Here is a 144,179-nt window from a genome sequence, read left to right as displayed (position 1 = left end):
CTAAATTTTTATGGAGATAATGAGTTATGTTTGGCTTAAGGTTCTTAGGCATTTTATTGGCCATTTCACGGATAAAATCTTGACATTCCACTCACATCTATAGTTTGCAAATGGGTTTCATAACATTATAGATGGATATAAGAATTAAAAAAAAAAAAAGTTAATCAATGATAAAAAAAAAGTTATTTTGTCACTTTGTTTAATTACCCCCAATGTTTCCTTCTTTTAATAGACACATACACCAACCAAGTTTATTCCCCCAAAATTTCATAAACGTTAAACCCATTTTCTATTTCTTTGTCTTCATCGTTGTTTAGCTAATGGATTTCATCTTCTTAATGTCTTGCTCAGAAAATAATAACGGCTGATATGTAATTACCTTTCTCTTGGTTTTATCTTGATTTAATTCTAATGATTATGTTTAAGTCGCTTTTTCATTACTGTTTATGTTGTTAGAACTTGTGTAAACCAACAGTATAAATATGAATATATATTACAGAAATCAAATTGAAACACTATCAATAAACATAAACAAGAAACTTACAGAATGCAAGATAGAGGCTTGCAAAACAATGTCCTAAAACAGAAATTCGTCCCTATTAGTATAATAGTATCTTCAATCAAGTTCTTGCACTAGAACTTGATCTTTGGCGAATTTACTGTATGCGTCCATGGAATTATTTAGAGAGGGAAACGTTTTTTTTTTTAGTCGTTCATCCAAGAGTCCTGGCAAATCAGATTTGACGCCTTATAATAGGATCGACATGAAACTATCAAAATTCAGTTTTGATAACTTCTCAAAACTAATTTTATCCCAATAAAACCAAAATTAAAAAAATAATAATAAATAAAAACAATTTCAGATTTATCTCGTATAACTCATCTTAAGTTCTTAGTCCATTGTAGTAGAATTAAGAGAACAAACCTTTTAAAAATACAAAAATTTGATGTTCCTTCCTATGTGGGATACGAAACAAACTTTGACAAAATTATATAAACACCAACATATGTTACTTTCGTTTGAATGGATAAAAATATTTCTGAATTAAAATGAAAAGTGAAAATAGATATACACGATTTTTTTGTCCACAAATACATGTTTTCTAAATGGGCCTATACTATTACAGGAGACTAGTATATTTACGGCTTGCTTTTCATGGGCCGGGACGCTTGCCTAATAGCCCATGTTATGCTGTTTGTGGGCCGGGCGTCTAGCTGAGCTCTGCCTCGAAATTTACTCCAAAAACGCTCTGAATTCCGACTACAGTACAGAGGTTCCGGTAACTGTGAAACATTCACAGAAGCAGAAGCAGTCAAAGAGGAATCAACACTAAAAGCCCCAAATTTAAGCGTACCGTTGATAATATTGATAGCAAGTTTATGGTCGAAAATCCGGTATTATCTTTCTCAAATTTTATGTTTTTCTTAAAATTTGGTAACTGTGAGACTCTTAGTTTGATTTATTGTTGTATATTCCACTCTACAGCGCTTATGGATCTCATGATCATGTTCATTTAGCTATAAGAGAATGTATCTAATCTAGCGGTTTTTTCTGAACGCCTCTCTTAGATTTTAAGATCAGATTAGGTTAATCTGTCTACAGTATTTCTTCTTACTCTAGCATGGCAACCAGCTACACAATTCATTAAAAGTCTTGTTCTTCTCATCATATCGTCGAATCAACATTTTGTTCTTTTTACATATTTAGTCAAACACTTCATTTTTTTTTATACCAAGTACGTTACATTATATTGTGCAAGGACAATGATATGACCAAACATCTTTTATGGTTCCATGTGTTCTTAACTATTCATTCATTTATATATATATATATATATATATATATATATATATATATATATATATATATATATATATATATATATAACAATTAAAGGTGTACTAGTTCTGTTTCCTCTTTTATATTGGTTTATGTGTGAAAAGAAAAAATTAATTTGTTTAACATAGTACCAATGCTAGGGAGGTCTAGAAAGTGTGGTTGTCCATTCTTTAATTTTGTAGATGTAAAACATTTTAGTATAGACTTATTAATAAAAAGAATTGCGTTCAATTGTTTTTCAAAATATATAAATTGCAAGTTTGTTAGTGCTACCCTCTTGTTTTAGAGTCAATACCAGTGTAGCACTTTAAAAAAAAAAAAAAAAAAAAAAAAAAAAGATGTTATTTTTAACAATGTAGGAGACCATGGATTAAAGAAGAAACAGACCAACTTGGATTGTTTCTAACTAGTTTACGACTTAATTAATTAAAGTGAGATAAGTTCATTTCATAGTCATTAAATTCTTGGACCCAAATGATATCTATCACTGTACTCATTGATATCTACTATATTTGATTTCATCAGTTTGATTTTAGGGACTCATGTCATATAACTAAAGGATCAAAAACTATCACAAGATGGGAAAAGATATAAATCATACGTACAAATTTCCAAGACTTGTAAGTCTTTAAATGTCTAATTTGGGGGAAGCTGTTTCAATTCATCTTTAATCTGTCTTACATTTTCGTTGAAATTTCATAGAAATTACGTATGGTAGGCCTCACACAAATAGACCACCAGTTTGAGGTTGTTCATTTGAATTTTTCAACTTCACAATTGAGACTATATAAAACCCTCATGAGGGGCAGTTTGTATATGCATCACTACTGAAAAAAAAAAATCATCAAGATTTTATTAACATTAATACATAATGAATCCTTGTGTTTTTATAATTTTCCCACTTCTCTTACTACGCCTTGAGACTACAGCTTCCAACCAAGTGGGTGGAGGAGATGACAATGTTGTTATGAAAAAGTGTTCCGATAAGGAGAGACGTGCACTTCTTGATTTCAAAGCTCGCCTCCAAGACCCTGATGAAACTCTCTCTACATGGAGATCTGAAGAAGAAGAAGATTGTTGTAAATGGAGAGGAGTCACATGCAACAACCAAACAGATCGTGTCATCAAGCTAAGTATTATCTCTGGTGGCCTTGAAGGTGAGGTTAGCAATTCTTTGCTTAACTTAAGCTACCTGACTCATCTTGATCTTGTCGATAATTCTTTTCATGGAATTATTCCCACGTTCATTGGTTCCATGACTCGTTTAAGGCACCTTGACCTTGGTTTGAATCATTTTAATGGAACCATTCCCAGGTTCATTTGCTCCATGACCAAATTAAGGTACCTCAACCTTGGCAATAATGATCTTAACGGAACCATTCCCAGATGCATTGGTTCCTTGACAGAATTAAGGCACCTTGACCTTTCTGGTAACTCTTTTTATGGAATCATTCCTCCAGAGTTTGGAAATCTCACCGACATGCAATACCTTTACCTTCCAGATGTTGGAAGCTGTAGAGTTGAGAACCTACAGTGGTTATCTCATCTCTCTCATTTGGAGCTACTTCAACTGGATGGGATTTCTCTAGCCAAACAAAATCATTGGGTAGATGTGATTCTGAGTCTCCGAAAACTATCATTTTTAAGTTTAGATGGATGTGAGCTGTCACAGGTCATGTATCCATATTCTTCTTCATTTCTCAACTCTTCTTCATCTTTATATTTCCTAAATCTCAGAAACAACAATCTCACCTCTTCCATGTATCATTGGATGTTCTCATTAACCAGCAATAGCCTTCGTTTTCTTTCTCTCTCTGGGAACATGTTAGATGGGATACCCAAATATCTTGGTAACCTCTGTAGTTTGGAATATTTGAGCTTTGCTAACAACTCTGCTGTTGTCAATTTTCCTGATTTTCTCAACAACTTGTCGTCTGGATGCACATCGCTTACATTACAAGAGTTGTTTGCTCCACGTAACCGATTTATAGGGACACTCTCCAATGAGACCCTATCATTGAAAAATCTTGCCAGTCTTGATATGAGCTCTTGCAATCTAGGGCCTCACTTCCCCAGATGGATTCAAACTCTGAAAAATCTTTCGTATCTTGATATTGCCAATAATAGAATTTCAGACACAATTCCTCTAGGGTTTTGGGACATGTGGCCTTCTAAATTAACATATCTCAATCTCTCTTCCAACAACATCAGCGGGAAAGCACCAGATTTATCATCAAATTTTGGCAACAATTCTAGGATAGATTTGAGTTCCAACAGATTTTATGGTCCAATAACAAACGTCTCTTCCACTGTGGCATTACTAGATCTTTCTAGAAACAAATTCTCTGGTGGAATCTCCTTCTTATGCCAAATTGACCAGGGGTTTTTAGTTGTTCTTGACCTCTCTCATAATTTTCTAAGCGGACAACTTCCAGACTGTTTGTGGCATTTCAAAGAACTAAAAATTCTTAATCTAGAACACAACAATCTATCTGGAATGCTTCCTACCTCTGTTGGATCTTTGATACAACTCGAGGTGTTGTATTTATACAAGAACAGCTTCTCTGGACAATTGCCTTTGTCTCTAAAGAATTGCACAAGGTTAAGTTTTTTGAATTTGGAGGCCAACAAGTTTTCTGGTAACGTGCCTGTTTGGATTGGGGAAAACTTATCTAGGTTGTATGTCCTTAACCTAAGGTCAAACTCGTTCTTTGGAACCATCCCTTTACAGTTATGTCAGTTAGCTAATCTTCAAATTCTGGATTTGTCACTGAACAATCTACATGGACCCATCCCCTCGTGTTTGGATAATCTTACAAACATGGTTCAAGAAGGTTCATTAGCAACACATAATGTGCATTCCTATTCAATTGAATGGTTTTCCTCAGTAGCTGGTATTTATTTAGTACTTCTTAATAAGTATGTTGACCATGCAATGATGGAGTGGAAAGGATATGAACGCGAACTCACCAGTACTCTGAGATTGTTAAAGAGCATTGACTTGTCAAGCAACAACCTAACAGGACAAATTCCATCTGAAGTTACCAATCTCTATGGACTGCATACACTCAACTTGTCAAACAATGGTCTGCTTGGAGAGATTCCAGAAAAAATTGGTCAATTGAAACAACTTGAAACATTGGATTTATCTAGCAACAACTTGTCTGGAGAGATGCCATTAAGCATGTCAAGTATGCATTTTTTAAATCATCTTGACGTGTCATATAATAACTTGTCAGGGAGAATTCCATCCAGCACTCAATTGCAGTCTATTGATCCTTCAAGATACATTGGAAACCCGAGACTATGTGGACGTCCCCTTACCAAAAAATGTCATGAAGATGATGAGTCAGAAGTACCACATGTCATTGGTGAGAGGGAGGATGGTGGGGAAGACACAGATGAAGTTTGGGGGTGGTTTTTTATTGGTGGAGGCACTGGTTTTGTTACCGGATTCTGGATTGCATATGGTGCTTTACTTCTCAACCGTCGTGGGAGACATGCTTTTTTTCATTTTTATGATAGATGCAAAGATTTGGTTTATGTGAAAGTGATGGTGTTCTTTGCAAAACTGCAAAGGGTTGAAGAACATAGATAGTCTGGTAATTAAATCATGCTTCACTTGTATTTGACTGGTGTTTTTATGTCCCCAGTATCAATAAAATTGCCACCGACACCATGGGTTGCCATTTTCTAGCTTTGTGCTCAACTAAGGCAACCTGCAAAAACATTGTATTTTAAATCTAGTTAATTAATGTTGTATTTGTTTTTAGTACACAATTTTATAGGACAAATCTCAATGTAGGTTATCTGTGGAAGTGATACTAAAATATGGTCCATCCATATACACTTGTTACTCACATGCTTTAATTTGTGGGTAATTTACACAAGATTGGCTAAACTGGACTAATAGATCGATAAACAAAGAACATGAACTCTAAATTTGGGATTTTCAGTTTAGACTTTCTATGAAAGCAGGATTTGGTTATATACTAGAATAATTATGTCTTTTTGATTGAATTTAATTGTCATACATTAGGTTTAATACGGAGCTCCTTTAATTAGAGTATATATCATACAGATTATGAGGTTAAGATGTCTTTCTATGTATTTTCTCAAATTAAACTTTATGTTATAAGGTAAGAATGTTTATTAAGAAAATATATCCAAATTCCAAGTAACAATTACATATCTGATTAGATAGCCATCATTCTAGTTATTATACCCAAAATGTTATTATTATTATTATTATTCATTTTTATATGATACAAGTTTTTAATTTACAAAATAATCACAAAAACAATAATCTTAAAATGGTTGATTTTACAATTTAATCCATCATAGTCAATGTTTTAAAAAATGGATTGGTCATCTTAGTTCGATGGTCAAACAGGACCGGTCCAAAAACCCACATGACATCATTATTATTTATAACTAAATATAAAATTATAAAAATAGTACAAAATATAAAAATAACCTCCTTACAGCCAGTGGATGGAAGTTTCACAAAAAAAAAAAAAAAGCTTCACATATTGTTCACATATTGTTTTATAAGAAGAGTCCTCTTTACATATGTCTAAATAATATAATGTGATTAATATAATTATAAAAAAGCATGTTAAAAGAGATCAAAGGGCATGTGTAGCATTCATTTTGGTGGATAGTTGTGTGTCCCACATTGACTCAACAAAGAAAGAAGTGCACAAAAACCGTATTCCCAGACCAAAAAAACCAAAACCTGTCTAAAAAAAAACTGAACCTTATCGAGACCGGTCTTGGTCTATTAATGTGCATATGATATTTGTTTTGGTCTTGGGCGTTGTGATCGTAAAACGACTTGTCTACCTCAAAAGGAAAATCAATCAAATTGGAGTGGTTAAACCCATAGAAGAAAAACACGCAAACAAAAAACTACAATCGTATGATTCGTAAAGTAACATACATACAAAAAAATACTACTTCAAGAAAAGTTGTATACATATAAACCAGTAAATCCAAGATAATCAAGCAATCATGACCCAATCCTCAATATTTACATAAAATAAAAGCATTAACCAAAAAAAATATATTACAAACTGTCATCGAAATTAATTGGTTTGAACTGATAAAAAAATATTTAGAAAGTGGAAGTAGACTTACTTGACAAAATCATTGCCCATATGGGCCGGTACAATTACGTTGGTTTTTCTTTGTAGGCGGTGGTAGTTTATTCTTTGCATGTTCCCATATTTTTTGTTGTTATGTAATGTAATCATTCAGTATGGGGCTTGCATTTAATGGGCCCTAACGCATTTGCCTAGCAAAACAGGCTACACTGTTTGTGGGCCAATTTGTCTTACTGTTTTTTGGTTTGATGAATTTCAAGCTACAAGGCACCGGTGAGAGTGAACGTTGAAGGTGAAACAGAAGCAGTAGCAGGCAAAAGAGAAATCAGCACTTAAAAATCCCCAATTCAAGCTTACTATTGATCATAGCTCATATCTTCTCCAAGATCTGGTACCATGTTTCTTATCATTACATTGTTGAATCACCATTGCATTCTTTTTACATTATTGGTCAACACTACATTCTTTTCTACCAAATACATTCTGATTGTTCATATTCTGCAACGTTCATAACATGATTTAATTTTATAGTTAATAAAGATGTAATTAAAATGTTTAAATGTTTAATATAGATGGTTAATAAAAAGAATTCATTTAATTTTTCTAAAATAGTTAGATTATGATCTAGTTGATTATTATCTCTAGATTGAATATAACCTTTAGGAATTATCTCCTAGATTAGGGTTATCCTTTTTGAACTAAGATTAGTTTTAATTTCCATAAGTATTTATGTCTTCTAGCTTAGAAATTTCTGGAGATTGTTTGCTAAAAGCTTTTGTAATTGGCTTTTTTTTCCTAAGTGCAAGAAATACCAATGTACTTTGGTATCAATAAGTGTATGTTGATTTGGTAATTGTGTTTGTAATCGTGTTTTTGTCCCAAAGAAAAGAAATAGCAATGTATTTTGGTATTTCTTGTATTTAAGGTTTTTTAGCACAAAATTAGTAGAAAGTAAGCTACCATTTCTTGTAAAATAAGACTATTTAATTTCAAAGTCTCATATATCTACATAATGATCAATAAATGCATGTTGATTTATTAATTGTATTTGTCATTGTGTCAATGTTCCAAGTGCAAGGAATAGCAATGTACCTTGGTTTTTTGTCCCTGGTCTAAAAATAAAAATGTACTTTTGGCATCTATAAATGCATGTTGATTTGGTAATTGTGTTTATGTCCCAAGTGAAAGAAGTATTAATATATTTTTGGTATTTCTTGTATTCAAATGCAAAAAATAGCAATGTACTTTGATAGTTTTTGTTTATTCAGGGAAACCACCAAGTGATGATCAAGGAGGAAACGAGGGGAGTGAAGATGGTGGTTCGTCAAATTACTTTGTGTTTTGTTAGACTTGATATGACATAAATTTATAACACTTTTGTTGTTTGTTTTGGTATTTGTTTGAAATTAACACTTTGATACTTAATTGGATGTTGTTATGTATTTTTTTTCTGCAAGTAATATTTTTGTGTTTTTGGCGATTAATGTCGTTACGTATTGGTTTTTCTGCACCTGAAAAAAGCTGAATTAAAAAAAAAATGACTATTACCGACAACACTATTACCGGGGACACACGATTATTACTGGTAACAACCTATTAGCGGCGATAACAGTTATCACCGACGACTTCATTATTAGTGGCGACAATTAGCTTTAGCGACGATATTTTGATCAATATCGACGGGGCAGCTACAATGAATTATTAGCGTCGACTTGTCGCCGCTATTACATTTACCGACGACTATCTTATATTTAGCGGTGATTTTTGTCGCCGCTAATAATTGTTTTTCTTGCAGTGTAGGTCTTGAAACATATGAATATATTTTTAAATATATAAATAGATTTTACTGGTATTTATAAAAAAAAATGTTTTTGTAAAATTAAAAACATATTTATACATTTGAAAGCATATGCATACGTTTAAAACGTCGTTATGCATTAAAAACGTATTTATTTGTATTTATAGGTATACATACTTATTTTTTATAAAATATATTGTGTACATATTAATATTAAAATAGTTATTAATATGGTTTATATTGTTTAAAATACATATTTATGTATTTGTACATATTACTAAGTAACAATGTGTATTTATTTCATTTTTGTATATATACAGTTCACTTTGTCAGCGCTCACTCAACTGAAAATACAAAGTCAACAACGATGTGGCACGCCTAGGTCTACATGTTACCAGTTTAGCATCTAAAAACTCAAAATGGAAAAAATGTGCAAAATTAAGACATTAATGAACATAAAATTCAATTTAAGGTAAAACTGTCAATATGTGCAAAACTTAAAGGCTTTTATGACAAAACCCCATGGTTAAACCCATAAAAGAAAATTAACATACAAAGAGAAATTAAATATCTTACTATATTATCTTTCTACTCATCCTCGGATTCATCTTAAATGATGACATATGTTATATTTAATAAAATTAATAATATTTAAATATATTTGTCAACATTTAACATGAGTAAGAGGGTAGATAGAAAAACATATAGAAGAATATTTAATTTCTCAACAAAAACTATCAAGGTATGAATTTTTTACAGTAACTTCTTTACAAGAAATCCTAAACATTTGGTATTTACTCAATTACAAAAGCAATCAAAAATACATTACTTCAAGAAATGACGTATACATATAAACCACTAAATTTGATAATCATGCAACAAACCCTCAAGATTTAAACAAAATATTTTTTTAATTAAAATGAAAAGTGAAAATAGATATTCACAATGTATTTTTTTCCACGAATAATGTTATACTAGTATATGTACAGCTTGCTTTTCATGGGACCAGGAGGCTCTGCCACGAATAACACTGAATTTCTACTACAGTGTAGAGGCGCCGATGACTGTGAAACAGAAGCAGAAGCAGTCAAAGAGGAATCAACATTAAAAGCCCCAAATTCAAGGGTATTGTTGATAATATTGATAGCAAGTCTCTGGTTCCAAAATCCGATATTATCTTTCTCAAATTTTATGTTTTACGTAGAATTAGAGCCCGCCTTCCAAAATTCTTGAAGAATAACTTATGCTAATTGGTCAATTGATGCTATTTGAGGCTCTTAATTTAATTTGTTGTTGTATATTCCAATTTATAACGATTATAGATCTCATGATCATGTTTACTTAGCTATAAGAGAATGAATCTAATCTAGCTGTTTTTCTCAGCGCTCCTCTTACATTTTAAGATCGAATCCAATATTGAGATCAGATCAGGTTAGTCTCTCTAGAGCCTTTCTTCTCACTCAGCTACACAAGCCATTAAAAGTCTTGTTGTTCTTATTTATTGAATCATCATTTTATTCTTTTTACATTAGTAGTCAACACGTCATTCTTTTCTACCAAATACATTCTGGGATCTTCATATTCTGCAAGGACAATGATATGACTAAACATCTTTAACAATGATATGACTAAACATCTTTTATGGTTGCATGTTTCTAAAATATCCCTTCATTTTTATATAAGAATTAACGGTGTACTTGTGGTGTTCGCTATTTTATATTGTTTTGTGTGTGAAAAGAAAAAATTAATTTGTTTTACATAGTACCAATGCTAGGGAAGTCTAAAAGTGTGGTCGTCTATTCTTTAATTTTGTAACTAATCCCAAACATTTTAATCTAGACTGATTAATAAAAATAATTCATTCAATTATTTTTCAAAAAATATATATTGCAATTTGCAAGTTTGTTACCGTCTTGTTTTAGAATCACTACTAGTGTAGCACTTTTTACAAAATAAATAAATAAATAATTAAATAAATAAATAAATAATTATTTTTAACAATGTAGGAGACCATGGATCAAAGTTGAAATGTACCAACTTGGCTTGTTTCTAACAAGTTTACGATTTAATTAATTGAAGTGAGATAAGTTCATGTCATAATCATTAAATTCTTGGACCCAATCAACTCACTGTTCTCATTTATATCTACTATATTTGATTTCATCGGTTTGTTTTTAGGGACTCGTTTCATATAACTAGTGGATCGAAACTATCTCAAGATGGGAAAAGATATAATTCATAAATACAAATTTCCAAGACTTGTAAGTCTTTAAATGTCTAAATTGGGGCAATCCATTTCAATTCATCTTTAATTTGTCTTTACTTTTTCATAGAAATTGCGTATCACAATTGAGGTTGTTGATTTGAATAGGCCACCTGTTTGAGGTTGTTGATTTGAATCTTTTGTCTTCACAATTGAGACTATATAAATCCCCATGAGGGGCCATTTGAATATGAATCACTACCAAAAAAATATTAAAAAAACATCACCAAGATTTGCATTAACATAATGAATCCCTGTGTTTTTATCATTTTCTCACTTCTCTTGCTATGCCTTGAGACTATAACTTCCAACCAATTGGTAGCAGCGGGAGGAGGAGATGATAATGATGTTAGGAACAAGTGTTCCGATAAGGAGAGACGTGCTCTTCTTGATTTCAAAGCTCGCCTCCAAGACCCTGATGAAACTCTCTCTACATGGAGATCTGAAGAAGAAGAAGATTGTTGTAACTGGAGTGGAGTCACGTGCAACAACCAAACTGGTCGTGTCATTGAGCTAAATATTAGTTCTGGTGGCCTTGAAGGTGAGATAAGCAATTCTTTGCTTAACTTAAGCTACCTGACTCATCTTGATGTCTTCTCTAATTCTTTTCATGGAATTATTCCCATGTTCATTGGTTCCATGACTCGTTTAAGGTACCTTCACCTTGGTTCGAATCATTTGAATGGAACCATTCCCAGGTCCATTGGTTCCTTGAGAAAATTAAGGCACCTTGACCTTTCGGATAACTCTCATTGTGGTATCATCCCTCTAGAGTTTGGAAACCTCACAAACTTGCAAGTGCTTAATCTTGGATCCCTTAGAAAGTCTAGAGTTTGGAACCTAGAGTGGTTATCTCATCTTTCTCATTTAGAGGCACTTGAAATGGATGAGATTTCTCTAGCCAAACAAAATTATTCGATAGATGTGATTTTGCGTCTCCAGAAACTAATCTCTTTAAGTTTAGATGGATGTGAGGTCTCACATGTCGTGTATCCATATTCTTCTTCATTTCTCAACTCTTCTTCTTCATCTATTGAATCCCTTATTCTCAGCAACAACAATCTGACCACATCCATGTATCATTGGTTGTTCCGATTAACAAGAAATAAGCTCCGCATTCTTGATCTCTCTGGGAACATATTAGATGGGATACCCAAATATCTAGGTAACCTTGTAATTTGGAACGTTTGTATTTCTATAACAACTTTGCTGTTGTCAAATTTCCTGATTTTCTCAACAACTTGTCTGGATGCACATCGCTTACATTACAAGGGTTGCTTGTTGGACATAACCGATTGATAGGGACACTCTCTAATGAGACCTTAAGATTTAAAAATCTTTCCATTCTTGGTATGAAATTTTGCAATCTAGGGCCTCACTTCCTCAGATGGATTCAAACTCTGAAAAATCTTTCATAACTTGATATTTCCAATAATAGAATTTCAGACATAATTCCTCTAGGGTTTTGGGACATGTGGCCTTCTCAATTAACGTATCTGAATCTCTCTTCCAACAACATCAGCGGGATCTTTGATTAAACCTGAGTCATTGGATCTATACAAGAACAATTGCCTTTAAAGAGTTACACGAGCTTAAACTCATTAAATTTGGCGGCCAACAAGTTTTCTGGTAATGTGCCTCTTTGGATTGGGGAGAACTTACTGAAGTTGTATGTTCTTATCCTAAGATCAAACAACTTCTTTGGGACCATCCCTTTACAGCTATGTCAACTTGAAGGTATTCGAATTCTAGATTTGTCAGTGAACAATCTCCATGGAACAATCCCTTCGTGTTTGGATAATCTTACAAGCATGGTTCAAGAAGGATTTCTACCTACACATAATGTGCATTCCTATACACTTAAATTGTTTTATTCTGGAGGTTATCACTATGGTGAACGTGATGATAAGTATTTTGACCATGCAATGATTGAGTGGAAAGGATACGAACGTGAACTCATCAGTACTCTGGGATTGTTGAAGAGCATTGACTTGTCAAGCAACAACTTAACAGGGCCAATTCCATATGAAGTTACCAAGCTCTATGGACTTCATGCACTCAACTTGTCGAAGAATAGTCTACTTGGAGAGATTCCTGAAACAATTGGTCAAATGAAACAACTTGAAACTTTGGATTTATCTAGAAACAACTTGTCTGGAGACATGTCATCAAGCATGTCTAGTATGAATTTTTTGAATCATCTAGACGTGTCATATAATAGCTTGTCAGGGAGAATTCCATCCAACACTCAACTGTTGTCTTTTGAAGCTTCAAGATACTATGGAAACCCGAGACTATGTGGACCTCCCCTTACCAAAAACTGTCAAGGAGATGATGAATCAGAAGTACCACATGTCATTGGTGAGAGTGAGGATGGTGGGGAAGATATGGATGAACTTTGGGGGTGGTTCTATATTGGTGGGGGCACTGGTTTTGTTACTGGATTTTGGATTGTATGTGGTGCTCTACTTCTCAATCATCATCGGAGACATGCTTTTTTTCATTTTTATGATAGCTTCAAAGATTTGGTTTATGTGAAGGTGATGGTGTTCTTTGCAAATCTGCAAAGGGTTGAACATAGATAGTCTTGTAATTAAATCATGCTTCACTTGTATTTGACAGGAGTTTTTATGTCCTCAATATCAATAGAACCGCCACCAACACCATGGGTGGCCGTTCTCCAGCTGTGTACTCAACTAAGGCAACCTGAAAACTTTATATTTTAAATCTAGTTAATTAATGTTGTATTTGTTTTTAATAAACAATGTTATAGGAGAATTGTCAATGTAGGTTATCCGTGGAATTGATGTCAAAAGATGGTCCATCCATATACACTTGTTACTTACATGCTTTAGCTTGTGGGTTGTTTACAAAAATTGGTTAAACTGAACTAATAGATCCATACACAAAGAACATGAACTCTAAATTTAGGTATTTCAGTTTAGACTTTCTATGAAAGTAGGATTTCGTTATATGCTAGAATAATTGTCTTTTTGATTGCATTAATTAATTGGCATACATTAGATTTAATACGGAACTCCTCTCATTAGAGTATATTTCATACAGATTCGGTAGTTAAGATGTTATCTTTCTATGTATTTTCTCAGATTACATTTTATATTATAAGGTAAGAATGTTTATTAAAAAGAAATATCCAAATTCCAAGCAACAATTACATATCTTATTAGATAACCATCAATTTAGTCATAATACAGCTCAAAAAAGCTTAATTTATGTGAATGGTGATTTTTTTTTTTCATTTTTGTATGATATAAATTTTTAGTTTACACAATTATCACACAAACAATAATCATAAAATGTTTAGTTTTACAATTAAATCCACCGTAACCAATGTTTTGAAAATCGGACCGGTTGTCTCACCAGTTCGATGATTCAAACGGTCGGACTGATCCAAAAAATTGGATGATATCATTGTTATTTATAATTAAATATAAAGTTACAAAAAATACAAAACATAAAAATAACCTCGTAGCAACCAGTGGATTAGAGACCAAAAAAAAAACCTTCACATATTGTTTTATAAGAAAAGTCCTATTTTCATAATATTTTAATATAATTAATTAAAATAAACTAAATAATGTGATTATAATATAATTAACAAAAACCATGTGAAGAGACGTAGCATGTTGGTGGATGGTTTTAAGTTACGCATCAACTCAATAAAGAAAGAAGTGCGTAAAAACCATGAGACAGGACCAAAAAAAAGACCCAACTTTGTCGAAAACGGTGTGTCTACTAATGAAAAACGACTTCTTTGCCTCAAAATAAAAATCAATCAAAATGGTGTGGTTAAACCCATACAAAAAAAAACAGCAAACAAAAAACTACCAATGGTATGAATTATACAGTAACATACATACAAAAAAATCATTACTTCAAGAAAAGTTGTATACATATAAACCAGCAAATCCAAAGTAAATCCAAGACAATGAAGCAATCTTGAACCAATCCTCAATATTTAAATAAAATTAAAGCAATAAGAGAAAAAAATTACTAAATTGTCTTCTTAGAAATTAATTGGTTTGAATTGATAAAAATATATTTAGAAATTGGTTGTATACTTACTTAACAAAATCATTGCCGATAATCATTTTAAAGAGTTTTTAACTTTTTTTTAAATTTTTTTTTTTTTTTTTTTTTTATTTTTATAAATGGGCCAGTACAATTACATGGTTTTTCTTTGAAGGTGCTGGTAGTTTTTTCATAGCTTCATTGCATGTCCCCATATATTTTTTTTGTTATGTAATTATAATCATTAGGTAAGTACGGGTTGCATTCATTTTCCTAGCAAAACAGGTTACACTATTTGTGGGCCACTTCGTCGTATTGTTTTTTGCTTTGATGAATGATGAATTCAGCTACAAAGGTGAACTTATGAAGGTGAAATAGAAGCAATAGCAGGCAAAAGAGAAATCAGCACTAAAAAAATCCCCAATTTAAGCTTACTATTGATCATAGCTCATATCTTCTTCAAGATCTGGTACCATCTTTCTCATTGTACGTAAATTTAGAGGCCGCTTTCCAAAATCCATCAAGAATAACCCGTGTTCATTGGTTAATTGATGCCATCTGAGACTCTTACTTTGATTTACTTTCTACATTCCATAGTAAATCAAGAAGATCAATGAACAAAAAAAATCACCAAATCAAGATATATAGTCATCAAGGATCAATTCTTGATCCCATCAAGAACACCCACTCTGATACCAATTGATGAATCAATGAACCGAGTATGAAATTAATCAAAGTTGATATTGAAGAATGAATGAGTAATTGAATGCAAGATGTAAATAAGATTTCGCTTCAGCTCTATTACGCTTTAAGTGTTTACAGAGAAAAATAGACAATGTTATTCACGTTTTCTAACTCTAGTAAATGATCCTATTTATAGGATACACAAAGCGTACAAAAAATATACTAAGACGTTAACACTTAAGCTTCGAACAAAAGAGCCCTAGTAAAATACATTACAAATCATACGGAGAGTACAAAGTAAGCTTCGACTAATTACAACAAAACAACCCTTACATAATCATTCAACATTAAGAGATTGGAAACTTTAATTGGGGTTTAGAAAACCCTAATATCAAGAGAACCCTAATTTTGGAGTTGGTCGGGACCTGTGTTAAAACTATTAATTAAACCTAAAATAATACTTAATAATTCTCCACAATTAACTCGACGCAATACTGGACTTAATGGATTAAGTCATTAATGGGCTAATTTAGAAACAATAACCTTAGTTATCCTTTTATGTGAAAACCCTAGAATCGAGGAACTCTATTTTGGGCAATAATCGGAGTATCGGACGCGTAATTGGGTTGTCGACCAGATTATTATTTCAACCGAGAGTGACTAAGTCCTAATCGTCCTTTTAAATTAAGCCCTAATCGTCATTTCATGTGAGGTGGTCATTGTTGCAAGTGACTATAACCTGTGATCGGGTATTGATTCAAGTGTCATCCTTTAGGTATTTAGAAGTGAGTTGAAGCTTGTAGAGCCCTTCATTGCTACAGTGGTTATCTACGCACATATCGAGGTTAGTATTCCTTACTGTGCTCAAGGGTCTAAGGCACCAAGGATGGCCCTTTGGATTGTTATCCTGGTTCATCTTGTGATTGAATATTGTTATGATCTATTAGATCCGTGTTCTGGTATCGAGTATGTTGCTATGTTGTAGTGATCAGTTAGATCTGTCTCCTCGTATTGTGTATGTTGCTTTGTGGTAATAAACTGTAGAAGTGTATGTTATTTGTGCTTGTTGGTTATCATCTATGAAGTGTCCTTAAGGACCGTCGATGTCATGTAGGATAGCCTGAGAAATCTTGGTCTAGGATATCTTGCTTGTTCCTCGTTTGGTTTTGGCTCTAGAGTAGGACCATCTGTTCGGGTGGCTAGCTCACCTCCGATTACTTATGGTTACACATTCTATGGGGGTTAGCTGGTAGTGGGACTGTACGTTGTGAGAAGATTAGTAGGTAGTAGTGAGTTGTATGATTGTTGTTTGCCTGTATTATGTGCCTAATTGATCCTGATTGTTTATATGTCGACATATTGTGTTTGAATGGGTTGAGGTGGTCCTACTTCATGTTGTAGCCAAAAAACCTTGGAGTATGCCAGATATGAGATGAGGGCCAGGGTGGGCATGCTAGACTCATACTGAGGACTCATTAGAATTTCAAATGTGAGCTGAGGGACGGGTAGGGCAAACCAGATTCATAATGAGGGCTTAGTGGTATCTAATTATCTGTGCATGATATTATCTGCTATATGTCGACATATTATATGGGTTGGGTAGTGGTTGTACTGCTCCATGATCTAGCCAATAAACCCTGGAGCATACTAGATATGAGCTCAGGGCTAGGGAGGGCATGCCAGACTCACACTGAGGGCTAATCATTGGTATTTCAGTCCAAGGACTGAGGGAGCAAACCACACATAAGTTGTGAGCCAAGGAGAAACCATACTTATGTTGTAGGCTCGGGACCAAGCCAGATATGAGTTGTGGGCCGAATTCGCAAGCCAGACTCATACTGTGGGCTGAAGAGGTAATCCGATATTTTAGTTGTGGACCCAATACATGTTGTTATTTGTATATGTTATCTGTTGTGTGGTGGTACTTTGGGGGGGGGGGGGGGGGGGGAACTCACTAGGCTTTATGCTTACAGTTTTAGTTTATTGTTTCAGGTGCTTCTAATTATTTTGACAAGGCAAAGGCGTGACCGTACACATCCTTGGTTTTACAACAGATTAGATCTTGGGAAACACCGATTTTCAAATAATGTTTGAGACCACTATTTTTATAAACATTTTGTTAGTAAAAGGACCGTTTTGAAAAGTTTAAATTCGTTGAAATTTTTGGGATGCTACATGATTTGACTTATTTTCCTAAAATTTAGTTAATTTAATTTCTCTATTAATAAAATGATATATTTACCCTTATAATTAATAAAGTGTAATTGTATAGTAATGCAAGTCCATGTTCATAACATGTACCGTACATTCACACCTTTTAATTCTTCTTAAGTGACACGTTCAAACAATACTTATGATTCCATTTTGATCCTAGCCTTATATATATATATATATATATACACAAGCAGTTTCATGCGAAAACATAAATATTTTGGGAAAAATGCAAAAACAGATATTATCTAATAAAATATAAATTATAATTTATTAGCAATAAATTAAAAATAATAAGTTTATATTGGATGATGTTGTGGTAATATAGATTTAAAGAGGGTTTTAACGATTGTTTTTTTGACGTCGTTAAACACTTTTAAATTCAAGTTTTCATAATAAAAATATCAAAAATCATGCTTTGCTAATATGAAACAACTTCTCATGTATCATCCATTATCTTCATGTAGTTCAAAGTTTGGATGAGTTATTGTCCAAAATATAAGGTTGAGGTGACACAATCTCATAGGTTTTTCTTGTTTTCGCGTTTTCGTAAATTATTTGCATTTTCGCATGAACTATATATATATACATATATATATATATATATATATATATATATATATATATATATATATATATATATATATATATATATATATATATATATATATATATATATATATATAGGAATGAGTTCTATGGAAAACAAATAATTAACTAGGTCAACTTCTACCGGAACCAATAATCAAATGACACGTGTCTATTTCTTTCTTCACAAGTAATGTATTGTGGAAGTTATTGTGGAAGTGATGTGTTGTCATGTTTTCATTGGTTCAAATATGTGTTGCCCTAATCATTTATTTTCTATATAACTCTTCCCTATATATATATATATATATATATATATATATATATATATATATATATATATATATATATATATACTAATAGGTTGAAACCTTCAGGGAGTCGTGATATCAGGTGACACAAAAAAAATCCTCCAAATCGAACAAATGACTCCAATAACCTGAAAATATATATATAAAAAAAATGCAGATTATGATTTAAACATTAGAGTTTGATTTATGTATATAATAAAATTTGGAACTTTTGAGACGTATTATACGAAGTATCACCCGGATTTTGGTAATGTTTAAGCCATGACAGGTTTGATAGAATTAATAGGAACAACATACAGGTTTTTCTCTTAGTCAACGGTAGGAAAATTCTTGAAATTATGCGTACAAGTCTCATGGCTTTCTGTAGATCCAATCAACCTGGCACCATGAACCGCCAACAAACGACCCAATTTCTTTACCTGGTGTCCGATGAATTAATGCCTATTAAAACCTTCAAATCTCTATATTCAACCACAACACCAGGACCTACACTACTAGAAAACAAAAGGTTTTGCCACAGAAAAATAACTACGGAAAATTTCCGTAGGTAATTACCTACGTAATACCAACGGAATTCCTACAGAATGGGATGCCCTAAATTAGTAACGACATAGCTACAAAATAGTTACGGAATAACAACGGACGCACATCTGTAGGTATTTCATTGGTAATTATCTACAGAATACCTATGGAATAACGACAGAAGTAAGCTTGTAGGTATTCCGTAGGTAATTAGCTATAGAATAGCTACGAAATACCCACATAAGAAAATAGCTACAGAATAACTACGAAATACCAACGACTTTAAATTATTATTATTATTATTATTATTATTATTATTATTATTATTATTATTATTATTATTATTATTATTATTATTATTATTATTCCCATAATAATTGTTATTCAATAATCAAGTCTTAACTTTTTTTTTTTGATCCTTTTGCTTTGAATATTTAAAAAAAAATAAAAATCAAAATAATAGTACTATTATTAATAATAATAATAATTATAAACATAATGATAATATATAATAATCATAACGAATGTGTTTAACACACAAACAAATGAACAAATGAAAAAAATAAGTTTAACACATCAATAAGGTAAAATAATATACATTTAATGTATGAATAATAAAAAATGATAATAATTAGGGGATATATCTATTATCTTTACTATCTTATAAAACAAATACCACTATTTCTAAAAATAAATTTGAATAAAATAATAATATTTTTTTAAGACGTCCAAATCATTAAGCTAATTGTACAACTAATCACTAATAAAATAATATTAAAATTTAAACAAACTCCTATAAATTTTCTCTTCCAAGGTTTTGACCATATCTTTTTTCATCCAAATAAATACTTAACACCCTATAATTTGGTCATTTCATGAATTTTCTTTATTTTTAATATGACATGTTTCCTAAAACAAACGAATGATTAAATTGAAAATAATCATTCTCTATCGAAAAGAAATTAATTGCCGAAACAAACTATTTGTCGTCCGCCGCTTTGCGCGGGTAAACGGCTAGTACCTTAATATACATATTTGGTTAAAGGCTGAAATTTAAGAGGTACAATACTTAATGCATTATGTACACTCATTTTATGCATCATATAATCCTAAATCTTAATTTGGTCAACATTTGAAAAAGTCATAATCCATATTTTGAATTTATAAAATTTAAGATAAGATTTGACCCAGAATTGCTATTGAATCGGTCAACGTATAGAAAAAGTCAAGATAAGAATGGAAGAATGATTATCACCTTATCTACCGGGATTTTGACCATGTCCCCTGTAATCCCTAAGTTGAATAATTCATGCCTTCCCTATATTTCAGCCGATCGAGTTTATAAAATACCAAAGCTTCCCATCATCCTTTATTTGTGAAACCCTAATCGATTCTAGCCACCTATTTCAACCGTTATCCACCATCTTCACCCAATTCTAATTACCACCTCAACCACTATCACACTTTATCTCACCACCATTCACCACCGCCTCCTTCTATTCTCTCTAACTCCATCGGTTAATCTGGAATCAATGTTTCTCTAGCAGCTACTACCAAACGATACCAATGTCCATCTTTTCTACCTTCTCCCCCATCGGTATTCAACTTGCATTCACGATTTCTCACTATTTAACTCCCCTACATATTGTATGTATCTCTGCCATCCCGGCGAAGTTTTGTTACAATTGGGAGATTTTGAACCCTAAGAAAACAGGTACGTTAATCTTTTTGATCTCCAATCAACAAATCCTAAGTTTTGACTATTTTCCCTATTTTTTCTATGATTTGTGTTTTTTGTTTCCCCCTTTTTCGCTCATCTTCTTTGTCACTGTCGATACCCTAATCACCATTGATTTTGTGCGATGGAGGATAGTTGAAATGGAGCTTAACGTTTGGACGACTTTTGTTGTTAATTTCCTCCTTTAATTAACCAGGGCTTTATATTGACCAAATATAGTGAACTGGCTGTGGGTGGATTTTGACGAGGTATACATAAAAAATTCAACACTTGGAAGCTAATTAGTTATCTCTATGTGTATGTGTGTTCGAATTTGAGCAAAAATTTAGTTTTGCTGAATTTTAATTCTATAATTTATTTGTATTTACACTTAATACACCTCTATTGGACCGTGTTTTTTCTCCATCTTTAAATGGTAGAGTTTCAATGTTGTTGTCATCATCATGAACAAATGGATCTTCCAGGTGTGTATCTATCCAAGGTATGTATCCAACTATGATTTATTTATAATTTATCTTCTGTTGAATATCCTTGCATGTATCTATCCAATTGACATCAAATATCAGTAACTTTTAAATATCGATAGTTCATCATGTTCTGAAGTTTAGTTTTGAGTTGTGTACACATGTAGGAAGGTCCATATTCAAGTCGTTAAAAGGTAATATGCCTGATTTTTCTTTCCTTATTTATGTTGGAAATGTCTTGATTTGTGTATATATTTGGTTAGGTTAAAACATTATCATTTGATTTTTTACAATATTTCGTTTTTGTTGACATTCTTAATTCTTTTTACAAATCTGACCATAAGTGATCTATCAAGGTTTTCCTTTTGACAAGTTTCTTTTTTGGTTATATTGATGATTTTTTTCAGATAAGATCGACACCATTAGCTAATAATGAACCCTAAACAGTAGGTCATATAAGAAGCATACCTGGTTTGTGTTTCCTTGTTCTTTTCTTCCATATTAATTTTCTTCATTCTTTCTAACTGTATATAACTATTTATGTAAGAAATAGTCTTGATTATGTGTGTGTGTGTGTGTGTTTAACTCTAAATGTATGTGTTTATGTATTTTACTTTGTTCCAGTGGTTTTTGAAAGAAAATCAACTATGTGGCAGTGTGAACCTGCGTAGTAGAAGTTTGGTGATGAGGAATATAAGTAATGTTCTCATGTTTTCTAAAGATTTTGTTTTCTGTTACTAATTTGTATTTACTTCCCTTTCCATTTAAATAGATCGGATTAGTTGCAATTGTTTTCTTTGATTAAAGTTCTCCTTAATCACATATAGCCACATGTGAAATTTGGGTTAGGGTTAAAAGCAAAAAGACCGATCTACTTTCATGGATTTGTTTATTATAGCATCCTACTTTCAATGATTTGTTTCTTTGAAGTGAAGGTTATGTACCTCCATAGATGTTTTTATTGCTTTGTGTGGTACTTCTATCATTTCTGTTTTTTATCATGAAAAGTCCAAATCCTTACCATGCCATAGATTTAATTCTCTTTGCTTTCGGATTTTCTGTTTTAGCTTGATGCTATTTTGATATGTATTTAGTTGGCTGACGTAAGGGAGGTTAGAGAACAAATTTCTACAAATACCTATATGATGAAATAGAATTAGCTAAAATCCAAAGATAATTGAATGAACATGACAAATATGTTAATGTGACATTAGTTATCATTAAAAGGCATAATAAACAGAGCATGCATGTATTCCTTATAAATATTTTATTTAGGTTGTTGTTGTTTAAGAAAAAGGGCCATTCTACAGCATAATTAGTGCTAACCTTGGGTTTTTGTGTTTAGGGGCATTTGGAATACAAAGAGGGGCTGTTGGGTTTTCTTATTTTTAAGGAGAAACTACTAAATTAATCCAGGAAGTCAAGTAAAAGAGTCGGGTCTGATGCAATTTTAAAAAATGTTTTAGGATTAATGTTTTTTTTATGGTTATTGTTTATTGACTTAATTGACGTCTAATTTTACTATTTTCTGTTGTTGATGTCAAGTGTGATGTAGAATTGGAATTTGAGATCCCATTCCATGGAGTATTTTGTTACTGGATGGTTGGATGTCAGGTCCGAGGCCCCTTCTTGATCTGCCTGGGTGCTACTGTTGATGTTAAAAAATTTCTAGAGTAATGATGTCATTTACAACTATAGGGTATTCTTGGTTTTAGTTTTCCATTGGAGTTGTTTAAGTCTTAACAATGGTGGCTCTGCTGCTGGTAAACACTAATTAATGGAAAACAACAATCACATGACATTTTTCTTTCTCCCACAAAACCTATTTTCTATTTTCTTTTGTTTTCCTCTACCACCAAGAAATCAACAACCTTTGTCTTCCTTTTATTTTCTTATTGGTTTGAACTTGCTGGTGGTTTTCGATGGTTTGTTCTCGGTTTTAAGGTGATTTTAATGGCGATTTCTCGATTCTAATATTACAAAAACTATACAGTCATATGACAACATATTTATCTTATTTGAAAACTTTTTAACTTAGATATATCAAATCTAATACAAGATTTTGAAAATTTTATGTTATTACAACTATATACAATAAGAGTGAGTATATCATAAGAACAAAAATGTAATAGTAGTAAATTATATATGTGTAATCATAACACACACGTAATATGAAAAGTCAAAAAAAGTTTTTTATTTGTTTTAAAACAAATTCTTTGTGTCTCAAAATGAAGAAAAAAGATAAGAAATATTGAATAAAAAGTTAAATTGGCTTAAACATAGTTTTTTTTAATGTTTAGTAAGAGCAATAGAAGACCGAGACCCAACTTTTTATAATTACTTAGGCTGAATGTGAAAAACGGATATTTAATTTTTTATAATTACTTTGGTTGAAATTTAAAAAAAGAAAGGGTTGTCTAAGTTCAAAAAGCAAAAGGTAAAGCTGTAAATCACCATTTATCATTTCCTACGTATGTAGCAAAAAAGTAGGACATCGTGGTTTTCACAAGTATATAAAGTATAAACTATTAAAAATGATATTTGGGGTATGTGAATAAACTATCAAATGTACATTGTTGTTGTTACATTATTATTATTATTATTATTATTATTATTATTATTATTATTATTATTGCATTTAACCTATTTAGGTGCTAACTGCAATAATTATAAATGTACATCGATTGTTTTCCATTTTTAAGCATTGTGTTGATGAAAAACAAACAATATAATTAGTATGCATAGTTGCATTAATTTTTTTTTTGAAATTTAATAATTTGAATGCTTTTTTTCCTGAAAAATAAAGAAGATATCAGTATGAGATAATATACATACAAAGATTTTTCAAAAAACAATGTGGAATCCGAGCTCAAGCTATTCAAATCCTTGAAAAGAAGGATTAATGCGAAGTCGTTTGGTTTATTCTAATCCCGCTGAAGGGGAGCGATACTATCTTCACCTACTTTTATCACATATTAGTAACCCCACATGTTTTGAACATTTGTACATTGTTAACAACGTAAAACATCCAACTATTTGTGCAAAAGAACTAATAATCTCTAAAAACTAATTTCTGAAAAAACTATTATCATCCGTCGCTTTGCGGGGGTAAACGGCTAGTATATATATATATATATATATATATATATATATATATATATATATATATATATATATATATATATATTTGTATAAGTAAGTGTATGTATGTATTTATTTATGTATGTACGTATGTGAGTACATATATGTATATATATTTATGTATGTGTATGTATGTATATATGTGCTTATATATATATGTATGTGTGTATATATGTATCTGTATGTATGTATTTGAGTATGTATGTGTATGTGTATGCATGTGTATGTATGTGTGTATGTGTATCTATGCGTATACACGGTTTTATGTATATTTATATGGTGTATAACTTTGTGAAAACAAAACACTTAAAGTATAATGACGTTGTGAAAAAAATGAAACGAAAAAAACCAAATTATACCTTCAAAAATAGAAAAAAAAAACTGTAGCTAATCTGTAGGCAAATACCTATAGATTACCTACGGATAGCCTTTATCCGTAGGTATTTACCTACAGATTACCTACAGTTTTTTTTTTTTTTTTCTATTTTTCAAGGATCTAATGTCATTTTTATCGTTATATTTTTTTCACAACATCATTATACTTTGGTTGTTTTGTTTTCACCAACTTATACATAACATAAACTTACATACACAGGTATAGATCGTTAGAACCCATTACTCTTTTACAACTTTATTATTCTTTTTTTTATATATAATATAAATGAAAGTTATTTTCTATACACAAATAAAAATAAATACACACATTTACATACAAACGATATGTACGTATGCTCAGTATATCACGTGTTTTTTTAATGAGGTTAATTGTGCCTCAAGAACAAACATAAATTCTAATGATTTACATTCTTTTACATACATTTATATGATGTATAACTTTTTGAAAACAAAGCAATCAAAATGTAATGATGTTGTGAAAAAAACGAAACGAAAAAAAACCAAATTATACTTTCAAAAATAGAAAAAAAAAAAAAACCGTAGCTAATCCGTAGGTAAATACCTACAAATTACCTACGGATAACCTTTTTTTTTTCTATTTTTCAAAGGTCTAATATCATTTTTATCGTTACATTTTTTTCACAACAACATTATACTTTGATTGTTTTGTTTTCACCAACTTATACATAACATAAACTTACATACACATGTATGGATCGTTAGAACCCACTATTCATTTACAACTTTATTATTATTATTTTTATATATAATATAAATGAAAGTTATTTTGTATACACAAATAAAAATAAATACGCACATTTACATACAAACGGTATGTACGTATGTTCAGTATATCACATATTTGTTTAATGAGGTTAATTGTGGCTCAAGAACAAACATAAATTCTAATGATTTACATTCTTTTACATACGTTTATATGATGTATAACTTTGTTAAAACAAAGCAATCAAAATGTAATGATGTTGTGAAAAAAATGAAACGAAAAAAAAACCAAATTATACTTTCAAAAATAGAAAAAAAAACCGTAGCTAATCTGTCGGTAAATACCTACAGATTACCTACGGATAGCCTTTATCCGTAGGTATTTACCTACGGATTACCTACAATTTTTTTTTCTATTTTTCAAGGGTCTAATGTCATTTTTATCATTATATTTTTTTCACAACATCATTATACTTTGATTGTTTTGTTTTCACAAACTTATACATAACATAAACTTACATACACATGTATGGATCGTTAGAACCCATTATTCATTTATAACTTTATTATTCTTTTTTTTATATATAATATAAATGAAAGTTATTTTCTATACACAAATAAAAATAAATACACACATTTACATACAAAGGATATGTACATATTATGTTCAGTATATCTGTAGGTGTTTTGCTACAGATTACCCACGTAATTTTTTTGTTTTCTATTTTTCAAGGATCAAATGTTGTTTTTTTTTGTTTCATTTTTTTCACAAGTTAATTATACTATGTTTGTTTTGTTTTGACCGAGTTATACATAACATAAACTTACAAACAAACGTATGCATCATTAGAACCTATTAGTATTTATAAGTTTTTTTTAATCAAAGTTATTTTCTAAACACAAATAGACATAAGTACACACATTTACATACACACCATATGTATGTACTGTGTTTATTATATCGTGTATTTGTTTAATGATGTTAATTGTGGCTTAAAGACAAACATAGATAGCTTTTTGTTTATTATATAGTAGTGGTTTTTAATGATGCATACGTTTGTTTGTAAGTTTATGTTATGTATAAATTGGTTAAACAAAGCAATCAATGTATAATTAAGTTGTGAAAAAAACGAAACGAAAAAAACAATATTTGACCTTTGAAAATTGAAAAATAAAAAAATATTGTAGGTAATCAGTAGGTAAATAGCTACGGAATACCTACAGATTACCTTTTTCTGTAGGCAATCCGTAGGTATTTACCTACAGATTACCTACGGTTTTTTTTTTTTTAAATTTTCTATTTTTTTCAAGGATCAAATGTCGTTTTTTCCGTTTCATTTTTTTCACAAATTAATTATACTATGATTGTTTTGTTTTTACCGACTTATACATAACATAAACTTACAAACAAACGTATCCATCATTCGAACCCATTAGTATTTAGAAGGCTTTTTTTTTTTTTTTTTTTAAAATCAAAGTTATTTTCTAAACACAAATAAACATAAATACACACATTACATACACACCATATGTATGTAGTATGTTTATTATATCGTGTATTTGTTTAATAATGTTGATTGTGGCTTAAAGACAAACATATATAGCTTTTTGTTGATTATATAGTAATGGTTTTTAATGATGCATACGTTTGTTTGTAAGTTTATGTTATGTATTAATTGGTTAAAACAAAGCAATCAAAGTATAATTAAGTTGTGAAAAAAACGAAATGAAAAAAACAATATTTGACCTTTGAAAATTGAAAAATAAAAAAATACCGTAGGTAATCTGTAGGTAAATAGCTACGGAATACCTACATATTACCTTTTTCTGTAGGCAATCCTTCTGTAGGCAATCCGTAGGTATTTACCTACAGATTACCTACGGTTTATTTATTTATTTATTTTTCTATTTTTCAAGGAACAAATGTCGTTTTTTCCGTTTTATTTTTTTCACAAGTTAATTATAGTATGATTGTTTTGTTTTTACCGAGTTATACATAACATAAACTTACAAACAAACGTATGCATCATTCGAACCCATTAGCATTTAGAAGGGTTCTTTTTTTTTTTTTTTTTTTTAAATCAAAGTTATTTTCTAAACACAAATAGACATAAGTACACACATTTACATACATACCATATGTATGTACTGTGTTTATTATATCGTGTATTTGTTTAATAATGTTAATTGTGGCTTAAAGACAAACATAGATAGCTTTTTGTTTATTATATAGTAGTGGTTTTTAATGATGCATATGTTTGTTTGTAAGTTTATGTTATGTATAAATTGGTTAAAGAAAGCAATCAATGTATAATTAAGTTGTGAAAAAAACGAAACGAAAAAAACAATATTTGATCTTTGAAAATTGAAAAATAAAAAAATACCGTAGGTAATCAGTAGGTAAATAGCTACGGAATACCTACATAATACCTTTTTCTGTAGGCAATCCGTAGGTATTTACCTACAGATTACCTACAGTTTTTTTTTTTTTAATTTTCAATTTTTCAAGGATCAAATGTCGTTTTTCCATTTCATTTTTTTCACAAATTAATTATACTATGATTGTTTTATTTTTACCGAATTATACATAACATAAACTTACAAACAAACGTATGTATCATTCGAACCCATTAGTCATTTAAAAGTTTTTTTTTTTTTATTTTTTATTTAACCATGCAAAAATGTTTTTTTTTTTTTTTTTCGTTTCATTTTTTCACACATAATAAAATTAAAAACATAATTGCTAGTTAAACATATCAAAGTAAACTTATATACAACTGATTTTATATAAACTATGATATTTTGAAATTTATTTGATTTAACCGACAACAAATGTTTTTTTTATCGTTTCATTTTAATAACACATAATAAAATTTTTAAATATAATTGATACTTAAATATATCAAAGAAACATTATATAAAACTGAATTTTATATTAAGTATTATAATAAAACTTTTAAATATTATTGCTAGTTAATTATGATTTAACCATTTGGAATTTAAAAAAAAAAAAAAAAAAAAAAAAAAGAAAAAAAAAAAGGGCCCGGTATATGAAAATTTTGACAAAATGAAAAAGAAATCAATTTATCAATTCCCTCCTGAATGTCTGAAAGAAGAACCTAGCCCTACACCGGCGATTCCCCACCAAAACCCACCGCTTGTTGCTGTTGCTGTCGCTGACCAACGCCGACTCATCGATCTCCGACTGTTGCAATTGCTGTCGTCGTCGCCTGCACCATATACCACCGTCGCTGCCTCACACCACCATCAACGACATCCAGGCATGTATGTATCTCGATTTCATTATGACGTTGGCGCCCTGGAGAATCAATTTCATTAGATTCTAATTTCAATTGTGCTGTCGAGCAACATCTATATCTTTTTTAATGGCTTCTAATTCTCCATCTTCAAGAAGACGTTTTTGCAAGAACCCTATATATATATTCTCATATATATTTAGCACACTGCCAGTAGTTTCGACTACAGTTTAATATTATACCTAAAACAGCATTTGGAAATTCTCCAATTCCTGATATTTGCATTAGTAAAACTCTGTACTTTTGAACTCCGACAGAAAATAGTGGAAATTTGCTCCAACTGTTGGTCCTTTTTTCTTGTATCACAGACTCATGGTATGCCAAGTCCCTTTTTATGATTTGATCGATATCACATCTAGACTAGTGGTGCTATTAGAATCAAATCTCGTTTGCTATAAGGTTGAATACATATTTATTCAACCATGTTTTTTATGTTATGATATAAAATTTGATACAAATTATATAACCACATTTAACTATTTAAGTGGTTACCAATATTTCACAAATTTATCCATGCATATTTGATATAAAATATAAAATAAAATTTTGGATAAATTCAAGTCTATTTTATTAGCATATTAGCATAAGTTAATAAAAAAAAAATATGCATTAAATCCTGAGCTATATGCACAAAATATTAAGAGATGGATGGTCGGCTAAGCCGCTAATGTTGAAAATGTTAATAACTTTAAGCCACACTTCCACTTAGAGCTACTCCACATATATAAATATAAATAAAGAGAAGAAACCTCTACTTCCTGTGTATCCCTTGTTCAACTGATTATACAACTTGCTTCTTTGTGCAGCTATAAGTAACCTAGTGCCGATTGTGGTCACTCACACCACCAAAAGTCTTACCCATCAAGCAACACCTTCTTTCGGCTTCCCCCAAGAATATTAACCTTAGGGAGTTTCTTCTTAATATGCAACAACAGAATTATAAAAAAGATTATATTGTTTTATTTTTCTATATTTCCTAATTTGCCCTTCTTTAAATACTAACCGTAATACGTGTGCTACGCTCCTCCTCATCCTTCTCCTTTTTCCTTTTCTCTAAATACTCTTCATAAACAACAGGATTAGCTGCTGCATGTGCCTGAAAACACATATCAAACATACAATAACAAATTTGTTTAAAGAAAAAAAAAGTGAAAGCATAAAGGAAATAGGAAATTACCTTTTTATAAAGACGAAAATCAATAAAGTACCCATGCATGTCTCCTAATATGTTGGCACCTTTTATACCCCTGATAAAAAGCATAATATAATTGTTATTACTTATTAGCGAGAACAACATAATCACATGAAGCTAAATTCAAGATTAAAAAATATGAAAGAGAGAGTTTAACTACCTGTGAACTGTATTTCTTCCAATATGATATTATTTTGAAAGAACAACATATTAGTTCCAACCTTAAATAGGTTATACCACATATATGTTTATTTGTTTAGTGTAAAGTACATTGGTATGTTCATTTGTTTGGGATTAATTAAGTAGAATGATATGTTAAACGTTGTTTATAGATCCAAATGACATCAAATAGAGAATGGATGTACGTAAAGAGACTCACTAGTAATGGGGTTTTCAATACTGAATTTCGACATTATGTCAATTATTTCTTGGACTTTGCTTACACAAATGCAACAAACATCCAACATAGTATTGTAGAAGGGGTGGAGGTTTTTGAAATTAGATGCCTGTGTAAGAAATGCAAAAATCGTTATTACAAGACAAAAAATTTAGTTGAATTGCATCTATGCCAGAATGGGTTCATGGAAGATTATATGTTTTGGTATGCACATGGGGAATTATATCCAACACAAGAAATTGGTCAATGTTCAATCTCTGAAACGGCTCAAGACAATGATGAAGGTGTGGGTGATTATCGTAGATACGAGCAGATGATTATCGAAAGCATGCATCAACCTGAGGCTCCTTACTATCAACAGGCTCCTTATTGTCAACAAGCAAAACAAAACCCAAATCAATCAGCCTAAACTTTCTATAAAATGTTGAACCAAGTTAGTGAGCCTTTATGGGACGGGTCCAAAAAAGCTTCCACACTCTCCACGGCCACCAGATTGTTGAACTGGAAATCAGAGTGCAATGTATCAGACTCTTCATTTGATAGATTAATTCCTATAATCAAAGACAGTCTACCTATAGGTGAGAAGCTTCCTAACAATTTTTACGAGACTAAGAAAATGTTGAAGCCATTACAACTTCCTTCACAACGAATTCATGTGTGTATAAACCATTACATGTTATTCTATGGATAGCATGCTAATCTGGATCGTTGTATAGTATATAATGAAAGTAGATACATGGAAAAGGGCAACAAGGTTCCTAATTTGGTCATGACTTACATGCCTATTGGACCTAGACTTCAAAGGTTGTTCTATTCAAAGAAGACGTCTCAACATTTGACTTGGCACTCAGATCATCCGATAGATCATGAAAAGATGATACATCCTAGTGAAGGTCGAGCTTGGAGTCATTTTGATGAAGTTTTTCCTGATTTTGCACAAGAGACACGTAATATCCGACTTGGGTTGTGTACCGATGGGTTTAGTCCAAATAATTCAAATGGGAGTTCGTATTCATGTTGGCCAGTGTTTATCACAGTATACAACCTACCTCCTTGGTTGGCCTTAAAACATCAATACATATTGCTTCCTTTGATCATTCCTGGGCCGAAGAATCCTAGACAAAATTTGGATGTTTTCCTACAACCTTTAGTGCATGAGTTAAAGATGTTGTTCATAGATGGCATTGAAACTTATGATGCCCATCGAAGGGAAAATTTCCAGATGAGAGCTGTATTAATGTGGACGGTTAGTGATTTCCCTGCTTATGCAATGTTGTCCGGATGGAGCACACATGGTAAGTTAGCTTGCCCATATTGTTTGGATCAATCAGAATCATTATGGCTTCAAAAGGGAAATAAACATTGTTGGTTTGACTGCCATAGAAAATATTTACGCAAAGGCCACACTTTCAAAAAAGATAAGATTAATTTTAAGAAAAACAAGACATCGAAGAGCGAAGTAGATATTCCGTACCCAACCAGAGATGAAATTTGGCAGACAGTCAAACATTTTAACATTGTTTATGAAGGGACTCCGTATGGTCCAAATTATAAAAAGTCGGATGGTTTTGGAGTGACACATAATTGGGTAAAGAGGAGCATTTTTTGGGAGCTTCCCTATTGGTGTCATTTATTGATCCGACATAACCTTGATCTGACGCATATCGAGAAGAATGTGTTTGAAAATATGTTTCATACAAGTATGGACACCCCCAAATCTAAAGATAAATTGAGCGCAAGACAAGATCTTGAGATGCTATGTGACCGGCCTCTTCTAAACCCCGTCCAGGACAAAAAAGGGAAGGCTTGGATCAAGAAAGGAGACTACACTTTAGAGAGGGTCGATGTTAAAAAATTTTGTGCTTGGCTGAAAAAGTTGAAATTTCTAGACGGATATGCATCGAATATAGGGAATTGTGTGAACGTAAAAAATGGCAGTTTTTACGGTTTCAAGAGCCATGACTGTCACGTCTTTATGTAACGGTTGCTTCCACTTGCTATTAGAGGGTTTGTTCCAGATATGGTATATGAGGCCATAACAGAGTTATGCATGTTTTTTCGAGTATTATGCTAAAAAACATTGCATATGGAGGACTTGTACAACAGGAAACGCAGTATCGCTTAAACCATCTGCAAGTTGGAGAAAATATTCCCTCTTGGTTTCTTTGATTCCATGGAACACCTAATCATACATTTAGCTGATGAAGCAATTCTTGGTGGTCCGGTGCAATACAGATGGATGTATCAATACGAGAGGTAATCATTTTGTTTGTAATATTAAGTATTAAACTTTTACATATTCTTTTTAGTATTCATAACACGTTCTTGATAATTTCTAAGTATAGAAAGTTGGGCATAATAAAAAGAAGAATTAGGAACAAAGCAAGGGTTGAAGGTTCAATCGTCAATGAACATCTAGTGAATGAAATCGCTACCTATTGTTCTTTATATTTTTCCCCACGGTCGAGACACACCATATTCAAGAGCCACGAAATTTCGCACCACAACACGACAACTCTTCAAGTGGAGATATATTAAGCGTATTTGTCTTTCCATCAAGAAGATTACATGAAAAGGGTGGAAAGAAAAGACCCTAGAAACATGAAGAACTTCACAAAGCACACACTTACATCCTACTAAACTGTGCAGAAGTTGCCCCTTTCATCCCAGAATTTGATCGAGCGCCCCAAGCATCATATCAAAATGAACCAATTTTAGTACTTAGAGCTAAATACTTTGCAGAATGGTTTAAATACAAAGTAAGTAAAACCAATTCAATTAAACTTGTTAATTTTTGTGTTTTTTTCAACAAACATTTTGCATATATGCTCTTTAATGTAGGTAACGAGGGACTCAACTAATGGAAGTGCTAAACATTTAGAACCTTTAGCAAATGGGCCCTCGAACGATGCTCGGTCTTACAACGGCTACTTTGTAAATGGTTATAAGTTCCACACACAAGAATATGGTAAAGGACGTGTAACGAATAACTATGGACTATGCGTGAGGGGTGAGATATATAATGGCGAAGAGTCAGACTACTACGGCTTATTGGATGAGATCCTAGAAATTGACTATTATGGCATTGGGCGCTCGACTGTTGTGCTATTCAAATGCACTTGGTTTGATAATATTCGCGGTGTAGTAGTTAACAAGAATAAATTGGTTGATGTTAAACCTACGTCTCGTATTCAAACTAATGACCCTTTTTATTTGGAATCATAAGCGGAACAAGTATTTTATACACCATATCCTGCGGTGACAAATGAATTAAAAGATCTTTGGGCGGTTGTCAAGACAAAACCAAGAGGGGTATATGAAGTCACCGAAGCTGAAACGGAAGTTGCGCTTGATGGAAGCACTGAAGCAAATGGAGTCTTTCATCTTGAAGAACGGTTTCAGTTACCGAATGAAGTAAATGTTAGTGAACGTTTGAGCCTAGCCTCAAATAGAACTAACTTTGAGCAAATATCTCCCGATAAGAGTGAGGGTTCTGAAGCGGAAAACCAAGAAGATGATTCAGATGAAGATGATAGAGACGAACCAGTTTATTTTGACTACTATGATCCAGATGAGGACAAATTTTAGGAAGTTTGTTTTATGTTATATGGTATATACACTTTAATATATTTGTTATCCCATTTTACTTTTAAGTTATAATATGGTATGTAGACGCTAGTCTATTTGTTATTTTTCATTATCATCTAACATATTTGACTATTTTTGTTCTATAAACCCAGCATGTCGGATAAAGGCCTAGCACGTAACCTTTTTCTGGTTCGTCCTTCGTCGGGTGGTAGGCCATCGTCTTTGCCTGACCGTAGTGGCCTTCAACGCATCCCTCTTACAGGTGGTTCTATACCATGAGCCAGGTCATCACCTTTGCCTGATCCTAGTGGCCTTCCACGCATCCCTCTTACAGGTGGTTCTGTACCAGGAGGCAGGTCGTCACCTTTGCCTGATCCTAGTGGCCTTCCACGCATCCATCTCACAGTTGGTTCTGTACCAGGAGCCAAGTCATCACCTTTGCCTGATCCTAGTGGCCTTCCACGCATCCCTCTTACAGGTGGTTTTGTACCAGGATCTGGGTCATCACCTTTGCTTGATCCTAGTGGCCTTCCACGCGGTGGTTTTGTATCGGGAGCCAGGTCATCGCCCGACCCTAATGGCCTTCCACGCATCCCTTTGTCAGGTGGCCTTTCACGCACTTCAGTTAGGACGGCAAGGTCAGGATTCTCAGGGAGTAGTAGCATGGGTGACATAAATACCCACATGGGCTTGACTGATGCTATAGCAGATACAGGGGTGGTACAGAATGTTAGGAATGGTATTGCATATGGTTATGAGATGACAGGCAACAATGAAGACCTTGCTAGTGATTTTTCTATAATGGGCCTGAGCATGAAAATGAGCCTGAGCATGGACATGAGTCTGTGCATGAGCCTGAATCACCAATGGTTCAGACGCCCCATTATTCGGGTACACATGGTGGATCAAATGATGTAGATTCGAATGGCTCTCATAGGCCATTTATCATACGAAAGGGATACAAGTACGTCTTTTTTTAATTATTATAAATTTACTATTTTTGATGTTATAATTATCCTTATATGGTTATTTCAATATTGTAGGTTTGGGAGACAAAGTATTCATCGGGCGATCGTAAAGATATTTTGGCAGTCTATAAATGAACCTTGGATTACTTATAAAAAAATTCCAAAGGAAGTTGTCACTCAAATGTTTGAGCGTTTTAGGGTAATATATTAATTATTTATTTTTATTATCTATTTCTCATTCACTGTTATTTTGCATTTTAAACTTTTACTTTTTATTTTTTACAGACTCAATACCGATGGGATCCAAATGAAGAAGGGTTAATTCGTGAAGGTTTTGAGAATACACTGAAAGATTGCTACAGGGGTGGAATGAGGGATGCTAGGGAAGCATCGGTAAATTCTGCAAGAAAAACTGGCCACGTTATCGCAGTGATTAATGATAACTTTGAGATTCTTGCAAATTACAATCCTGCTGAAATACATATAGATGTTTGGCGACATTTGTGCAGGGCAAGGAATCTAATACATTAGTGCTTATTTTGTATTATATATATATATATATATATATATATATATATTACAGAAATGGGACACGGATGAGTGGAAAAAGTTGTCCAAAAGCGGAAAAACAACCGTAACACTGATTCTGGGGGGGGGGGGGGGGGGGAGCCAGACATACGGGTGGTAGCATTGGATTTGAGGAGCACCGTCTTAAATTGGTAAGTAATCCTAATTAAAGATTTTAGTGATACATTGTTCTTTCAACACTAATTATATCAATTATATTGTGTCGTTTATTGATCTTTATTATAAGACACATCTTACCACCGAATCAAAGAAAATATATTTTGGGGGAGATAAAGAGGCGCAAGTGGATTTTGTGAATGAGACATCTAGAGTGGCGATCGTAAGTTGTCTTTATCTTTTTATATATTTACTAATATTAGTTTTTACTTTTTAGTACAATAACAAAAACTTTCTTTTGGTATGTTGTAGGAATCATATAACACAACCCTATCTCAAAAATAGGGTGATGATCCGACTCAACATAATGTGAATGATCCTGAATTGTGGACCCAAACACAACTGCTTAGGAAAGGCGGGAAACAATAAGGTCCTATCTATGGGGCAGGATACTCGGATCTTCACTTTTTGATGACGGATGCATATTCTTATGAGTCAATTTCAGCTTCTGCTGACTTTGCAAAGTCACAATAGGAGGTACTGTTATTTACATAATATATTATAGAGAAAAAAAATCAAGTAAAGAGGTACTTAATATGGCTGAAAAATATATGTTCATATTGGTAAGGTACATTGTTGTTACGGGTGAAAATTGAAATATGTTGTCATTATTAATATTAGGTAAAGTGCATTGTTATTATGGTTGAAAATGATACTTTGTTGCTATTATTAAATTAGGAAAAACATAATGCTATAATGGGTGAAAATTATAGTATGTTGCTATTATTGATATTTGGTAAAGTAAATTGTTGTTATTGATAATAATTTAAATATATTGATATTATGGATTGGAAATGTAAAGTACAATGGTATAATGGATAAAAATATAGTATGTTATTATTATGCATACAAAAAGTTATTATTATGGATGTTAAAAACAATGTACATTTTTATTAGCAATAGTGTGTTTTTATATTGAATTAAAAGTAAAGTACATTGCTATCATGGTTTAAAGTTGAATTACATTTACTAACTGCATGTGCTTGTCTTGATATATTTAGGTAAATGAGTTGCGACAAAAAATGTCAAACATGGAACAAGCCATAGAAGAAAAGCAAAGTGAAATGAATTTGCAAATGCAACAAATGCAAAATGAAATGGAATTGCAAGTGCAAAGACAATTGGCGGCCTTTATGAAACAAATTAATCCGTCCGGTAATCCACCAAGTAGTTCTTAGTTTTTGTTTTAGAACACTAAATTAATGTTATGTTATTGATTAGTTCTTAGTTTTTGTAACGGTATTGTAATGGTATTTTGAGTATTTGAATGTATAAATGGCATGTTAGTGACTATTTTAATGGTAATGAGTGTAATGGTATTAGACTATTATTTTAATTATTTATTTGATTTTTTTAGCAGAAAATTTGGATATTTTTTAAATTATAATCCTGTAGGAATTATAAATTTAATATAGCAATAAAAACTGGTAAAAAATTCATAGAAAATCTGTACAAAATAAATATTCAGTAGGTATTCGGTAGGAAATAAAATCCAATAAAATCTGTAGGTATTCCGTAGGAAAAAATGTTGGTAGGTAATCTGTAGGTAAAGTAGTTGGTAGGTATTCTGTAGGAAAATCAATTGGTAGGTATTCTATAGGAAAATCTGTTTGTAGGTAATCTGTAGGTAAAGTAGTTGGTAGGTATTCTGTAGGAAAATCAGTTTGTAGGTAATCTGTAGGTAAAGTAGTTGGTAGGTATTCTATAGGAAAATCATTTCGTAGGTATTCCGTAGGAAAATAATCTGTATGTATTTTGTAGGAGTTCCGTAGCTAAATAACCTGTAGGTAATCTGTAAGTAGTCTGTAGTTAACGTGTTCCGTAGGTATTCCGTAGTTAAATTGTAACAGAATATTCCATAGGAAATGCGTAGGAACGTTTGTAGCTAATTTGTAGGAAAAAATTACCCACGAGGGTTTTTCCTACAACCCGTTTTTGTAGGAAATATGTAGGTAACGCCTTGTTCCTACGGATTTACTACCAATTATGTTGTAGGTAATTACTTAGTTTTCTAGTAGTGCTATGCTCTGCTTCACAACATTACACACCTCCCCTAACCTTTATTCCAACAAGGTCGCCCCTGAATTTCCATTACTAATATTAAGAATCTCATCTTTAATGGAAATAACAGTTACAACTGATAATTCTAGTGGGCAAAACGAAAAGGCATCGATTTTGGGTTTCTGTAACACATCTAAGGAAATCTCAGTTGCATCAATGACGGATGGACCAACAAGTAGTGGGTTATTCTAGGTTTTTCCATGGTTTCTAACGAGAAGTTCATTGATTCTTCTACAAATTTCATTTTTTTTCTTTCTAAAAACCCATTAAAAGGAAAACTGAAATTATTGATTAAATTACATAGGAAAATCGGTTGGACCTTAAAACGAAGGATTTGATGATCTGGGCAGACCTCGAAGGAGGGAGAAGTGGTGATGGGGTCAGTGGCAACAGATCGGCGGCAACGATGGTGGTAGAAAACAACTTGTGTCTCTGTTTCCTTTTTAAAAAAAAATTTATTTTTTTATTTTTTTATTTTTTTTCCCTTCTGATTTCATACCTACAACTTAAGAAAAAATGTGGTTGGGGACGAAAATGGGAGTGTTTTATCTTTTATCTTTTTTTTTTGAGAGAGAGAAAGAGAGAGGCCTTTAATTTTATTTAACATATATAAATATAAATACTTATAGAAAGAAAAAAAATGGAAAATAAATATTATAAAGGTAATTTAGTCATTTAAAATTTTTAAGGTACTAAAACCGCATACAAACATGTTAGGAATGACCTCCAATAAAAATGTTCATGATTTGGTTCATTTTCCAAAATAAAAAATACATATTATAGAGACTATTTTTGCATTTTTATCGTTGAATATAAACAAATATTTATAGATTTTGAGACAATAAAGCACTGAAAAAACAAAATGGTTCATGATATATTGGTCCTATTTTTTTCTTTAGCAAACATCGGGCCAAGGCCTTATAGCAAACTTACTGAATTACCGTCGATCACCCGGTTATCGTTTGTTGGTTTGGGTCTGAAGATGAAGACTACACAGAAAAACGATAATTTCAGCAGGCAAAAGAGAAACCAGCAATAAAAAGCCCCCATTCAAACAGACTATTGACGATATTAAATCTCGTCTCCGGTATCCTCTAACCACTTTATCAAACTTTAAAATTTTCTTGTAAACTTACTCCGTTTTCCGATTTTCATGAAGTTTAACCTGTGTAGATTGGTTAATTGATGTTATGTGAGACTCTTAGTTTGATCTTTCTTCATATTTTTATTTTCCATAGTACGCTTTCTTGTAGATCTAATCGTTTCCCATAATATTCAGTTAGCTATAAATGAATGAATCTAAACTAGTTTTTTTTCTTCATGTTTCTCTTATATTTGAAGATCAGATCCAATAATCAAGAACGATGATTCTTACGATGTAAATTTATTTGTGCTGTCTCAGTCTTCTATAGCATTTCTTACGGTATAAAAAAAGAAAGAAGTCTCATTCGCCCTTTAGTGGTTTGGGGCCACCATTGTCAATTAGGGTTGTCCCTCTTTTTATCTTATTGACTCAGCATTGAATTCTTTCTACATTATTGAGTCAATCAGTGCATTCTTTTCTACATCGTACCTTCTTCACTTCCCATGAGATTACCGTATTCTAAAATGATAACATTAATAATCAAATCTTTTTTTTTTCTGTTGCAATTTTACGAACTATCTAAATGTGAAACTAAAAAAATAAAACAGTTACAGATATTGTTATCAATAAATGTCAAAAATCAGTAATTGTTGAGTTGTGAGAGTGTGAGAGTTTTATTGGCTCTTGAGTTGGGGTGTGAATGTGAGATGGTTGTTGGAGGAACGTGGAGGGATGGAGAGACCTGAATGGAAGAAAACCTTATCGTATGTGAATCTTGTGATTTTTATTTTTCCCCATCAGTTAAACGTGTGTGTGTTTGTTTGTCAATCATAATCATAAACATTAATCTACATAAACTATAATTAAATATACAAAAAAGAGTTTCAAAAAATAAATTTAGTAGGTTTAGATGAAATATTTTCTTCTCAAATTGTATTTTTCACTATATATGGTTATTTTGATGTGTCTGATTTTGTTAAAATCAAAATTACTTAAAAGGGATGAAAATTGGTGATGGTTGCGAAGTGCTAAATCAGTAAAAAAATATATGAAAAAAGAAATTGTATTTTTCACTATATATGGTTATTTTTCACTATAGCTCCTGACACATTATATAGTTATTACATTCTTAAACCCAAATCTTCATATCGGTATTTCATGGATGGTTACTCTATTTGATTCCATCATTTTGTTTTTTTAGAATTATATCACATAATTTGATGACCAAAAAATATTACAATATTGGAAAAGATATTAATATTAAATACAAATTGCCATGACTTGCAAGTCTTCGAAGGTCTACTTTGGGTCAATTTAAATTTCATGGAAAGTAAGTGTTGTATGCCCCATGCAAATAGGCCACCAATTTGAGTCCATCCACTTTAATAATTTATCTTCACGGTTGGCATTGGCTATATATATAACCTTCATAGGGGCATATTTGTATATGTATACATCAACACAAGCAAAATTCACCAACGTACATCTGCATTTACATCATGCATCGTTGTGTTTTTATAATTTTCTCATTTCTCTTGCTATTCGTTCAGAATACAACTACCAACCAACTGGTAGCAATGGAAGGAGGAGGAGGAGATGATAATGGTGTTGTCACAAACAAGTGTTTGGATAAGGAGAGACATGCTCTCCTTCAATTCAAAGCAAACCTTCAAGACCCTTATGGTGGTCTCTCTACATGGAGACCTGAAGATGATGAATGTTGTGAATGGAGAGGAGTCATGTGTGACGATGAAACAGGCCATCATGTCACAGGGCTTGAGATTAGATCTTTTGGTCTTGTAGGTGAGATTAGCCCTTCATTGGTTAACTTAACCTACTTGAATCGTCTTGATCTTTTCGGAAATTTCTTTAATGGAACCATTCCCAGGTCCTTTGGTTCCTTGACCGAATTAATGTTCCTTGACCTTTCAAATAACTCTTTTTATGGAACCATTCCTCAAGAGTTCGGAAACCTCACCAACTTGCAAGAGCTTTCCCTTGGATACGTTGGAAGATGTAGTGTTGAAAACATAGAGTGGTTGTCCCATCTTTCTCATTTGGAGATACTTGAAATGGATGGGATTTCCCTTGCCAAAGCAAACCAGTGGGTAAATGTGATTTTGAATCTCCCAAAACTATCAGATTTAAGTTTAGATGGATGTGAGCTGTCACAGGTCATGTATCCATATTCTTCTTCATTTCTCAACTCTTCTTCTTCTTCATCTATTGAATTCCTTTCTCTCCAAAACAACAATCTCACCTCATCCATGTATCGTTGGCTGTTCCCATTAACCACCAATAAGCTTCGTGTTCTTTTGCTCTCTGGCAACATGTTAGATGGGATACCCAAATATCTTGGTAACCTCTGTAGTCTGGAATATTTTGCATTTGATAACAACTCTGCTGTTGTCAATTTTCCTGATTTTCTCAGCAAATTGTCTGGATGCACATCCCTTACACTACAAGAGTTGTATGCTCGAAGAAACCAATTTAAAGGGTCACTGCCTGATTTCATCCAAAACTTTTCATCCCTATCATTTCTGGGCCTATCAGATAATCACATGAATGGAACCATAAGCGAGAAACTGTGGGAACTACCCAAACTTAAAAAGATCGACGTTTCTCAAAATTATCTTAGTGGTGCCATCTCTGAAAACATTGGAAAGTCGAAGGCTCGTATTATAAACCTTTCGAAAAACCCACTCCAAGGAGTTCCTTCCGCAGATCATATGTCAAACCTTTCTTCTGTAGAGCAGCTTGATCTGAGCTCTTGCAACCTAGGGCCCCACTTCCCCAAATGGATTCAAAAACTGGAAAATCTTACCCTTCTTGATATTTCCAACACTAGAATTTCAGATGCAGTTCCTCCACAATTTTGGAACATGCAATTCAGCTATTTGAATCTCTCTTCCAACAACGTCAGTGGGGAAGTACCGGATCTATCAAGTTTTGCCAAAAGTAAATTGATAGATTTGAGCTCCAACAGCTTTACGGGTCCAATACCGGATCTTCCTTCCAGTTTGGCATTGTTAAATCTTTCCAGAAACAAATTCTCTGGAGGAATCTCCTTCATTTGCCAAATTGTCGATGGGTTTTTACAATTTCTTGACCTCTCCCATAACTCTCTAACCGGACAAATTCCAGATTGTTTGTGGCATTTCAATGAACTAAAAGTTCTCAATCTAGGACACAACAGTCTATTTGGAAAGCTTCCTCCCTCTATTGGGTCTTTGGTACAACTGGAGGTGTTGTATTTGTACCAGAACAACTTCTCCGGAGAATTGTCTTTGTCTTTAAAGAATTGCACGAGTTTGAGTTTTTTGAATTTGGGGGCCAACAAGTTTTCTGGTAATGTGCCTTTTTGGATTGGGGAAAACTTTTCAAGGCTGTATGGTCTTATCCTAAGATCAAACAACCTCGTCGGAACCATCCCTTTACAGGTATGTCAATTACCGTATCTTCAAATTTTAGACTTTTCAAGGAACAATCTTCATGGAAGCATCCCCTCATGTTTGAATAATCTTACGAGAATGGCTCAAGAAGGATTTTTACCACCACCAAACGTGCATTCCTATACAGCACCTTCACCTTATTCATTTTATATTAATTTATTTCGCATTGATGTGGAGTATGTTGACTATGCGATGATCGAGTGGCAAGGAGATGAGCGTGAATTCACCAGTAATCTGGGATTGTTGAAGAGCATTGACCTGTCAAGCAACAATCTAACTGGACATATCCCATATGAACTCACCGATCTCCATGAACTGCTTGCCCTGAACTTGTCAAAAAACGCTCTACATGGAGAGATTCCACAGCAAGTTGGTCAGATGAAAAACCTTTTGGCTTTGGATTTATCTAGAAACAGTTTATCAGGAGGGATACCATCAACCATGTCTCAAATGACCTTCTTGAGTTACCTAGACATGTCGTGTAATAACTTGTCAGGGAGAATCCCATCAAGCACTCAACTCCAGTCCTTTGAACCTTCAAGATATGATGGAAATGCAGGACTCTGTGGACCTCCCCTTTCCAGAAAATGTCGAGGAGATGAAGGATCACAAGTACCATCAATCGTTGATAAAAGCGAGGGTGATGAGGAAGACATAGATGAACTTGAGAGATGGTTCTATATTGGTGGGGGCACTGGTTTTGTTACTGGGTTTTGTATGGCATGTGGCACTCTACTTCTCAACCGTCGTGGTAGGCATAAGTTTTTTTACTATTTTGATGGGTTCAAAGATTGGGTTTATATGAAGGTGGTGGTGTTCATCGCAAATTTGCAAAGGGTTAGACATACATAGTTTTTCTTTTTAACTTGTTTTCTAGTATGTATCTTATCTTGAACAGACCGTTACTGTTCTTTTTAAGGCTAGGGTCATCGTATTGTAATTTGGCAGGGGTTTTTAAGTTCCCAATATCAATAAAAATGCCACTAACACCATGGGTGTCCACTTTATCGCATAGGGTGAAATAAGACATGCTGAGAGTTCATACTTTTGTAGCAAATAAACAAAAGATGAAAATGAAGTTAATGTTGTATATTTTAATAATCAATCTGGAAATTTTCCACCCTCTTTACAATTCTTAGATTCCTTTAGTGTAAGGCTTTTTATAATCAAAATCTTTATTTGTCGCAACATCAAAGCGATGGATTAAACTCATTTACACTCCTATAGCAACTGCAACACGCATGTTTAGCATTATTTCTTGAACTACAATTCAGATTACCGAGTAATATATATAATAATGATATTTGACTTGAAAACTCTACCACTATGGGTCATCCATTCACAATTTTTTTTTAACACTCGTTTAGCATTAAATCTTGAACTACAATTCAGATTACCGAGTAATATATATAATAATGACATTTGATTTGAAAACTCTACCACTATGGGTCATCCATTCACAAAGTTTTTTTTATTTTTTATTTTTTATTTTTTATTTTTTTTTATGTGTGTGTTGTGCAATCTAGACTTTGTCTTCCATTCACAAAAGAAGTTGGGTCCATTTGCTTGGTCTATTAACAAAAAAGCATTTTTAAAATTTTGTTTTTTATCATTCTAATTACATTATAGTTTTATTGTTTTTTTGGAAAGGGAACTTCCCTAACGAGGGTTTCCGGCTAGCTTTCGTGTACCGATTAATCCCCCGCTGCAAACATGATGTTTTGTCTCATGCCCTGGAGTCACTGCAGACGAACCTCCATGGCTATAAGGGTTGAGTGGTGTAAGGATTTGAACATGGGTCAATAGGTTATCCATCATATCTTCAACATTCTTCTTTCCAAGGCTCCAGGCTACCAAACGTGATCTTCAAAAGGTTAAGAACACATAAGGATGATAAGGGTTAGGTTTTAGAGTTTCTGAGCTAAGGAGGCTGATAAGGAGGCTGGGGCATGGGACATAATGACATATTTATATGGCTTGAACCCTAAAAATTAGGGTTTCTCAAATAGCATCCAACTCGCCGAGTTGAGGCTCCTCGACTCGTCGACTTGGCCCATTAAATCTCCACAATTCTTCCATCTTCAACATGTCGAGTTGGCTCCTCCAACTCGCCGAGTTCAACTTGAATTTGGCTAAATTTCATCAATTAACCATCTAGATTTCGGGTGTTATATAACTTTAACACTTAAGTTAGGTCTATCAATGGAGGCATAAAGGTACAAACTTTATACCTTCTGCAGATTAATGAGGGAGGGGAACTTCCAGATCCAAAGTTCCTTCAAGCTTCCATGCACTATCACCACCTTTTCCTTTCAAAGTTGCCAAGAAACACAATCTTTAGCTCACAAAATTTATACTAGGGTTAGGTTTTCAAGAGAAGATGTTGGAGAGATTGAGGATAAGGATGGAAAAGGTCTAAAGGAGTTAAGGAGCTTAAATTGGGCTCAAAACCACAGATTTAGGGTTTGGGTTCTGATCGCGTACACCCAACATACCAAATTGTACGCCTAGCACACGTTTCTAAGGGCATGACTTGACCATGCTGGTACGCCTAGCGTACCTAAGGTACGCCCAACATACCACCTTCTTTCCCAACGTCAACATACTTTCAAACCACCATAACTTCTTCGATTCAACTCCGATTTTAGCGTTCTTTATATGCACGGAAAGGTATTGAAAATCCCCACAATCTAAGATAATTGATTTGGAATAAAAACTTCTCAAAATAAAATCCATATTTCATGCAAGAAGCCCGACCTTATAACTTTTCCCTTTCTACCCTTTGGCCCAATACATAGTTCAAGGGTCAGATCTCTTAACCATTATTACCTCCATCCACAAGGACTAAACTTTACCTCCTTAAGGGCCAAAGCCTTTACAAAATTGAATTTCAGCCTACAACCCTGAAATAAGAAATGACAGGAAATAGGATGTTACATAAGGGTTCATCATTTTCAATCCCACCTCCTTTAGAACATCTCTAATGAAATCATGGCCTCCATTAAAGTGTTTGGAGCTCATCCATCCATTTCAAGTGCCTCTAAAGGAGAAATATGAGATAACCACTCTAGGTTCCTAAATCTACAATTTCCATGGGATCCAATATTAAGCACTTGCAAGTTTGTGAGGTTTCCAAACTCTAGATGGATGATTCAATAACAAGAGCTATATGAAAGGTCAATGTGCCTTAATTTTGTCAAGGAACCAATGGGCCTGGGAATAGTTCCATTCAGATTATTCAAACCAAGGTGAAGGTACCTTAAACGAATCATGGAACCAATGAAGGTTGGACTGGTTCCATGAAAAGAATTGTAAGAAATATCAAGATCATTCAAACTTCTAAAATTAAGTAATGAACTACTAATCTCAGCTTCAAGACAATGTTCAGAAACATCAAGCTTCGTGACATGATTTGTTTGGTTGTTGCATGTGACTCCTCTCCATTTACAATAATCTTCTTCTTCATCTCTTAATATATAGAGAGAGTTTCGTAGGGATCATGAAGGCAACCTTGAAATCAAGGAGAGCGCGTCTATCCTTATTGGAACACTTGTTTATAAGACCATTATCATCTCCTCCTCCAAAATTGGTTGGAAGTTGTAGTCTCAAGGTTTAGCAAGAGAAGTGGGAAAATTATAAAAACACAAGGATTCATTATGTATTTATGTTAATAAAATCTTAGTGTTTTTTTTCAGTAGTGATGCATATTCAGAATGAACAAACTCAACAACCTCAACTTAGGGTACCCCATCTGTGGTACCAAAAGTTTCATCAATTCATTATCTCATTTAGTTTTAAGGTAAATGAAGTAGATGATTATGTCTATCACAAATTTAGTGGGAGTAAATGTATCTTTATTGGTTTTGTATGTTGATGACATATTGTAACACTCAAAAAAAATTCAAACAATTTAAACTTTTCAAAAACAACCCGGTTTCATAAAGTTATTACAAAAAAGGTTTTCAATATAATTATTATCAGGGTCTTCCCAGAACCACATCATAAAACATAATCATGAGGAGCGGTACGATCATGCCTTTGCCTTGCCACAGTCTCCTGAAGAACCTAAAAAACATTAAAACACAACTATAAGCCCGAAAGCTTAGTGAGATACCCCCAAAATACCAACCACATATACCATACACGCACAACATGCCATATCATAACAGAACACAGAACAGCCATGCACTTTGGGTCTACTGTGTGACTGGTCCACCCTACCGGGCCTTCAGTCCACCTGGTCCACCCTCCGAGTCTATCCATATCCATCGAGTCTACAGTGTGGTTGGTCCGCCCGCACCGGGCCTTCAACCCACCTGGTCCACTCCCTGAGTCTATAATATGACTGGTCCGCCCACACCGTGCCTTCAGTCAGCCTGGTCCACTCTCTGAGCCTCGGCATGTCTGGTCTGCCCTCGCGGGGCCTACAGCCTATCCGGACCGCTCGCTGGGCCTTCGGGATAACCGGTCCGCCCTGGGTATGTTGGCCTACAACATAAAGCAGGACCCGCCTCAGCCCAACCCCAGTCCAAGAACCATGTGCACATAACCATACAATCATATAACAATTCACATTCAATCAAACCGATCTAGCAGATCACATATCATAACATACTCTAAACAGGATACCGACCTAACAGGTCACTAGCATAGCATCATCCTATATACCAGGATACCGACCTTAACCAGGTCTCTAACATATACCATCCTAACTACCAGGATGCAAACATAGCAAAGAAACAACATAACAACGATACCCGGATTACAATCCGATAAAGGACCGGCCTTGGTGCCTTAGACCCTGTTGATATAGTGAGGATAACTCACCTCGTAACTGCCGACTGAAAAGATAAGACCGAGATGCTCCGACCACTGACATGATCTCCACCACTGGCCTACACCAACACTGAACTCAAAACAAAAGCCAACAATTACTAAAATGCCCCTGGAAGTCAACTGGTCAACCCTTGGTCAAAGTCAAACTCCTGACTAACTCTACTCGCCGAGTCAACCCGATGACTCGTCGAGTCCCCAAGCTTAGAACTTTCCCAATCCGTGACTCAACTCCCCGAGACTCGCCGAGTCCAACAACTCTGAGTCCCCTCGCACTCAACTCACCGAGTCCTCTCTTGACACATCGATTCACGACTCAACCAGAAGAAGGTTAGGACCTCACGACCAGACTCGCCGAGTCCAAGAATAAATTCGCCGAGTCCAAGGCTATCTTCAACCAACTAGCCGAGTTGTTCTTCCAACTCGTCGAGTTCCTGCCCACCTTCAAGCAACTCGCCGAGTACACCCTTGTGACTCGCCGAGTACCCCTAGATCTTAATCCATACAGAAGCTTTCCAGGCCATGCAGATGATCCAAACCATAGATCTACTCTTCTACAACCCATCCATCACGTAAAGTGGCAAACTTTACATGAATCCAAAGAGATCTAAGCATATAACACTCTAGGGTTAGGGTTTGGGACAAGATGGTTTCACCAATCACTCAAGAACAGGGACTGTAATGCACTCTAGACCTTCTCCATTCCAGATCTGAGGTAGCAACCCCAGATCTAACCTCCAAACTCGAAATATCACAAGCTATTCTTTCCAAATACTCCAAAATGATGAATCTAGATGAATAACAGCCCAAGCAACGAAATAATACCTCAAAAGGAAGCTCCAACAGAAGAGAAATCCGAATCCTAGCAAATCCCCTTGCTCCAAGCCTCTTAACTCTCCAAGATCTCTTCCAAAATCTCTTCTCCAAGGTTCAAATGCTCTCAAATCACTCACAAACGCGCATTAGGGTTTTCTGGACTTCAAGAGAGGGTAAAGAGGCTAGGGAGAGGGTATAATGTCTTTTATATAGGGCTCATCCTCTGAAATTAGGGTTTTCTCCACACAACACCAACTCGCCGAGTCCAGCCGCCGACTCGCCGAGTTGGCCACTTAACACGCGACCAAAACCGCGACCCTACTCGCCGAGTCCACCCATGGACTTGCTGAGTTGCTCTTTCACATTTATACTTTGAACCCTGAACTTGCACTCCTAAACTCGGGATGTTACACATATTGCTTGCCATCAATATATTAAAGTATTTTTAATGAAGGGTCTTAAGGAAGCATGTTTTGTATTAGGAATGCATATTTAACGAGACAGATATTATGGAATTCAAGGATTATGACATAAGAGGTATAATATTGATAAGATCCTTGAAAGATTTTTCATGCAAACTACAAACCAAGTGACACCCTTATTGCTAAAAGAGATAGATTTAGTCTTAACTAGTGACCTAAATTTCACCTTGAAGTTAGAGAGATGTAGAAGATTCCTTGTGTTTACTATGTTGGGAATCCGATGTATGCTCACGTATGTATATATCCCTACATTATACGGATGTTGGGAAGATATCTAAGCAACCCAGTAATTGATCTAGATCGTTGAGAAGCATCCAAATGTGTTTTGAAATATCTATACATAAGAAAAGACTATATGCTTAACTATAAGAAATCAGATGTTTTGGAGAACATTTTTATTAGGAAAAATGACATAAATGCCCTACAAACTTTCTAGGGTTTACCCATTTAGTCCCTAAAGTTTTTGTCGCACTTTATGGGTCCCTAAACTAGGATATAACCTGCCTTTTTAGTCTCTATCAACCTGTAATAGCCAGTTCAGTGAACTTTTAGACCAAAAAAACTCACATTGTGTCCCTATAAAGCCAAAAAAATATGTTGAGATTAATTCGTATTTTATAACTAAAAAAAGTTCATTTGGCTCTATTCCATCTATTTCTATTTTCCAATATCTATCGGTAGTGTAACATTAAGTTGTGTCGACCGCTCCTCTAATATAAAAAGACCATGATTAATTTTGGCTCTTCTAAATAATCGAGAAATGGCACAATTGGAGATCGAAGGTATTAAAATTTTGATTTATAATCCAGTAATAGAGATCAACTGATTAAGAAACTTAGGATGAAGTCATAGCCTAATTTGATTGAGTTTTTTACTATCATTGCGATTTTTAATTCTAAATAATCAATAATTGACACATCATATGAATTTTTAATTCAAATCTCTTTCACTTGTGTTTAACTTTATTTATGAATGTTTACAAGTTTGAAGATAACGATAAAATTTCTGCAATAAATGCACTCCCAAGTATTTGTTGATTCGCTTCAATTAGCTCGAAGTCATTTGCTATTGGTTCTTTCAGAGCATTTATTTCTTCCTTATATCCTCCATATCAAAATTTGGTAACACAAAATAAATCGAAAACCTTTTTTATATTTTCTCGAAGGATTAAGAGAACAAATTAGCAATGGGAAGATTTATGAAGATCGTGTGTACATGTCGTCACTAAATCATTATGTGTTACGAATTGATCCCCGAACTTATTTTTTTGGCTTTATAAGGGCACAATGTGAGTTTTTTTTTGTCGAAAATGTCACTGAACCAGCTATTACAGGTTGATAAAGACTAAAAGAGCAGGTCATATCCTAGTTAGGGACCCATAAAGCCAGACAAAAACTTTAGGAACTGAATGGGTAAACCCTAGGAAGTTTGTAGGGAATTTATGTTATTTTCCCTTTTTATTAAGAATCTGATTTTATTAGATGCTAAAATGGTAACCGATCCATATAGGCATACTTTTATACGTTAGCATGACGAGTCGTTTCATGGAATAGACTAGTTTCTTCCATAATGGCAACATAAATTATAGCATGTTATGCGGCATCAAATCATTGAATATGGTTGCGGAAATTTGTCACGATGCTACATATTATTGATATGATAAGTCAGCAATGTTATGTTCCAACAACATAAGTTCTATTAAGTCGAAGCATATTAACATCTAGTTCCTTCTATTAACATAGTAGTGCAAAATGGAATATATATATATATATATATATATATATATATATATATATATATATATATATAGCACATATGAACAGACTCCATGATAAATGATCTACTCATAAATGGATTACCTCCATAGGTCTTTTATGAGCATACTACATGTGTTGGTATGATATTTGGTTTTAGTGGGAGTTTTATGGTTCTTTATGTTTTGTTTAAGAACAATTATGTTTTTTTCTACATAATGAAGAATTTGGTTAATTCCATTATGAATTGCACTTATTTGAAGTTTGATCTCGCTTCAAGATAACGATGAACTCATCGGAAATCTATTTTGATTTAAAACCACACATCAAGTTTAATCTATGTCGTTAGTTATATATGTATATGTGACCATTGATAGGTTTAATTACGTAAATTGTAATAAATACCGCTTTGGTCCAATACTTGTATGATTAGTGGACGAGATTGTTCAAGGGTATCAATATTATGATAACATTTATTAAAGCGCTTATATATACATATGTACATTTAAATATCAGTGGTCCAGTGAGTGATTGTTCGATAACTATGGGCCACTTCATAAATATATAATGTTATCATTAAATTCAGTTATTAAGGTAAGACTATAAATTGTTGATGGAACGATTTATAGAATATCCATTTACCTTTTGTGGATTGAGTTTTCGGTTTGACTCAAGATCCTCAATATCCCTTCCATCTCTCACATTAGGGTATATCTCCATCTATATATATACACGTGATGAGGAGCAGATGAAAATACGTGAATAGACATGTAAATTTGTTTAGGTTTTGCTGAGGGATTCTAGAGAGAGATCTTGAGATCAACTGGAAAAGTCATTCCACTTTTCAGATCCGAAAATTTCCATGGAAGCAGGTATCTGATGTTCCTTCTTGTTAAAATTTTTCTTTTAGCTGATTCGAGATCAAAGATCTAAATTTTAAGCTTCCGCATTTTGTATTTTGGTTGTCAAACAACATGCAAAAAAATGTGTTTTTTGTAGTGATGGGAAGCTGAAACTCAATCGGTTGAGTGCAAAAGATGCAATGGTGTAGGTCATAAGGATGATTTATGGTCTCATTTATTGATAATGTAAAGATTTATGCACATGGAACCGAGCAATGAAATATGCTAAATGTGTTGGTCTAATATGGGTAACATTCATTATGTTATCACTTATGGTTGAAGTTTGAAAAATGTAAGAAGGGAAAGGCTCATTTTTCTCTGTTGTTATATGTTATGTTTAGTCTCTAAAAATTTCACATGAACATAGTGGAGTTTTTAAATATGTTTTTGGTGATACATGATACAACTTCTGTTCACAATTCTTTTGATGCAAATCTTTCTATCCAGGATGTAGGAACTCAAATGCTAAATGCACGCCTTAAGGGTTTTTTGATATAGTATGAAAGCACATTATTTGCAAACACACTTTACAGAAAAAATATATACATTAGGCATGTTTGACAAAACGCTCCATTTTGGACAGAAAGCCCATTTGGCAGTACAAGCTACTAGCATTTAGTTAAAAAAAATGTTGCAAATCCAAATGCTATTGCAGGTAACATTTAACAAAACGCTACTGGCTACAAGCTACCTGCTACCAGCTAGTTTTGCCGAACACTCCTATTATATTTTGAATTTGTTTCAAGGTATAGTAGCCTTCCTAGTATATTAGTTTGGTACCTCAAGCACTGAATTTGTTTCAAGGTATAGAAGCTGTCCTAGTATATTAGTTTGGGAAAATCGAAAATGGAGTCTAGGATGATGGAAATTTTGCACAACTGTACCAATCATGAAGGTGCTTAAACTTGAAAGAATTAAAACTCTTTCCATGCTAAAATGTAGGAAATAAATTTTTCAACCCTTCCTAGCTTTGTCAGTAACATATACTAAATTTTATAACATAGATTAAAGTGACTTCGTTTTTATTAAAAACAGACATCAGAATCCCAAGAACAGGGGAAACAGATTGCATGAATTGGAAATTCTGCAAATAATCTACTTAGCAACCTTGCAACCAATAAATGTGTTCTTGAGTTTCCATCATTTTGTATTGCTCTTTACTTAACTGTCCCCTTGAGTTGGTTGCTGCACTGAACATTGGTCAATTCTGCCTCCAACTCCCTCAGCTCAGCCTTCTTCTTGTCAAACCAGTTTTTCCATCTTGCTATTTTTCATTTTTTGCCAATTTAAAAAACAACCTACGAACATAAGCATCATAGTAACATGTATATATGGATGTAATGTCTTTTAAACACTAATTCTTCAAATACTCTACACTGAAAATTATCCTAGAAATAATCTTTTAAAAAAAAATATACAAGATCTTGTGTTTATATGGTTCAAAGATATGAACTTTTCAGGATGTTATTTTACACAGCACGATAAAATGGCCACCCATAGTGTTTGTGGCAATCTTATTAATATTGGGGACTTAAATGCCCATGCCAAATTACATTCCTATGTCTCTAGCCCTAAATAAGAACAGTAATAGGTGTGTTCAAAACAACATATTTACATACTAGAAAACAAGATGAGAAACTATGTCTGTCTAACCTTCTGCAAATTTGCAACAAATACAACCACCTTCACATAAACCCAATCTTTGAAGCCATCAAAGAACAGAGAAAAAGCATGTCTCCCTCGATGGTTGAGAAGTAAGACACCACATGCTATCCAAAATCCAGTAGCAAAACCAGTCCCTACACCAATATAGAACCATCCCCAAACTTCACCAACACCTTCCTCATCTCCCTCATTTCTACCAACAACAACAGGTGGTTCTTCAAGTTCTTCATCTCCATGACATGTCTTGTAAATGGGAGGTCCACATAGTCCTGGATTTCCATCGTATCTTGATGGTTCAAAGGACTGGAGTTGTGTACTAGATGGGATTCTCCCTGACAAGTTATTATATGACACATCCAGGTAACCCAAAAAATTCATTTGAGACATGCTTGATGGCATCCCTCCTGACAAATTGTTTCTAGATAAATCCAAAACTGAAAGGTTTCCCATCTGACCAATTTTCCAAGGAATCTCTCCAAGTAGAGTATTCTTTGATAAGTTCAGTGCAACCAGTTCAACAAGACTGGTCAGTTCAAGAGGGATTGTTCCTGTCAAGTTGTTGCTTGACAGGTCAATGGTCTTCAACAATCCCAGATTAAATCTGATGAATTCACGTTCAGCTCCTTGCCACTCAATCACTGCATGGTCAAAATAACTTGTTGAACCATGCCAAAAATGTGAAATTGAATAGAAAAAATGTCCGATTTGTGTAGCTGAGAATCCTCCTTGAACCATGCTCGTAAGATTATTCAAACACGAGGGGATGGTTCCATGGAGATGGTTCCTTGACAAGTCTAGAATATGAAGATTCGGTAGTTGACATAATTGTAAAGGGATGGTTCCAAAGAAGTTGTTTGAGCTTAGGATAAGAACATACAACCTTGTTAAGTTTTCCCCAATCCAAACAGGCACATTACCAGAAAACTTATTAGCCCCCAAATTCAACGAGGTTAAACTCGTGCAACTCCTTAAAGACAGAGGCAATTCTCCAGAAAAGTTGTTCTTGTATAAATACAATGCCTCGAGTTCGATCAAACATCCAACAGCTGGAGGAAGCCTTCCAGATAGATTGTTGTTTCCTAGATTAAGAATTTTTAGTTCTTTGAAATGCCACAAGCAGTCTGGAAGATGTCCGGTTAGAAAGTTATCGGAGAGGTCAAGAAATCTTAAATAGCCATCTGCAATTTGGCATAAAAAATAGATTCCTCCATAGAATTTGTTTTTGGAAAGATTTAGCGATTGCACAGTGGAAGAAACATTTGGTATCAGACCGGAAAAGTTGTTAGATCTCAAATCTATCACTGCATTGTAGTCAAAATTTGACGATAAATCTGGTATTTTCCCGCTGATATTGTTCGAAGAGAGATTCAAATATTGTAATTGAGAAGGCCACATGTCCCAAAACCCCAGAGGAATTGTGTCTGAAATTCTAGTGTTGGCAATATCCAGACGGGTAAGATGTTTGAGTGTTTGAATCCATTTGGGGAAGCAAGGCCCTAGCTTGGCAGAGCTCACATTAAGATACTCTACATAAGAAAGCTTTGACATGTGATCTAGAAAAGGACCTCCTTCGAATGAGTTTTGTGAAAGATCTATATCAAGAAGGTTGGGAAGTTCAAACAATTTCTCATTTATAGCGCCATTTAATTGATTACTGGATAGGGACAATCTTTCTAGGGAAGAAAATTTTTCAATCATATCTGAGAGTGGCCCTGTAAAATGGCTATGAGAAGCTTCCAACTCTGCTAATGTACGCAATGTGCATCCAGACAAGTTGTTGAGAAAATCAGGAAAACTGACAACAGCAGAATTGTTATGAAATTCAAAATGTTCCAACCTACAGAGGTTACCAAGATATTTGGGTATCCCATCTAACATGTTGCTAGAGAGATCAAGATGACGAAGCTTATCGCTGGTCAATGGGGACAACCAACGAAACATTGATGATGTAAGATTGTTGTTTCCAAGATAAAGGAAAGATATAGATGAAGAAGAGTTGAGAAATGAAGAATATGGATACATGACGTGTGAGAGCTCACATCCCAATAAACTTAAATGTGTTAGTTTTTGGAGACTCAGAATAACATCTACCCAATGATTTTCTTTGGCTAGGGATATCCCATCCATTTCAAGTTGTTGTAGATGAGAGAGATGAACTAGCCACTCTACATTTTCAACTCTACAACTTCCAAGATCTCGAAGATAAAGCATGTGCAACTTGGTGAGGTTTCCAAACTCTGAAGGAATGATTCCATAAAGAGAGTTATCAGAAAGGTCAAGGTACCTTAATTCGGTCAAACAACCAATGAAGGTGGGAATGGTTCCATGAAAAGAGTTGGAGGAAAGATCAAGAAGATTCAAGTAGGTTAAGTTAACCAATGAATAGCTAATCTCACCTCCAATATTATAGTGGCTGATATCAAGCTCCGTGACATGATGACCTGTTTGGCTGTGGCACCTGACTCCAATCCAGTTACAGCAGTCATCTTCTTCGGTTCCCCATGTAGAGAGACGACCATCAGGGTCATGAAGGTTTGCTTTGAATTGAAGGAGAGCATCTCTCTCCTTATCCAAACACTTGTTTCTGATAACACCATTATCATCTCCTCCTCCTCCTTCCACTGCTACCAATTGATTGGCAGTTGTATTCTGAAGGCATAGCAAGACAAGTGAGAAAATTATAAAAACACAAGGATGCATGATGAAAATGCAGATGTTGGTGAATTTTGTTTGTGTTTATGTATATATGAAGATGCCCCTATGAAGATTTATATAGTGCCAACTACTTTGAAGATGAATTATTAAAGTGGATGGTCTCAAATTTATGACCTATCAGTGCGGGGCATCAAATACTTAACTTCCATGAAATTTAAATTGGCCCAAAGTAGATATTTCAAAGACTTACAAGTCTTGGCAATTTGTATTTAATATAAATACCTTTTCCAATCTTGTGATATATTTTGGTCATCAAATTATGTGATATATTTGTAAGAAAAGAATTTGCAACCATCACCAATCTTTCATCCCTGTTTAAGTCATTTTCATTATAACGAAATCAAACTCATGAAAGTAACCATCGTGGAAGATACAAACTTGAGGAGAAAATATTTCATCTAAACCTAATAAATTTATTTTTTGAAACCTCTTTTGTATATTATAGTTCATGCACTTTAACGTAAACAGATGTTTTTTAGTTTCACATTTAGATAGTTCTTAAAAATTAAAATTACAGCCACAAAAAATATTTAATTATAATATTATCATTTGAGAATATAGAAATCACATGGCAACTCAAGAATGTATTATGTAAAAAACAATGCACTCTTGACTCAATAATGTAAAAGAGGGACAAGACTTCTAATTGTCAATGGTGGCCCTAAAGGAGTAAAGGGCGAGTGAGACGTCTTTCATTTTTTTTATACTGTAAGAAATGCTCTAGACAGATTGATCTTAAAATCTAAGAGAACCATCAAGAGAAAACAACAACTAGTTTAGATCCATGAATTTATAGCTAACTGGATATTATAGGAGACTGGTGAGATCTATAAGAATTACACTAGCGATAATAAAAAAAATAAAGAGAAAAATCAAACTAAGGTAGTGTTTGTTTTGGAAGTGATAAAATGTCTTTAGTCTTTTTTCAGTGGGACCAAAAGTATTTTCTATGTATTCATACAAAAAGTCTTATTACAAAAGGATCTTGGGTTTTTTTGTGGTCCAGAAAATAAGTGGTCTTTTTGGTAAACATCTATCATCCGCAGACATAAGTGCCCAAAAAGTCTTTTTGCCAAAAAAACAAACGAGCTCTTAAGAGTCTCGCATAGCATCAATTAAGATCAATTAACAATGTACACAGATTATTCTTCATGATTAGCGGAAAGAGGCCTCTAATTTAAAAAACAAATAAATAAAAATTGAGAAAGAAGGTATCGGGTACTAGAGAGAGGGGTTTTCTATTATGAATAGTCGGCTTGAATTAATCTTACCTTCACCGGCCTCTCTGCAGTCGGAATCCATCGTTTGTTTTGTGTAGTTTCCGATTCTCGAACCACGACGAGACGCTGTACGTTGAGTGTGGTCAGTTCTCTACGTTTACATGCGTACAAACCCATTATTTGCTCAAAAACACAATTGCAGGGCCTAATTTGATAGGGGATATAAAGCCCAATATCAAACATATGTTTTTTTTTTTTTTTTTTTTTTTTTTTGCGTTTTTTAGAATATTGTATATGCCTTTTTATTCATACTTCATAAACTTTCAAAAATAACAAATTTGCCCAAAATCTTATTGTTCAATATTTGATAGTTATTTTAAAGGGTTATTGTCAATGTAGCCCAACCAACTATCACGTTTTTGTTTAAAAGGTCCTTCATGTTATTTTTTTACATCTTAGGGGCATAAACTTTCAAATTATGGATTAAATAGGGGAATATATGAAAAATGAAGTGGTCATCCGGTTGCCTAGATGAGCTAGCGTCCACATAACATCCGGTCAAATGAAATTATTTATGTGGCGCTCACATACTGTCCAGGTGGATTTTTCCTATTAAAAAAAAATAAAAAAATAAAAAAATAAAAAAAAAAAAATCTTATCTCTTTCACCTAAATAAAATCAAAGAGCCACAAAACCATGTAACCCTGAGAACCTGTGTTCGTCTTTTTTATTTTTTTACATCTTTGCCGGCAACAGAATTAACCCAAAAGTTGACAATAGTTGTGGTGAATGGTGATGATGGTGAGTGCCTCTATTCCCGACGCTTCCTTGATAACATCTTATTATTATGTTCGTTCTCCCCCTAAAAAAATGAATCAGACGCAAAATTGACTCCAAAACAACCAGATTATAACCTGGAATTGAATGCAGGTTATGTGACAATTCCATGGGTTGGTTATGTGGGAGTTCTAGTGACCTTCTACACGATCCGAATTCGATTCCGAGTAACCAATAATTAAGACTGTAAATTGATCTGATCGTGAGCTTGTCGGGACATTAAGTGTGTACTGTCATAGTATTAGTCACCGAAAAGTACGTAGAGGGGGAATACAATGAATAAGCATAACGAAGCAACGTCGATAAAGATGAATATCACTTTATCGGTTTTGTTTGTCATTTATTTCTGAAAGTGAACTTTTTCATAACTTTCACAATACTTCTGATCAGGTACAACTTCGACTGAATCAAACACCAAATTCGACTGAAACAAAATCAGATTTACAAACCTGGAATTGAATGCAGGTTATGTGGGAGTTCCATAAGCGAGGAAGGAACTGGGCGTTGAAAATAGACCACAGTTGTCGGATAAAATAGAGCGGATAATCGCCAGGACTGTGCAACTCATTGGGTGTTTTGCAGGTGGATGTTCCAGTGGTGGTCCAAATCTACATCGATTTCGAGCATTCCCCCTTTCCTAGATTTCTAACAAAACCATATAACAAATTAAGCAAATCTTCAAGAATTCTAACAAAAGTTTTGATCCATTACCTGTCATCCTAGCAAAAAGCCTAAGTTTCATCATTACGCTATCACGTTGCAACTATGGCTTCAAATATATTCACCAAATTCTCTCTATTTAAAGGTAACCCACGAATTTAAACTGCTCACTCTACGGTTTTCCCCTTCGCTTCTTTTTCTCTTTTTTCTTTTCTTCTTCCTTCTGATTACTCTGAAAATTCTACCATGGTCAAGGATAACCAAGGTGTTCAATCAATGTTATCTTCCAGCGAAACAATTAAATGGCATCGTCAAACTTTATAAGATCGGTCATCGCTTTAAGCCACAACTCCCTTCTTCGTCGCAGAAGATTACTAACCCTCCCTTAAGGTACGTGGGAGTACATCATCAATTCTTTCGGGCCGATCTCCACATACTCGCCTTCAATTTCCTGAAGGTGGTCCTTGATCACTATAATCAACATATTGCCCAACTTACCCCTAACGGTTTTCAAAATATCATCTTCTTCGTGATGCTTTGCAAAGCTTTGAACATTATTCCTAGCCTTGCTCTGATTTGTCATTTTCACTTAACCATGATCAGTAATGACCGGATATTATTCTCTCTTCGTAAGGACAGAATTGATATTTGTGATGGATTTCCTTCTTTTATCAAGCAATGGAAGAACTTCACTCCCCTCTTAACACTGAGGGAGACGTTCACCCCAAACTTAACTCTAGCATTGATTGCCCTCTTAACACTGAGGCCAAAGGTTTCCCTATTCATGTTTCCTCGAAAGTTAAGAAGAAACTAATCAAATATTGAACGATTGGGTAGAAAACCGCCTACATTTTCCTCGGGATAAACTACAAAAATGCACATGCCCCACAAGAGGAAAGAAGCAGCTTCTAGGAGCAATAGCAGGGACGCCAAGGCTGAGAAGACTCGGTCGTTGGAGGAGATAATTGAATGTATGGATGAATCCACAAACATCTCCCCTCTCAAGCGTCGGCGGACTCAACGTTCTTTAAAGGGAAAAGATTATGGATGATATCATGCACGAAACTCCCAACCTCCTATAATTAGTTCAAAAGTAAGAGATGTTATCAGCTTACATGAGTGTCCCATTCACTCCGACCCCATCCTAACTGATACATGTGACATCGTGACTGGACTTACTGCCTTGGTTGTTTCTCTTAAGGATTTGGGAGAGGTATCTCACCTTCAATACATTCATTGTTCTATCGGTGTTACTAATTTTCCTGCCAATGTTGCAAGACAAGCTTTTTACTAGAAGCTCTTTGGTTTGGGACTTGGTTCTGGGAGTTCCAAAACCAATGTGTTTCAAGTTGGTATCATCTCCCGTTGTTCCTATTAACATGGATTGTTCACATCAGATGTGTATTGATTACCGGGAGTTGAACAAGTTAACGGTGAAGAACTGTTATCCCCTTCCACAGATTTATGACCTATTTGATCAGTTGTAGGGTGCATCTTGGTTCTCCAAGATATATATGAGGTCTGGGTATCATCAGGTGAGAGTGAAAGAGGAATACGTGGACAAGACCACATTCCAGACTCGTTATGGGCATTACGAGTTTGTGTTGATGCCATTTGGGCTCACCAATGTGGCTTATGTATTTATGGATCTGATGAATCGGGTATGCAGGCCGATGTTCAACGATCTTTTATTGTGTTCATTGATGGTATCTTGGTGTATTCCAAGACTAGAGAGCAGCATGAGGAGCACCTTCAGGAGCTTCTGGGGCTTTTGAGGTGGGAACGGCTTTATGCCAGTTTCTGGGACACCTCGTTAACGAGGGTGAGATTTTGGTCGATCCGGCCAAGATCGAGGCTGTGATGCAGTGGGAGGTCTCGAAATCTCCCTCGGAGATTAGGATTTTCTTGGGTTTGGCAGGGTACTATCGGAGATTCATTCATGACTTTTCCAAGATTCTGGTACCCTCACTCGTTTGACGAGGAAGGGGGTGAATTTCCGATGGGGCCCCGAGCAGCAGTCAGCATTTGAGACTCTTCGACAGAGGTTATGTTAGGCCCCGGTATTGACCCTCCTGGAGGGAGTCGAGGATTTTGTGGTATTTGGTGATGCATCCATCACCGATTTAGGAACGGTCCTCATGCAAAGAGGACGAGTGATTGTTTATGCTTCACAGCAGCTGAAGCTACATGAGTCGCGATATCCCACGCATGATCTGGATCTAGTCCTTTTCGTGATTTCCAGGGCTAGCCTGGTATGATACACTTTAGGAAGAGGGGGAAGTTGGGCCCTTGATATATTGGGCCTTTTTGAGTGATTGCTAGTGTTGGCAAGTTGGCTTACAGGTTGGATCTACCTGAGGAGCTCAGTCAGATTCACAACACTTTCCATGTTTTGCAGTTGCGAAAGTGTGTATTGGATGTAGAGGTAGTGGCCTCCTTGGACGATATTCAGGTCGATTAGGGATTAAACTATGCTAAAAGGCCAGTAGCTATTTTGGAGAGAAAGATGAAGGTCTTGCGCAACAAAGAGATACCTTTCATAAAGGTATAGTAACAGCATCGAAGAGGCTCCAAGTGGACTTGGAAGTCGGAGGCAAAGATGCGAGAGCATTATCCTGAGTTATTCGTCACGGCAGACTTCGAGGGCGAAGTCTAGACCAAGTGGGGGAGAATTGAAACATCCCGATGTGAGGTACTTCTAAATTTAACCCTTTGATTCTATTATGTTGCATTTTGGTCCCAAGTTCAAGATATGTATGCAAAAAGGGCCTTAATGGCATTGTTGTAAGTTTAGGCCTTTGGAGTACGCCATGCGTACGTGGTGTAAACTGAGCGTACAAGGGCACACCCTAGTACATTGGGCGTACATCAATATATGTTGGGCGTACTTGCCAGATGAGGAAACCCTAGTTTTTAGGGTTTGTTTGGTATTTAAGCACTCTTATGGCCTCATTTCCTTCACCTTATCTACCTCCACTCTCTCATTCGTGTTTGTAACCCTAATCTCCTCTTGAGGAGCCACTTCTAAACTTGCGTGTGTGTTTTGTTTCTTTTGAAGAAGAAGGAAGGAAGAAAAGATCACCTTGAAGGAGTGAAGCTTTCTAAATCCAGGATCACACCACCTTTTGGCACCATTTTTAGGTATCAAGTTCCAAACTTGGTGTAGTTTCTTGTAGATCTTGTTTTGGGTTAGTTTTGGGTTCTTTTTGTCCCAAATGTGGTGTTTCATGAACAAAGCATGTTCTTGACCCATTAAGGTGTCCTTTCAGACCCTTCAAGGGTCTTGAGTCATATTAATGGGTTTTAAATGGTTGGTTTTGTTCCATGCATCTTGTAGAATGTCTTAATGGATTAAGAATTTGAGATAAGCACTTAATAGGGGTGTAAAGTCATAAACTTGGAAACTTTATGACACTAGAGTGTATTTTAGCCTTGGATCTGAATAATATACGTAAGTGCTTAGGCCATTAAGCTCTTAATGGAATTTTTGGACCTGCGACAATACGCACCGTATACTCGGAGTACGCCCTACGTACAAGGTCAACCACTCCGATAATGGTCAACCTGCGGGGCTTCGTGTACGTCCAACATACCTCCGAAGTACGTCCTGCATACGCATCCTACGCTGACTTGGTTGGGTTGGCTCGGCTGGGTTGACTCAGTTGACTTAGTTGGTTTGACCGGTTGACTTTGATTTTGAACAAGTTTGACCTTAAGGGTATTTTGGGTATTTTGGGAATTCTAATTGAGATTGGTTGTTGTGTTGGAATAGGAGGCAGTTGGAGCTGAGATCCATTGTTGAGACCTCATCAACTTCTATTCAGTTTGCAAGGTGAGTTGTCCTCACTATACTTATGGGTCGAATGTACCAAGGTCGGCCCTTTGGATTGATATCATGGTTTACCATATGTTGCTATGTTGTAGTGATCTGTTACATCTATATCCTGGTATATAGGATGTTAGTATGCGGTAGTGATCTATAGATCTGCATGTTTGTGTTGGATTAGTGTCTCAGTCCATAACTATATTTGGTATGTACTTGACCCGGTTGTAGCATGGTCCTTTTGGGTTGCCTTCACCAAAGCAACTTGACTGGATGAATAATAGAGAAAGAGGTTATTATGGTTAATTAATAAATTATATGAATAATATATTAAAAGAGAAATCATATTTGATTAATTAATATTGGTCAATAATTAATTTGGAAATTAATTTTGTGGTCAAAAGATATTAATTGAACCTAGGGGACTGGAATTGAAATTATAAGATAATTGGATTTTGGGTTGAGGATCCATAAGGAAGAGGTGGACGAAATAAGGAGGGAAGCCCACCTTGAATTCATCCAAGGGCCTTGTTCTGGAAGGTTCCTTTGGACTGATTAAGGCCTAAGCAATCCAATTGGGGTTTTGACTGAAACCCTAGCAGCTTACCTATATATAGGGACCCTAGGCATCACATTTTCGGCTGCCCTAACCCTAGAAGGATTTCTAAAGCGAAAAATCACATACCTCCTCTCTCTCTTACATTCTTCCAATTGCTTTGGTGTTTGTGATCTATTAGAGGCACAACATTTGAGGTGCTAAGATTCTCAAAAACTCAAGATCTTTAATCAACACTCAAGGTAATCATCTAAATTTGTTTTATTTGTTATTTTCGGATTTTGTATGCTAGATCTAGGGTTTGTAGCTTTGGATGATTCGCATGTACAATTAGAGAAACCTAGATCCAAAGCTTTAGGGTTTGCATGTGCACTATATGATTGATTTAATGCTCAAAACCCATCAGTTTTTCTGTTGACTGGTTATATGTTTATCTGTTATGTATATGTCAACATGTTATGTGTGGTTGAGTTGAGGCGGTTTGGCTTTGTGCTGAAGGCCAAGATACCTGGGGCGGTCCGGATAGACTGTAGCTCCTGCAAGGCGGTCCAGTCAGGCTGAAGGCCCAACGAGCGGTCCGGATAGGCTATAGGCCCTGTGAGGCGATCCAGTCATGCCGAAGGCTCAGGAGCGGTACAGATAGGATGAAGGCCCTGTAAGGCGGTCCAGTCAGGCTGAAGACTCATTTATGCATGATGTTGTTTGTTATTATGTGTATGTGGTGGTACTTTAGGGGATCTTACTAAGCGTTGGCTTATAGTTTTAGGTTATGTTTCAGGTACTTCGGATGATCGCGGGAAGGAGAAAACATAAACGTACACATCCTCATGTTTTTTACTTATGATTTTGGGAGACTCTGATGTCGAACATATTTTGAAAACTATGATTGTAAATAATTTGTGATTTTGGTTGGTTTTAAAAAGTTTAAATTTATCATGAGTTTTTTGTGGATGCTACAATATTCTTCTTTTTTTTCTCACTTGTGCAGAATTAGTCAACATAAGACCCATTCTCAACAGATAACGACTTCAACCAAGCTTAAGACCCAGGAATACCAAGTCAATCAACATGCAAATACTTATTCAAGGAGGATCCTGGAAAGATCAGACTTCTTGTTACTTATATTAGACTATAAATAACACCTGTAAATTGCAAAATACACACATGAAAAACTCTACTATTTCACTTGTACTCGTATTATCTTCATTATCACTGTAAACCTACTTTGAAATTAATAAACATAACAAGGCAGGTGATCATTATCACCTCTGAAGGTTTTATGTCGGAGATCCTAGCAAGGATCAAGGGCATTCCTTGTAAACTCGATTGTGTCATTTATACTTCATTAGCATATTCATTTTGATCACAACACCACAACCTCTCATACAATTTGGTTGATTTTTGACCAACACAGTAGTTAGTCAAATCTATTAGGATAGTTTGCATTTGTAGGTTTCTTGAAGAGAGAGGGAGAGAGAGAGAGAGAGAGGGGGGGGTAGAGAGAGAGAGTAATCGTTGGAAAGGAGTGGGGTGGGGTATATATACCAAAGTCATAATATTTTCAACGATTTATATACTAAAATAAATAAAGAAAAAGTAAAAAAAGAAATGAAAAAGGCAAATTTGACATTTTGAAGTGTTTGAGGATCAAAACCACAAAAAATTCTTGGTTTGGACCTTTCATTCAATTTTGATTTTTTTTTGGGATATATACACCAAAGTCCTAATATTCTCAACGATTTAACAATAAAGTCCTAAATTTTATTTTTTTTACAGTAAAGTCCTAAGTACCGACAATTTTAGACATGTTTATCATTTTTTGTCGGTTAGCCGGTAATTAAGGCTTTGCTTTCAATAAAATAAAGTTTAGGACTTTCTTGTGAAATCGTGAAAATATTGGGACTTTAGTGTATATATCTCTTTTTTTGTTATAAATTTAATAGTATGATAGTCTTTAAGCAAAAGAGTTATTGGAATCAAACCAATCTACTTTGGTCAGCTAGATCCTATTGAAATCTTTAACATCTGCTTCTTGTTAAATAGTTTTTTGTAATCTCAACAAACCGATATTGAAAAAAAATGAAGATAATCAGGAAAGAAAGAAAGAATCAGGGTTGTGTTAGCTTTTTGCAATCCTAAAAATGGAAAACTAAGAAACTGGAAAAGACGAAACTGTATTTATTACCTTTTCTCCACATTCACACCTCGCTAGGCGTATGTTGTTTGTGTTTGTTCAATCTGTCCCCTCTTTTCAGTTCAAGATTTGGCAGCGTACCAAGAAGAATTCTTTACAAGACTTCTCTCTCTCTCTCTCTCTCTCTCTCTCTCTCTCTCTCTCTCTTTTGCATCTGTTTCCCCTAATCGTGATTCGTGATTGTAGCATGGTAAAGATGATGATGGTAAGAAAAACAGTGGTGATGCGACAAAAACCACAATTAAAAGTTCTTGGGATAGAAATTGGGTCTCACGAGGCTAATAAAATTATTTGTTTCTAAGAAAACCAAGACAATACGCTAAAGTCCAAATAAAAAGAAAGTCTTAAACTTTTTTTTAATAGTAAAGTCCTAGTTCACGATTTGACAAGAGTCCTAAAGTTTATTTTTTACAGTAAAAGCCCTAATTACCGGCTAACCAGCAAAAAAGGGTAAGTGTGTCAAAAACTGCCGATAGTTAGGACTTTACTATAAAAAAAAAATAAAGGTTAAGACTTTCTTGTCAAATCTTTGAAAATATTGGGATTTTAATGTATATATCCCAAATTTTTAGACTTTGTACACAGTTTTTGGAAAACCACAGGACCAATTTTGTAGTTTTGTTAAAAAAATAGTTCACGACTATTGAGTAGTTTTTTGTTGTTTTGTTGAATAAATATGAGGCCTTTGTAACTATTTTCTCAAAGGGAAAATGACTTATAAGGGTAAGAACTTTTAAAAAAAAGATCAAAAAACACCATCCAAGTTTTGTCTGTTTAAAAAACACCATCAAACTAAGAGCTTTGTATAAAAAACACCAACAAAATATACCTTTTGTTCAAATCTCACCTTGTGGTAACCGGCATGTGTAGGTTAACCCCTCAGATTTTACCTACTAAAAATAATTAAAAGAAAATAAAAATGACATGGAACTTTACGTGGATTAAGGGACCGAGGTGAAATTAGCGCCTTGCACATCATTTTGTGAAATCATTCGAATCAACCATCCTCAAAATTTTGTGAAATCGATTCCATTCTACGGTCGGTTATTTTCTTCTTCATGTAAGTAGTTGTCTGTTCTTAAAATCAATTTCTACACATTGTGAAGGATTATGTACATATTTTCCTGATTTTTACACATTACAAATTATATGTTTTCATACGAAGTCAAGATTATGTGATGTCTCTTGCTGAAATCGATTTCTACACATTGGTGTTGTTAAGATATTAAGTTATATTATTATTTCGATTTCTACAAATTTGCCCTGTATACATATGACTTGTGATATCTTGAAAGTACATTGTTTTAAAATTAGTATAAATATTATGATTCTTAAGAGTGGGGATAAACATTTTGAAAGTGCATTGCTGTAAAATGAGTAAAAATAGTATGATTCTTAATAGATGGTATAAAGGTTTTGAAAGTACAGTACTGTAAAGAGCCACACGGTGTGCCTTGCTTTTTATTGCAATGACTTCAACTTAATCAAACTAAAACTTGTGTTGGATATGTTATTTTGTGTGTGTGTGTGTGTGTGTATATATATATATATATATATATATATATATAGAGAGAGAGAGAGAGAGAGAGAGAGTCAAGATCAAATAAGAAGGAAAATTTTGGTAGGAAGGTAATAAGTTTTTTTTCTACATATTTTTTTAGCGAACATACAAAATGAATCATTAGATGATTCAAAGCTAAGATGATTCACAAGAAAAAATTCCCAAAAAAACATCTTCATTATTCATTTTTAAGTAAATTAAGAAAAAATTCACTTTTGTAATAATTTTAGTGAATAACAACAAAATCATTATATAAATGAATCATCGGTGTGTTTTTTGGAGATTTTTTTTGGTGAATCATGTTATTTTTTATTCATCTAGTGATTCATTTCTTTTGTTCGTCAGAAAAGTATGTAGAAAAAAAAACTTCGTACCTTCCTACCAAAAAAAATTTCTTACCGGATCTATATATATATATATATATATATATATATATATATATATATATATATATATATATATATATATATGTCATTTTGTAGATGTTAAATTATAAAATTTTGGATATGTTAAGTTATAAAATTTTGCATATTTTAAGTTATAAAATGTTGCATTTATAGTTTATATATTGTCTTTGTTCTTATATGTGATTATGTGACTTGCTAATCTTTGACTTTGGCTTTTGTAGTGCTTAAACCTTCAACAACTTGGCTTTGGCTTTCACATCAAGAATGTTGTTCTCAAAAGATGGTGCACTTAGTATAATTGTTTACTTCAATGCTGAAGAAGTAGCTGAGGAATATATGGTTGATGAAGAGGTTGGAGTTGAGGAACAAGTGGGGGAAGTCTTGAAAAATCATGCCACTTTAATTTAGGATATGTATTTTAAATTAGTGTTTATGTTTAATATATATATATATATATATATATATATATATATATATATATATATATATATATATATATATATATATATATGAATATTTTGTATCTACTTTATGGCATCGTAATTATATCAGGTTATAAAAACAAGAATATAAGGGGTGGACCAAATTTGTTGTTTTCTTTTTACTTTTTAGTTAAGGTTTATCATAATTTTAGGACATCAAAATAATGACCAAACTGTGATAAAAAAATGTGACCAAAAGTGTGACACAGAGATTGTGGGTTTTGCAGCGACTATTTGTTGGTTTATGTTTAAAAAAATGTGACTAAAAGGCTGAATCAATTATGAATGAAAAAATGATAGCAGCAACTAGTTGTAAATGAAAAAAAAATAGTAGTTGGTGCAGTTAAAACCAAAATGACAAATATGCCCTTTTGTCCCTGTTGTTGAATTGTGGGTTTTGCTGCATTTATAAGGAAACTGCCCCTGTTTGTTGGTTTTTGCTATAATTATGACCAAACTATCCCTGTATGTTGGTTCTGCTGCATTTATGACCAAACTGCCCCTATACAATTTTGCACTTGTAAGAAAATTTAAACCATTTTTAAAGCATTAAACAAGAACTATTAACATACTTTCACTACTAGAAACATGGGTTTTAGCGACGGAAAAATCCGTCGCGATTCCGTCGCTAAATGTTGTTTGCAATGGATCGGCGACAGATTCACTCCATAGGTAATAAAAAGGTGGCTAATTTCTCAGCGAGGGTTTTAGCGACGGATCGGGTTTTTCCTTGCGACAAAGGTAGCGACAGAATATCCGTCGCTAAATGTCGCTAAATGTCACTCAATGCATTCCGTCGCTATTCTGTCGCGAATTTCCATGAACAGTTTTTTTTCCGTAGCTAATCCCTTGCAAAATTCATACATTAAATTTTTTTCCTTTCCGTCGCTGATCCGTCGCACACTTTAGACATGATTTTTTTTCCGTAGCTAATCCCTCGCAAAATTCATGCATTAAAATACTTTTTATTTTCTCACCACGAACTTATAATATCATTTTTTTATTATGATTCTAAAAGAAAAAAATACTACAATCATCAAATTATTATACTAAAGAACATCAAATAATGATACAACCAAGCATTACAATACCAAAACTATCAAAGTTTACCAAAGTGTCATTCAAGAAACATCCAAAAACGAAACTATCTTCATTTTAGAACCAAGAAATCCAAGAAATCCAAAATATGCAAAAGAGGTACAAACAGAAAAAAGTTTAACCTTCAAAATGACATTTTAGCTGCTATCTTCATTTCATGTCCATCCAATCATCTTCGGTTCTCATTCCTATAAAACATTATTCAAAACAATAAAAAACATCAAATACAAAAGGTTAACAAGTCATTCAAAAACATCAAATACTAATGGTTAACATCATATTACCTCTACTTTTCAATTTCCCATCATATTTTGCAAGGCTGCATACATCTTCTCCATTGCTTCATATTTTGCATCAATTTGTTGTTGTTTGGCATCTATTGCTGCAGCTTTGGCATCCATTTCCTCACGCATTTGTTGATGTTTAGCTTCCATTTCTGCAGCTTTAGCATCCATTTCGCCACACATCTCGTTTCGTACACGTTCATAGACAACCTAAAGTACAATACCATGATAGGAAACTTTGTAAGTACAATGCCATGATAGGAAAATTTGTAAGTACAATGCCATGATAGGAAACTTTGTAAGTACAATGCCATGATAGGAAACTTTGTAAGTATAATACCATGATAGAAAACTTTGTAAGTACAATGCCATGATAGGAAACTTTGTAAGTACAATGCCATGATAGGAAACTTTGTAAGTACAATGCTATGATAGGAAATTTTTATAAAGTACAAAATTAAACAAACCTCTTGGGATGTTATTGTACTAGATGTTCCTTCCAAAAAGCTCGCTGGATCAGACACAGATCCGAATCCATATATTCTTCCTTTCTTGACTCCTCCGAAAACATCACACCATGTTTCATTATCCAATAGGGGGTGGCAACTAGTATCATCACCAAACTTAGCCACCATAGCACTTTCATAAGCCTCCTATTATAGCAAAAAAAAATATGAAAAAATAGTAACATGAAATAAGGAATGGAATGGTTCATTCCATCCCATTAAATTCATAATACTCAAACCTTGGATAAAGTTGATTACTACTTACAAAACACTTAATTACAACTAGGCAGAGGATCAAACATTTAGAGATAATAATTTGTTTCTTTTCTTTTGTAAGTTGATTACTACTTACGAAAGATTTGTTTTCTGTCAATTAGTTGCTTTAACAAAGTCATTAACCCGAGTAGTAGGAAGTTTTGTTTCCTACAAAAGAATTGAAAATACCTTAACTTTAGCTGCCTTTGGTGTAATGTACTCTTGAGTAGACCGTTTAGTGTGCAACCTTGCATAAAGTTCAACTCCTGTAGGAGGGCGTTTAAGCATTGCTTGCTACAAAATCCATTAGTAATACATTAAAAAAACAAAACAAAAACTCAACAGTCTAAGTGGAAACTAACGTGAGATGCAAACATCTTACCATTCTTTTCTTATGTTGACGAATAGATATAGAACCCCCGGTATGTTTGGAAACAGAGCCATCTTCTAATTTATTTCTGTTATTTTTCCCTGATTGTGATAAACGTTTCCATTTGGATGTGGTCCACACTTCATTGATCATTTTCTCCCAATACTCTTTTTTTATCCAATTTGGACGATAGTCCTTTAGCAAATTTAAATCACCTTCTAGTGAGGCATTCACATTTGCAGCTTTGGCAAGTTTTAAAGATGCTTCACGTGCTCTTCGCATTACGTCAGGAAATCGTTTCTTCATACAGTCTTCCCATACCTTGCGAGCAAGAACATCAGTCTCTTCGGGCCAAACATACAAACCCTACATGTAGATCACGCATACAATTATCTTTTTCATTTTATACCAATTTTTACTTTGATAAACCATAAAAATAATAAGTACAAACCTTGAAGTGTTCCCACATTGCATCACGATGTTCTTTGTCAACCTTCTTCCATGAGGTCCATGGGCCGTCAAACATCGTCTTCAGTATACATGTGATGGCTCTGATCACTGAAATCTGATCCGTAAATCTTGCAAAAATTTAAAAATTAAAAAATTAGCATTAGTATTATCATTAACAAGTAAATTCATTTTCATAAACAATTGTAAAATTAACTTTAGTACTCCTTTTCAGAATCGACTTCAATGAACTTCCTTTTTGATGGGTTACTTGGAACTTGTTCTAAGATGTTTGATCCTCTAACTGAAGAAGAAGGTTGACTTTCTGCATCATTGTATGATTGGGATGCATTTCTATCTCCAGCATCACGACCACTAATGTGACTACCACTGCGACCACCACCACGGGCTCCTCGTTGCGCCATTAGTCAAAAAAATAACCCTTAAAATCAAGAATTAATAAACTATTGGTTAGAACAAGTATGTATTATAATAGAAAATTATAGAAGTAAGAGAAGGTAACATGCTATAATATACAAATAAATGAAAGTGCAATGTATATAGAAAAAGAAAACGATCATTTTAGCTAAAAAGTTATTTATAAGGTCCATTAGGCAAAATATATAGTTCCAAATACATTGTTTCATTCTACATTTTTAGTAATTACTCATCATCAGAATTATCATCACATATGTTTTCATCTTCAATATCATCTTCGGATGAATCATCCAAGTTATCATCAACTTCTTCATCCTCTTCTCTCTCAATGTCATTGTCATTAACTTCTTCTATTTCTCCTTCAATTACATGAGAAAGGGGTCCTGCCACCTCATTTGCACCGCTACTTGTAGAAGGTAAAGTCGCTTCACTTTCTTGAAAGAATTGGTCCTCTTCATCCTCATCATCATCTTCTTCAGTAACACATTGTCGTAGATCATATACACCCCTTGGTTTCGTCTTGACGACAACCCACCAATCTTTCAAATCCTTTATTGCAGGATATGGTGCATAATACACTTGTTCTGCTTGTGACGCTAGGATAAACGAATCTTCATTTCTTAGCCTTGATTTGTATTTAATATCAACCAAATTATGTTTTCGATCCACACGTACCCCTTCAGTAGGGTTAAACCATGTACACTTGAACAATACTACGACACAACGCCCTATGCCTTGATATTCTACTTCCAAGACCTCATCCAACAACCCATAATAGTCACACTCAGTCTCATTGTAACAAGTACCTCTTACACATACACCACTATTGTGTGTGACCCGTCCATCACCATATTTTTCAGTATGAAACTTGTAACCATTGACAAAGTATCCTTTATAGGACCTAACATGTCGTAATGGTCCTCGTGCAAGGCATTTCAGATGTTGATTGATATCATTTGATTGTTGAAAAACCTACATTGATAAATTCATTTGTTAACTAATTCACAGGGGAAGACACTTTGGTAATACAAAATTTTCTCGTATCATACTCACATGATCTTTAAACCACTTAGCAAAATGTTGATCCCTAAACCTTTCAAATGCTCCATCATCCATATCAGGTTGGCTTTGGATCACATAATTTTCAAACAACCTTAAAAAATAACAAAATTTTTAGAGTTTCACGAAATCAAGGAAAAATAGATAACTTGACATACCTTAAAAAAGGTAGAACCTCAACACAATTGATCAAGATGTAATTATGAGCAATACGCATCTCATCATCTGTCAAAGGTCTCCGTTGACCACTTTTTTCGAATAATCTTCGAGATGGAACTTTGAAAATGCTTAATCGAGAGTCGACCATGGTATAACTAGGAATGTCTGGGGCAAAATTACGCGACTCACGATTCAACCGGGTTTCAATTGTAGGCAAAAAGTATTGTGAGCAAAAAGTCGATATTTCTCCAATCATGTAAGCCTCAACAATGGACCCCTCAACCTTCGCATGGTTTTTTATTTTTCTTTTCATTGATCCCAATTTCCTAAAAAGATGTTGGAAAAGACTTATTAGAAATTCCATAGGTTTTATGGTAGAATATTTTGTATGGTAAAAAATATACCTTTCATAAAGATACATCCACCTATATTGAACCGGACCACCAAGCATAGCTTCTCGAGCTAAGTGGATAACAAGATGCTCCATTGAATCAAAGAATCCAGGTGGAAATATTTTTTCCAACTTGCAAATGGTTTCAACAATAGTAGTTTGCAAGCGTTGTAAGTCATCTACGCGTAACACCCTTGAACATATTACACGAAAGAATGTACACAACTCTGTAATTGCATCCCATGTTGAGTTTGGCACCATACCTCTTAGAGAAATAGGCAACAATCTTTGAAGAAATACATGGCACTCGTGACTCTTGAATTTGTAAAAGCTATTATCATCTACATTAACGCACCCCCCCCCCCCAAGTTTGAGGCGTATCCGTCCGGGAATTTAAGTTTAATCAACCATTGGCATATTTTAGCTACTTGTTCTTTGCTCAAAGCAAACGATGCTCTATTTTTCATATCCTTATTTCCCTTCTTCCATGTATGCCATTGCACTCGATTGCAATACATTTCTATATCTTTTCTTGCATTCATGTTGTCTTTGCTTTTCGGAGTGTCCATCACGGTGTTGAAAAGATTTTCAAACACATTTGTCTCAATGTGCATGGGATCAAGGTTGTGTCGTATTAACAACTTTCGCCAATATGGTAGCTCCCAAAAGATGCTCCTCTTAACCCAATTATGAGTAATCCCGAAACCAGGCAATTTTGCATTCTTCGCTCTAAAAGGTTTGCCTTCATAAACAGTTGGAAAGTGTCGTACTTGCTCCCAAATCTGATCACCGGTTAATATTGGTGGGGGGCTAGATCGCTCAACCTTATTAGCCAGAAATCCTGTTTTGTCACCCCGATATGTGTGTTGTTCAGGTAAAAATTTTCGATGGCAGTCAAACCAACATGGTTTACTACCATGGTGTAACCGAAACGACCCCGACTCACCCATACAATACGGACATGCTAACTTGCCATGTGTGCTCCATCCCGACAACATTGCATAAGCAGGAAAGTCACTAACTGTCCAAAGAAGTATAGCTTTCATTGTGAAATTACATTTAGTCGAAGCATCATAAGTGACAACACCGTCTGTATATAGCATCTTTAACTCGTCAATTAGTGGCCTGAGAAACACATCTATATTTTGACCTGGGCTCTTTTTTCCAGGAATAACTATGCTTAATTGAACATATGGTTCTTTTAAGCACATCCAAGGAGGCAAGTTATAAATTGAAAGGAAAACAGGCCAACATGAATACGGGGTTGTATTTGAGTTATTTGGACTGAACCCATCGGTGCATAGCCCAAGGCGAACATTTCGTGGTTCACTTGAAAATTCTTGATGCATTGAGTCAAAATGCTTCCAAGCCTCACCATCACTTGGATGGACCATCAAACCCGGTTCCGTTTGATGTTCATAGTGCCATGTCATTTGCTTTGCCGTCTTTTTTGTCAAATACAACCTTTGGAGTCTAGGAGCAATCGGCAAGTACCTCATAACCAATAAGGCAGTTTGCCACTCTTGTACCGATCATGATCACACACTCGACACTTAGTCAAATCAGAATCTGCCCCATAGAATATCATGCAATGGTTTTTGCAAGCATGGATCTTTTTTTCTGGGAGTCTAATTATTTTCAAAAGCTTCTTCGTCTCATAGAAGTTCTCAACTAGTTTCTCACCTTTGGGTAGCATCCGCTTAATTATAGGAAGTATGTGATCATAAGCAGCCTCAGATATATTGTATTCTGACTTCCAATGCAACAACTCTGTTGCAGCTTGTAATTTTGAATAATTTTCACATCCATCCCACAAAGGTTCATCAGCGTCTTCCAACATATCATAGAACCCCTTGGCATTTGGATTCGGGAGTTCCTCCATTACATCCATCAACATTTGTGTACACCCATTAACATCATCATCATCTTCCATCGGATCCTGCATCGGATTAGAAGATTCTTCCTCATGCTGAGATATTGTATTTCTTTCACCATGTGCCCACCAAGTTGTGTAATTAGGAGTGAAACCGTTTTGTAACAAGTGAAGCTCTACATCACCTCTTGTTTTATAATACATGTTCTTGCATTTAAAACAAGGACATCTAATATAATCCCCATCAACAGTTGCTTCATTAGAAAAAGCAACATCCAAAAATCCTTTGACGGATGCATGATATGTTGTGCTAAGATACCCATGATCTAACCTTTTGTACATCCAATCTCTATCACTACGTGTTGACATAATGACTAGCTACAAACAAATATATAACTATTATTTAGAAATTAGATAATGCAATCATATCCACATTACTAAAAGCATCCTTGGAAACTACAGTTATACTACATGAAATACTTATTTTTATTAAAAGCATCACCAAAAAGATAATTATGGAAAACTAGAACTATAGGGACCAAAAGTGTCTTGCTTATTTCCCTCTTTCACAGTGACCAAAATTGTAATTTCAGAAATTTAAAACTTCAAGGACCAGAAATTTAACTTTTGCAAATTAAAAACTACAGGGGCTAAAAATGTAATTTTGGAAAATTAAAACTACGGATTATAAACTTGTTTAATTATAATAATATTTGTTATAATCAATGTTTTTTATACGTGTCTTTACGACACATATTAGAAAATCCCTAAAAAGTTTTTATTACCTATGTTCTTTTTAAAAAAAAAAAAAAATTATACATCATGTAACTAAATTTGGTAGGTATGATTATGACCTATTTTAAATAATTAAAACCGACAACAGTTTACATAATATTAATTTCCTGGTATCATCAGATAGGTACCCTGCTAGCACATGAAACTCTAAACACAAATGAAGATTAACCAATGCAATAGATGTAGTTGTTTGAGGAGTACTTACATTTACAAAAATAAAAAAATATATATAAATATATAAAAAAAGACATGCATCAAAGGTGGCACAAACCCTCCACCAACTGTGCACTTAATTTTTGGTCCTAATTAACTCCCAAGTGCATGTGAGATGTGACCAACGAGTTATGTAGTAAGAAAGTACTTTCATCATATATATATATATATATATATATATATATATATATATATATATATATATATATATATATATATATATATATATATATATATATATGGCTTATCCTAACAAATCCGAGACTATTTGATCAGACAAATTAAATTAGGTTATGGTGTGTACATATATAACTTGTGAAGGCACTGGAACGGTAAGTGTTTTATTTTGGAAAATTAAAACTACATGGGCTAAAAATATTTATTTATATCTTAACATCTTTTTCATATGTTCTTTTGTCTGCTTTCATTAGTAATCCCCACATTTGTAGAGAGATTTTCTCCACTCGAATCCCTTATGTTAGATGTGTTATCTGTAAAGGATTTTTATTATTTGAAAAGGTATCCCTTATTGTTTCTCCATCTTCTATATCTCATTTGTGAAGATTAATATTAGGGTGTTAAGGATGTTATATTTTTGAATTTAAGTGTGCATTACAAGTCTCCTCCTAAAGCACTCCTGCACACTCCTAGACATATTGGTTCACTATTGATGCAGTTAATGAAAAATAATGTTAAATAACTTCTAAGCTTATGTATAGATTTGATACAAATTGAAAACATGGTTTTGACAGTGAATTACTTTTTTCTGTTTATTTTAAAGGTTGAAGGGATCATATGCTAGTTGTCTCTTCCATTTGATTATTAATATCTTTAATCTATTACCCACATGATCATATATGAAATCGTTGAATGAGTTCAGTAAGAAATGAGTTAAGAACAAGATGAAAAATCCATTATGTATGATATGTGATAAGGGACCTGAGAAATCTAAGGGACCTGAGAAAGCTATTGATTTTGGCATGTCTATCTTCTTCAAGCCAGGTGACTATATCTCTCCTTCCAGAATTACCATAAATTAAGGATTACAGCTTCTAGTCAGGAAATTAGTAGACAATTAAGGTTCCTAATCATTGTATCTATTGGATACACACAATCTACTGTCTTATTCTACTTAGCTGCCTTATCTTAGGACAAATTCAGTTCAATGATCTATATTAGAAAACATCACTTAACATGAAGATTGAGTATAGTTGGAATAGTTAGAAATCTTTAATGAACCTTCTAATAAACAAGATGTTAAATATACAAGTGAGAAGTTCTCTGAAATAGTTGGAAGCCCATATTACATGGCTCCAGAGGTCCTCAAGCGTAATTATGGACCAGAGATTGATATCTGGAGTGCAGGAGTAATTCTTTACATTCTATTATGTGGTGTTCCTCCATTTTGGGCAGGTAATAGATAATTCTTCTTTCTTAGATAGTAATTGCTTTCTTACTCTTCTGTATATAGTGATTGATTATAGACATTTAAACTAGTCATTTCTTCTATCAATCTTCTTAGTGTACAAGTTACAATTCTATCAGCTTATGGTTAGTTTTTTTTCATAATGCAGAGTCAGAGCAAGGTGTTGCACAAGCCATTCTTCGTGGGCATCCCTCAGATCAGTTTCAGGTTCAGGTTTGATAACAAGACAGGGGAGAAAGAGAGAGTCTTTTAATCCAAAAAGAAACAGCCCTAGCCCATATATACAGGGGCAGCAATGCAGTTACACAGACCCTTTTGAACTTTGTGAGGCTGTTTAGAAAAGCTCATGAAGAAAACTATAAACATGCTAAACTAGATAAGAAGAAAGCTTAGAAAGAGGTTGAAATGGAGAGGGCAAAGGGTATTAACTTAACAAAAAAACAAATATAATAAAATTACAAGAATATGCAAAGCATGTTGATACCCACACACCCAGAAAGAAAGTCAAAGGGTGTTTGTTGACCAAAGGAACCTGAAAAGGGTATGGTTGTCCATGCACATACACATACACATACACCCACAGTTCCTTTATCTGTTAGTTACACTTCACAGGGGTGATGTTGAAATTCCAGTGTTAGAAAAAGTTAGTCACTATTCTAGGAGCATGTTCTTAGGTTTGTGATCATGACTTTTGATCCACTAGAGCTAACATGAAGAAATGAGATTTTAAGAGAATCAATGGGGAAACACATTATTGTTAGAAGCATGTTGCTTGAGATGCTAATTGATCTAGTAGTGACCATTACATCAGAATAGCTTCTTGAACAATGGCATAAGATTGCCTCCTCCAAGTTTATAACTTACTTTTTTGATGAAGCAATTCATCCTATAACTATGAGATGGGTGATGAATCTTCTCCATTCAAACAATGATTTCCTAAGAAACTGGTGCTGTTGGGCTTGCTGCAGAGCATATGGATGCATGTACAGAGATGACAGGAGAGCTTCAGGGTGAGGCTTTGATGCACAAAACTTATGCTACCAGGCTTATATAGGACTAAAGCAACCAATCAAGCCCTATATCAAGTTCTTATTCTAAGTATCTATTCTAATAAGATTGAAAAATTATTCAAAATTACATATTTGAGCCGATCAGTAGCAAAGAGTAAGAAATTAAACCCTAACGCAATCGATATAAGAGGAATGACGATTGAAAAAGGAAAAAAAACAGAGAAATTAAACCCTAACGTAATATATTCTGCAATTGAACCAAACCTAACCTAATATATGACTAAAGCAAATAAAATCAAGAGGTTTACCTGAATCAGAAGTTAAGGAAGAATAGGCTGCGGGAATCGGAAGCTGCAATGGTCCATGGTGTCGTCATCTGTTTGAACGGAGATGGTGAGATTAGGTTAAGCTGCAACTCGAGAGTCAAACTTCGTGTTCAATTAGAGTGATAAAGCAGATTTGGGAGGGAAGGAGACTTACACAAACTTCGTGAAACTGGACTTGGATTCGTCAATTTTAGCGAGAGATCTTCAATTAAAAAAACATAGCGTGTGTATGCTCCCTCGGCGTTCTCTCGCTAAATACATACCAGATGGCAACAAGTCGAAGATTTTTTTTCCCTCGTTGAACCCTCGCCAAATGCCTTCGTTTTCCACCGATTACCGAGGAATAAGGGCGCGTCGATAAAGACTTGTAACATCCGTAACTTATCCCTCGCTAAACCCTCTCTAATATGCTATATGTTGAATAAATAAAATACTTGTTTAAACCCTCGCAGATCTCTCGTAATTCCCTCTCTATAAGCCAAAATTTTGCTACAGAATAGATCCCTCTCTAAATCCGTAGCTGAAAGTCAACTTTCTAGTAGTGTTTTATACATCCAAGTAACTTCCTTTTCTTGCTTATTGTTTAAAAGTGTGTTGCTATTCAAGATTTAAAGCATATTTCTATTTCTTTATGCATCCCTTTTTACCAAATTGCCCAACAACCATTTTATCAAGATTGAAAGTATGATGCTATTTCTTGATGCATCCCTTCTTTCTATTATTATTATTATTATTATTATTATTATTATTATTATTATTATTATTATTTCTTTTTTTTGTACAATTAATGTCCGTTTTCCTAAATGCATTAAAAATAACCTGCCTACATTGGTTAATTGATGCTATGTGAGAACCTTAGTTTGATTTTTGTCTTTATTTTTTTTATTTTCAGTAGTATATTATGGGTCCCATCGCTTCAGATTATGTGTAATCTAGTTGTTGTTTTTTTCTTGGTGTTGCTTTTAGATTGTTACATCAAGACCAATAATTGAGAAGGAAGATTTCTTACAATATAGAAAAAGTCGTATTGTTGTCCCAGTCACTGAGTTAATATTGAGCACTAAAAATAGCCACCTGTCATTGACGAAGTCATACCACTATCAGTTTAGTTTTCTTCTTACGGGATACTCAGTCACTACTCACTTCTAGTTTAAGGTTTTTTATCCACTCTTTAATTAGATAGCAATACATGATACTCAGTGCTAGTGCCTATTTTACATTGTTTTGTCTGTGAAAAAAATTAATTTAATAGTGTCAAAGCTAGGCAGGGTCTAGATAGTTATTTTAGTTAATAAATATGTAAAAATTTTAGTGTAGATGATAAATTGAAAGAATTCATGCCTTGCTGTTTTGAGATTTATAATAATTTTGTAAATTTCTTACCCTCTTTTTTAGTCACTGCTAGCGGAAGGTTTTTTTTTTTATTATCAAAATATTTATTTTTAACAATGTAGAAGGCCGTGGATTAAATTGACCTGGCTTTGATTCAAACAAATTCACAATATAAATAATCAAAATGAGAAAAAGTCGTTTCATAGTTATTAAATGCTTAGTCTGAATTGATATCATATCAGATCTTCATGTATGGTTACTGTATCTGATTCTATCAGTTTTTGTTTTCTTGGGATTTGTATTATACATAACTTGAGGACAAAAAAATATCATACGATGGGAAAAGATATTTATAAAAAATACAAATCGTCAAGACTTGTAAGTCTTTGAGCATCTAATTTGGGGCAACTAATTCCAATTTTATATCCAATTTCATGAAAATGAAGTATTGTATGCTCCACACAAGTGGGCCACCAATTTGAGGCCATCCACTTAGAACCCTTCATGTCACAGAAGACACTATATAAACCCTCCTGGGGGCAGTTCATATATGCATCAATACAATCCAAAAACTCACCAATATTTGCGTTTACGTTATGTATCATTGTGTTTTTATAATTTTCTCACTTCTCTTGCCAAGTCTTGAGACTACAATCGCTAACCAATTGGTAGTAGTTGGAGGAGGTGATGATAATGTTGTTATAAACAAGTGTTTGGATAAGGAGATACATGCTCTCCTTCATTTCAAAGCCCTCCTTAAAGACCCCAATGGTATTCTCTCTACATGGAAAGATGACAAACATAACTGCTGTAAATGGCTTGGAGTCACATGCAACAACCAAACCGGTCATGTCACAGGGCTTGATATCGGTTTGTGTAGTCTTGAAGGTGAGATTAGCCATTCATTGGCTAACTTAACCTACTTGAATCATCTTGATCTTTCTGGCAATTCTTTTCATGGAACCATTCCCAGGTCCATTGGTTCCTTGACTGAACTAAGGTTCCTTAGCCTATCAAATAACTCTCTTTATGGAACCATTCCTCCAGAGTTTGGAAACCTCACCAACTTGCAATGGCTTTACCTTGGATTTGTTGGAAGATGTAGAGTTGAAAACCCAGAGTGGTTGTCTGGCCTATCTTATCTGGAGGAGCTTGTCATGAATGGGATTTCTTTGGCTAAAGCAACTCACTGGGTGGATGTCATTTTGAGTCTACGGAAACTAAATTTCTTGAGTTTGCAGAGTTGTGAGCTCTCACAGGTCATGTATCCGTATTCTTCTTCATTTCTCAACTCTTCTTCATCTATTGAAGTCCTTGGTCTTGTAAACAACAATCTCACCTCATCCATGTATCATTGGTTGTTCCCATTAACCAGCAATAAGCTTCATGAACTTTATCTCTCTAGGAACATGTTAGATGGGATACCCAATTATCTTGGTAATCTCTGTAGTTTGAAAACTTTTTTCTTCATGAACAACTCTGTTGTTGTCAAATTTCCTGATTTTCTGAAAAACTTGTCAGGATGCACATCGCTTGCATTACAATCATTGGATGCTTCTTATAGCCAATTTACAGGGTCATTATCTGATGACATCCAAAAGTTTTCATCCCTAAATATTTTGAGTCTGTCTCATAATCACTTAAATGGAACTATAAGTGGGAAATTGTGGGAACTACCCAAACTTAAAGTTCTTGACGTCTCTTTCAATTATCTTAGAGGTGCTATCTCTGAAAACATTGGAAAGTCGAAGGCAATTATTATAAATCTTTCGAAAAATTCAATTGAGGGAGTTGCTTCTACAGATCACATGTCAAACCTTTCTCATATAGAGTATGCTGGTATGAGCTCTTGCAAGCTAGGGCCCAATTTCCCCAAATGGATTCAAACATTTAAAAATCTCACCCGTCTTGATATTTCCAACAATGGAATTTCAGACACAATTCCTCTGGGGTTTTGGGACATGTGGCCTTCTAAATTAACACATTTGAATCTCTCTTCCAACAACATCAGTGGGCAGGTACCAGATTTATCATCGAATTTTGACTATCGGTCAGTGATAGATTTGAGTTCCAACAGATTTTATGGTCCGATACCGAATGTTTCTTCCACTCTAGTATCATTAAATCTTTCCAGAAACAAGTTCTCTGGAGAAATTTCCCTTCTATGCCAAATTGTCGGTGGGTTGTTACAATTTCTTGACCTCTCTGATAACTTTCTAACGGGACAACTTCCAGACTGTGTGTGGCATTTCAAAGACCTAAAAGTTCTTAATCTAGGAAACAACTATCTATCTGGAATGCTTCCCACCTCTTTAGGATATTTGGTTCAACTTGAGGCGTTGTATTTATTCAACAACAACTTCTCTGGAGAGTTGTCGTTGTCTCTAAAGAATTGCACCAAGTTAAACTTCTTGGATTTAGGAGCCAACAAGTTTTTTGGGAACATACCTGTTTGGATTGGGGAAAGCTTGTCAGGATTGTATGCTCTTATCCTAAGATCAAACCACTTCTTTGGAACCATCCCTTTGCAGTTATGTCAATTACAAAAGCTCCAAATTCTAGACTTGTCAATGAACCATCTCCATGGAACCATCCCCTCATGTTTGAACAATCTTACAAGCATGGTTCAATACGGATTCTCACAAGTAGACAATGTACATCATCATTTCTCATGGTCTATTGATATATTTAGTTTTGATGCTGCATATGTTGACCATGCGATGATCATGTGGCAAGGAGCTGAACGTGAGTTCATTAGAAATCTTGGATTGTTGAAGAGCATCGATCTGTCAAGCAACAATTTAACAGGAAAAATCCCATATGAACTTACCGATCTCTATGAATTGTTTGCACTAAACTTATCAAAGAACAATATTCTTGGAGAGATCCCATCACAAATTGGTCTGATGAAAAAACTCTTGGCTTTGGATTTATCAAGAAACAATTTGTCAGGAGGGATACCATCAAGTATGACTCAAATGACTTTTTTGGGTTACCTTGACGTGTCATGTAATAACTTGTCAGGAAAAATCCCATCTAGCACTCAGCTCCAGTCTTTTGAACCTTCAAGGTACAATGGGAACACCGGACTATGTGGACCTCCGCTTAACAAAAAATGTCCTGGAGATGAAAAACCTGAAGTGCCACCCGTTATTGGTAGAAGTGAAGGTGATGGGGAAGGTGTAGATGAAGTTGAAAGATGGTTTTATATCGGTGGGGGAACTGGTTTTGTTACTGGATTTTGGATAGCATGTGGTGCTTTACTTCTCAATCGTCAAGGGAGACATGCATTTTTTCAGTTTTATGATAGCTTCAAAGGCTGGGTTTATGCGAAGGTGGTGGTCCTCATTGCAAATTTGCAAAAGGTTGTACATAAATAGTTTCTTATCTAATTTTTCTTTTTGACTTGTTATATGTAAACATACCTATTCATATTATTATTAATTAGGGCTAGAGGTATAGTATTGTAATTTGGCACCCGTTTTTAAGTCACCGATATCAATAAATATCCACCAAAGCCATGGATGGCCATTTTCGGCATGAATTGAGGTTTCCCGAAGATTTTTTATTTTTAAATGTAGTTAATGTTGTATCTTTTAATGAACTATTTTTCAAGGTCAATTCTCAATGTAGATTATTTGGAGAATTAGTGCTTGACAGATGATCTATACATTGAAACTCGTTACTACAATCCATCTATTTGTAGGTTATTTACAAAATTGCCAAAACTAGAAAAAAAGCAATTTTCCAAAAGTCCCTAAGACCTCCAGGTTATCTTGATTAATCTGAAACCATTTGAGCAAACATACACAAACAAACATATTTTTCTAATAACAAATTAATCATCTAAAGTAAGAAATTAGGGTGACATAATAGAGTAACAAACTATCTATCATGTTTTAAAATACCATTAGACAAATAAACAGATGTGACTGATAATAGCCCTTTCTCCCAGACACATGGTATCTTATAAACAAAAGTTATATTTTGTTACCGTTTCAAAGTTTTTTTTTTCAGTTTAATAGTGTTGACTGAAAATTGAAGGGGGCGACTCGCTTTCTGGGAAAGCTGTAAGCTAGAGACTCTACATCAGTTTTCCGAGTCGGGTTGCACTGCCCTTTTGTCAAGGGTATTTAAGGACTTCGTTCAGAGAGTGATAGTTTTTCTTTCTCAAACCTTCTTTCTACTTGATTTTTCCCTCTTGAGTTCCTCGCTAACACTTAACCCATCTTCTTGTGTGAACCACTTATTCTCTTAGACATTGTCTTTGTTGGGTTAATCGGTTTGTTCACGGATCATGCGGGTGACGGATCAGCGGGTGTCCTTGGATATGTGAAAAATTCAAAAAGGATTGAGAGAAGACCTTGGATATGTGAACAGAGTGGAGGTCGGGTGTCCGGGAAAGGTCGAGAATCGAGAGAGTTCAAAAAGACAAGATGAAGAAGTTGCTAGGAATGAAGATGTGCGGGATTCTGGATTAAGGGGGAGAATGTTGGATTAATTCAGAATCGGGGTTGCCTATTTAAGTATTGTTTTATTGTTTTAGAGTTTGACTATGATACTATCTTAATTAGTATAAATAGTTGTAGTCATTTTGTTAAAGTATTCCAGTAACTAAGGTTTTCCAGTTTATTATTGATAGCCTTGACCTGTGTGGTTTTCGTAAGAATATCGAGAGAAAAAAGATAGAAGATAGATGCCCACAATTCTAGGGTACTCTCCATGTAATTAGAGAACTTTTATAAATTTTCAGCATGCCAATTCACAAGGACTCAGCACTATAAATACAGGACCTGGGGACCAACCTACTGACCAAGGAACCTGCACCTACTAGAATGTCCTCTATAACAGAAAACGTGCGTCGAGCATTACACAAACAAAAAGGACTGAATACTAAAAGACCGAATTAAAAAGGAAAGACAAGAAAACTGTAAACAGGCCTGATCCAAACAAATTAGGTTGAAATGGGCTTCTTCTTCCTCCTGCTGTAGACAAAGTGGTCCATGGGCTTATCAATACTTGCCTCCCAAACTTGAACCTTGCCCTCAAGGTTGAATTCTGGAAATTGCACTTGCATCTTGTCGAAGTCCTCCAAGTGGCCTCAGATTCTGGAAAATCCTTCCATTGAATCAGTACTTCTCTCCTTTGATCCTTCTCTTTCCCAGGTCTGACTCCTTTGAGCATTTCCGGTTGCATGATTAGCTCCAGTTCAAATGTGAGTTGAGGGGGAAATTCCTTACTGATGTGAGGTTCCCCATGGACTGCCCTCAGTCGGGACGCATGGAACACAAAGTGAATGGAGGTAGTGGGACGAAGTTCAATTCTGTATGCATCTTTCCCCAGTTTTTGAGAAACTTTAAGGCCCATAGTACCTGGGTGACGACTTCTCATATCTCCTTCATGCCAAGCTCTGCTGATGATAAGGTCATAGCTTCAAAAACACCATGTCCCCTTCCTTAAACACGACCTCCCTCTGGTGCTTATTAGCATGTACAACCATCTGTTGTTGAGCTCGGAGCAGGTTCATGCGGAGGTCGTCTAGGATGGCATCTCTATCTTCCAAAAGCTGATCAATTGCATCCATATATGTGTGCTGTCCTTCATACCAGATGATTGGCAGTGGCTCACAGCCATACAGAGCCTTGAAGGGGGTACATTTAGTGGCTGAGTGGTGGGAGGTGTTGTACCACAGCTCAGCCCAAGGCAACCTTTCAGACCAGCTCTTGGGTTTTTCGGAGCAGAAACACCTTAGGTAGGTTTCCAAACACCGATTAACCACCTTTGATTGCCCATCCATTTGGGGGTGGTACGCAGTGCTCCTTTTTAAGTTAACTCCATGCAGCCTAAATAATTCTTGCCATAGTTGACTAATAAAAATGTGGTCCCTGTCACTGATAATCGCTGTGGGGAAGCCATGTAGATGAACGACTGCTTTGATGAACTCATCCGCTAACTTAGCAGCAGTGAAAGGATGTTTCAGGGGAATAAAATGAGCATACTTCGTTAGGCGGTCCACCACCACCCAAATTGTATCCTAACCACCAGATTTAGGCAGCCCTTTGATGAAGTCCATCGTGACTTCATCCCAAGTTTGCAGGGGCAAGGGAATCGGTTGTAATAACCCCACTGGTGAGGTCGCAAGGGCCTTATGGGTTTGGCAAACTTGACAATTCCTCACGTACTCAACTATGGTGGTGCGCATTAGGTCTGACTAATAGATTATGCTCCAAAATTGCCAATCCTTCTCATTGTACATAACCATATATAGATACAAGGGTTTGTCTATTTACACTTTAGTTGGGCTTGATTTAGTTTTAGTTTTATGTTTGAATTGTGTTTTGATGAGACGGTGAAAAGAAGAAAAGATAGAGAAGACAGATGATTTATTTGTAATAGGATATGTCCACAAAAAATTTGTATAGTCATCAAGAAACAATCTATAATATCTATGACCACCCAAGCTAAGAATTGGGGAGGTCCACAAATCACTATGTATAATATCAAATGGGAGCATTGTAGTAGACAAGGAGTCGTTAAATGGCAATTTAATATGTTTCCCAAAAACATAAGATTGACATATTTTTGAATCTGAAAATTTAGAAACAGAGATAGACTTATGCTTATTCAAAATATGTAATAAAGAAACGCCAAGATGGCCTAGACGTCGATGCCATAAGTCTTGAGAAAGAGCTGCAAAAGTGAAAGGACTGGTACGAGCTGTTGGTAGAGAGAGCAGGTAGAAGTCTCCGGTGCTATCACATCAGAGGATAGGAATCTTGGTCTGTAAGTCCTTCACAAGAAAACCAAAAGGGTCAAATACAATAGCAATATGATTATCTGTTGTAAGGCGACGAACGGATAAAAGGTTTTTAATAAGATGCGGAGCAACGAGAGCGTTGTTTATTTTGAAAGGTGGAAGAGGTGAGGAAACTGTCGTGTGTCCCGTCCCGTTGATAGGTATTTTGAAACCGTTTCCAGCAACAATATGGTTCGGAATGCTATTATTGATATAAGAGGAGAGTGTACCTGTCGAATGAGTCATGTGATTTGTAGCCCCGGTGTCGAGATACCAGTTTTGATCTGGGTTCAAGGTCATAGTGTGCAAGGCTTGCGCAATGTTGGTGGGCGTATAATAACTTTCTGAAGCAGCATACGCATGAGCAGGAGGAGCACCAAGAATACCCGAGCCGGGTGTACCAGGGCGTAGAGGATGAGAAGGAGGTGTGGTCGGATAGGGGCATGGTCGAGGAGACCATTGCTGCCAATTTTGATATGGATTAGAATTCCACTGATGCGAATAAAAATGATGAACATGAAAGTTGCCACTTCGACCCCGACCGCATCCGCGACCTCGACTGCCTCTGCCGCGTCCACAAGGTGTTGATTCAGAATATCCTCTGTCATGCTGATGCTTATGCTGAGAATCGGAAGCAGGTTGCTGTGATGGTGATTATCTAGCAGCGGTGTGAAGAACAGTAGCAGTTAGATGTTGTCTGGTGGCGGTAAAGGGTCTAGTAGCAGCTAAGAATGATGTGTTAGGGCTGATCTGATTCGCTTTTCTGGCCTCTTCCATAATAAGTTTGGATCGGGTTGTATAGAAATCCGGAAGAGGGTCTTGCTGTTGTAGAAAAGTTGCTACTCCATCAAACTCGTCTGTGAGTCCGGTAATGAGATGGAGAACAAGAGTTTGACCAGGTACAAGGGCATTAACATTGGCTAATTGATCTGCCAATACTTTAATTTCTTGACAGTAAGCACTCACGTTTGGAAAGGATGCTAGTTTTGTATTTGTCAGTTTGGTTTGAAGGAAGAGAGCCCTGGAGTTAGCATTGTCCTGAAATATATTGGCTAGGATAGTCCATGCTTGAGCGGCTGTGGAACCTGGCTTGAGTATGGTGTGAAGTAAGTCAGTAGAAATTGTACCATAAATCCATTGAAGTACTATAGCATCTACTCTTGACCAAGAAGCATCATGTGTAGATGTGGTTGTTTTGTCTTTGGCAGCATCTGTTCCAGAGGTTGGTTTTTCCAGAGTTGGCGCCTCGTTTGGAAGGATGTGATTGATTGCTTGAAACACCTGACAATGAATTTTGAATAGTTCCGCCCATGACGCATATTTAGCGTTTTCCATCTCTAGAATGATTGGAATAAAATTATTGATCTTGGTGACTGTTGCAGCAGGGTGTAACTTCTCCATGGTAGAGATAAGAAGGATAGAGAGATGAATAGATACAAAGAAGGACTGTCGACTGGAGGAAGAAGGTTCTTGCGGCGTTTAGGGTTTGGAGGAAGGTGGTGAGCGGGAAATCAGAACTGCTCTAATACCATAATAGATTATGCTCCAAAATTGTCGATCCTTCTGATTGTACATAATCATATATAGATACAAGGGTTTGTCTATTTACACTTTAGCGCCTCATAGAATCTAAACAATACTATTCCTCTTCTATTCTAATACTGACAATTCTCGACACGACCCATGACACGACACGAAATAAACAAGTTTGGGTTGAGTTTTTCAACCCGTCAACCCGTTTATTAAACGGGTCATATATGGGTTTCTCAAAAAATATACGGGTTGACCTGCCAACCCGTTTAGAATTTTAATAAAAAATTATATATTTTTTAAATGTATTAAGTATTATACACTATACAGTTTGACCCTTGGGTAAACATTAGCTTATTTGCATTACAACACGTTTGGAATTTGCCCTAAATAATAATAGTATCTCACAAACAAAATCGAATAAGCCCTCTCCTCGTCTCCCCTCTATGTTGAACGACAGATCGAACTCACAAAGAACGGCGACATGAACGATTGAATCATTATCAACGACGTCGACGCCTATGATTGAATTTATATATGTTTGTATTATTGTTTTAGTTTGTACATGTTTCCATGAATGTTTTTAATTTTTATTTGGTTATTTAAGACTTAAGTTTCTAAAATTTGGATATGTTTGCATCAAGAATTTATTCGTGTTTAACTATCAATTTTATTTATGGAATCTGACCCACGAACACACAAACCCAAATCTGACCCACGAACCCACAAACCCAAATCTGACCCACGAACCTGCCAACCTATGAACCTGTATAAATATGTGGGTTGACGGGTCATATATGAGTTTATGTTCCAAACCTGCAAACTCGTGACCTATATAGTTAAATGGGTCATGTTCGGGTTGGTATATATTGACCCGCCAACCCATGACCCACCAACCCGAACACGACATGATTGTTAGGCCTAGTGCGCATACCCTGCCAATAAAATTCAGTTGTTGCCCTCATATATGTTTTCTTCTCTCCGTAGTGCCCCCCAATCGGAGAGTTATGGAAGACTGTAATAATTTCATGGAGGAGTAGAGATATAGAGGGGACAACTAGTCTTTCCTTGTACAAGAGGTTCCCTTGGTACACAACGAAACCTTTGTGTGATCAAGCATCTTCTTCCACATCAACCTTCAATTTCTAGATGAAATCATTTTGTGACAACTCTTCCTTCAATTGGTCCAGAATTTCCAAACTCCTATGTCGAGAGTGTTGCACCGGATGGGAGTTTCTTTTCATGAAAGAGCATACCCTGGACGGTCCTGTATGTCGAAATCAAAGCCCATGAGTTTGGAGACCCATTTCTGATAATCGCTTCCCACCATGATGTATTTGAGGCTTAGTTGATCCGTACGGACAATGAATTTTCTCCCTAACAGATAGGGATGCCACTTTAGGATCTCCATAACAATTGTCATAAGATCTTTCTCATAGATAGACTTTAATATAACTTTAGCTCCCAAAGTGGAACTATAATAAGCTATAGGGCGTTGCTCTTGCATTAAGACAACTCATAGACCATGCCCCGATGCATCAGTCTCAATGATGAACACATTCTTGAAGTCTGGCATGGCTAGAATCGGGACCTTAGTCATGGCTCCTTTTTACTGTACGAATGTTGCCTGGGCTTCATCATCCCACCCAAATTTGTCTTTTTTTAGCTAATATGTTAGGGGTTTTGCAATGTTTGCGTACCTTTTTACAAACTTTTGGTAGTATCCCTTGAGTCCCCATAAGCCTCTTAGACCCTTGATGTTTGTGGGTGTTGGCTACTCTTGCATCGCCTGAATCTTATTGGATTCCACGGACCCCTTCAGCAGATACTTCATGACCCATGTAAGACACGCGGGTCTTTCCAAATTCGCACTTATTAAAGTTCACAAACAGTTGGTGCTCTTTGAGCTTTTCTTAGGCGGTCACCACGTGAAAACAATGCAACTCATCACTCGGGCTGTAAATCAAGATGTTGTCGAAGAAGACGAGAATAAACTTTCGAAGGTAGGGACAGATTATGTCATTCATTAGGGCTTGAAAAGTGGTTGGGGCATTTGTAATGCCAAAAGGCATGACCTTAAATTCATAATGACCACCGTGCGTTCGAAAAGAGGTCTTCGGGATGTCTTCAACTCTCACTCTGATCTGGTGATACCCCGATTTCAGGTCAAGTTTAGTGAAAAACACTGCCCCATGGAGTTCATCCAACAGTTCGTCAATTACCGGGATGGGGAAACTTATCGGGGGACTATGGCCCTGTTTAGGGCTCTGTAATCGATGCAGAACCTCCAGGACCCATCTTTCTTCTTAACCAGGATCATGGGGCTAGAATAAGGGTTGTGGATCACGGGGCTAGAATAAGGGTTGTTACTAGACTGGATCACACCGGCCTTAAGCATCTGCCCAATCATTTTTTCGATCTTGTCCTTTTGATAGTGAGGATATTTGTAAGCGCGAACACTCGTCGGGGCTATGCCTTCTTTAACTATGATTTGGTATTCCAGGGACCGCGGAGGGGGCAGCCTGGTGGTTCTCAAAAAACATAACCAAACTTTTAGATTATATTCTGCAAGAAAGGCGGAATAGATTTGTACCTTCGTCTTGCGTCTTCGTGTTGCTGAGCTCTATTAGAACTCCCCTGTCTTCCTTCCTAATTGTCCTGGTCATTGCCTTCAAGGAAATCAAAGTCCTTCCAAGTGACTTATCTCCTTCTAACTTTGCTTTTCATCCTCCCACTTCAAACTCCATCGTTTGCTCCTTCCAATTGGTCTTCATAAGCCCCAAGGTATCTAACCATTGCATCCCAAGGATTACATCTGATCTTCCTAATCTTAGAGGTAGGAAATCTTCGGTTATATCTAGCCCCTTGAGATGGATTACATCTGAGCTTCCTCCGTGGCAACTGCCACCATTGGTGTGGTTCGGTTGGTAAAGAGCCCCAAACACGATGCCATTCCCCCTGGAGACCGCCTGGACCACCTGGACCGGAGCGGCTTGGTCCTAAGTTGCCTGGCCCAAAGTCTATCGCCACCAAACTAGCCACCCCCTTGTTCTTGTTCATCATAGGGCCAGAAGTAGGGGTGAGGATTCTAGATTAGGGGGTTCATTGGGTTGCTTCTTCATGATGGCGCCCCAGCCAAGAAGTCTAATCTCTCCATAACCTTGTCTAGGGCGGATTTCATTTCATCTTGTTTCTGGTTCATTTGGTCTTGGCCATGGAGGAGATTATCCATTCTCAACTTCATGTCTTGGATATCGGTTCCATGAGATTGGAGTTGGATATGGATGATTCCCACCTGTTCTTCAACCTTCTTCATAGCAACTGCCTCCTTTGAAGCTCCTCCCATCAGATCTTACACCCCATTCCCGAGTTCAACTTAACGAAAGAAAGGAAAGGAAATGAGTGGAAATGAGAAGAAAATAAAAGAGATTGGTGTTCCCGAGTTTCATTAAAGGAGGGAAGTGGAAGGAAGTGGATGGAAATGGAAGGATCACTTTCCCTCCTAACTTTTCTTCCGATTTGGGAGGATTTGGAAAGAAAAAAAAAAGTCATTTTCCTTCCACTTCTCTCCAACTCGGGAACACGAAAGAAAATTTTGTTTTCCTTTCCTTTCTCTTCTCTTCTTTTCTTTTGTTAAACTCGGGAACGAGGGGTTAGTGCTCTGATACCAACTGATAGCCCTAACCTTTGTGATTTTCGTAAGAATATGGAGAGAAAAAGATAGAAGATAGATGCCATAATTCTAGAGGTGGGTACTCTCCATGTTCTTAAGAACTTTCATAAATTTTCAGCATGCCAATTCACAAGGACTCAACACTATAAATACAGGGCCTGGGGACCAACCTACTGACCAAGGAACCTGCACCTTCTAGAATGTCCCCCATAACAGAAAATGTGGGTGGAGCATTACACAAATAAAAAGGACTGAATACTAAAAGACAGAATTCAAAAGGAAAGACAAGAAAAATTGTAAACAGGCCTGATCCAAACTAATTAGGTTGAAATGGGCTTCTTCTTCCTCCTGCTGTAGACGAAATGGTCCATGGGCTTATCAATTTTTTATTCCCCTGTTGTTCTTTCTTCTTCCGTGTTCTTTTTTTTGCTTGTGTTTGAAGGACCTGCACTTCTAAACTTGAAGTCTTGTTGGTTTAGAGTTAGGTTAGTTTTCATTGATTGTGGTGATCGGTGGGTTTAGGGTGAGTGTAGATTACTGAGGTTTGTAGTGAGGTGATTTGTAGTAGAGAGGAGTTTTAGTTGTAGTGAGGTTCTTCTGTAACTTCTTTTATCTTAATGATTTGGTTCTTTGCATAAAAAAGAACTGTTCAAGTTTATTCTCTTCTGATTTACGATTCCTTTTTTTATTGGATATGGTACTGAGAATCTGTTATTTCCGCAATCAGATTCCTTGTTTATGTTTTTTAGAGTGTTCAGGTCTGGTGTTTTTACCTCAGTTGATCGATTTGATCTGTGTATTGTTATCTATATTCAGCAGATTGGCAAGGTCATTTCTACTATATTAGATTTTATTTTCTTAACTTTTGTAGATCCATTGGTTTTCTTAGGAGATTGAGTTGGATCTGTTTTCTGTTGTATCTGTATTTTGTTATCAGACCTGTTTTTCGACCTTGTTTTTCCGCATTTGATCGTTTAGATCTATCTATTGTTATCTGCTATTCAGCAAGTTTTGAAAGGTTATTTATACATTGATTGGCTATACCACTTTCGTGTTTTATGCTTTCTATTGTCTCATATTTAGTGTGTTTGGTTTGGTCATACCTATTATCTCAGATATTGTCCTTATCCTATATTACTTTGTTTAAGTTTTGCTTTTCTCCATGATCTGGTGCGTCTGGCTTAATTCAGACATTTCATCTCATTTCTGGTCCTATTCCATATTTTTCTGATCCATTTTAGACTCTTATTATATGTTTTGTTGTTTAGCTAATTATATACTTTCTACGTTTTGTTTGTTAGGGTTACTATCATCTAGTTACTATTCATTGACCAAAACAAACAACAAGCGTGTGCATGGTTCTTTCCACCCATTGTAAGTATCCTTCCTTCCTTGTGGTAGCAAGGGTGTTGTTCAACTGTCGTCTGCTTGCCTGCACATCCCCTTGGCCTGTGTGTGTGTGTGTATATATATATATATATATATATATATATATATATATATATATATATATATATACACACACACACAAGTAGGTTCATTTAAAAACCTAAATTAGTGTGAATATGTGAGGACGATTTACAGTCAATCAAAATTTATCATTTAAATAAATAATTTAATTTAATTTAAAGGGTAAACATGTCAATTTACACAATAGTCAAAGAAGTAATTAAAACAAATTGTAACGCCCTGATTCTCAAGTATTGCTTAAATAAGAGTTATTGGGTTCAGCTCTACTCAACGAGTTGGTTGACCTACTCGTCGAGTAGCAGCAGGGTGGGATCACGTTTTAAGTGACCTACTCGACGAGTCCAAACATGGACTCGGCGAGTAGGAGCTGGCAGTGGAAACCCTAAATCCCGGGGTTTTGCATCTCTATTTAAAGGAGCCTTAGCCTCCTTTGGCCTCTTTACCGTCTTTGAGAGCCCCCTTAAAACCTAATTTGTGTGTGTGTGCCTCGGTGTGGTGTTGAAGCTTGGAAAAGAGGATCTTGGAGGAAGAAAGCTAAGAGTGCAAAGGAAATTGAAGCAAGGAAGGATTTAGCTCAACTAGCATCCTTTGGAGGTATCAAAGTGCCATTTCTACTTCCCTTTTGTTGAGTTTCTAAGGCTTTTATGGATTTTCTAGTTGGTATGATGAGTTATGGGCTAGATCTGAAGTTGTAACTTCAGATCTAGACCCTCCTTGGATTCTAAAAGCATAAAGTCATAGTCTTGGTTGTGATTAAGGTCCCTCTTGAGCATGAAGTTCCATTAAGACCTTAGAATAGACATTTGGAGCCTTTAAGGCCATGCATGCACGTAAAGTTTGCAACTTTACGTGATAAGCATGCCCTAGAAGCTTGGATATGTGATTTGGAGCCACTGCATGGCTCAAAACAAGTCTGTATGGAAAGAGGACTGAATGGACTCGGCGAGTCGCAAAGTTGACTCGGCGAGTCACATGAAGATGGTCGTGAACTCGCCGAGTTGTAAGTCCGATGAAGATCGTCATAAGACTCGACGAGTTGAAGAACAACTCGGCGAGTCGGATGAGTTTTCTCTTGGATATGTATGAGTGTGTATCCGTCGAGTTGCAAGGAGGGAACTCGACGGATGGTCTTAAAGTTTGATCGAGAATCGAAGGAACTTGACGAGTCACTCCGATGACTCGGCGAGTTGGAATGTACTTCAGAGAACTCGGCGAGTACCCAAGCGTACTCGGTGAGTTAAGGTCAACATGGAATGTTGACCTTGACTGAGGACTTTGACTTTGACCAGGGGTTGACTAGTGGTTTATGGAGCACCTTATAAGGTTAAGGACTTATGAGTATGTTGTGCTATGACGATAGGTGGTGGGGCCTGTGTCAAGTGAACCGAGAGTTGAAGTCTGCCTTTTGAGTCGACATCTGCAAGGTGAGTTATCCTCACTATATCGATAAGGTCTACGGCACCAAGGCCGGCCCTTTAGTTGTTATTGTTATGGTATGCTACATGTGCTTATGATCTGTTAGATCGGAATCGGGGTACACAGTATGTTATGCTCTTATGATCCTTAGGGATTGGTATGTTAGTGACCTGCTAGGTCGGTACTCTAGTTACAGGAGATTTCTATGATTGATGATCAGTGAGACAGATATGTTTGATGTTTGTATATGCCAGTATATGATAGTATGTGCACATGGTTATTTGCTTGTGGTTGGGTTGAGGTGGTCCTGCTTTGTGCTGAAGGCCAACATACCCTATGAGCGGTCCGGGGAGACTGTAGGCCCACGTGGCGGACCAGTCATGCCGAGGGCTTGGGATAGATTCAGACAGATTGTAGGCCCTGTAGGGCAATCCAGTCAGGCCGATAGCCCAGTATGCATGTTGATTGATTGATTATTACTGTTATGGTATTGCCAATGTGGTATTGGTATTTTGGGGGTAGCTCACTAAGCCCTCTGGCTTACAGTTTTCAGTTTATTGTTTCAAGTACTTCAGGAGATCGTGGAAAGGTGAAGGTGTGACCGTATCGCTCCTCATCCTTATGTTATGATTTTTGGGACACTCTGATGGTAAATGATTTGAAAACGTTTTATAAACAATGCTATGTGGTTTTTATTTATGATTGAAAAAGTTTAAATTTGGCGTAAAATTTATGGTTGTTACACAAATTGTCTGAAAATATGCTAATTGATCTTTCCATAATTGAAACACACGTATTATTCATTTCGTATTCGGTCTTACAATCATCGTATTATTATTGTTATTGTTATGTTAATCGTTTGATAAATTCTGGTTATATCATATCGTTCTAGAAACAATTTGATTCTTCTATAGATCCATATGGAGTGTTATACAGAAGACGGCGGCCATGTTGATTTAGTTTCAAATCGGTATCAACAATACTATGTTGATTTCGATTCAATGCAAGATAGAATACATTATACGTCTCATGAGAGTTCCTTCTATTACCAACAACATGGAATTAATCAAAATCCAAGTTTAATTTCATACCCTTATTTGTAAACGTTAATTTCATTTTTTTTATTCCAGTTATATACTTTATGTTAATTCATCATCATTTCTTCTAAGGAGAAGATTATGATCATTATGATAATTATGATAATATTGATGAAGATGTGAACGATTGACGTGACGATGATATCATTTCAATTGAAAATGAGACATTGGGTGGTTGTGATGATGATTACAGGATCGATGAATTTAAAAATCAAGATAATGTTGGCAGTTCAGGTAATTCAGATTTTTATTAGCTAATATCAAAATGTTTTGTGGTAAGTAGTCTATTATTGGTTGATGCGTTCAATCATGGTGTAAATTCATTGTTTTTTCCTGTAGATGTTAATCAATATAATGATATTCATGAACATTCTAATCATCAGCATGTGATTATTAATGGAAAATGGTACTAGATTCCAAAGGTACCTGATGAAGTTCAACCAAAATTCAAAGGCAATTACAAGTCGTATGAAGATATAACATATATGTATTACAAGTACGCTCTTGCAGCAAGTTTTGATGTTAGGAAAATGACGAATAAAAAAATGTGCATGGTATTATTAGATTGAGATACCTTATGCACCGACGGATTTAGTATAGGGCACACCGTGGCCCGTGCAATCCGTGACTTTTACAAGTACGCCCGTGCAATCCGTGACTTTCCTCTGACACCCCTACTATGAAATCTTACATCCTCCCCTGATCTTATGTGTAACAGACAAGGTCTTCCTAATAAAGGTCATGTTGATACATTGAACACAAACAAAAGTAAGATTCAAAGAAGGACCGGATGCATGTATCAGATTTAGTATGATAAAAGGAAGCTCTGCATGATTGCTATATGAGTTTGTAGTGGAACATAATCATGAACTTATGTCTCAAGATATCATGTTTTCTCGATACCATAGACAGCTTAATTCATGGCAAAAATCGTTCATTATCAATCTTTCTACTCAGAATGTTGGTGCCACCCAAGTGCACATGCTCTTTACTGCTATTAATGGTGGATACAATATTATTGGAGGCACGGTTGATATTTTAAAATTTTGATGAGGGATCTTAATTGCTTCATAAGTGGAACTAATGCTCACATGTTAGTCGATAAGATGACTAACGGAACAAAAAATGTTCCTAATTTTTCATTCGACTTTAGAGTTGAAAATAAGCAACTCAATGCTATATTTTGGACTGACAAGACCTCACAGATAAATTATAAAGAGTTTGGTGATGTTGTCTCCTTCGATGCCACATTCCGATCTAACAGGTTATGTATAATTTATCATTTATGTTTATGTTTTTATTTTTTAATTCCTTAAACTTTTCAATGTAAAATTTTCCACTCTTTAGGTATGACATGGTATTTGTTCCTTTCATCGGAATCGACAATCACAAAAAGTGTGTTACTTTTGGTGGCAGCTTGCTAAGCAAATAGGATATCGAATCATACACATGGTTGCTGAAATCTTTTCTTAGAACTTTTGGTAAAAAACCAATATTGGTGTTATCTAATGAAGACCCATCGATGAAAACGCTATAGCCAAGGCTTTTCCATAATCAATTCATAGGTTATGTATGTGGCACATCACTTCCAAATTACCATCGAAGGTTACAAGCTTTAATTTAATAAGCTTTCAGTCAACATTGCATTCATTATGTATCATTTTTATTTTTATTTTATATTCTGAGAAGAATCATTGATAGTATTTTTGTATCTCTAACATATAGTTCTACATTGAGTACCGGTGTATAGAAGATATTATTATACATTCAATAATATTATTGTCGTTTGCATTTATATATTCTTGATTGAATCAATGATTGTTATTTTTAACACTTTGCACATGTTTTCGTTGTAAGGTATCATTGGATATTGTCAACTACGAGGAATTCAATTTACAATTCAACTCCTTGATTTGGAATTCTAAGCTTGAAGAGAAAGATTTCGAACATGGATGGTAAGCACTATTGGATGAACATGATCCTAACGACAATACTTGGTTGAGGAGAATGTATTACTTGAGACATTCATGGATTCCTGTCTTTTTCAAAAGTGTCCTTATGTCAGGTCTCATGAGAACAACATCTAGTTCCGAGAGTCAGAACTCAGCCTTTCATCAAAACACTCATTATGGATCCACTTTAGTAAACTTTATGACTTCATTTGAATCTTCCATGGAGAAGCAACGTTATACTCAATCCTCTTTGGACTTCAAAACAAAAGACAAATTCCCTAAACTCAGAACACCATTTCCAATAAAAGAAAACGCTTCTCTATTCTACACACATAAAGTGTTTAGATAGGTTTAGAACAAAATGTACCGGTCAATAACAGCATATTTCTAATTAAATCACAACATCGTTGACCATGTTCATGAGTTCATGATAAAAGAATTTAGGTCACATGGATCTTCCACCTCGAATCGACCTAAGTCGGGAATTGACAATGTTTGTTACATCAGGAAATGGTGACAAAGTAAAACCGGAGATCAACAAAATTGTTGTTGAGGACAACAAAGGAGTTTCAAAAGAATGGTTTTTCTCAACTCAAAGTACTGCCAAAAACAATCTTAAAAAAAAATTATCCACTTTTCAAAGACAAAAAACAAAAAGAGTTTGGAAAGTAAAGAAAAAAAAGTCATTGATGACAAAACTTCAAATGAATCGGTTTCTCAAACTCAAAACACAAAAGCTCAAATATTATATGAACAAATTCAAAAGATTCAAAAGATGAAGGAATTTCTCTATCTAAAGCAAGGAAAAATGTTTATTGGCAAAATGTTGAGTCTCGTAAAAAACAAGAAGTTTTGTTAACGAAAACATCTTAACAGAAAAAGGTGGAACAAGTTAACACTTATTCTCAAAATAAGTCTTTTGTTCAGAACAAACCCGCTCAAAAACAAAATGATTTATCAAAAAGTCATTCCAAAGTTCAAAGACCATATGAAAACAAAGAAATGAGAATTTTGTTAAAAACCAACAACAAATGACTTTTGTTCCTAATCAACAAAATGCAAGGTTTTCACAAAACAATTTTCAGAGAAATATTGGTTTTCCACAAAATAAACAAAGATTTTTTCCTCAACTTCAAAATCAAAGACGGTTTTCAAATGAACAAGTTTCTAATCGAACAAATGTCGGTTATAATAAACTTTTTCAAAATCGTTACCAACCACATGCAAAATCAATGTTTCCAATATGTCACTTTGATAAGTTGGATGTCAATGGGAAAAGAAATGAACCATTCAAACCCACACAACCTAACATTTCCAACCCTGTTCCGAAGCAACAAGTTAAAGCTTCGTTTGCCGAAGGAAAATATAAAGTAAAGAATATTAATTACTGGTTCGAAGGCAAAGGAAAGCCTTATAAATCTGGGAAGATTTGTCAAAAAGAAGTCACGGAAGCATGTGAGAGTTACTTGAATGAATCAGCAGCTAGCAGTTCTTTTTCGAAAGAATCAAATCCCTCTATTCAAAAAAGGAAAGTTGTTCCCAAATCAAAGGTTGAAGAAAAACAAACTGTTGATGGAAAAGGGAAAGTCAGTATCGACTCTAAACAATTGAATGATTTCATTTTAATACCTAAGTCTATGGAAGTTGACTTAATCGATAGTTTGAAATCCAAAGTTCGTAATTGGGTTTTAGGATCTTCATTTCATAATGTGTTTCAATCTAATCACCAAGGACCCAAAAAACCTTGGGGCCTAAATTTTTTCATTGATTGCAGGTTTTATGTGACGAGAAATACGATGAACATTGGTATATCGAGAGTGGTTGCTCATGTCACATGACTGGTAAGAAGGAAAAATTGTGCAATTATGGAAGCTTACACAATGTTGGTGTGGTGAAGTTTGGGAATAACAATAAATGTAATGTTAAAGGATATGGCAAAGTAATGAATGGAAAGTTCTCGGTTAATCGAGTGGCATATGTTGAACGACTTCAACATAACTTGATAAGTGTTTCGGAACTGGTTGTGGGCACCGGTAATCAAGTTGTCTTCGATGAGGAAGGAAGTGTCATCTTGAATAAAGAAACCAAAGAAGTGTTGCTAAAGTCGAAAAGAAAATGAGATATGTTTGCTCTTGATATCAAGCCAATTCTTGGTGTTCCTTTGTATGTTTGCTTCGAAGGCGACATCTGATTAAAGCTGGTTGTGGCATCGCAGACTCTCACATTTGAATTTAAAAAATCTAAACAAATTGGTGGGAAATGAACTTGTTCGAGGCTTACCTGTTTTAAAATTTGAAAACTATTCATTGTGTTCAGCATGTGAACAGGGAAAACAACATCTTCAAGGTCATATGATTGTCATTGATTTGAAGATCATCAAACCTCTCGAACTACTTCATATTGACCTGTGTGGCCCTTCAACTGTTGAGACTCTCAACAAAAAGAGGTACATATTGGTCATTGTTGATGACTTTTCAAGGTTCAATTGGGTTTACTTTCTTCGACAGAAGTCTGAAACTGCTCAAGTAATGAGCAATTTCATTAAGCAAATCGAGCTCAGATTGCGAAAGAAAGTGAGAAGGATCAAAAGTGACAATGGCATTGAATTAAGGAATCGAGTTCTTGATTCATTTCTGACTAATCTTGGAATTTCCCACAATTTTTCATCTCCTTACACACCACAACATAATGGTGTTGTTGAAAGGTGGAACAGATCTTTATGCGAAGCTGCAAGGACGATGCTCACATATGCAAATTTACCTCAATATCTGTGGGCTGAAGCCCTTTCGACGGCGTGTTTTACACAAAATCGATCTTTTATTCATTGTCTTTTTAACATCACCCCTTATGAAATCATTAACAATCGAAAACCAAATGTGAAATTCTTTTTATGTTTTTGGTTGCAGGTGTTTTATTATGAATCTTAAGGATAACATTTCGAAATTTCAGTCAAAAGCTGATAAGGGGATATTCTTGGGATATTCACATAATTGTGTTGCATATAGGGTGTTGAATAAGCGAAGAAGAAAGATTGAAAAAACTTTCAATCTAACATTCGATGATATTTTGTTAAGCGTGTCGAAAAGATTTTCGAACAAAAGTCTATTCTTAACGAAACTTCTGATGAGTCATCTATTTCAAATTCTTTTTATTTTGATTATGACTTAATTTTTGGTGTTCCTGACAGGGATAGCGATGCAAAAGTACATGATACCGACAATCAAATTCCTGAAGTTTCGAAACATTCTGATGATTCGAGTATAACTCAGGATGATGATATTCCGCAATCTACAACGAATTCTCCAATACATGTCAAAAATCACACAATGTTGCATGGTGATCAAATGGAGGGGGAGCATGGTCATACAAATGCAGATGTCTAGGGGGTCTAAATCGATTTTAAAGACTTTGATATGGGGAACTTTGGTTGTTGATGTTGAACAGTCAATTGGTAACGAGAAATCGAATGGCTGAATTGAAAAGTGAAGACTTGAGTATTGAAATCGAAGGGTTGAATTGTTTCGTTGTCGATGACCAAACACGGTTCGTTAATGAAGTGTTGTAATCAATTAATGTTTGTTAGCGAAGGATTATAGTTCGTTGTCGAAGTCTTGAAGATACAAAGCGAACTTACGTCTCCTGTGACTAGGGGTGAGCAAAAACCGAACCGTAAAAGAAAAAAACCGAAAAAACCGCATAAACCGAAACCGAAAAACCGAAACCGAAATAAAAACCGATGGTGCGGTTTTTAGTTTCGCAAAAACCGAAAATACTCGGTGCGGTGCGGTTTCTAGTCTCGCAAAAACCGCAAAAAACCGAACCGCACCGCATATATAAATATCTATCTTATCTATCAGATGATGTTTCTATATTTTTAAACATACAGTCAGTGATATTTACAATAACAAATAATGTTTATGACATTTTTTAACATTTAAATGTGAAAAGTACTAGTGATGATAGTATCATTTTTATGAATACATTAATATTATTGCATGTACATGTGAAACAAATATTATATTAAATTCGTATTATGTTCAACCATTAGAAACATGTTGGACGAATGGTTATATAATTTGATTTCAAACCAAGAGGTGGTGGTATCGGTTCATCTCCAAAAAATGATTAGCACTCCTCATCTGAGTCAAAGTAACTCACCGAGTTACTTGATTTTAGTAATAAAAAAAAACAAACAAAAAAAAACAATAAACCGCAAAAAAAACCGAACCGCAATAAAAACCGAACGGTGCGGTTTCTAAATTTCAAAAAACTGAAGTTGCGGTTTTCGGTTCGGTTTTGACCAAAAAACGCACCGAACCACACCATGCTCACCCATACCTGTGACACGAATTAGGAAGAAGAAAACAAACAATTTTGATTTGGGTCCCCTGATATTTCAACGATTTGGCAAATTTCACCCAAATTTGAATTGATGTAAAAAATTTGTGAAGAATGAATATGTTTCGCTTTTAGTCCCTATAGTTTTGACATGTTGGCAGAAACTACCCAACTTCGAAATAGGACTAAAAATTTTAAGGAATGTGACGAAGTTTCAAGTTCAGTCCATGCAGTTAATGCAAATTAACGTTTTATACCCAGTTTCGCAATTGGGGAAGTGTTTCGCATCTTAGACTGTTTTTGGCGCAACAGGTCCCTGCAAAATTCTAAAAGTAGCAGTTTTTACTCGGATTTTTGAAATTCTTACAACTCTCACCCAAAAGTTGAATTTTTTCACAAAATTGGAAATTTTTCATAACTTTTTCGTGATTGTTTTTCCATGCAAGTTTTTCACGGTTTCATTTTTAGCGCACATCAAGGGGAGTTTTGTGAAGATTATTCATCAGGCGCTTCTCACCCTTAATGGGTTTTATAATCATTTTCTGATTATAAAAAGGGGGAGAATGAAGATTCGGTATTCGAAGCTTCTCGAGTATTATTTGCGGATTTGAAGATCGATATTACATCGAGGGAGAGTTGGTCCTGATCGCGCGAGCTTGTTGGATATTGAAGTCGATACATCCAATCCTAACTTTTAGGGGGAAATGTTAGGATGCAAAGCCACTCTTGGATGTCATTTGTGCTTACCCTCTTGTATTGTGTAATGAGTTGTCTTGCCTATAAATAGGAAGTTAGTGACACTCATTTATGAAATGTTCATTTGGAGAGTTAGACTAGAGAGAGAAAATTATACAAAACCCACTTTGTATTTTCTTTCTAGATCTAATGAGAGCTTAAACCAGATTTATTTACTCCTTATGCTCATGATTTTTACAATGATTCACTAGGTCTTATCAATTCCACATATGTCATCATAATCAACATCACTACAAAAACTAGATTGTATCAAGTGTTAGCAGCAAACTGCTTTCACCTTTAGGCACAAGGAAAAAATGATAGAGGGGGGGGGGGATAAGGAAAACAGGCGAAGTAAACTAAGCTAGCTCTTCAAGTTTTATTAAGAATCAAACGGAAAAGCTAGTACATAAACATCAAATGTTAACTCCTATTTATACTAAAGGAGATTGAAACTTACTCTAATACCATTACACCGCGAAAGATAAAGACAAGGAAATTTTCCAAAAACCAAATTCTTGATGCTTTTTATATACATCAATAGAAAGCAGGAACTTTTGTCACTAAGGCTATGTTTAGCGTATTAACTAAAAAGCTAGTTGTTAGCTGAAAAGCTAGTTGATAGCTGAAAAGCTAACTGTTAAATAAAAAGTTAGCTGATAGCTGAAAAGCTAACTGTTAAATAAAAAGCTAGCTGATAGCTGAAAAGCTAGCTAATAAAAAATAACGTTTGGTGAAACTAACTGAAAAACTAGCTAAAAGATATAAAATTACATAAAATGACATGTAAGAGTATGTGTTTCTATAATTAATTGATGAGTGTATTTGGAAAATTTAAAAAAAAAAACTCCTAAAAAGCTAGTCTAAATAGTTTTTCAAAAAGCTAGCTTATAAGCTACTTTTTGGCTTACCAAACACGACAACAAAAAAAAGCTCGAAATATAAGTTAGCTTATCAGCTAGCTGTGGCACGTCAAACTCAGCCTAAAACATTACCTAAGTAAAGGATTTTGGTTGTGTAAGCCTCATTTTGAACTTTGAAATTCTAAAACCAGCCAAACATAACAAACTCATATATAAGGACCCATTCAATACCAACAAAACCCAAACCCCACAATGGTCCTGTATAAAAAACACCAACAGATAAAAAATAATAAAATAATATAAAATATAAATCTATGATAAAAAACTATGATTTACCAATACCATGAAACTCATATATAGGGATCCATTCAAAAAGCTGAAAAAAGTAGCATGTTTCAAGGCATTTTGCATCTGAGTTCCTACTTTTCCTCAATACAAAGATTCACACCAAATGAATTGTGAAAAGCCCCCGAAATCATAATATAATTACAAAATTATACAAGGTGCCACTTACAACATATTTCAAATCTCCACTAGGTTCATGTTTAATATTAAGAGGCTAAAACAAAATATCAAAACCTAACTCATAAACGTTTTGAATATCCAGAACCTGCACACTTCTTGCATAGTATCAATCCTACAAAATCACAAATCAATATTCAAATATCATGCATTTTTTTATAGTGATTGAAGTGACCAAAACTCATACTATAAGTGATAACATTTTTTACAAATTGAGAGCATAAAGCATCATTAATACCTGCACCCTTGCATACTTTACACTCAACTGAGCCTGTTTCCATTTTCATCTTCCCATCATTACAGAAAACACATTTTGTGCCACCTATTCATCCAACCAGATTGTTAAACACCATCTTTTTCTTATCCATAATGTCAATGTAGTTAAATAAATTTAAAGACTTTTTATCCCCTTTTGAAGCTAAAAATCATTCTGTTTATCCTAATGTCAAAAGTGGTGGATCTTTTCTAATCTTACAGAAGAAACGAATTAAATTAAACATAGAAGAATGCAATTTTCACAAGTTTACAAAATAGAATTAGAAAACTTACCATTTCCAGCACATTTTGCACAAGGAACTGGATCTCCCTACATGAAAACCCAATAATCATAATTCATCATAACCCCAAAAAAAAACAAAGATCATACATCCTAATTTTTAAAAGGGGGCTGCATTTTCTCAATAAGTTTATAACAAGCGACAATTTAGGACACCGGTTATAGAAGCAATTCAACTTCCAAATCCATAAATTTAGCCCTAATTATGAACAGGAAGAGTAATGACGTAATTGGGTGACACTCCAATTGTTCGAACATATTTGGGCAAAGATGAATATCTAGAAAGAGAGGGGCGAACCTTGAGACCAAGAAACAGTGAGAGGGAAATCGCAACCAAAACGCTGATTGTGGCAAGAAACGTTTGAGTATCCAAAGGGGGTTTGAATCCACTCGTGTATAATAAAATGGGATCAAAAATGTGTTCTTGTGGAGGAATTAAATGGAGCTTGGACGAGTAAGAAGAAACGGCGGACAAAAGGGTTTTGTTAGGGTTTAAAATTGGGATGTATTGTGAGGGGTTAATGGAGGTTATTGAGCAGAAGACTGAGGACGACAATGGAGGATGGATTGAAGAGGAGTGAGAAAGTGTCGCCATGGATGGAGAGAAAGAAAGGGATAAAATTTGTGAAGCTCCTGCTTTGTGGCCATTTCGTTTCCTCTGTTTTTCTGTTTCTTTGTTATTTTGCCTCCTTTTTCTGTAGAGTATATTCCAGTCGTTGGATTTTTGTTTTCAATCTATTGGCATATTAAAAATAATTGTTCAAAATAAAAAATAAATAAAAATAAAAATAATTGATATTATTATTGTGTTATTATATTTTATTAAAACTATGAACTATTCTATGTTAATTACTTATTACTTAATTTCTAATAATAGTTTATATTATAAAATTTTGTTAAGCTAAATTTTTCAAAAAAAAAAATTCAACTTTGAAGTTTGAAATATAAATTTCATTTTAGTAGTGTTTAGATAATTAGAAAGATAGATAACATATCTTATGTAAATTATGTTTTCTTATTATGTTAAATATATAACAATTTACATATAACTAAAATTGATGTTTTGGCATGAAATTTGCAGTTTTAATATCTAATATTTCATAAATAATCTACTATTATCTAACATATTTTGCAAGTTTAGCTTGCTTAGAGTTAGGAGGGATGTAGTATTGTAGTTCATTATTTTATTTTATTTTTCAGAATGACTAAGTAGTAAAATAAAATCAGGCCAACCCTAGTTCACTTTTCTTTTTCCTTATTTACGTTTGTTTATCAATCAACATTTGAAGATTTTGAACAATAAATAGAAATGTATAAAAATAAATAAATAAAAAACAATAAAATAATAACAATATTAAAATGTCGTCTCTCCTCGTGCATACCCAAGAAGACATACACATCCCAACAAATGCCATTTACACTTTCTTTTTTGTCGCCTATCAAGATACAACTTTTTCAACAACACCTCAACAAACATAATAACTACAAATCAACAACCCATAAATACATATACAAACACTCAACAAATCCAACCAAAACGTTCACCTCAAGGATCACTGTTAGGAAGCCGGGTCAAAACAGAGTGTTCCGGCTTATGACTACATTCAAAGTCTAGATGAACAAACGCACGTTCAACTTCCGGAAGCTTCTCAAGCTTCACTTGTAGTGTCTCTCCAATTGCATGTGCTTCTTTCAATGACAAATCTTCCGGAAGCTCAATATCCACCTATTAAAAATATTAAAAATTAACAATGATCATGAGGTAAATCAGGTAACACTGACAGTCTCCAATCCACATTGGAATTGAAACTTTTATATTGTGACTGCTGAGACTTGAACCCTTGACCATTTTTGTAAGTATACTGTATACCACCCTAGGGGCAATTACGTCCATTTACCTCTACAAAATATAAAACTCCGAATGTGTATGCACGAACTGTGTCGACTCGTTTTACTCGAGGATGACGTGTCACAAGATAAGTTAGTTTTTGTAGGACTTCAGGAGGTGCCGATTGTCCCACCAACGAAACTGCATAATCAATTAATCATATCACATTAATATTAGACAAAAGTACATAAATGGTCCCTATGGTTTACCAAAAGTCACAAACTCAGTCTTTGCTATTTTTTTGTGACGAACATGGCCCATGTGGTTTCCAAAACTTGCATGAATGGTCCTCTTTGCTAACACCGTTAGTTTTGGTGAGTGAGTGCGAGAGTAATTTGGACTTTTCAGGTTGTAGGGACTGAGTTTGTGATCATCAGTAAACCATAGGGACCATTTATGTAACTTTGAATATGTTTTATGTTTATGAGTGTGGCTTTTCCACCCCTTTACTTTTTAAAATGTCACTTTAACCCTTCACTTTGAACTTTATAAAAAGTACTTTAATATTATGATTAAAATCCAAAGAACCTTTGAATAAAATGTTCCAATGCGTTAGGTTTCTATAAAACGATTTGGTTTAGCCAATCTTGATTCAGACTGGTGTTTAGGGTTTAGGGTTTAGGGTTTAAGGAAACTACCTGCATTTTCAAGAACAGTTCCAGACCAATTTATAATGGTATAAAGAGCAAGAATAATAGCACCCAAAGGATCAATCCACCAATAGAATCTATCACCAAGAACAGCAGCCACTAATCCAACTACATTTGTCACCACATCAAAGTAATGATCCTGATATCAAATTAGCAAGGCACATTTGTGTTAGTAGATATGAATTCCATTTTGATTGGATGGAATAAAATAATAAAATATAATAAAAGTTGATTAAAATAAGAACCTTTGCATATGCACGAACGATTTCGTTTCCTGAACTTCTGCAATACAACCATAAGGCAAGTTTGACTATTGTTGCAGTCAACATGATGACATATAGCCATAACAACTGAAGAGATGTCATCTTTTCAGGAGGTTGGTTTTCAATTAACTGTTCCACAGCCTGAATCAATACCTGAAACCCTAAAACATACAAAAGTGATAAAGTGAACTCTCTTCAACATAAACACACACCATTTTGTACATGAAAAAGACAATCTTTTTACTTAAAACAAAGAAATAAGATATTAAAAGTCTTTCTTTTTTTACTTTTTTGAATGATTTCTACTTAAAAGCTAATTATAACGTACCAAGTGTAGCCATTATTGCAGCAAAGATGATGATTCCAACAGGCTGAACCCTAAGTTTCCCAATAGGGTATTTATAAATGTTGAGGTTTTGCATAGACAAGTGAGTGAACCAAAGTATGCCACCAGCCATTAGATCAAGTAAAGAATCGAGGGTGGATGCAGCAATGGCAATGGATCCGGTTTCTACTGTAGCATATATCTGTATTATCCAATAGGAATTCAAGATTTCTTTATAAAAATGTGATAACTACATTGAGATTTGAAGCAAAAAGAGATAGGATTAATTACCTTGAATGCTAGTAATAGAACATTGGCATAATTAGAGATCTTCATAGCTCTTTCTTGCTGAAGTTGTTCATCTAAGTCTTCCTCATCGATGCCTTCTGATGAAACTATAGCATCAACTTCTTCAAAAGACTTTAATGTTGCAAATTGCTTTTCATAATACTCTTTTTCACCTGTACACAAAAAGTAGTTTACAGATGTTAGTTTAGATAAGTCTTCTTAGATTTGACTTTTGTTTTGTTACTCAGTGCTTTGAAGTGGTTTCAGTTTTCTCTACTAAGATAGGTTATTCTTCTTCATTCTTACTAAATTGATGCAGTTATTAACCTAACTGGTGTATTTTTAAGAAACAATCTTCTGAGAAATGGACAACTACATAAAAAGGGGCCTTGAGAATTGAGATTCTTATGAAAGGAGACAAATGCAAAATTTATCATCTAAAGAGAGTGATAGCATACAGATTGTTCAATTCGTACATAAAAGGTAATTTTGATCTTGGGAGATCGTATAAGAAAAGAGAAAATATATAGACAGTGATTATGGTAAAGAATTGGATGGTAACGAAAAGGTCCACTGTGCTACTTAAGATCAAGTCGCATACATAATAACCAAACCATTGTAAGTTAATTTGTTTGAATAAGCATTTGATTTTGGTTTGTTACTCAGTAATTTGAATAATCCCTGTTTTCTCTAATAAAATAAGTTACAGACATAGATCAATAAAATCGAAGAGAAGCAATGAAGAGAGAAACTGAGGGTAGATATATGATCAAAAACCTTGAGTTAGGGAAGATGATGACTTAGAAGGTAGAGCGAAAGGAGAAGACGACTCTATATCAACAGCAGAACGTACTTTATCAGGTAACCGAGCCAAAAAATCGCTCCTGAGTGAGTTCACCGAGTACCGCCGACTCAGCCGTCGTCCCCGCCTACCACCTCCCGGTGTCGTCGGCGACAACAACGCCTCTTTTACCTCCTCCATCCTCTCTGTCTCTATCTCCGGTGGCGAAACAGTGAAGGACGTCCACAGAAAGAATTATACCGACTTTGGAAATGCAGAAAACCAGTTATAAATAACAAATCATATAATGTTATTTCTTTCAATTTTTCAAAAGCCAGTGTTATTTCATTTATTCAGATAAATATTACGATATACAGTTATATAATAAATAACAGTTTTATAAGCATAAACATCAGAGTCCAAATTCATGCATATATGATATATTTATTAAAAAAAATAAAAGTCAAAGTTAGAATAAAAATAAAAAAGGCTTTGTATATTATCGTCATTTTTACATTAATTATATGGAATAAATAATTATTGACAACATCTAAAATATACATTATGTATTTATCTAAATATATTAGTATTAGAGATTTAGAGATCTATTTTACATATGGCGCTCAGAATCAATTCTTTGTTCGGTCATACAATTTTAACATTTACGTGTGAGCTCTTGTAAGTAAAGCTGTCTTTCTTATATTTTTTTAAAAATAATTTATATAAACTTTATGTAAAATATTCTTTAAATTATCGGTCTACATGAATATCCGGTGAATTAAAAGGATCTGTTGAACCAAAAATATAAATTTACTTAAAATGGCAAGTATATTGTTTTATTCAAAGGAAAGGACAATGATTCATGCCAATCGATTAGCCCAACAGGAGAGGTTTGAAAAGATGGGTCCTTATTCCTTAATAATTTAATAGAATATGTAGCGTATTTGTTATTCAAGTATATGCAATCATTAATGCTTTTATTGGTACGTATATCGTATTATGTTAAAACAGTTTAAAATTTTTATTCATTGACTTATAAAAGTCTTATAAGTAACTCTTGTTTAATTCTTTATTTTCTTTTTACTATGCTCAATGATTTATTTGTTTTTATAGATAACTTTTTTAACTAAACGGCTCGAGCATAGTGCTATAAGATGTATTGGAAATGTCAAATTTGTCATTCAACTTTTTTAAGTTGAGGTTGTAAATAAATGTGTAAAGTAAATTTAGAAGTATCATTAAGATGTATGTATGTTAGTTGTTCTAAAGAAATATAATTTTTTTATAGTATATGGAAATGAATGAATTATGAACTTAAGAAAATGATTTATTATTGCTTTCACCTCTTAACCAAGACATTGTCGAGAGAAAAATATGCAAGGTATTGAATTCGATTAAAAGGGTGGTGTGTTGGTCTAAGAGTTCCAAGGACATTATGGCGAGAAAGTTGTAAAGTATTACGTATACACGTAAAAGCATCATTACATGGTTGCCTTGAAAGGAAATACTCTTGAAAGAACTTGTTTGGGTGCATATTCCACATTCACGCATCATATGAGAAAAGAATTAAGTTACAAGATAAAAGTAGCAAAAGAGATTTTTACTGTAATCATAAATCGGAAGTTCAAAGGACTTTTGATACAATGAAAAACTTGTTTGTGATTAGGGAGTATGAAATCGTTGAACTTTGAATAAAATCTCAATTGGAATTGGGATCCAAATTATAAAGAAGGAAATAATGATGTTAACTAGTGAAATCAAGATGCGACACAAGATAATAATGAAATGAGGCAGAAAATAAACATGTCAATATCAAAGGAAGGCTAAACGCATCAATATGCATGGGAAAATAGAAAATAATAGGTAATGAGTTCTCAAGCTCTAGTATACAAACGTGTAGAGCCTGACCTCAAGGTCTCGTGTATCATGCAGAAACATAAATGAGGAAACCTACTTTGTGGATGAAAGAGTATGTGAGTGAAGAGTGATTGCCATAGAGCCATGAGTTATAAGTGTAACACCCGCAATTTAGGGTTAGAAGTTTTTTCTTTATGTGAAATTCCTTACAAAGTAACATGATTTTTCAAAATCAAAATATGTACAAATGATTAAATTAACTTAAATAGTTGATTTAAAGTTTTAATTTGGTTAAATAAAAATAATTTAATTAAAATATAATTCACTAGTAAGTTGAAAAGTTAGGTGAAAACCTTAAAGTTTGACAAGTAAGGAATAGCATTTGAGTAAATCAAATTAATTAGAATATAGAATAATTTTTAACATTTTTTTATTATTTAAGGTTGATTTGAAAGAGTACCGACTAGAAATGTTAGTCGGGAAGTCATGATGGGTTATATAGGAAATTTGAAGATTGAGAGACCAACATTGACAATCATCTGAGTAGAGACTAAGATTTCTTACGATAGATCAAGAGTTTTATGTTGAATTCGGTTTTCGTCCATTATGGGTTAGTCGGTCTTACTGTTTGTGTATCTTTAGAGCCGTCGATGTGATCTATTACTCTGATGCAGTGAGTCTCAAACAATTCTTACCATATATTATAATTCATTCACTCGAGATCAAGGATCAAGGGAATATAAGCCTTGTTGTTATATCCTAGGGATTTTTAGAGGATAAGTTGACGACCATGGTCATCTACGATAATCATAAATAAGATAGTAAGGGGCATAGGCATAGATGGCAACGTATCGAGGAAAAAAAAACACACACACACAGAGTGAGTAGGGTTAGGATTTTGCTCACAGATACCATATTAGACAATACTTTTTCCCATAAAGCATATATCTTGCATTAATGATAATTATATAAGATTTTACAAAATAACAAACCATGTTTCTAAGTTCAGTGTCATTGCTATAGTGTTATGTTTTTTTTTTCTTTTTTGTTTTTGGTAAATTAAACTTTTGGTTTATATATTTATCAAATAGATAAGATGACATAAATGTCCGTGTGTGAGAAAAAAAACTTACGAAAATGACACGTGTTTCAAACAGACAAAATGAAAAAAAAAAAAAAAAAAAAAAAAAAAAAAAAAAAAAAAATCATATGTTAAATAAAATTAAAGAATTGTTAACAAAATTGAATAAACAATCACCATCTTAGACAATATTTAAAAAAAAATAGCCCTATATAGGAAATAAATGAAGTTACCTAAAATAGAATTGTCCATGTGTAACATAATTACAAAAATGTGTGGCAGCTTAAAACCCTCACTATATACAAATTAGTGAATTATAATATGGCTTGATGGGCTAAGGCAATAAAATGGACTAATGATATGCATATACTTTATACACTAACAAAAATAAATGAAGTCATCAATAAGTGAAACTGGCCCGATAAAATTATAAACAAAAAAAATATCACACAAGTACACATGAAATGATAAATTTGAGCCCATTCCCATAAAAGTCAAACCTAGAAAAGCAAATAACCATGAAAAAATATTATTGTGTCAAAACAAATAGCAATTACTATTCCTACTTATGTCTAAAACTTGTAAAAAACATGCAAGTGTAGACTAATTGACCACACGTTATAAGTACGTGAATGATGAGTTGGAGGCCTTTGCTTTGTGCTAGAAGGCGTTTGTGGTTTTGACTTTTGATTTTTTTTTTTAAAGCTACCATATTTCTGAAACTATCTTTGGGTTTTAGAAAGGGCCTTAACTAGTATAGCCAAACCACATTCCTTCCAAGCAACATGGGGTTAAAAACTTGAATTTAGCTTTTCTACCCAAACCAACATTATAATTAGGGATGACAAAAAGCCCCATATCCAATGGAGAACCTGAAACCCGCACCCGTTTTGACTAGGGAATCCCCAAGTTGACCGGGAATGGGGACGGGGATGGGGAATACCCGAATAAAAAAAGTGGGGATGAGAATGGGGATGGGGATACCCATAATTCCCGACCCTGGACCCGACCCCGACATATATTAATATATAAAAATAATACAGAGCATATATTTATAATATAGTTTATAATACATAAAATTTGATCTAAGTAACCTAACTTATTAGTAATTACTTGGTTGAGATTATACTTTTTGTTTTTTCTTTTATCTAATTTAAACTCGTGTATATATATTTTTTTCTCTTTGGTTGATCTATTTTACCTTAAATATCAATATGATAATTTTTTTCTACTTGATTTTTCATGTATGTATTTAAATTTGGTAGAAAATTTATTTATATTTTTTATGCAATTTACAGGTACTTATATATTTTATAAAATCTTTAAACTTATGCTGGTAAAAGTGAAATATAGAGTTTTTTCTTACGTAAAAGTTTGCATGTTAAAAGAGAAAAAGAAATCTATGTTTCCCCGTTGGGGATCCCCGGTCCCCATTGGGGGTGGGGATGGGGGTTTATTTATATTCTCCGATGGGGATGGGGATGGGGATTGGGGTCCCTTGTGTTCCCCGCCCCCGTTGTCATCTCTAATTATAATGGATAAACCCGTTGTCATCTCTAATTATAATGGATAAACCGAATGTAAACAGATCAACCAGTTTATTTAGATATCGTTCTTCATGCCTACTTTAAACAGTAAGAAAAAAAATCTTGAAGTAGAACGAATGAAACCACATGAACTACCTTTATACTTTACACCTTAATATATATATAGTTTGATCCTTAATGTATTTGAACATCAACAATTCGACACCAGTAACAAGAGAAACCACGTGAACTACCTTTATAGTTTACTCCTTAATATATTTATAGTTTAATCCTTAATATAACTGAACATAGACATCATTAACACCTTGTAAAGTTCTATTTTTTATTGTAACGTTGACTTTTTATCGTTTTTATTTAACAAAACATATTATCAAAAAAATTCTAATGATTTGACTTTTTTATTTTATTTTTTCCTTAAAATTAACTGATTTATCCTTATATGTGCACCTTATCTAATTTATCATTGAACGTGCCTCATGTTTAAAAAAATTACTTCAAAAAACCAAGTAACCTAAAAAACACTATAATACAAAAAAGTAAAAAAGTCTTTTAAGTTTTAACTCTAAATTTTATTTCGGCTCTACCTATTCGAAAATTTTGTTCGTTTTAAAACAAAATTCCTTTTTGGTTTTTAACACTAAGCAGCCTTCATTCTTTGTTCAACATACAATGCAATAAAAAGTATAGAGAAAAAAATTAACTGTCTTTTTCGAATATATGAATAATAATATTATTAGATGTACGAACCTAATATTTAAAATTAAGGATTATAATGATATACTATAAACTATTTAACAAAAAACTACTTTTTTTTTACTCGATACAATTAAGACTTAAGACGCTTAAATAAAATAATATCAAACGAACAAGATAACCACACAGAAACAAAAAGGCAAAAACATTTGGTAAATAATAATTAGTCGATAAGAGTGATAAAAGAGCTATAATTTAAATAGTAGAATAACACTTCAACAGTTTGAGTATAATATCAACCTTTTCCTACCTTCAATGAAGTCAATATTACATTTTCAGTTCATCTATATCTTCCATTTTCATATAGTTGAAGCCAAAAGATCGAGAACACAGGCTTCAAAGTTCAAACTGATAACATGGATGAAGAACATTATTTAAGAACACTACATTTACACAACACCCAAAATCCTAACACTTAACCACATTCTTTCTAAACCCTAAAAAGACAAATAAAGCATGAAATCAAGAACTTACAAGATAAACATGCACCTGTTTTCAACTTCTACCATATCTTCATTCATTCATTCATTATCCTTTTCTTTCAATTCAACAATCCGATTATCATCTTCCATCTTACCTTCAATCTCAACATCTAACTTCTCTTCGTTTTTCACAATATTATCTTCCTTATGAACATCTGATAGGCCTACATCTTTTAACACTTCCATTTCCTGCAAACCCTTTTCACCATTGTTAGATTCTTTTGGTTCAGAAGACTGATTCCCATTTCCATCATCATTCTCTTCCATTAGCTCATTAGTATCTTCAACTGACCTTCCATAGCCACGACTCCCACTATCATTCTCAGAATCATTCTCCACAACAACCTCTTCCATAAACCCTTGTCCTCCTTGCATTCCCCTTTCCAAACTCTGCAACCTCTTCCTCAAGTTATCAAACTCCCTTTCCATCAAGAACAATCTCTCTTTCAATATCAGATTCTCTTCTTCCAGTTGAGCTATATGTGTATCCTGATCATCAACTCTGTTCTCCAAAAGATAGCTATTATGATCAGCACCACCGTGGTTTGGGTAAATCATCTCAAATCTGCTCAAATCATGGTCTAATCTCCTCTCCACCTCCAAATGTTCCTCAACATCGCTTTCACTTGATCCACCTTCTTCATCTTCTTCGTCATTTCCAGGAGATCGAAGCCTGATTAACCCTTTCATGGACCCATATCCATCAACACCCCATTCTTCTTTCGCCATGTCAACTAAAACCTCACGAGATGGAGAAAAAATAGGTGTAGGGAGTACAGAAGGAGTAACAGGGCATGGAGAAACCAGAGATGTAATCCCTCCTGCTTTTTTTGCACGAATGAGGAAGGAAGTAGTGTTTCTAGGAGCAAAAGGAGCTGATTTACCACCATGATTGTGTTTCTTCTTCGAAAAGTATCTTCTGGCCTTCAATCGATTTTGTTGTTGTAGTTCCTTGAGAGTAGGCGGATTATAATTACCTACTCCAACATTGCCTAATTCGTTCCAATTATTGTTATTCCGTTTGTCATTTCCTTTCTTCCCCTTCCAGTTTTTGTTGTTTCGTGGCCCCATAGGTTTTGAAGAAGACGGAACAAAACCTGAAGGTTTCGTGTTCGGATTCTGGAACTTGAGCTGCTCCGGTAGCGCCGGCGGCCACATCCCGTAACGACCACCTCGGTTGTTCAACATCCCCTGCGACTGTGACTGATTCATCATCACATGAGAAGGATTAATTAACTGATTCATCAACATCTGGGAGTTCTGATTATTCATCAACCGATGGGATTGCATTATCGGAAGCTGCTGCGACTGATTCATCATCTGAGCTTGATCGTTCATCTCCACTCCGAACTCCGATGACGATTCACTACAACGAAAATTTTAAAACCCTAAAATACCAATTCGCGATCGGAAAACGTAAAAAAAATCAGACAGAAACTTCTACCAAGATTAAAAAGCTACTGATTACCACGAGATGAAAGACTAAATCGTACATCGGAAATCAACAAACCCTAAACCTAGCAGAAAAAACAGATCGATTTCTAGATGATTGTATGATCCGAACACTTATCAAATTCAAATTAATAATCCGATCCAGGCGATCTGTGATTTGATTTTATGTAAGAATTTTGAATTTGTAGAAGTTTTGGTTTCAAATTCTCGTTCTGTTTCAAGAGATTCGAAAAGGGGAACCGGTCATGTGGAGGAGGAAGGTGCCCTTTGGTTGGTTTTATAGGCCAGATGAAGCATGAGATGGACGGTTAGATGATGTATTAATCCAACGGCTGAGATTGGATAACACGCTATTAATGCGTGAGATATAGATCTGAGTCGGTTAAAAGGGGTTACTTGCGCCTGTGATATAAATTGCTTTTATGTTGCAAATTGTAATTTTATGTAAAATATATTTAAATCATATTATAAAAATAAAAATTTAAGTACAAAATTTAGAATCATAAAAGGGAGACTCATTTGAATTATTTTGCTAAAAACAAAACAATCTACCCTAATAAATGAAAATGACTTTGCCACATGTCCTCTTCTCATTCATTTGGACACATGTCATTTTCTAGAAATTTTAAATTTTTCTATTTTCCACTTGTCATTTTATTGTATTTTTTATTTTATTAAATTAAAATCCACATTTAATATATAAGGTAATATATATGTAAGGTATTTATTAGAAAATGGTTTATATATGTAATGTATCTAATGCATTAAAGTCTCATTAATTTTAATAATTCAAAAAATTTCTTATTTTTCTTATAAATTTAAAGTTTTCAAATTGTTAAAATTTTATATTTAATTTTTTTTAAATAAACCCATGTAATACATGGGTCTCACACCTAGTTACGAATACGGGAAAATAACCCTCGCGAATTAGTGATATCATATTTTCAAATATTTAAGCTATTAATTTCTCGCGTGAGTCATTTAATATTGACGTTTGTCCGATCAATTTCAGAATTAACTAGAGAATAAATGTAGCTAAGACTTAGGTACTCCAAATTAGTTGTGTATATAAACTCGGAAGCCGAGGATAAGAATAAAAACAAACACTCAAATTAAATTAAGGAAGTGATTAACAAATTTTTAGCCAAAAATTACTAAATGTCCAAATATAACCCATAAAACCATAAGTTTCTATATTCGTCTATTGTTTCTCCAATTCGTAAAGTGTTTCGTGTTTTGTATAAAAAAAATTCATTTCTAAGATACAAAACCGTAGGTTTTTTAAAACCTACGGTTTCCTGTCGGTTTAACTATGGTTTCCCGAACCATAGCCTACGGTTTTGGGAAAAAGATACGGTTTTTTTTTTGTTAAAATCTATTGTTTTGGGTTTAATCTATTGTTTTGTCAAAAAAGATACGGTTTTAATTTTTTTTTTCTTTTGGGATATAGAGTATTAAAAAGAGTGTTTATAAGATGGAAAAGTCTTTTAACAATTATTTTGTTAAAAAAATTTAAGATTTCAAAACAGTAGATTTTAAAGATAAATAAATAAATAATATAATATAAAAAGCCATATTTTTTGTGATATAAAGTATTAAAAAAAGTGTTTATAAGATGTAGAATTATTTTAACAATTATATTGTTTATAAAATGTAGAGTTGTTTTTTGACAATTATTTTGTTAAAAAAAATATTTTTTGTAAAATATAAACTAGTTTTTTAAGAATTAATACAATAATTTTTTGCTAAATTGTAAATTATTTTTTTGAATTTGTTGACTGGTTTTTTTGGTAAATTTGACTATACTTTTGGTAAACTTGACTCTTTTTTTGTCAGAGTTGTGTAACATCCCAAAATATAGTCCAAAAAATTCGTTATAACCCATTAATAAAACCATATTGTGACATCCCCAAAATCTCGGCCAGAAAAGACCGATTTTCATTTATGCTTTTAAATATTTTCAGAGTAAATCCTTTTGATTTGAAAGAGTTGCGGAATTTGTTCCCAAAAACAAAACATGATAAAACAATGTTTACCAAAGCATTTCATAAAAGAAATGTATTTTCATTATAATCAAAACTCGGGGTGTCATGTTCCGATACAGACCAATAAGCATAAACGAATACATTACAAGTCATTTAACAAATATAAACATATGCAGACTTGTAAACAAAACAACTTGATGGTTCATCCATCTCATACCCTTGCGCCACTTCCTGTAATACAATTAAAACTGAGTGGGTCAAGCTTGGGAGCCTGGTGAGCATATAGGGTTTTCAACCCACAATAAATAATCATATTTAATTTTCACCAACCAACAATAACCCAATTACTCATTCCCATTATTCTCACTTTATGTCCCTAAAATAGCTAACACAAGGGACCTAGTCTAAGAATATTTTATCGGGGCGACAACACATGCTTCGGGGGTACCTCAGCAATATAAGTCAAATAAGGCAACCATGAGGGGGATGGAGTACAGCAAATGAACACCCGAGTTCATTAACACCTACAGGTGGCGAACCTGCTAATGTTTCCACAAGACTGTCTAGAATAGCCAGTGGTCGTCATCTAAACTCCGCTAGATGACTAAATCAAACAACAACGAGGTCTCTCATCTGTTTATCACACACCAACTATCTACCCATGTTCTACCCAACATATTAGTAGATAAAATATACATTTTTATACATAGTTTTGAAAACCTGTATAGCATGCTTTAATCAACACATAATCCACATAACAGATGAGGCACACACACATAACACATATCTCATAGAGAATAAATCATATCTATGAGATAGAGGAGAGTGAATACACATTCACACATAACACAACCAAATATATACACATAGCACGTATTTTATTTAAAATACTTCATATTATTGTATTTGGAAGAAGGTAACTACACACTCACACTTATAAACAACAATATACTTAATACACTCGAACCAAACTTGTATTATTATCGTGTTTATGAAAGGTAGTATACACTCACTTGATCAGAAGATGATCGGATAGCATTACGACTTGCAGAAGTAGTAATCCGCAGCAGATCTGGAAGATCTCCTCGAAAATCGAACTTCTCGCAGGCAGAGCTTCGACTCGGAAACCGCACTTCTCGGGATTTTCGGGATCTCGGGACTTGCCTCGGGGCTCGGGAATATTACCGGGGCTTCGGGATGGCTTCGGGGGTTTACGCGCAGAGCTTCGGCACAAAAACGAGAGGAAATTAGCAAATGAACCCGGAACCCTCGCATCCTATTTATAGGAGGCTGGAAGCCTCAATTACGCGGGGCGTACAGCAGTACGCGGGGCGTACTGCTCCAAGTTCGTAAGCGCATGCGTCATCCGAAGCCACTTGTTGCGATGTCGACACCTTCGGAGTACGCGGGGCGTACCTCGGATCAGATCGATGACTCGCCTTCGGATAAGGCTTCCGAATTTTGATTTAAATTTAAATACAAAATGATTAATAAACTTCGGAAATTCATAACTTCTTCATACGAACTCCGTTTTCGACGTTCTTTATATCCACGGAAAGGTGAGACTACGCTCTACGACTTTCGTTTAGACTTCGTCGGCTAATTTTGACTTTATTTTTATTATTTATTTTTAATAGGCCGCGACAGAAAAACTTCGTTATAAATTCATAACTTCTTCGTTTGACGTCCGCTCTCGCCTAACTTTTTATCGCTTCGACACCAACAATGAGATCTTCGATTCTCATTTAGATTGCTTCGGCTAAAAACCCCTCGATCTCAAATCGAGTAAAACAGGCTGCATACTGCTAAGCCGAAACTTCGATAAATCATAACTTCCTCATACGAAGTCAGATTTGGGCGTTCTATATATATTCGGAAACCTCGTTTCAACTACTACAACATAAATCAAAGTTATTAAGTTTATTTTACACTTAAATTTTGACGCTTATTTTTATTCTTAATTAATCAAACCACATAATTAAGCAATTAAGCACAAAACACATAATACTCAAATAATACACTCTTATTATTTCAAAACGGGTTACAAAGGTTAACCTAGACTATTACATTGCTAAAAATGACAAACCCGAAAACACAGGCGTTACAATTCTCTCCACCTTAGAATGATTCCGTCCCCGGAATCACACATCAACAAACAAATGCGGATAGCGACTCAACATGTCACTCTCCGTCTCCCAGGTGAGATTCGGCCCATTCGTGTGTTTCCATCGGACAAGCACTAACCCAACCATTTTGCGTCGCAACTTCTTAGTCTTTCGGTCAACAATTGCCTCTGGTTCTTCAATCAACCTTTTGTTCTCATCAATTCTCAATTCAGAAATTGGAATTATATCGGGAACTTCTCCCGTGAACTTCCTCAAATAACACACATGAAAAGTGTTGTGAATTCCATTCAGTTCTTCTGGCAATTCGAGCTTGTAAGCTTGGTTCCCAACCCTCTGAAGAACTTTAAACGATCCAATAAACCTTGGAGTCAACTTTCCCCTTTTACCAAATCTTATAAGTCCCTTCCACGGCGAGACTTTAAGCAAAACCGAATCTCCAACCTCAAAAGTTATCGGTCTTCGCTTCTTGTCAGCATAGCTCTTTTGACGATCTTGAGCTGCTAACATTCTTTCCCTAATTACTTTCAACTTTTCAGCAGTCTGATGAACCACCTCTGGTCCCATAAACTGCTTTTCCCTAGCCTCAAGCCAACAAGACGGCGTACGACACTTCTGTCCATACAGAGCTTGATAAGGTGCCATCTTAATGCTCGAGTGAAAACTATTATTATAGGAAAATTCTACCAAAGGTAAATGTTCATCCCAATTACCTAGGAATTCCAAGGTACATGCTCTCAGCATATCTTCAAGTGTTTGTATTGTTCTTTCACTCTGACCATCAGTCTGCGGATGGTAAGCTGTGCTTAAACATAACTTGGTACCCATTTCCTCTTGTAGACATTTCCAAAACCTTGAGGTGAAACGGCTATCACGATCCGATACAATCGTTAACGGAACACCGTGAAGCCTCACAATTTCCCTCACGTAAGAATTCGCAAGCTTTTCCATAGACCATTTCTCCTTGGCCGCTATGAAATGCGCACTCTTAGTGAATCGATCAACGACCACCCAATCATGTCGTGACCATTCTTTGTTCTGGGCAGTTTAGTGACAAAGTCCATAGCAATGTCTTCCCACTTACCCATAGGCACAGGCAATGGTTCTAAACTCCCGTAAGGTTTCTGACGTTGTGTCTTTACTCTCGCACAAGTCACACACTCAACCACATACTTTGCAACATCAGGCTTCATCGTCGGCCACCAGTAGTAGGGTTTCAGGTCCCTATACATTTTAGTGCTACCCGGATGAATCGAGTACATGGTTTTGTGAGCTTCTTCCATCAGAAGATCCCTAATTCCTCCTGACTTAGGTACCCAAATACGATCTTGGAATACCTTCAGTCCATGACCGTTAGTACCAAACACCAACGTTTTACCCAAACGTTCCTCCTTTCGGTCATTTTTCTCAGAAGCTTCCTCTTGAGCTTTCTTTATACTTTCCACAATGGTCGAGACAACTTCAATTCTCAACGCTCTTGGACTTTTCCTTTCAAGATTGACTTTCCGACTGAGAGCATCAGCAACAACATTAGCTTTACCGGGGTGGTAAAGTATCTCACAGTCGTAGTCTTTAAGTAATTCTAGCCAGCGTCGTTGCCTCATATTCAATTCCTTCTGATTAAAGAGATATTGGAGACTCTTATGATCAGTGAAAAGTTTGCACTTCGTGCCATAGAGGTAATGCCTACATATTTTCAGAGCGAAAACTACCGCTGCCAACTCCAAATCATGAGTCGGGTAATTCTTTTCATGCTCTTTCAGCTGTCGAGACGCATATGCTATCACCTTTTCTCTTTGGGTCAAAACACAACCCAATCCAACCCCAGACGCATCGCTATAAACAGCGAAGTCTTCAACTCCATCGGGTAGAGAAAGTATCGGTGCCTCGCATAGCTTCTTCTTTAGCTTCTCGAATGCTTCTTTATGCTTATCACTCCAAGCATAAGTAGGTCCTTTGTGGGTCAAAGCTGTCAATGGAGTAGCAATTGAAGAAAAGCCTTGGATAAACCTTCGGTAATATCCGGCTAATCCTAAAAAGCTTCGAATCTCCGTGGGACTTTTCGGTTGTTCCCACTTCATCACAGCTTCGATCTTCGCTGGATCAACCATTATCCCCTCTTGGTTGACCACGTGACCCAAGAATTGGACTTCACGAATCCAAAAATCACATTTGGAGAACTTTGCATACAACTTCTCCTGATTCAAAACTTCTAACACTTCTCGCAAGTGTCTGCCATGCTCCTCCTGGCTTTTCGAGTAAATCAGAATGTCGTCTATGAACACTATCACGGATTTATCAAGGAACGGATTACAAACCCTATTCATCAAATCCATGAACGCTGCCGGAGCATTGGTTAGTCCAAACGACATAACCAAGAACTCGTAGTGTCCATATCTAGTTCTGAATGCAGTCTTCTCGATATCTTGCTCTCTTACTTTCAGCTGATGATATCCTGACCTTAGATCGATCTTCGAGAAATAGCTCGAACCTTGCAATTGATCAAACAGGTCATCAATCCTCGGCAACGGATATCTATTCTTTATTGTTGCCTTGTTCAGCTCTCTGTAATCGATGCACATTCTCATACTTCCATCTTTCTTCTTTACAAATAACACCGGAGCTCCCCAGGGCGATGAACTAGGTCTAATGAAACCTTTGTCCAATAACTCCTGAAGTTGCATCATCAGCTCCTTCATCTCCGTCGGTGCTAATCGATAAGGTGCTTTTGCAATTGGCGTGGTTCCTGGTAACAAGTCTATTCTGAACTCCACTTGTCTATCAGGTGGTAATCCAGGAAGATCCTCGGGAAATACTTCCGGATAATCACACACCACTGGAATGCTCTGCATCACCTTCTTTTCTTTCTTAGCATCAATCACAAACGCTAAATATGATGTACATCCCTTGGTCAAACACTTTCTGGCTTTCATTAGAGAAATGATCCCAGAATTCACTCGCCGTTTGTCCCCATACACCATAAACGAATCTTTTCCAGGCGGGTTTACTTTAACTATCTTCTTCTTGCACAAAATTTCGGCATCATTGGCGCTAAGCAAATCCATTCCCAACACGATGTCGAAACCATTTAGTTCGATAGGCAATAATTCCTCATGAAACTTATTCCCATTAAGGTCGATCAAGACGTTTTTCATACGATGGCTAACAGGTACAAACTTGCCACTAGCTACTTCGACTAATAAAGCATTATCTAGTCTATCAATAGGCAAAGCTAGCTTTCTACCAAACTCATGCGAAATAAAGGAGTAGTTGGCTCCAGAATCAAACAAAATTTGAGCACCTAAATCATTTACGAGAAAGGTACCTGAAGCGAGCTTCATCTTTCGCAGCCTCAAGTGTCATCTGGAAGGCTCTCGCCTTCGGCTTTGGTGGAATGTTGGGCCTAGCTGCCTCCTTCTTCTTTGGACAGTCTTTCAAAATATGCCCCTCTTCATTACAACCAAAACACATCCTTTTGTTGTTCGGATATTCATTGGCAAAATGTCCAACCTTCCCACACTTGTAGCAGGTCACATCCTCGCTACATTTCCCAAAGTGCTTTTTCTTACACTTATCACACCACTTCGCTTCGCCTCCTTTTCCTCCAAAATTTTTCGAATCAGATTTTGAAAATTTGCCCTTCTTACCGGAACCAGATGTTCCCTCAAACTTCCTTTTCTCACCAACCTCAACCTTGACGGTGGTTCTTCCTTTTATCATGTTCTCAACAGACTTGGCCGCCCAGATAGCTGCCTCTAGAGTAAGTGCCTGACGTACTGGCACCTCGTACTCCCATGGAAGTCCCTTCGCATATCGGTCCACCTTTGTCAACTCGTCTGGGACGATACGCAAGGCAAACTCCATCTTATCGGTGAAGCTATTGGTGTATTCATCAACTGACATGCTGCCTTTCGTCAATGTCAAAAACTTATTCTCCAACTCCAACAGATTTTGAGCCGAGCAGAACTTGCGCTTGAACTGCACCAAGAACTCTGCCCATGACAATTGCAGTGGCTCATTAGGGCTCAACGTCTTCCCTAGAGTGTTCCACCAATGAACGGCTCCACCTCGGAATTGTCGCACGGCATAGATAGTCTGCAACTTGCCTCTGCAGCCACATGTCATAAAGGCTAGCTCCATTTCGGAGATCCAATCCATAACCCCAATCGGATCCTCCTTTCCATTGAAGGTCGATGGTTTGCAAGTTAGAAAATCCTTGTACTTGCATCCCATTCCATCATTCCTTCCTTCACGGTTATCTTGCCTAACTATCGGTGGGTTGGCTGGACCAACAGACCCACTGAAGTTTCCACCTCCCGAGTGCCCTTCATTTAATTCAGGCTCCTCCACACGAATTGACAGTTCTTCACGATTCTGTTGAAGCAACCGTCTAGTTTCATCCATCTGACGATCCAACATCGTCTGAATCATCAATTGCACACCAGCCATGGTTATTGGCTCAGGTGCTGCTGCTACGACAGGTATTGGCTCAATCACTGGTGGTTGATTCCTGTTTTCGTCAGCATTTCCAACTCCACTTCTTGTTCTCACCATTTTGATCTACACACCGAATAAGGTGAAATTAGATCCTCAATCATGATAGATATTCAAATCATCCTTATCACTCCGAAACGTTTACATGCTAGTTCTAATATCGTAGACGTACGCTTAGAATCCTACACACATAAGGTTTCTAGATCCGGTCGGCAACAGACCATAGATCCGAACAAATAATATCATATATGGCAACATATAACATTTAGCACATAAAGCATTTTAGGCAACTTTCCTAAAATAAACTAGTGCTCGTGTCTAAATCACAACAGACACACATCTCAAAATTCCACTTAGCATTCTAAGTTTAAGTCTAGAAATCCTACAAATTCCTAGTTCGCTTAAACTAATGCTCTGATACCAACTGTGACATCCCCAAAATCTCGGCCAGAAAAGACCGATTTTCATTTATGCTTTTAAATATTTTCAGAGTAAATCCTTTTGATTTGAAAGAGTTGCGGAATTTGTTCCCAAAAACAAAACATGATAAAACAATGTTTACCAAAGCATTTCATAAAAGAAATGTATTTTCATTATAATCAAAACTCGGGGTGTCATGTTCCGATACAGACCAATAAGCATAAACGAATACATTACAAGTCATTTAACAAATATAAACATATGCAGACTTGTAAACAAAACAACTTGATGGTTCATCCATTTCATGCCCTTGCGCCACTTCCTGTAATACAATTAAAACTGAGTGGATCAAGCTTGGGAGCCTGGTGAGCATATAGGGTTTTCAACCCACAATAAATAATCATATTTAATTTTCACCAACCAACAATAACCCAATTACCCATTCCCGTTATTCTCACTTTATGTCCCTAAAATAGCTAACACAAGGGACCTAGTCTAAGAATATTTCATCGGGGCGACAACACATGCTTCGGGGGTACCTCAGCAATATAAGTCAAATAAGGCAACCATGAGGGGGATGGAGTACAGCAAATGAACACCCGAGTTCATTAACACCTACAGGTGGCGAACCTGCTAATGTTTCCACAAGACTGTCTAGAATAGCCAGTGGTCGTCATCTAAACTCCGCTAGATGACTAAATCAAACAACAACGAGGCCTCTCATCTGTTTATCACACACCAACTATCTACCCATGTTCTACCCAACATATTAGTAGATAAAATATACATTTTTATACATAGTTTTGAAAACCTGTATAGCATGCTTTAATCAACACATAATCCACATAACAGATGAGGCACACACACATAACACATATCTCATAGAGAATAAATCATATCTATGAGATAGAGGAGAGTGACTACACATTCACACATAACACAACCAAATATATACACATAGCACGTATTTTATTTAAAATACTTCATATTATTGTATTTGGAAGAAGGTAACTACACACTCACACTTATAAACAACAATATACTTAATACACTCGAACCAAACTTGTATTATTATCGTGTTTATGAAAGGTAGTATACACTCACTTGATCAGAAGATGATCGGATAGCACTACGACTTGCAGAAGTAGTAATCCGCAGCAGATCTGGAAGATCTCCTCGAAAATCGAACTTCTCGCGGGCAGAGCTTCAACTCGGAAACCGCACTTCTCGGGATTTTCGGGATCTCGGGACTTGCCTCGGGGCTCGGGAATATTACCGGGGCTTCGGGATGGCTTCGGGGGTTTACGCGCAGAGCTTCGGCACAAAAACGAGAGGAAATTAGCAAATGAACCCGGAACCCTCGCATCCTATTTATAGGAGGCTGGAAGCCTCAATTACGCGGGGCGTACTGCTCCAAGTTCGTAAGCGCATGCGTCATCCGAAGCCACTTGCTGCGATGTCGACACCTTCGGAGTACGCGGGGCGTACCTCGGATCAGATCGATGACTCGCCTTCGGATAAGGCTTCCGAATTTTGATTTAAATTTAAATACAAAATGATTAATAAACTTCGGAAATTCATAACTTCTTCATACGAACTCCGTTTTCGACGTTCTTTATATCCACGGAAAGGTGAGACTACGCTCTACGACTTTCGTTTAGACTTCGTCGGCTAATTTTGACTTTATTTTTATTATTTATTTTTAATAGGCCGCGACAGAAAAACTTCGTTATAAATTCATAACTTCTTCGTTTGACGTCCGTTCTCACCTAACTTTTTATCGCTTCGACACCAACAATGAGATCTTCGATTCTCACTTAGATTGCTTCGGCTAAAAACCCCTCGATCTCAAATCGAGTAAAACAGGCTGCATACTGCTAAGCCGAAACTTCGATAAATCATAACTTCCTCATACGAAGTCAGATTTGGGCGTTCTATATATATTCGGAAACCTCGTTTCAACTACTACAACATAAATCAAAGTTGTTAAGTTTATTTTACACTTAAATTTTGACGCTTATTTTTATTCTTAATTAATCAAACCACATAATTAAGCAATTAAGCACAAAACACATAATACTCAAATAATACACTCTTATTATTTCAAAACGGGTTACAAAGGTTAACCTAGACTATTACATTGCTAAAAATAACAAGCCTGGAAACACAGGCGTTACACATATCTATATCTTCATCATATAAAAATCATAAGTCATGTATCAAAGTCACATGCCAAAATATATCAAAGTATAAGCATCACAAGCTAAACAAATTGTGTGTACACTGTAATTTTCCCGAACTTCTCTTTTTGAAACTGAAGTACCTGAAACCAAAACTGAAAATTGTAAGCACGAAGCTTAGTGAGTCTCCCCATACTACTACATACCATACACATAATCACAAAACTTGGGCCTAGCCCACTGCATCGGGACCTGCCCGACATCGGACCATAATCCGGTACACATCTAAACATATCAACAATGCATATAACAAAAACACATAACATAAATATAACCCTAGGACTACTCCTAACTGCATCGAGACAAATCCTGACATCGGCTTACCTGACATCAGACTCCTGTCCAACATTGGGCTCACCCCGGCATCTGATCGCATCGGGCATCGGGCATCGGGCTTACCCCGGCACATACACAACATAACATATATCGTAATCACATAACATAATCACATAATCTGCATCGGACTTACCCCGACATCAGACCGAACCCGGAACATATAACATATAACATATAAACTAGCATACATCGGGATTGCCCCGAAACACATAATACATGGCATAATAACTAACATACATCGGGCTTGCCCCGACATCGGGATTACCCCGAAACATATAACCAATAATATGTAAACTAACATACATCGGGCTTGCCCCGACATCGGACCAAAACTCGGAACACATAGCACATATCACATAGCCTGCATGAATCACAAAGACATCACGCATACTTAACTACTTCTCGGGACCACCCCGGCATCGGACCGAAGTCCGGAAACATACAAACTGCATCGAGATTACCCCGACATACTACAACTACTTAAACGGGCCAGCATTGGTGCCTTAGACCCGTTCCTACTGGAAGAGGACTCACCTCACACTGCTGAAGTCCCGCTGACAAAACCATAGCTGCTGGATGACAGATTCCCGATCTGTCAATATCAAAATAACACCCAATTAATAATTGGGTTCCAACTCATAACCATAAGTCCATACTTGGGGTATCAAAAGTCTAATAATGGACCAAGGCCCAACTATGGCCCATCTATGGCCAAATTTTCCAAATTAGGCCCAAACCCTTACATGGGCGTTACCCTAAAGCCCATTAAATTATTCTAGTCCATCTGATTGTTCATGGATGACCCATTATTGGCCCAAACACCAAAGCCCAATAAAAAGGCCCAACACAAGGCCCAAACACTAGGGTTAGGGTTTGGGAGTAATAAGGTGACAGGAAGGAAGGTCATCGGGTATATCCTGCTCCCATACAAACATCCATTCACTTTTGTCACATATAGTCCCTCCTTATCAGTTCTTCTTCAAATTAAGCCCCAAAATTTACCATTTAGCCCCCGCCCCCAAGAATCTATTCAATCTAAGTCCATCATTAACCATTTATACCTTGTTTTATGAATTCCATTTCATAATAAGTCCTAATAATTACCAAACATACCCCCACTTCTAAAATCCTTATCAAATTAAATCCGTAATTTACTAACAACCTTCAACCATCAAAAGTCTTCACAAATTAATCCGGGAATTAAATTTTAACCCCCAACAACAACGCCTTGCTAAATTATTACTATTCATTTATAAATTTTTATCTATTTATTTATTTAGAAAACGGGATGTTACAAGTTGAGTAATGTTTTGCTAAACTTGACTACTTTTTTGTCAGAGTGGACTATTGTTTTGTTAAACTTGACTACTTTTTTTGTCAGAGTGGACTACTGTGTTTGTTAAACTTGACTACTTTTTTGTTACAGTGGACTACTGTTTTTAACCTACCCTATATATATTAAGTATTTCATATTTTTGAAATTATTTCGTATTTTGAAAACTGCACTTCTCTCTAGCTTCTTTATTCTCAAAATTGACATAATGAGTTGCAACGAGTATTTCGTATTGCTCATTACGAATGGAAGATGGGAGTTTGTTAATTCTCAATTATCATATGTTTGGCCACCTGAATACAATCTAAGAATGTTTTATTTAGGAGTTGAATTTTATGAAACCACCACGTTCACCGAATTTGTTTATTTGGTGAAGTACAAGATAGGTCTTCCCGAAGAATCAAAAGTCAGTTTGGCAAGGATAATCATTTAATTAAGATAAAATTCAGATTTTAACTTCAAAAAAAGATTTAGGCATCAAATCCAAGTCAAAACAGCAGCTAAATCCCGAAATACCCTCTGTTTGACGCACAAACTCGCCGAGTCCGCACTGAACTCGCCGAGTAGGGGCCAACTCGCCGAGTCTAGATACTGACTTGCCGAGTTGAGTCGGGCAGAGGCAGAAAACTCGATTTTCAGCAAGCAAAACAGTTAAGCATCACATACAATTGAAACCAATCAAGGCTCTGATACCACTGATGGGTTTTATGCATAAGAAACATTCCTGTGTGCTCATACAAACCCTAATGCTTGGATCTAGGTTTCTCTATTGTACATGCTTTGATTCCAAGACTTACAAACCTAGATCTATCATATATAATTCAAAATTATCATAAAGAAAACAAATGTAATTGGTTTACCTCTTTCAAGTAGCTTGAATCCTTGTAGTCTTCTTGATCTTGAGCTTAGAGTCATAAATGTAACTCCTCTAATGGTTCACAAATCCCACAAGCAAGAAGGCAATATGAGAGAGGGTGAGAGAGGTGCTCAAATCAGCCTAGGTTTCTCTTAGAATCAAGTGGTAGCAGATTTCCATTGCCTAGGGGTCTTATTTATACTGCTGGCTGCTAGGGTTTCAGCCTAAACCCTAATGGACAACTTAATCACCAAGCAGCCCATAGAACCTTCTAGATTAGGGCCATTGGACGAAAATATGATGGATCCCCATCATAATTTCGTTCTCCCCTTAGTCCATTAGGTTCTCCAGCCCAAAACTCAACTATCATGCATTTGACAGTTTATACCATTTTATTTAATTAATCTCTTTTAGTCACTAAATTAATTCCTAATTAATTTATGACTAATACTAATTAAATAAATATGATTTCTCCTTTAATATATTATTCTTATAATATATTAATAAATCATAATATTCTCTCTTTCTCCTTAAATTACCTTGTCAAGTTGCTTTGGAGAAGGCAACCCAAAAAGACCATGCACAACCGGGTCAAGTACATACCAACTATAGTTACGGGCTTAGGCACTATTCCAACAGTTTCATGGTATGCCCCCATTGCCTTCGTGTTCTGTAAACGATGATGTGAACATTCCATGTTAGAGGGTAGATATAAATGAAGAGATTAAGGTTCTAGACATTTTTGATGACAAAGAGCTTCTCAAGCTTGCAATTGGAAGACAATGCATGGAACAAGGTAAGCATTATAAGACTACCAGATCGAGCAAAGAAAGGTTCGAGGTGGTTTGTTTGGTAGAAAATTGTTCTTGGATGGTTAGGGCAAGGGGAATCAAATCGACTACTGCTTTCTAAGTCACAAAAGTTGTTGACCAACACACTTTTTGTGCAACAAACTTGGAGTCTAATCATCGACAATCAAAGAAAAAGATACTCGGCCACTTTATCGCTGAAGTATTGGCCAGAGATTATAATAGAGTTTATCGTGGTAATGAAATTGTGAGGGACATCAGTTCGAAATTTCCAATCAATATCTCTTACCAACAGGCATAGCGGGCAAAACAATATGTGTTGTTGATGTTAAGAGGTACCAAAGAGGATTCATTCACCAAACTACCAGCGTATTTGCACAACTTGGTCAAGCATAATCTAGGAACTGTTACTCAGATAAGAACAAATGATGATAATCGGTTTGAGTTAGTGTATAGCGCGCTGGGTTTCTCGGTAAGCAGTGATAATTTTTTTATAACAAATATAACATATGAATCCTAATTGGTATTTGTTAATTCCATCAAAAATAATTATAGGTACAAGCGTTCATCAAATATTGTAGGCCGACCATAATAATTGATGGTGGTCACTTAAAGGGTGAATTCAAGGGTACGATGTTGCTTGCAGTGAAAATGGACGGTGAAAACCAAATCATTCATGTTGCTTATGCCATATGCAAAAGTGAATGTACGGAGACATGGTCGTGGTTCCTTCGAAAACTACGTGAATGTATAGGCAACATGGAAGACCTTACATTCATATCTGATATGGCTCCATCCATAGCGACGTCAATTGCAAATATATTTCCTCACGCCCATCATGGAATATGTGGTATCCATTTGTATTTCAACATTTCAGCAAAATTTGGAAGCAACGATACAATGCACACATTATTTTGGTAGACATGCAAAGCCTATAATATTAAAAAATTCGATAATGGGATGAAAAAAATTAAAAAGGTAATTGATCGTGTATGGAAATACCTACAAAACATCAATCCAGAAAGATGGGTCAGGCCACATTTTCCCTAGGAATCGGTATTTTCTTATGACATCAAATAGTGCAGAGTCAATAAATTCAATGTCAATATTTGCAAGAAAGATGCCAATATTGATTTTGATTGAGTATTTCCGTGCAACAATGCAACAATGGAGTTTTTAGAAACGTAATGTTGCAGGTATTAATATTTTATATATATAATAGTACTTGAAATGTTATTTTACTACTCATATGATATTATTAAATTATGTCTATTTTTTTAGCTGAAGCAAAAACAACGCTCACCCCATGGGCTGAAACGATTATAGAAGCAAATAAGAATGCTTGTAAAAATTGGATGGTGTATCCTATCTCAAATAGTAGATTTGAAGTGAAAAGTTCTACTCATAAAAGTCTCATTGTTGAATTCCAACAAAGAACTTGTACATGTAGGCGGTTGCAAATAGATGGATTACCTTGTGGTCATGTCATAAAAGTGCTCACAATGAACCGTTACGAAGATTGTTCGGAATTTTCTTTAAAAGCTTACTTTACAGAGACACTGAGGAAAACTTACGAGGAGTCTGTGAACCCATTACCAAGTCCATCTGAGTTGGAGATCCCCGATGATTTGATGATTGTGAAGCCACCCATAATGGAGAGACGTCAGCCGGGTAGACCAAGAAACACTGGTCGTATTCCATCGTAAGGTGAGCGTCCCATACGACAAGAATGTTCTACATGCGGTCATTTTGGACACACGAGGAATGATTGTACGGGTAGGGGATCGGGGAGCGGATTTGGGGGAGGAAAAAATCGACACAAAAGGGCATAATGACTGATGAAATCACATCCGGAAGCGGGTCAGAGAACGAAAGCGTGTACCCTACTTTTGATTTCAACAACACATTTGATTTAAATTGTCCTTAAATTAATGTTCGAAAGTAATGAATTCCCGTATTTGTAATTTGTATTGCCTGTATTAAACTGCACTTCTGACATTATTAATTAAATCTAGTACCCCACTTATTATCCACTTTATTCCATGAAAAATAAAACACAAACATAAAACATTATAGAAAACGAGATACATCATTAGCAAACATTACATAAGACATTTAACATATAAGAGTCTTCTACATGAAATATTTGTTATTTTTAACTAGAATCCATGCATCCTCATACTCGAAGTCAGTTCCTTCGTGCTCCAAAATGTAATGATCTTTAACCAATTCTAAAAGATCTTCGTCGTTGTTTGGATAACGATACCTATTTTTAAGATGATGATACCATCGATTGAACCATGTGATTTTTTCCTTTAAATCCATCCACTTACCAAAAATATCTTTTTGTGTTCGGTGTTTTCCTTCTCCCAATGAGGGGTTAAACATAGTTGTTATGCGGGTCCATTCATCACCTTCAAAGCAATCAAGGTTAAACATGGTTGTTATATCCTCGTAAACGTTCATCCAACATCGTGTTACCACCATTACCTCTCTTATCGTCCATGGATGTGGAGTATTGGACGGAGTAGCTACATAAGAAGAAGTTGTTTGATTAGAGGCCATTTTTTAAATTTGTTTGTTAGTTTGTTTTAATTTTATAGGAGTACTTAAATAAGAAAAATGAATGATAAACAATTAGGTGGATTCCCATAAGTACTGTTTGAAACTACATTATGCATGCTACAAAGCAGTAGTCAAAGTCTATAAAATCGTAGTCAAATAATTGTCAAAGAGTAGTCCAGTTGTCAGATACCTTACACGGAGATACTATTTGAAATGACAAATCTACTGTTGTAAATGACAATACATTATGCAGGCTACAAAGCAGTAGTCAAAGTCTATAAAACCGTAGTCAAATAATTGTCAAAGAGTAGTCTAATTGTCAGATACCTTACACGGAGATACTATTTGAAACGACAAATCTACTGTTCGAAAAGACAATACATGATGGACCTTGCCTTTATAGCTCCTACATACATATGTGTCCGCATGTGGTAAGCCCCTTACCTCCACAACCTTAGGCACACTAAGTAATTGGTAATTGTCTCTTATAACTTATTCGAAATGAGTTTCTCTGACAGTGAGCATGAAGAAGGCTTTAACAACTTGCATGTTTACCTTCATAACCTAAGGCGAACCAACCTGCATACTCACACTCACATCAAAACGGATCTGATGGATCGTTTCCAATCTTGTTTTCTGGCTATTGGATGGGTGGTATATTTGTTTTCCAAATTTCTATTGTTTCTTTACATTTGATAATGTTTGTACATTTAAACTAATTGGTTTTCACTCTTAAAAAATACAGGTCCATGAATCATAAATTGTTTCTTGCCTGTAATCTTCATTGGTAGTGTTCGTCTTCAAGGGAACTACCTAAAAACAATGTTTGTAATAGTTGCTAAAGACGGGAACAATCTGACTTTCCCTATAGCATTTGGTATGGCGGTTGAAAATAATCTGGTAAGTTGTAGCTAGTTCCTGATGAGGTTAAAAGAAAGTCTCGGACAGGGTAGGGAAGTAGCGTTCATATCCAATATGGACGATGTCGTTAGTTTTGCGTAGATAATGTTTTCACTGATTCTTATCATGGTTACACTTGTAAGAGCGTCCACAAATATTTACGCATAAGAGTAGGCTCTGAAGATCATTGGAAACTTTGTTCTGGATAACATCAAAATCCTACACTATGTCTATTTTTGAAAAAAAAAATTATAGGCTAAGCCATGATGCTCGTGTAGTGTTTACGAATATCGGTCATCCGAAATAGGCAACAGCCTATTTCCCTATCATCCGTTGGAATGTACTTAACATGGAAGTTCCTCAATATTTTTCAGTATTATCGCTTAATCAATGTAATATACCGATAATAACGCTTATCGAAGGAATTCGTGAGAACATGCAAAATACTTTTGTTGAACGAAAATGGCAGGTAAATTTTGGGTGCAATATAAAAGTACTAAATAACTAGTACAACAACCTTTTATAACCATATTTATTTTTCAGGGAGTTTGACTACTGTACTAACACTATATGCTAAAATGGTGCTTCAAAGAAGGATGCAAAAGTCTGTTGGTTAGCAAGCAACACAGATCCCCCAACAAATCTCGTCTCTTTGCCGACATATGTTTATCTAGTTTCTGATTTTAAAACAACTTGTGTTATAGATCTTAACGGTCATACTTGTTCATGTGGCAAATGGCGCAGTCTCGGTATAACATGTGGTCATGCTATCATAGCAGCACGTCATTCAAACATGCATGCATTAGTTGATATGGTGCAAGTATATTACCATACTGATGTGTTTCAGCTCGTCTACCAGACACAAACTGTTCACCCTCTTCCCCCACCATCTGAATGGGAAATACCAGACCCGTTGATGGTTGTTTTATTGCCAATGTAATTTTTATTCCCGTTAAATAATGATGTTTGTAATATATTTGTCTTTGTCTATGTAATATATTTGCTATTGTGTTTGTAATATATATTTGTATATTATGTTTTTAATATACTTGACATTGTGTTTGTAATATATTTGAAATATATTATGTTTGTAATATATTTGCCATTGTCTTTGTAATATATTTTCCATTTGTTCGTGTTGTTAAAAACGACGTAACATAACATAAGTTGCCATTTTTAGCTTATGATAAAAGTATGTTTTTTAGTGTGATTTTCATGTTGTATATGTTGGTTACGTTGTTTTTACATAGTTATTCGTCGGAAAATATCTGGATTTCAAATCCGATATCGTTACATCATTGGTTTTACCCTCCAAGGTATGCTTCATGCTGTTAAAAACGACATAAAATAACATAAGTTGTCATTTTTAGCTTACGATAAAAGTATGTTTTTAGTGTGATTTTCATGTTTTATATGTTGGTTATGTTGTTTTTACATAGTTGTTCGTTGTAAAATATTCAGATTTCAAATCCGATATCGTTACATCATTGGTTTTACCCTCCAAAGTATGCTTCGTGCTGTTAAAAATGACACAAAATAACATAAGTTGTCATTTTTAGCTTACGATAAAATAACATAAGTTGCGACATAATAAACATAACATAATTAAATTGGTATCCACAGATTAGGAAACTGTTTGGGATACAAATTTTGTTCACGATCGATAAAATCCCCTCTAATTCTAACAACATCAGTTAGACGGCCCCATTCAGCTTGAAGCTTATTAAACTCCATATTTGCATCTCAAATCCATTTCCTAGCCTCTTTGATTTTTTTTGTAGTTTCAACAATCCATTTTTCTTTTTCAATTAGTTGATCTGCTAGGTCGTGTGCACGTTGGTTGAGTATGCAACTAATTTGAGAGTCCCTTTCGTTGGCTTCTTCATCGGCCTTCATAGCATGGAAAGTGTCGTCAGACATGTTATTTGGGAGTGGGAAATCTGGGCCATCCAGAATTGGGTTGTTATCGGAACAAACATATCAATCTTCTTCTTCACAATGCCAAACACCGAACTCAGATGAATTCATTCTAAATTTTTGAATCAACTATAATAAATAAAGATTCATTTTGCCACATGTCAATTTCTCATGAGTTTTGACACTTGTCAATTTATGATATTTTTTAAATAAATAATATCCGCCTGTCAATTTCTAGGTTAGTCCAATTTTTTAATATTAAAAAGTCACATAATACTTGTATATTTATATATATATACAAAGTATTAAATATAATAAATATGATAGTAATTGTAATTAATACATTTTTTTCCTTATTTCAAAATTTTATTTAAAATAAATACTTAATGTTTATATTTTAATATTTAATTTTTTTAATCAACCCGAGTAATACACGGGTTTTACACCTAATGTTGTAATGTATCACGTTTAAGATGTATGTTAGTTGCATATTAACAGGGTGATACCAACATAGAAGTACTATTTGAAAGGACAATTTTACTGTTCGAAATGACAAAACATTATTCACTCTAGAAACTAGTAGTCAAAATTTATGAAACTGTTGTGAAATAATGTGAAGGAGTACTCAAATTGTAGTATAAATTACATAAATATACTGTTTTAATTTTACAATAACTATATATTGTAGATGCTATTAATTGTTAAAGAAGAGTAAATGTTGCAATGCAATTTCTTTGAGTTTTACCACCTAATGTATAGTAAATATTTTTTGATTTATACCACCTAATGTAATATAAACAGTATAGATTTGTAAAATGGAAATGTTCATTACAACAATCTCAAGTTACTCCACATCGAATATTATACGCTTGCATCATTTATTAAAACCACGATCTCAGGTTACTCCACATCGATTTAAAAAGAAAAGTATTAGCAAATAATAGTAAAATAGGATTACATAGGGATTAAAATGACCATCAACGACTCTGGTATTTCCCATTCAGATGCAGGGGAAAAACATTCACATTTCTAGTCTGGTATGTAGTTCGAAACACATCATCCCGATAATATATTTGAACCATATCGGTTAATTCCCTGTTTTTTATATAACATGCTGCAGCAATAGCATGGCTACATGTTATACCCATACTGCACCATTTACCACAAGAACATGTGTGTCGATTAAGATCTACAACACATCTTCTTTTTAGATCAAAAACTCGGAAAATATCAGAGGGGAACAGAGACGGTATCTCAGGTGGAATTGTAGTTGCTTTCCATCATAGAGACTTTTGCATCCTTCTGTGAAGGGCCATCTCTACGTAAGGGGTGAATACGGTGTTCAACACCCCTGAAAAGTAAACGGATAGTCAATTATGGATATTTTAATGGTTTATAAAAACTTTCTAAATTACCTCCCACGACACTGCGTTATGCAAACGTCTGTTGGATGTACTAAACAATTGCATCAATTAGCGTTATTATCGGTACATTGCGTTGAGTAACCGATAACACCAATAGGAATTCTGGAATATTATTGTTTAGTACATTCCAACATATATTAGGGAAATAGGCTCGTGACCATTTCGTTTTTCTGATTTTGGCAAGAACCTCACGTGCAACATGACTTAACTTAGAAAATGATTTTTCAACATCTTGCGTGGTATATGCTTTGCATGCACGGAAGAACAAGTATTCTAAATTTGTGCTTTGACCAATTCTTAAGCGACAATAAATCAAAACACTCTTAGATGAATAACCATGATAAGCCTCAGGGAATACCTGACCCACAAAAGAAGAAATGGTATCATCCATATTGGTTATGAATGAAACTTCCCTACCCTCTCCGATAGCATCCTTCAACCTCATAAGGAACCAAGTGCAGGAGTTAACATTATTTGCCACCCCGATACCAAATGCTATTGGCGTATTGTTGTTGTTTCCATCCATAGCAACTGCTACGAAGATTGAATTAAGATACTCTCCTCGAATACGAACACTGCCTATGAAGATGACCGGAAGCATGCATCCTAAGAATGCGTTGATCTATTTCATATTTAGTACAACACAATTATTAGTTTTCAAACTAATTTAAAACTTTTTAGCACAAAAAATAAACAAATAAAAAGTACATTACCATCGAATAACGACAAAACATAGTTCGAACCGATCCAAAACATCGGTTTTGATGTAAGTGTAACTATGGGGATTTGTACGCTGAATGTTGTGGAGGTAAACATGCAAGTTGGTAAAGCTTTCTTCATGGTCATTGTATGAGAAACTCATCTTTAATATTGACGAGTTAAACAGTAACTTAGTGATAAGTGTTTCCATAAATCACTTCAAAAGCTATTAAAAGGAATAAAGTAGTAGTCAAATGCTAGTAAACAGGAGTCAATGGCTATAACACGGTAATCAAATTACCATCATGTGCCCGAAATTCACTGTACGATAAGACAACACTTAAAGTAGTAGTCAAATGTTAGTAGACAGTAGTCAATGCCTATAACACAGTAGTCAAATTACAATGATGTGTCTGAAATTCACTATACGATAAGACAACACGCAAACTAGTAGTCAAATGCTAGTAGACAGTGGTCAATGCCTATAACACAGTAGTCAAATTATAAGCATGTGTCTGAAATTCACTGTACGATAAGAGTAGTCCAATTGTCAGATACTTTACATGGAGATACTGTTTGAAACCACAAATATACTATTCAAAAAAACAATACATTATGGACCTTGCCTTTCCAGCTCCTACATACATATGTGTCTGCATGTGGTAAGCCCTTTACCTCCATAACCTTAGGCACACTAAGTAATTGGTAACTGTCTCTTGTAACTAATTTGAAATGAGTTTCTCTGATAGTGAGCATGAATAAAGCTTTTACAACTTGCCTGTTTACCTTCATAACCTAATCCATTTGTTCGTGTTGTTAAAAACAACATAAAATAACATAAGTTGCAATTTTTAGCTTACGATAAAAGTATGTTTTTTAGTGTGATTTTCATGTTTTATATGTTGGTTACGTTGTTTTTACATAGTTGTTCGTCAGAAAATATCCGGATTTCAAATCCGATATCGTTACATCATTGGTTTTACCCTCAAAAGTATGCTTCGTGATGTTTAAAAATGACATAAAATAACATAAGTTGCCATTTTTAGCTTACGATAAAATAACATTTTTAAGTCTGATTTTCAAATTTTATATATTCGTTACGTTCTTTGTACATAGTTGTTCGTTGGAAAATATCCGGATTTCAAATCCAATTTTGTTACCTCATTGGTTTTACCTTCCAAAGTATGTTTCGTGCTGTTAAAAATGACATTAAATAACATAAGTTGCCGTTTTTAGCTTACCATAAAAGTATGTTTTTAACTCTGATTTTCATGTTTTATATGTTGGCTACGTTCTTTGTACATAGTTGTTCGTCAGAAAATATCCGGATTTGAAAAGAAATTAGAATTACAAATAAACATAACATTACTAATAAACATAACATAAAACTGAAAGGAAATTAGAATTACAAGTAAACATAACAATACTAATAAACATAAGATAAAACTGAATGTAAATTTGAATTACAAATAAACATAACATTAATAACAAAGATAACATAAAACTGAAAGGAATTTAGAATTACAAATAAACATAACATTAATTATAAAGATAACTTAACATATAATAACGTGCAAATGGTGGTAAGACGACCATATTTTCAACTAGTATTTCCCAATGCAGAAGGATTGGAATAGGATTAACCGCCTTAGCTTGGAAGGCATTTTGATACACCGCAGAAGTCAACTCATAATTTACCAATTGTTGTATTTCTTCAACTGTAAGCCTTCTTAGCGATGCTATACCATGTTCACAGGGTATGCCACATTTTTTCCATTTGCCACAAGTACAAATACCACGTTCAACTTGTACCGTTTCTATGGTTAAATTTAAACTCACTTCAAATTTGTCACTACCAATATGTGTAACCTCATAACCATTATATTGGTTCATTCTTCTTTCAAGCACGTGTTGTGCATAAGGGGTAAGATGACCATGCATTCACTCTGTGAAATTATTTGAGTTATAATCAAATAGGGGGTATATTAAGGTAAAAGTTAAATAACAAATATTTATTACCTCCGAATGCAACTCGATAGCCATTACACTATTTCTATCGACTGCTGGAACACTTCAATGATTGACGTCATTGGTAACTCATGCGTGTTTGTTGTTAGTCAATTCAATCCAATCGGAATGATGATATATTTCACATTGAAACGGACTTTAGGAAAAAGGCTTGAGCCCATTTTGCAATTGCAATATTTTCAAGCCAGTGAAGATCATTCCCATTAACCTCATTTGTTAATTTGTTCAAACAAACATAAAATTTAGACACATTATAAGTTTTGCATGTCTTCCAGAACAACTTTTCCACAACGGTACTTCCTGTGGAAGCCCTAACTTTATCGGCTATATTTTTACAGTAATACCCATGATATGAATCTGGGTATACCCGCTGAATGGCGTAGCCTATGGAATCAGACATATGGCTTATGAAACCAACTTAAATAGTGTTACCTAAGCATTCTTTTAACCTTCTCGTGAACCAAATCCAAGCCTCGTCACAGTCTATGCTTCCCAAAGTGAATTCTATGACCAGGGGGTTCATGATTACCATCCAAAGCAAGAGCAACATACATTATCGTTATGTTGGCCCCAATAAGGGGTACATGACCAACAAATATTGTTGGTATCATAAATGTGAGAAAGGTAGTAATCTGTAAGAAACGATACCAACATTAGGCAAATATGAACTTGAAATAAATAATAACTTAGTATAGAGAAAGACATACTAAGCATCCCAATGCGACAAAACAAAATTGAAACCGGTCTCTAATATCTTTCTTAATGATTGTGAAAAAGTTACGATTTGTTCTTTCAAGATTATGAAAGAATATTGGTAGGTTGGAAAAACTTTTTTTGTATACCTCATTGAATCCACTCATTTTCCCAATTGGTATGTTCAATGAATAAGGTGTCCATTATAAATGGATTTCATTTCAAATTGAATACAGGGGTAATTATTCGTTTTGAGAGTAGTCATTTCGAAATAAGAATACATTATGCATGGTAGAAAGTAGTCAAAGTATGTAAAATAGTAGTCAAATAATGTCAAAGAGTATTCAAATTGTCAAATAACTTACAATAATGGATATTGTTTGATATTTATTTATCAGCCACAGTCGTCAAATTACAATCATATGTCCAAAATTCATTGTACGATAAGACAACACATAAACTAGTAGTCAAATGCTAGTAAACAATAGTCAATACTTATAAAATAGTAGTCAAATTACAATCATGTGTCTAGAATTCACTGTACGAAAAGACAACACGTACACTAGTAGTCAAATGCTAGTAGACAATAGTCAATACCTATACCACAATACTCAAATTACAATCATATGTTTGAAATTCACTGTACGATAAGACAACACATAAACTAGTAGTCAAATGCTAGTAGACAGTAGTCAATACTTATAAAATAGTAGTCAAATTACAATCATGTGTCTGAAATTCACTATACGATAAGACAACACATAAACTAGTAGTCAAATGCTAGTAGACCGTAGTCAATACCTATAACACAGTACTCAAATTACAATCATATTGTCGAAATTCACCGTACGATAAGACAACACATAAACTAGTATTCAAATGCTAGTAGACAGTAGTCAATACTTATAAAATAGTAGTCAAATTACAATCATGTGTCTGAAATTCACTGTACGATAAGACAACACATAAACTAGTAGTCAAACGCTAGTAGACAGTAGCCAATACCTATACCACAGTACTCAAATTACAATCATATGTCTAAAATTCATTGTACGATAAGACAACACATAAACTAGTAGTCAAATGCTAGTAGATAGTAGTTAATACTTATAAAAGAGTAGTCAAATTACAATCATGTGTCTGAAATTCACTATACGATAAGACAACACATAAACTAGTAGTCAAATGCTAGTAGACATTAGTCAATACCTATAACATAGTACTCAAATTACAATCATATGTCCGAAATTCATTGTACGATAAGACAACACATAAACTTGTATTCAAATGCTAGTTGACAGTAGTCAATACTTATAAAATAGTAGTCAAATTACAATCATGTGTCTGAAATTCACTATATGATAAGACAACACATAAACTAGTAGTCAAACGCTAGTAGACAGTAATCAATACCTATAACACAGTAGTCAAATTACAATCATATGTCCGAAATTTACTATACGATAAGACAACACATAAACTAGTAGTTAAATGCTAGTAGATAGTACTCACTACTTATAAAATAGTAGTCTAATGGCAGTATATAATTGAAGATATATTTACCTGTCAACACTAATAAAAATTTACTTCTCATAAACCAAAGAAATGACAATTTGCAATTGTGGGGCTCAAGGTATTATAAGGACCTCAAGAACTACCAACAACCCTAGACGGTTATTTTACGCTTGTCCTAAAGAGGTATTTGGGTTATCCTCGAATTATTTATATTATTAGTGAATATTTACACAATATACATAATTTTTTTTATATTTATTTATCAGCCACCACAGTCTGGGTTTATTTGTTAGGTGGATGATGCAAAAGACAATAATTCGTTGATAATTTCTAACTTAGCTTGATCGAAGAAGAAGCTTCAAAGTAAAATACTGCACTTGAAGATAGCATTACTTTGTAGTTGGATTTTTTTTTGTGTTGTTGTTTACAAGTTGTAAAATGTAAAATGTAATGTATGTTATTATTTGTAATGGTTTATGTTTCCATCTATGGTAACTTGTTGTGCTATCCTTTTCATATTGTTTTGTACAAGTTGTAATCTATTTTTTTCTGATTTCGTTTAACTATAGATGTAACATCCCAAAAACACAGTCTGAAAATTTCGTTTAATTTAATAATAAAAACCATAGTCGATAAACCTCATATAAAAATCATAAGCAATGTATCTCAAACTATTATAACAACTGTCAAGTATATCAGAGTATAAACATCCCAGGCTGAACAAATGGTGTGTGCACTGCAATCTTCCCGAGTTCCTCTTTTGAAAACTGAGTACCTGAAACCAAAACTGAAAACTGTAAGCACGAAGATTAGTGAGTCTCCCCAAACTTAAAACTTCAGATCGAGACATGCCTTGAAGTAATGATTGAAATCGCCTTCTTCAGCACACCGCAACCTTCTAAAACTTCACCGGAAATCCTTCACTCTTCCGACGGCAACTCCGACAACTGGCAGCAGCTCCAGTGATTGGCAACTCCACCCCTTCTCTTTTTCAGTCCCTCTCCCAATTTCGTTAAGTCTCTATCTCTCTTTGGTCATGCTTCTAACCAGGGGTCCGACGATGTGGAAGTCGGGGATGACATCCTTCTCACCTCTTATTTCTTCTTTCTTGCCCCTCATTTGAGCTCTCTACCTCTCTATCTGTGACAATAGTCAAATTCGGGTCAAGTCTAAGCCGGACAAAGTCAACGAGTCAAACCGGTCAACTCAATTAAACCTTGTATAATAGGGTTTGTATTATATAATTTCTATATAACTCACTATCTTAATGAGAAAACATCACTTGGAAAGTTCGTGTGTTTAAATTTCTTTAACCTTAGTGCTAAACAATGAACAAGAACAATAAAACAATGTTGCATACTCATCGGGAGTGTGTAAGATCCTAAAACATGGCATAACGGGGTTTACGGACCTTGCATTGCGAAGCCGGACACTCACATTCGTCACACACGAAACCGCTCTCAATTGTTTTCACTCTATCTCTTCTTATCGAGAATCTCTCCCAAATCTCTCTAAGTATGTGAAATCTCTCCCAAATATCTCTTTGTATGAGAAATCTCTCCAAGAATGTCAAATCTCTCCCAAATCTCTCTAAGTATGTGAAATCTCTCCCAAATATCTCTTTGTATGAGAAATCTCTCCAAGAATGTCAAATCTCTCCCAAATCTCTCTAAGTATATGAAATCTCTCCCAAATATCTCTTTGTATGAGAAATCTCTCCAAGAATGTCAAATCTCTCCCAAATCTCTCTAAGTATGTGAAATCTCTCCCAAATATCTCTTTGTATGAGAAATCTCTCCAAGAATGTCAAATCTCTCCCAAATCTCTCTAAGTATGTGAAATCTCTCCCAAATATCTCTTTGTATGAGAAATCTCTCCAAGAATGTTATATCTCTCCCAAATCTCTCTAAGTATGTGAAATCTCTCCTAAATATCTCTTTGTATGAGAAATCTCTCCAAGAATGTCAAATCTCTCCCAAATCTCTCTAAGTATGTGGAATCTCTCTCAAATCTCTCTCA

General features: G+C 34.9%; 10 protein-coding genes and 1 long non-coding RNA gene across 16 annotated transcripts in view; 5 read left to right on the top strand and 6 right to left on the bottom strand.

The window, feature by feature from the left end:
* LOC122194589 (uncharacterized) overlaps positions 1 to 1,730 on the top strand; it is a 2,880-nt gene extending 1,150 nt beyond the window's left edge. The window contains exon 2 of the long non-coding RNA XR_006183911.2: positions 1,128 to 1,730. This is a non-coding gene — a long non-coding RNA (uncharacterized LOC122194589). The remainder of the gene's footprint in view (positions 1 to 1,127) is intronic.
* A 219-nt stretch (positions 1,731 to 1,949) lies between these two features.
* LOC111890142 (receptor-like protein EIX2) lies at positions 1,950 to 8,415 on the top strand. The gene is made up of 2 exons (XM_023886295.2): positions 1,950 to 7,336; positions 8,214 to 8,415. The coding sequence occupies exon 1, from the start codon at positions 2,712 to 2,714 to the stop codon at positions 5,436 to 5,438; it is 2,727 nt and encodes a 908-aa protein (XP_023742063.1). The 5' UTR covers positions 1,950 to 2,711; the 3' UTR covers positions 5,439 to 7,336; positions 8,214 to 8,415.
* A 2,837-nt stretch (positions 8,416 to 11,252) lies between these two features.
* LOC111890143 (receptor-like protein EIX2) lies at positions 11,253 to 13,591 on the top strand. The gene is made up of 2 exons (XM_042896104.1): positions 11,253 to 12,171; positions 12,759 to 13,591. The coding sequence occupies exons 1-2, from the start codon at positions 11,253 to 11,255 to the stop codon at positions 13,589 to 13,591; spliced, it is 1,752 nt and encodes a 583-aa protein (XP_042752038.1).
* Positions 13,592 to 38,949: 25,358 nt separating this feature from the next.
* LOC111890144 (receptor-like protein EIX2) lies at positions 38,950 to 43,631 on the top strand. 2 transcript variants are annotated; one of them, XM_042895784.2, is made up of 2 exons: positions 38,950 to 39,170; positions 40,718 to 43,631. In XM_042895784.2, exon 2 carries the CDS (start codon positions 40,745 to 40,747, stop codon positions 43,469 to 43,471), a length of 2,727 nt encoding a protein of 908 aa, XP_042751718.1. In that variant the 5' UTR covers positions 38,950 to 39,170; positions 40,718 to 40,744; the 3' UTR covers positions 43,472 to 43,631. The 2 variants fall into 2 exon arrangements, with proteins under 2 accessions (XP_042751718.1, XP_023742065.2); XM_023886297.3 differs by lacking the exon at positions 38,950 to 39,170 and having other exon boundaries at positions 40,577 to 43,631.
* Positions 43,632 to 52,375: 8,744 nt separating this feature from the next.
* LOC111890166 (receptor-like protein EIX2) lies at positions 52,376 to 57,200 on the bottom strand. Of its 2 annotated transcripts, XM_023886324.3 has the most exons (3): positions 57,058 to 57,200; positions 55,468 to 55,720; positions 52,376 to 55,308 (listed from the first exon to the last, which is right to left on the bottom strand). In XM_023886324.3, exons 1-3 carry the CDS (start codon positions 57,181 to 57,183, stop codon positions 53,045 to 53,047), a joined length of 2,643 nt encoding a protein of 880 aa, XP_023742092.2. In that variant the 5' UTR covers positions 57,184 to 57,200; the 3' UTR covers positions 52,376 to 53,044. The 2 variants fall into 2 exon arrangements, with proteins under 2 accessions (XP_023742092.2, XP_042751717.1); XM_042895783.2 differs by having other exon boundaries at positions 52,376 to 55,720; positions 57,058 to 57,199.
* An 11,351-nt stretch (positions 57,201 to 68,551) lies between these two features.
* On the bottom strand, positions 68,552 to 78,738 carry LOC111890162 (uncharacterized). Of its 3 annotated transcripts, XM_042895781.2 has the most exons (9): positions 78,331 to 78,570; positions 78,159 to 78,226; positions 70,712 to 70,928; positions 70,491 to 70,617; positions 70,052 to 70,405; positions 69,859 to 69,963; positions 69,376 to 69,561; positions 68,909 to 69,118; positions 68,552 to 68,812 (listed from the first exon to the last, which is right to left on the bottom strand). In XM_042895781.2, exons 3-8 carry the CDS (start codon positions 70,909 to 70,911, stop codon positions 68,918 to 68,920), a joined length of 1,173 nt encoding a protein of 390 aa, XP_042751715.2. In that variant the 5' UTR covers positions 70,912 to 70,928; positions 78,159 to 78,226; positions 78,331 to 78,570; the 3' UTR covers positions 68,552 to 68,812; positions 68,909 to 68,917. The 3 variants fall into 3 exon arrangements, with proteins under 3 accessions (XP_042751715.2, XP_052620614.1, XP_052620615.1); XM_052764654.1 differs by lacking the exons at positions 68,552 to 68,812; positions 68,909 to 69,118; positions 69,376 to 69,561; ... (2 more) ...; positions 70,491 to 70,617; positions 70,712 to 70,928 and adding exons at positions 70,947 to 71,896; positions 71,978 to 72,077; positions 72,142 to 72,468; positions 72,547 to 74,784 and having other exon boundaries at positions 78,331 to 78,731; XM_052764655.1 differs by lacking the exons at positions 68,552 to 68,812; positions 68,909 to 69,118; positions 69,376 to 69,561; ... (2 more) ...; positions 70,491 to 70,617; positions 70,712 to 70,928 and adding an exon at positions 72,799 to 74,784 and having other exon boundaries at positions 78,331 to 78,738.
* A 1,342-nt stretch (positions 78,739 to 80,080) lies between these two features.
* LOC111890145 (receptor-like protein EIX2) lies at positions 80,081 to 83,062 on the top strand. Its single transcript, XM_023886298.3, has one exon. It carries the CDS (start codon positions 80,105 to 80,107, stop codon positions 82,886 to 82,888), a length of 2,784 nt encoding a protein of 927 aa, XP_023742066.1. The 5' UTR covers positions 80,081 to 80,104; the 3' UTR covers positions 82,889 to 83,062.
* A 2,879-nt stretch (positions 83,063 to 85,941) lies between these two features.
* On the bottom strand, positions 85,942 to 87,829 carry LOC111890146 (uncharacterized). The gene is made up of 2 exons (XM_023886299.3): positions 86,535 to 87,829; positions 85,942 to 86,298 (listed from the first exon to the last, which is right to left on the bottom strand). The coding sequence occupies exon 1, from the start codon at positions 87,703 to 87,705 to the stop codon at positions 86,959 to 86,961; it is 747 nt and encodes a 248-aa protein (XP_023742067.1). The 5' UTR covers positions 87,706 to 87,829; the 3' UTR covers positions 85,942 to 86,298; positions 86,535 to 86,958.
* A 15,880-nt stretch (positions 87,830 to 103,709) lies between these two features.
* On the bottom strand, positions 103,710 to 105,146 carry LOC111890212 (protein BUNDLE SHEATH DEFECTIVE 2, chloroplastic). The gene is made up of 4 exons (XM_023886363.3): positions 104,755 to 105,146; positions 104,450 to 104,486; positions 104,139 to 104,222; positions 103,710 to 104,015 (listed from the first exon to the last, which is right to left on the bottom strand). Exons 1-4 carry the CDS (start codon positions 105,049 to 105,051, stop codon positions 103,963 to 103,965), a joined length of 471 nt encoding a protein of 156 aa, XP_023742131.1. The 5' UTR covers positions 105,052 to 105,146; the 3' UTR covers positions 103,710 to 103,962.
* Positions 105,147 to 105,776: 630 nt separating this feature from the next.
* LOC111890182 (metal tolerance protein 4) lies at positions 105,777 to 109,016 on the bottom strand. Its single transcript, XM_023886337.3, has 7 exons — positions 108,648 to 109,016; positions 107,874 to 108,043; positions 107,586 to 107,784; positions 107,240 to 107,418; positions 106,983 to 107,133; positions 106,355 to 106,485; positions 105,777 to 106,182 (listed from the first exon to the last, which is right to left on the bottom strand). Exons 1-7 carry the CDS (start codon positions 108,850 to 108,852, stop codon positions 106,003 to 106,005), a joined length of 1,215 nt encoding a protein of 404 aa, XP_023742105.1. The 5' UTR covers positions 108,853 to 109,016; the 3' UTR covers positions 105,777 to 106,002.
* A 5,095-nt stretch (positions 109,017 to 114,111) lies between these two features.
* Positions 114,112 to 116,082, bottom strand: LOC111890116 (uncharacterized). Of its 2 annotated transcripts, none has more exons than XM_023886266.3 (2): positions 115,816 to 116,082; positions 114,112 to 115,737 (listed from the first exon to the last, which is right to left on the bottom strand). In XM_023886266.3, the coding sequence occupies exon 2, from the start codon at positions 115,707 to 115,709 to the stop codon at positions 114,411 to 114,413; it is 1,299 nt and encodes a 432-aa protein (XP_023742034.1). In that variant the 5' UTR covers positions 115,710 to 115,737; positions 115,816 to 116,082; the 3' UTR covers positions 114,112 to 114,410. The 2 variants fall into 2 exon arrangements, with proteins under 2 accessions (XP_023742034.1, XP_023742033.1); XM_023886265.3 differs by having other exon boundaries at positions 115,840 to 116,082.
* Positions 116,083 to 144,179: the final 28,097 nt, after the last annotated feature.

The sequence above is a fragment of the Lactuca sativa genome, chromosome 6 (assembly GCF_002870075.4).
Source record: "Lactuca sativa cultivar Salinas chromosome 6, Lsat_Salinas_v11, whole genome shotgun sequence".
NCBI lineage: Eukaryota > Viridiplantae > Streptophyta > Magnoliopsida > Asterales > Asteraceae > Lactuca > Lactuca sativa.
The sequence above is the reverse complement of the archived record's forward strand: the minus strand, read 5'-3'. Positions and strand labels throughout refer to the sequence as shown.

Excerpts from the sequence above, each read along its gene's own strand:
- LOC111890116 (XM_023886266.3), bottom strand. The coding sequence starts at position 115,709 with ATGAACGATCAAGCTCAGATGATGAATCAGTCGCAGCAGCTTCCGATA.
- LOC111890182 (XM_023886337.3), bottom strand. The coding sequence starts at position 108,852 with ATGGAGGAGGTAAAAGAGGCGTTGTTGTCGCCGACGACACCGGGAGGT. Across the intron at positions 107,785-107,873 it reads TTCTATTACTAGCATTCAAG|ATATATGCTACAGTAGAAAC; the intron begins GTAATTAATCCT and ends TGGATAATACAG. Across the intron at positions 106,183-106,354 it reads GAGTTTTATATTTTGTAGAG|GTGGATATTGAGCTTCCGGA; the intron begins GTAAATGGACGT and ends TATTTTTAATAG.
- LOC111890143 (XM_042896104.1), top strand. The coding sequence starts at position 11,253 with ATGAATCCCTGTGTTTTTATCATTTTCTCACTTCTCTTGCTATGCCTT. Across the intron at positions 12,172-12,758 it reads TGGGATACCCAAATATCTAG|ATTTGTCAGTGAACAATCTC; the intron begins GTAACCTTGTAA and ends TTCGAATTCTAG.
- LOC111890145 (XM_023886298.3), top strand. The coding sequence starts at position 80,105 with ATGTATCATTGTGTTTTTATAATTTTCTCACTTCTCTTGCCAAGTCTT.
- LOC111890166 (XM_042895783.2), bottom strand. The coding sequence starts at position 57,183 with ATGGGTTTGTACGCATGTAAACGTAGAGAACTGACCACACTCAACGTA. Across the intron at positions 55,721-57,057 it reads CTGCAGAGAGGCCGGTGAAG|AATACAACTGCCAATCAATT; the intron begins GTAAGATTAATT and ends CTATGCCTTCAG.
- LOC111890146 (XM_023886299.3), bottom strand. The coding sequence starts at position 87,705 with ATGGAGAAGTTACACCCTGCTGCAACAGTCACCAAGATCAATAATTTT.
- LOC111890162 (XM_052764654.1), bottom strand. The coding sequence starts at position 72,794 with ATGGTGCCAAACTCAACATGGGATGCAATTACAGAGTTGTGTACATTC. Across the intron at positions 72,469-72,546 it reads TGGATGTATCTTTATGAAAG|GAAATTGGGATCAATGAAAA; the intron begins GTATATTTTTTA and ends ACATCTTTTTAG. Across the intron at positions 72,078-72,141 it reads GAGGTTCTACCTTTTTTAAG|GTTGTTTGAAAATTATGTGA; the intron begins GTATGTCAAGTT and ends TTATTTTTTAAG.
- LOC111890212 (XM_023886363.3), bottom strand. The coding sequence starts at position 105,051 with ATGGCGACACTTTCTCACTCCTCTTCAATCCATCCTCCATTGTCGTCC. Across the intron at positions 104,487-104,754 it reads CACTGTTTCTTGGTCTCAAG|GGAGATCCAGTTCCTTGTGC; the intron begins GTTCGCCCCTCT and ends GTTTTCATGTAG. Across the intron at positions 104,223-104,449 it reads TGCAAAATGTGCTGGAAATG|GTGGCACAAAATGTGTTTTC; the intron begins GTAAGTTTTCTA and ends TTGGATGAATAG.
- LOC111890144 (XM_023886297.3), top strand. The coding sequence starts at position 40,667 with ATGCATCGTTGTGTTTTTATAATTTTCTCATTTCTCTTGCTATTCGTT.
- LOC111890142 (XM_023886295.2), top strand. The coding sequence starts at position 2,712 with ATGAATCCTTGTGTTTTTATAATTTTCCCACTTCTCTTACTACGCCTT.